At 37.6% G+C, this 144,179-nt stretch overlaps 4 protein-coding genes across 10 annotated transcripts; 2 read left to right on the forward strand and 2 right to left on the reverse strand.

Annotated features, from left to right (window-relative positions):
- The first annotated feature begins 47,554 nt into the window (after positions 1–47,554).
- cbx1a (chromobox homolog 1a (HP1 beta homolog Drosophila)) lies at positions 47,555–67,408 on the forward strand. Of its 2 annotated transcripts, XM_030141791.1 has the most exons (6): positions 47,555–47,774; positions 50,724–50,804; positions 50,862–50,982; positions 52,364–52,535; positions 58,692–58,786; positions 63,553–67,408. In XM_030141791.1, exons 2-6 carry the CDS (start codon positions 50,747–50,749, stop codon positions 63,701–63,703), a joined length of 597 nt encoding a protein of 198 aa, XP_029997651.1. In that variant the 5' UTR covers positions 47,555–47,774; positions 50,724–50,746; the 3' UTR covers positions 63,704–67,408. The 2 variants fall into 2 exon arrangements, with proteins under 2 accessions (XP_029997651.1, XP_029997650.1); XM_030141790.1 differs by having other exon boundaries at positions 50,724–50,982.
- Positions 67,409–74,194: 6,786 nt separating this feature from the next.
- On the reverse strand, positions 74,195–98,142 carry nfe2l1a (nfe2 like bZIP transcription factor 1a). Of its 4 annotated transcripts, none has more exons than XM_030141788.1 (9): positions 98,049–98,142; positions 94,843–95,159; positions 93,585–93,779; positions 85,349–85,531; positions 81,578–81,643; positions 81,321–81,467; positions 80,996–81,155; positions 78,010–78,645; positions 74,195–77,834 (listed from the first exon to the last, which is right to left on the reverse strand). In XM_030141788.1, exons 2-9 carry the CDS (start codon positions 95,122–95,124, stop codon positions 76,864–76,866), a joined length of 2,640 nt encoding a protein of 879 aa, XP_029997648.1. In that variant the 5' UTR covers positions 95,125–95,159; positions 98,049–98,142; the 3' UTR covers positions 74,195–76,863. The 4 variants fall into 4 exon arrangements, with proteins under 4 accessions (XP_029997648.1, XP_029997647.1, XP_029997646.1 ...); XM_030141787.1 differs by having other exon boundaries at positions 81,321–81,470; XM_030141786.1 differs by having other exon boundaries at positions 81,321–81,470; positions 81,575–81,643.
- Positions 98,143–102,044: 3,902 nt separating this feature from the next.
- On the reverse strand, positions 102,045–113,133 carry praf2 (PRA1 domain family, member 2). The gene is made up of 3 exons (XM_030141795.1): positions 112,952–113,133; positions 109,808–110,025; positions 102,045–106,021 (listed from the first exon to the last, which is right to left on the reverse strand). The coding sequence occupies exons 1-3, from the start codon at positions 113,128–113,130 to the stop codon at positions 105,882–105,884; spliced, it is 537 nt and encodes a 178-aa protein (XP_029997655.1). The 5' UTR covers positions 113,131–113,133; the 3' UTR covers positions 102,045–105,881.
- An 8,442-nt stretch (positions 113,134–121,575) lies between these two features.
- Positions 121,576–139,127, forward strand: copz2 (COPI coat complex subunit zeta 2). 3 transcript variants are annotated; one of them, XM_030141792.1, is made up of 10 exons: positions 121,576–121,658; positions 125,803–125,871; positions 126,007–126,091; positions 127,115–127,206; positions 129,319–129,374; positions 131,202–131,279; positions 131,451–131,502; positions 134,034–134,072; positions 136,959–136,991; positions 138,112–139,127. In XM_030141792.1, exons 1-10 carry the CDS (start codon positions 121,641–121,643, stop codon positions 138,157–138,159), a joined length of 570 nt encoding a protein of 189 aa, XP_029997652.1. In that variant the 5' UTR covers positions 121,576–121,640; the 3' UTR covers positions 138,160–139,127. The 3 variants fall into 3 exon arrangements, with proteins under 3 accessions (XP_029997652.1, XP_029997654.1, XP_029997653.1); XM_030141794.1 differs by lacking the exon at positions 136,959–136,991; XM_030141793.1 differs by lacking the exons at positions 134,034–134,072; positions 136,959–136,991; positions 138,112–139,127 and adding an exon at positions 131,687–133,903.
- Positions 139,128–144,179: the final 5,052 nt, after the last annotated feature.

Raw genomic sequence — 144,179 nt, forward strand, 5'->3', positions numbered from 1 at the left:
GGTGTAATAACAAGACCACGGGTAGAATATAGTGTATCAGGATTTAATCAATGTCGTATGGAGATTTAAAAATCAAAGCCTACGTTCCACTACACTTATCTTCAGATTCTGTATTTTTACTGTATTTTTGTGTGTTGACCTACAAATGCTTCCTACTAATGTTAATGAAGGAAATAAATCATATTTTGAGTCTGTGTGCTGCTCACTAATGCCTTCTGCTGGCTGACTAATGCATATACTGACATACTGTCACCAGACCTTGGTTTATATGATGCAGAGGCTGAAGTTCATTATTTAATTCAGAATAACTCAGATCACACGTCACTCATACATGTCAGTTGTATCAGTGAGAGGCCATATTGGCTCATTGTGGATTTAGTTACTCACTCTATTAGGCAGGGAAGTCCAGAGGTCAGAGGTCATGGGCCACACCCCCTCCTCAACAACAGGACATTCCCCCACATCAAGAGCTCTGCTGTGACCTTTGACCCCTGGCTCCTCATTTGTCTCACTTTCTCTGTCTGACCCTGTCTTTCTGATAACTCACATCTTCTCTCATCCCCTCTGAGATTCTCTTTTTTTGTTAAGCTTTTACTTTCTCCACAGTATAAGTATGTATTTTGGCTGTAATGGTGTCAGTTTTCAAATTATTGTCAGAATGTTGTCAAAGTATGTGCCATTTAATACTTTTGGCAAAAAAAAGAGAAACATATTGGAATGAACAGTATCATCACACAGAGGAGAATTGACATAAATAATAATAAATAAAATGACCAAAAAAATAAAAAATAAATTTAAAAAAAAAATGTTATTGAGTTGAAAACATGTATTGTAGGCTGATGTCACCAGCTTGGAAAAGAATAACACTATGTGCAATATCTATATATCTACATGTGTATGTATGTATATATATATATATATATATATAAATATATATATATATATATATATATATATATATATATATATATATATATATATATATATATATGAGATTTTAAATAATTTGCAAAAATGTAAATAAAAATGCTATTGCACATGGTGTAATAATTTAAAATATTTTGTTATGTTTTCTATGTATAGTGTTTTTACTGGGTTATCTTATTTTACAAAACACTGGAAATGTCCTGAAATACTGCTGTTGAATTAACGCCTGTACAAAAATCAGATCATTAGATGTTTTATCACTGTGCTACTGTCTTTATTGCTCCATTTGCTCCATCTCAGTTGGGAAGTAACAAAAGCAATATTGTTTTGTTGAATATTTGCATATCATTCATGACTGTTGTTGTGTTAATACTACATTGACCGAAAAATAAAATTGAAAATTGGAGGAAATGTTGCTGGAGAGAAAATGTAATTATATGTAGATAAGATCATGAACAGAGGTTTTATTTCAACACTGGAAGAATACATATAAAATACCACTTTGCAATGTTTCCATTTCTTTCCCAACACTTTAAAGGCATTCAGGGGCTGAGGTGATGAAGAGGTTTTGTGTTCAAACATCATCATCATTTTGTGTTTCCAGAGGCTTCATACTTTCTTTATTGGAGACTTAAAGTGAGGATGGCATCAGGATCTTCACCTTCTTCTTCCTTTGGGCTGTTTCTGAAATATGCATCAACATCCCTGGAAAAGCTGTCGTCTTGAAGGTGGCGTATGCTGTCCAAATGTTTTGTCAGAAGTGACAATGACCTTTGACCACAGACCTTGACAGACCCTGGCTTCTGGATTCATTGCTGGTAACGGTCTGGAGGTTTCTTTTAGTCTTTGAGAAAGTGATAATTAGTACAGTCCAGGTGTCCACTGAGGGCTGGTCCATCCCAGATGAAGTCCACAACATCAGGCCAGTCTTTAACTCAGTAAAATGTGAAGAGTGAATCACATGCACACTTTACCTGTTTCAGGTCAAATTATGTCATGATCCATACTTAGTTTTAAACTGCCTGTCTCAGCTTTTCCTTGAATGTTTTCCAGTCTAGGGAATAGGTGTATATTTATTTTTAAAAAATTAAATTAAATTAAATGAGATGAGATGAAATATGTTCTGAAATACAAGTCAATTTGAATCTGAATGTTCCTGCTTTATCTTTAACCTGTAAAGACCCAAACCTCTACCACCGACTAAAAGTATCTACTGATTTAAAATGTTTAATAACTTCTGAACCACTAAGCCTATCGATATGATGGAGTAATTCAGGTCAAAATGCAATTTGTCATCTTTTCATGGTCATCAGATATGACCCATTTGGACGTTCAGAGGCTCTATAGTGAACATGGGAACACCATCATCTTCTACAACATTGATCCACTAGTAAAACCCATCTAATTTGTAAGTTTATCTGTTTTATGTTCAGTTTTTGATATCTTTGCTGACAAAGTCACTTTCTCTCCAGTTTTCCCTGTTTCTGATATAATAACCTTCTACTTCAATCAGAGTTTTATGAATATCTTCATGATCGGTAAATTAAATATAGGAAAATTCCTGACTTTCACAGAAAAACCCAAATAACAGAGGACAAAAGTATTAATTTTAATTCATTTTGGATTTTCCATGCAATATGATTTGGGAATGCACAACATTATGAACCCTTAAAATGGACATTCTTTATGTGACCTACAAAAAAAAAAAAAAAAGGAAATACTTAACCCTTAGGAGTCTGAGTGTATTTTGGCTGTTATTCAGTACTTTTGATTTTGCTTTTATATTTCTCATTATAAAACTGTTTACCTTGCCTTGCTTGGTATCATTTAATTTATGTATGTATGTATGTATGTATGTATGTATGTATGTATGCATGTATGTATGTATGTATGTATGTATGTTTGTATGTATGTATTGTTAATCCTCCGGTACTAACCGTGATTCAGCTCTCCATTTAAATAGGGTCCTGACCTCTCGTGTCTGAACTGGGGTCTTACCCTCACGAACTAACCCGAAGAGGTACTACTCAGCTGAACTTATTTTGGAACACTCGCCTGTCTTCTAACTACCTTTAATCCCAACCTCTGCCCCGCTAACCCTGGTACCAGAACTGCCAGGAGAAACCCACTCTGTGGTCAGTAATAATACCAGTCCAGTTGGTTTTTGGTAGCTGTTCCACATGGATTAGTGCACTTGTTACATGACAGGTAATAATTTAAAAGCCAGGAAAAACAGGCTTTCGGGACATAAAATAGTAGGTGGATAAAGGCCAAGATACCTTTGAGACTTTTGATGTTATGCACACAATAAACCTAACGTTTTACATTCACCAACATATTATGCCACACAGGGAAATAACTCAAGGAGAATTTAGAATTTACTTTTTATAAATTTATTGTAGGCAATTTTAGCAAAGCAAAGCATATACATAAATCATCAATCAATTTATCCCTAATAAAATCATTAAACTGAACTTCTAAAACCATAAATCAATATCCTGTTTATTAAACCTAAACTGTCCTCAATTTTCCTTACTTCAACGCAATCCCTGTTGTAATCTCTCAACCCACAGTTCAGCCTTGTGAAAATGTCCCTAATTGTTGCCTCGCTTGATGTCCTCAAGGGGAAGAAAAACATAAAAATAAAATGGTGTTGAAAGTCTCTTTTCTTCAATCAAAAATTGAAAGAAAATCAAAATTGGAAAAGTTCTCAAATAAATAATTATTTCTCTAACCCGAGTATTAATCGGAAAAAGTTACAAAACCGGAGTATTTAGAAAAGTAAAAATCAAAAATTAAAACTTAATCGGTATCAAAAAACCTAAATAGGAAAAAGTCAAGAAGTTAGAAAAATTGGATAAATGTAGAAAAATCAAAAACCAAATTTAATCTAATTACTGTAAAAAGTCAAAAGGTAAACATTAATTTAATTTGCAAAGACAACCTCAACAGCTTGATCAGGGCTGCCGAGTTTGTCTTAAAATACTGGGTAAAAGAAAAGAAATAAGAAAATGTAAAAATTCTTCTTCCTTTTCAGTCCGGGCCAAAGTGGAGAAAAATACCAAAAGTCTGTTAAACAGATGGTCCGTCGGCAAATGTTCCCCAAAAGGTGGTAAAAGCTCTTAAAATACAGTTCTTGCCTTTAAGAGTCTTTGGTCCTTTGTCATCTGAAGAAATAGGTCTTTGCTTTTAAAAGTTCGATCCGTCGATGCAAAGTTATTCTATCAGATGAACCTCCAGCATTATTTGAGAAGTAAGATTAACTCCGAAGCCAATCTGCCACGCTCCTTTCGGGTCTCAAAAGAGCATCGCTCAGAGTTATCTTCTCTACGTTTTACAACGTAGGGCACGCAACTTCTTAGAGCGTCTTGCACTTCTGAAAATGCTATAATAGCGGTTCTGGTTTTTAACCAAACTCTAGGCATTACCTCATTGATGCCTTGACAGTTGACTTCATTGATAGATGAGTAATGTCTAAATGCCTCTGGCAGAACTTCCCTTTTTTACCGGTCTTGACCAGTTTTGGGTGCAGAAAATAGCCTATTGTTTATGTCACTTCTCTTTTCTTAACGTTATCAGTTAGCTTCAGCTGCAGATGGCTCGGTGCTGTTTACTTTACTTCTCCTTTTCTGCTGGATTTTGTCCTAACATGTCCCTTCACTGCTTTAACATGTCTCAACTTGTCTCCTCTACACACAGTAATCACAAATGAATCAACATTCATTTAAACATTCTTTTCTTAGCTATACTTATTGATCACATTACATATATCTAATTTAATGCAATACATCAGTTCAAATCATCTTTTTAATACTAAGCTGTACTTTACATTGGTTAAAATGCTGGGTGTTACACTTCTTTATGAGGCCTTCTGGTGCCTGGTGTGACCTGTGGGGCCCTGACCTCTGCCTAACTTGACAGTATGTATGTATGTTTGTATGTATGTATGTATGTATGTATGTATGTATGTATGTATGTTTGTATGTATGTATGTATGTATGTATGTATGTATGTTTGTATGTATGTATGTATGTATGTATGTATGTATGTATGTATGTATGTATGTATGTTTGTATGTATTTGTTTGTTTGTTTGTTTGTTTGTTTATTCAGCACAACCTCACCTGTGTGACTTTACAGCTATTTTTTTATTTGCTGTATTAACACACTGAACGTAAAATCTCACAAAAATATAAATTCTGAGTTGGACATAGATGAATTCTTTGTTGTTTTTCACCTAAAACATGTTGAACAAACCATTTTTATAACTTAGAATGTACATATCAACTGAAAACTTCAAAAGAAAATTTCAATTAGCAAATAACAAAAGTATATATAACTATTTACATGAAAATGCAGGCAATGCCTTGGGTGTTTTAAAGAAAACTATAAACAACTATTTACAAAACAGTCTGGTGTCACAATATGATGGACAAAAATGTTCAATGAACCATTTTTGCAACTCACAAAACTATACACAACTATTTCCAACAACAATCAGGTGTCACAAGATGCCACACATCTGATTGGTTGGTGCAGTTCACTTTTCCATCAAATGCAAATGCAGTCATTCTGTCTATCCGTCTGTCTGTCTGTCTGTCTGTCTGTGACACATCTGGTAAGCACTCTAACCCTGGGGGAAAAAAATAGCTGGAACCTTAAAAGTTTGCTGTTGTTGTTGTTGTTGTTGTTGTTGTTGTTATTATTATTATTATTATTATTATTATTATTATTATTATTATTATTATTATTATTATAACCTTTCTTTTACCAGGAAAAAGCTCACTGAGATTGAAAATCTCTTTTTCAAGAGTGTCCTGGCCAAGACTGCAACAGCAGCAGACATTACACAAAATAGAAATCACAGCAATACATCTGCACTAAAAATATGCATAAAACACAATAAAATTCAGTACTAAAACCATACATAAACACTAAAATAAGAACATACATATAAAACACCAGCATTATTTTAAAAGGCACTAAAAGTATAACAACAATGTTCCTTAACCCTTTAACTGCCTGTTCGACCATATGGTTGAGTTACTCATCAGGTTCCTCTTAGTGGGGTAGTTAAAGGGTTAAAAGCATCTCAAAGCAGAACCCAATTCAATCAATTAGAAAAGCATCTACATCCAGATTCATCCTTTTCCCATTCATTTAAAAATGACTTTGAATGTACTGAAAGAGGCCAATTCTTTTAGTTTTATCTCCTTCTGTGAGTTGTTCCAGGCAGTGGGAGCAGAACATTTCAAAGATTTCTTTCCCAGTTCTGTTCTCACTTTTGGAGCTCGTAGAGATTACAGATCCTGGGAGCATTTTACCAGTGCATTCATCATGAATAGAGCTTGGATAAGTTCTGAAATGGGTGACTTGTATAGAGATGCTTACATCTCTTTTTTCTGGTAGCAAATCTATTCTATTTGATTGATGAATAAAGAAACAAATGTCTCTCCATAGATTTGACTTTTCCAAGGTCAAATGTCTTTGTTTTCTTTATATTATTTATTTATTTATTTATTTTTAAATTTATTTATTCATTCATTCATTTTTGTGGTTTTTTTGCTTATCAATCATTTATGTACCAGTACTTACTTACTGGTTGATTTTTGTTTTTATTTTATTGTCTACATGTTCGAAATAAAGATTTCTTTCATTCATTCATTCATTCATTCATTCATTCATTCTGAAAAAACAATAACACCTGTACAAATGTAGAAGGATCCTCCTGCATTTGTACAGGAGGGGGCGCTCCACTGTGTGCGACCCAGCAGTCTTCCCATCGCTCCGATGTGGATTTTGGGAAATAGGAGAATCTTGTCTCCTGGCTTTACGGAGTCCTGGATCAACAAATCGGACTGGAATGAGACCCTGTCAGTAAGCGGGTTTGTGACCCCGACCTGTCTGGACCAGCCACCTGAAACCACCGGGAAAGCCGAGGAGGATAAGTAGGCTTTTAGTGACGGGTTGGTTGTGAACGACAAGTTGGTTCTTTGAAGTGAATGACGGGAACCGGTTCTTTTTTCTGTTAAAGCAGTATGTGATTATACAGAATGTGTGGTGGTGTTGGTGTGAAACAAAACAAACCGTCACTCTAAAAAGAGCCGGAATTCCAATCACTTACGTCAACAAAGGTACTGTAAACTGTGACTTCAGCAAAAGAATCTACTCTGCAATTTCAACAGAGAGAGGGTCTTGCTCTCTGGTTTTTTCATGAAGTCACTTCCCTTAGAAACCCATTTTTACGGTCTCTTCCTGCACCGAACGCACCACATGTAATGACAAAACTGTCAAAATTTTAGTTTTTATTGTGTATCATAAGTCTGGTTTTACTTGGTCTTTCAACACAGTTCACTTCACAGTTTTACTTTGACATTTGCACTTTCACACAAGTTGAAATGAAGACTCAGCGACACTCTGTTGTTTCGTCATTTGCAAACAGTTAGTGATTTGGAAACGATGGTGCGTTCAGGGACTCCTAAGGGATAAGAAGGCTCTCATGGAGGCTACAGTGCACTGACTCCTTCATGTGTTGCTGCATACCTGTTCCATGTCTGCTGCTGTACATCCATCTCAGTTTATCTGTCTCTTCATATCTGTGCATCTCTTTGTAGTCTATTATTCAGTGACCTTTGACCTCTTGACCAACTGTGGGGTTCACCGTCTACACACAGATGTAGCTCCAATGACCGGCTAAGTAGTGATCATCTAATAAGCACACACGCAGTCCAGACACACAGGCCCTGAGGAGGTGATGGGGGGGGTCATGCGGTGGCCACGGTGACCAGTGCAAGGGTCAGTCTGGGTTGTTGCGTTTCCATAGTGATGGCGGCAGGAGTCACTCAGTGGTCAGCGCACAGTGCAGGTCAGTGGACGGTCAAATGCAGAGACCAAATCAGAGTTTTACAAATTCAGAATTATGCTCAATATAATACGCTTATATTGAATCCTGTGGATGCATGTAATCACACGACATTATATAAACAAAATAACAGACAAATGCACTTATAAGATTATTAGGCCAGGAAAGGACATTACTGTGTTTATATCAGCAGAATGCAGAAAAAAGAAGAAAGGCAGAAGCATCCAAGAGTGAAACAGGAAATATAAAAGAAAATCTGCTATTTATATTACTTGTTTTGTTCATAAATACATATCATTTACACATTAATATTGATATTATTAAGAGATTTCCATCTATACTGACATGAAAGATGAAATGAATAGTTCATCATTACTGTTTACTGTTCATCATTACTGTATTAGTTATTTGTGCTCTCATAATAATTCTTTTATTTGGCTGCAAATATGAGAAAAAATTATAGACACATTTTCCCACACTGACAGTGACATTAATCTCTTTAAATTATTATTTTCATATATACAGGCTTTCTGAAAACAAAATTCTGGTCTCCAAGTAAAAACCCTCCAGAATAAAAGTAGTGAAACTTTACTCAGTTTGAGTCATTAATAAAGCAAAATTAAGCCAAAAATGTAGCAGTTTCACAGATACAGACTTGGGTCAAAATGTGAAATAATGCATTACATTCACTACATTATATGTAGGTACATGTATATACATATACATAAACCAAAATATAGGTTGAATAACACTTTATTATATACATTGAAAAGATAACCAGCAAGTTGGTCATTTTTCATGACCTCCACCAAGGAGGTTATGTTTTTGCGGGCGTTGGATTGTCTGTCTGTCTGTCTGTCTGTCTGTCTGTCTGTCTGTGTGCAAGACAACTCAAGAAGTTATGGATTTGGATGAAAATTTCAGGAAATGTTGATACTGGCACGAGGAACAAATGATTAAATTTTGGTGGTGATGGGGGGGGGGGCACTAATCTGCCTTGGAAGAGGTCTGCACTCTCCGAGTGCTTTTCTAGTTTATTTATTTATTCATTTATTACATTCATCACATAAAAGAATATAACATTTTGTACATTTAATCTGAGGCTGATCATTTGATCATTCAACAAATAGGAAAAAAAAATTGGGGGGGGGAATCTGTAAATCGTGAGTATTTTAACACTTTCATATACTTTTATTGATAAATAAGTCACAAAAACATATTTTTAAAAAAACCTAATATGAACAACATAATGAATAAAAAAGAGTACAACAACCAAGAAAATTAATGAAATACTAAATGTAGTCAGAAAATAGTCATAAAAATGAAAATTTAAAAAAAACAAAAACAAAAACAAAAACAAACGTGAATACAACACTGCACAAAATCAACAAAAATTAATACGATAATGAACAAAACATGGAAGATAATTAACAAAATTAAGTAATTCAACAAAAAATGAACAAAAATAAATAAAATAATGAAGAAACTAATAAAGGTAATGAATAAAAATATTTTTTAAAGAAATTGGGAGAATAATCATCAAAATGAGCAAATAAAAAAGCACTAGTATATATATTTAATAGCCTAACAATGTCATATACACTGAAAGTATCAGATAAACAAAAAAATAAAATAAAATACAATAAAAAATTGTAGACCAGTAATAATAACATTATGAAGCATAGATTTCAATTGCTTTTTGGAGACTTTTTTTTTTTCTCTTTTTTTTTTAAAGGTTAATTTGTTTTATTTATTCAGTTTATTAATTTTTCCTCAATTTGTTCAAAAGCTACACACCTACACATGCACAAACCAAAATGTTTTGTATATGTATTGTTTTATGTACATCATGTAGTATATAACAATTAATTAATTATTTTTTTTAATTATTTTCTTTTGTCTTAAACAAAGAAGGTGAAAGCAAATCAGATTTTGTTCAGAGACGGAAAAAAGGAAAAACAAAATATTAACTCAGTGAATGAAAAAATATATATACAATTGTAAAATTACAAAAAAAACAAAAAAAAACTGTTAACAACAATATTTAGACTTTTTATTCACATAATCCTAAAATAACAAGTGCACTTTGCTTTATGTGTTTTTTTTTTTCTTTCTGTTTTTTGTAATGTAACCTTAACCCTTTCATGCATGAATTATGAGAACCTTAACCCTTTCATACATGAGTTATGAGAAGCTTAATCAAGATTTTTTTTTTTCCTTGGTGTTTTTAATTCCTCTTTAGGCATGAAAAAACAAACAAACAATGTGATTGAATTTTTTTATGAACCTATTTTTCATGGCGTTACAAAAATATCCACTCAGCTGGACACCATGAGTTTAATTTTAGAAGCAAAGAAACATGTATTTGCTGATATACTGCATAAAAACTATGAAATAAAAACATTAATACTGCTAATCTGATGTTTTCTCACATTTTAACATACCTGCGTGGAGATAATTTGCCAAAAAAAACAACCTTTTGTTAAAAAAAAAAAAAAAAAAAAAGGTTAATTACAGTCTAATAACAATTAGAATTTTTTTTACACTCAGACATGTTTCTGCAGATCAGGTTTATCTAGAACAGCAAATTTACAGTAATGGTGTGAATTACAGTGTATGGGATGATGCATAAGTGTCCACTGTGTTGGCTGATATGGAAATAAACCAACAAAATCCATAAATATACAAGAGAACAACATCTTTGAACAGCTGTCCACTGTAGTGACCACTATGCATGAAAGGGTTAATTTGCTTTTTGTGTTTTGTTTTTGTGTTTCTGTTATTTTTTCATTTTTTTTTTTTTCTTTTTTTCTTTTTGGTGCTTGGATTATTTATTTCATTGATTAAAAAATGTTATTATTTTTTATTTTTATTAATTCTATGGAATTTTATCTATGCATTTCTGCATTGTCATGTTTTTATCACATTGTCTTTTTAGTCCTACAGAGTTTCAGTCATTGTTGTGTCTTTGTGTGTGTCTGTATTATTTGTTGTGTGTTAATTTAGTCAGTGTGTGTTTCACTGATGTCATGTGTTATTCCCAGTGTCCGGTTTTGTCCACCAGGTGGCGCTTCACTCCCAAATACTCCACATCCTCCACTCAGGACAGTGACCTAGCCTTCAACTCTGCACCTTGGCTTGGGTACGGCGACCTGGCCTTCAACCCTGACCTTTGACCCTGGCCGGGTTCAGCCAGAGGTCCACTCAGGGGTTCAGAGTAGGGTCAGTGGGCGGATCCACAAGGAGATGGAGACTTTATCAAAGAGTCGGATACTATACACCTGACAAGACACAACGTCAGGCAACATTCTATCGGCATTAGATTAGATTAGATTAGATTAGATTAGATTAGATTAGATTAGATTAGATTAGATTAGATTAGATTAGATTAGATTAGATTAGATTAGATTAGATTAGATTAGGTTAGATTAGATTAGATTTTTTTTACAACCTTGAAGCTGCTTTTAAAGATGGATTCCATTCATTGTGTTTAATGATTTCATGTAAAAGGTGTTGCTTTTGTCTTCATTTATCTTGCTCATTTGTTTTTTTGACTAATCAATAAACTCTAATCATTGGGAGTGGTTTTTAAATCCCCCCACCCACCCTAACACTAACCCTGGGACAGTATGTTGGAGTATTTGCTCTTACGTAACTTCATTATTATCATCAAACTCCTTGTGTATGTTGTTTGGTTTGTTTGCACCATGGTTTAATCAGTGTTTTCTAAATGAAAACTACAGTGCATTATGGGAAACAGAGTTAATAGCAACAGTGAGTGACCACAAGATATGGGCTTGAAAATTACACCAGTTAGCTTTAACATTAAGCATTGAAGGCATCTATTTGTATTTGGCTTTTAATACAAGTGTGTCACTTACTTGTTTTATGTTCTGCTTGTGTTTCTGATGTTCTTATCTAGTTTGCAAGTTTACTGTATCTTGTACTTTGACTTATATCACTGGGCAGCTTGTGTTGTTTTAAATGTGATATAGAAATATACTTGACTTTGGTCTTGAACTTTTTTGTAAAGACAAATATCAACGCAAAGTTTTTTCATGTTCTTTATTAATATATTCTGTTTTCCTTTCACTAGACAGACCTACCGACCAACAGACAGACAGACAGACAGACAGACAGACAGACAGACAGACAGACAGACAGACAGACAGACAGACAGATAGATAGATAGATAGATAGATAGATAGATAGATAGATAGATAGATAGATAGATAGATAGATAGATAGATAGATAGATAGATAGATAGATAGATAGATAGATAGATAGATAGATAGATAGATAGATAGATAGATAGATAGATAGATAGATAGATAGATAGATAGAAAAAACACAACACAAGAGTGAAATGGCATGTTGCAGGAATGATCTCCTTTATCTGACAGTCTGACAGATTTACAAGCTAATTTGACATGGTCACACATTTAACCCATGAGCAACATTGAAGATACGCAATTTTTATGATTTTGTTATTGTATCTTTCTGTTATACAGAAGAATAGCATCATGATCTTGCAATATTTTTTTACTATGAATACAATTCCCACCTGTTTGGGAGCAACCAAAGTTACAAAAATAAAAATCTGTGTGGTTGTTGCTTGTTCTGATTTTTGCCCATTATTTGGTCACGAATGTATACGTGCAGCATATGCATGTATACATTCAGCACATACAGTACATGCAAGTCATATCAGCATTAACTCAGCAGGAGCATGCATCTGCAGCCATCTTAGCGTGGCTGTGACATGGAATGCCACAGCAGCCATTTTATTCAGCATTGTCCTGCTTCATTTCCCTCTTACCATGTCGTCTGTCCTGCTCTTTATTGATGAACTCACTGAAAGGCACTTCTAACACCAAATCAGTCTAATCCTATGCAAACACAGTCATCACTTCCTGCCCCACAGGGTCAGTCTGGGGTTGAACACAGGTCGCTGCAGTGAGAGGTCAAAGGTGATCTCATCGTCTGTCGCATGAAAGTGGTTAAATGGTAATTTATATGTATTTATATTCATTGTTTTGTAATGCTAAGAGACATAATGCTTCATATTAAGGAAATAAGTTTCTTTCTGCAACAAAAACATCTGGTGCCCAATAAAAAAGAACCAAAATGTACTAAAATGTTGCCACAATTTATTTTCTGTTCAACCAGTGACCCCTAGTTTCTGTGTTGTATTATTGTCTGTTGATAAAACAAATAAAGATAAAGTATAAAAAAATAAAAAATAAAATGTTGCAACAAAAACACAGAAACTCACCTGCAGGACTGTCTTAGCTACACATAAATATACTTTAAAAAGGACCATATGATTTTGTTTGAAAAAATTGATTAATGGAAACATTTTTTTTTAAATTTAACAGATGAACTAACTGTAAGTTAAAGTGTGAATGCATACACTACCTGTTTTTGGGGAGGGGTCACAGTGAGGTCATAAGGGGGGTCAAACTGGGTTCATCTTCATGGCTTCCACCCAAATTGTGTATTTGTGTATTTTTCACAATACTTATCCAACATGTCCAAAACACTCCCTGTTCCTGTGTGTCTCTTAAGGAGACATGCTTGTTTTAAGACATTACCAACAGCATGGATGTTCAAAGCAAGTATTTGTCAAAAGCAGAGGGTGGGGTGGGGGGCAGTTGTGGTTCTATATATGCTGACTAACTGACTTTGTCCTGTTTGAGAGTTTAAGCAAAGTTCACTGTGGGTTCAAATCCAGGTCAGAACACAAAGAACGCCAGCGTCCATATTGTTTTACGTCAGATTCATCAAAAACTCACAATCCCAACAAATTACAGCTGCCTTTGATCAGTCACTGCCTTTTCCAGACTGGTTTGACCCTTTCAGATTGTGTCCTACAGAATTCGATCATTTTGTTCTGATATTTATCAATTTATTTCAGAAGAATGAGAAGTGATTCTCCTGTATTATGTTGTATTGAAAACATTCATTTTTTCCTTCAGGTTTTTCGTTAACACATTCAGATATGAAATAATACAACCATTGAACCAACTAAAGCAAATTTTGGTAACACAAATGATTTGATCCAAATTAGAGTTGAAATGATTCATGAACTCAAATTTTAAAAAAAAAAAAAAAAAAAACTGTATTCAGTAACAATTTTCCTGAATCAAAGCTTCGTTGCCTTAATTTTGCTGACATTAAACATTGGTTCAGCTGTTGTGTTTCACATAGACGTTTATTCTGAGGCACATGACGCCAGGATCAACACAAAGTTGTATGTTAGTTAAATCCTAAGATGTTACTAAGTAATTAATTTGGATGAAAATGTGTTGAAGACTGCACTGCACATATTGTTTGTAGATGTTATTTGACTTGTTTGTTGTTTATATCTATGGATATTTTAAATATATACTTTAGTACTGTTGTTTTTTCTATATAGATATTTTTATATATCCTTTTTTACATTTATGCTTTTGGTGATTGTTGTTTCAGCTCATTCTGGATTAAAAGACAAGTTGTCTCTTTCAGACATGTCTTTTTCACATTTTTACAATTTTTTTTTTTTTTTTTTGCCTATTCAAATAATCGTCTAATCAAATCGCAGTGAAGTGGATACTCTATAGAGTAATCGATTACAGAGTAGCTGAGAGCTGCAGCTGTAATCCAAATGTATGTATCCAATTTTTTTTGTAACACCAGTTAAACTAAGGGTTTCTAACTAATTCAGTTGCTACTGTCTCTGTAGCTCACAGGTTTAAAATGGTAACACATAGATAAAGAAACGAATGAGAACAACAACCAGCCACAGAAAACAATATTCAGCCTTACTTTTTGGCCAAATACATCCATTAAACAAGAATGGTAAATGGATTGCACTTATATAGCGCATTTTATACACCTTCATGGTGTCCATAGTGCTTTACAAGGCTTCACACACACACACACACACACACACACACACACACACATATATATGTGTGTGTGTATGTGTGTGTGTGTGTGTGTGTGTGTGTGTATATATATATATATATATATATATATATATATATATATATATATATATATATATATATATATATATATATATATATCAGTAGGCCACTGCCCCCAGGCAAGGCACTACCAGACCCTACTGGGAGCAATTTACAGTTCAGTGTCTTACCCAAGGACACTTCGACATGTGGACAGTTGGAGCCAGGATTAGAACCACCAACCCTTTGGTCACTGGACGATCCACTCTATTAACTGAGCTACAGCTGCCAAAAACATACATGTCACTGTAGCCTGAGCAGTTTGATACCTATTATACACAAAACCTGCAGAAGAAGAAGAGAATATTTTCTTGTTCCACATTTTTGATACTGTCATTTCAAATGCACTATGAACATCACATGTGAAGAGCAGCAGAAATATGTTCACCTGAGGGTAAATCTCAGTGTCCATTTATGCCTGAACAGCCAACACAGCCTCAGGTATAAATTTCTTATAAGCGTTTGTGCACATTTACATGTTCCATAGGGTTTAGAACCTTAGAGCTCCATTCATCCACATGTATATATAACCAATGGATAAAAAAAAAAAAAAAAATTCATTATGGGGTTATGAATAACACATAACTATTACCAGAACTGCAGTGAACATCAGCTCCACAGAACTAACCTTCTTCTGTTCACTGATTCAGTTCAGTACTACTGCTCTCAAAGCCTTAAATGTAGCAGCTGCAGGAAACAGTATTTAGTGGTGAAAAACCCTCTGATAAGCCCATTGTCCACCACCTGCACAGCGCCAAACAGCAAACAGATACAGTTAGAGACAAGCTGGTGAGCATAATGGAGCATTTAGCAGCAAATAGACAGATTTTTTTTTTTCTCAGGAGGTGGTCAAGAGGAGCAGAAACCTAAAAATAGAGTTTGGGTGGGATTAGACTCAATGTCTGTTCAGCCTTAAAACAGGTTTGAAACTGATGGCTACAAAATGTGGCTTCAAGACGGAGAAATACCAACTCAATGCAATATTTACAGGTGTCATTCTGACTTCATTCACTTTATTTGGACAATTCAGTGAGTGCACTGGTGGTATTTTTTTGTAAATTGTTGTTTTGTTAATTAGATCTCATGTTTTGTTGTCTCCTATGTGAGGCTTTGATTGACAGGTGTGTTTGATAGCTCTTTCACTCCCTGAGCTTCTGTTTATTGAACATAACATGTTTTTTCCTGAAAGTAAGAAGTAACACTAACAAGACCAACAAGAGCGATCTAATGTCCAGCAAATGTGCCACTCCTGATTACTATTTTACTTTGTTAGAAACTTAGGGTTACCTTGCAGCCATGACGCTTCTCAAGCCTTGTGCTGTCAGCCTTTGAATAGACCTATGTCACAGCAGACATTTTGAATTGTTGCAGAAAATGTACAAGTGTAATTACATTAAATCCCAATAGCTACATTGCCTGTAGGTGGAACAATTTCAGGATTTTTGGTTTGTGCATGTTAGCATATTGCATTCTGGGTCACACTGTGGTCAGACTCCACAATATTTTGTGAGTCACTGTGGCAAAATCATAGACTACTGTCATGTCATGCTCAGCGGCATGATGGATGTTGCCGTAGTGTTAAGTAATGAGGAAGGGGATGCCAGACAAACTGTAAGTCACACAGTGTCCATGTGTACAGCTTTTATTATTAAATGTACAATTAGAAATGGTGGTTTCAAGCACTAAAACATGCCTTCTCAGTTCAGACTACAGCCACCATGTTATTATGTATTTCATAGTCCTCAGCTATGCTCTTTTAAATTGGCAGTGTTACTGTTCATGGGTCACATGAAGAGGATAGTATGGTTGCTTTCGCTGCCACTAAACATCTTTTGTTTTATTGCAAATTATTTTTCTAACATAGGAACCCATGTTTGGTGACAGTTTCCAGGGGGGCTGATTAAGGTGATGGATTTCTGTAATTCAGCAGTATTAAGTTTTTTCTGTCAACCACAATCCATGTGCAACAAGTTGTAAGTTGTTAGAAGAGACAAGTTTATATCTATTTTTCACGTTTCTCATTTTCTTATTATGTTATTTGATGATGATGATGTTATTTATACCAGACAGTTGGACGGTGAACTGGTGAAATAGGTTGATTTTTAAACCAAAGAAACACATTTATCTGTGGAAAGAACTACGGTGTCATAAATGCTTTGGTTGACAGGTAAAACTAACAATCCTTACCTGTCAGTCAAAGCTAAATGCAGCAGAAAACAAACCATCCATCTGCCCTGAGATCTTATGAATGGAGTCATGACTAAAAAATGGACCAGCAAATCACTTATTAGAGGATCCATGAAACCAGAGCGACTACTGGAATAGAATTACTGACTTAGTTCTTTTAGGCAGAAGTTCAGCTTTTTGGAATCAAGGTCAAATTTTCAGAACAACACCAGTCGAAAACGTAAATGCTTACACATTTCCTTCCATGGCCCATTGTTTGATAGTATTTTGTACAATACCATCCTACGTGAACGGTTAACTGAGGACCTAATAGACATAAGAGATAGCCTGTGTTTGTAAAACCTGAACTGGGTCTGGATCATAGTGTTCTTTCTAAATCTTCCATAGTTTTGAAAATTGTTTCTGCCCTCTTCAAACATGGTGCTGTTTTCAACCATGATGTTATTTCTCTTTGCCTCATGTATTAATTCATTCAGCATCACAGTTTCCTTACTGGTCCACATATGATGATTCACAAAATCTCTTTCACATTTCGCATGTATACATATTTAGCATTTATCAGTACACTAAGATTTCCACCTCTCCAAGTGTACACACCTATACAAGATACAAGAATGGACAGCCATACTGCTGTCTACCTCACTTTGTCATGCCAATAGTCTGTGAGGCAGATCTGGCTAAAAATGGACTGATATTGTGCAGTCAGTGGAACAGATCTGTCATTAATGTTATTGATTCATCCTGTGTTTTTCGTGCAAGAAAACCCATCTATATATATACTGCAGTAGAACCTGTCCTCCAACTGTATAACTTCTTCACCAACACATCCCCTGTATCATCGCTAACTGATGAGGCAGACAAGTAGATGCAAACAGGAAGTGCCGTTGTCTTTGTCTGACTACTCCTAAACACCACCTGATGAGTATGTGGCACACATTCCGCCTTAATGGCTGATTTAAAACTGTGAAATATAACCGAGGCGTGAACTGTGTCACTGTTTTGAACGGACTTTATTGGCAATGTCACAGCCGACAGGTGCAAAACGAGGCGCTGATCACCATCTCTCAGGTGTACGAGGAGAGGCTGCAGCCAAAGTTAATGGGCTGGTTTGTGTGTTTTATGACGCTCTGCCACACAGATGGGTATGTTAAAAAAATCCAAATGAGAACTGCTGCACGTAGGAGGAAAGAATACGAAGGGGAAAACACGGCCACGGGGCTTATCTTTACATTGAATCCATAGATTTTCTTGTGCTTATTTGGATGTTTTGGAAATGACGAAGGAAGGTTTAAGGGCTGCGTTTTACTGTGGCGTACATCAGACATGAGAGGGAAGGAGGAGATGGAAGAGGAGGACAGAAATGTAATGGGTTCAGCAGCAGGGCAACGACTCCCTCCCTATTCTCCATCACACACACATACACACACCCTGGGGGGACGCACAACAGCATGCTGTAATGCATTAAACTGTGTGTGAGTGTGTGTTCGTGTGCAGATCCACCAAATGAGCACCTTCTGGTCGTCGTTCTGCAAAGAGAAAGAAAGGTGAGCGCAGAGGGAGACATGCAAACAACAGGGGAAAAGAGGATGGCATCATCATCCATCCAGTCCATCCTTTCACATTATCCCGTGTTCATATTCAGCACCAAGAAAATCACACAGAAATGGGAAAGATGGTAAAAAAAAAAGAAAAAGAAGTCAGATGGGAAGAAGGAAACAGAGTGAAGCAAGAAAGCAGATTAGAGCTGTAGTTAACCATTCTTTTTTATGACCGATTAATCTATCAATTCCTTTCTTTAATTCAATTAAATGATTATTTGAATAGGTGAAAAAAATTGTAAAAATATGAAACAGACATGTCTGAAAATGATAAAAAAAACTTGTCCTTTATTCCAGAACTAGCTGAAACAACACCCAGCCCTTTCTGTTCCTTCAGTTGATACCACCACTCATATGCTGCACTAATGCTCACTCTGCTCTTGCTCCTCTCTCCTTCAGCCTTTTTCTTGGCAGTAGCCTTCTCAAATAAAGTTTTTTGTTTTTGACCCGTTGTTGGCATCTTTTCTGCCATAATGTTCCTAATGTACTAGTGTCTACAGTATATTAATTTAGTATGCTAGCTAATATAGCTAGCTAAGCTCTGCCTCTGGCTTCATTTTCTGTGTGAGTGCTCCAAGCCTCTGAGAACGTGTGTTTTGCACATGAAGAGGGGTACGCGCAGAGGGGGGAGGGACAAATGGCAATTGAGTTTGATAAACATATCACCATTCAATAATTTCGATGGGTCAGTTAAAATGATTTGATGGTGCTTTTCCAGTCCTCTCCATTCCACAGGTGATTACATTTTTTTATTTTCGTGTTAGAGCATTTGATTAATTGGTTACAGTCGGGGTGTGAAGGGGATTTTAAGCAATATAGTAAAAAAATGCTCCAGGAAAACATCTCCTACCCCACCTTTAAGATGGAACTAACATACAACTACAAAAAAAAAGACAATTTTTTTTTTATGTTTGTGTGAAAGCTTAAAAGTTTAAAGTACTAAGTACTTTAAAGTGGTAAGTGGTTCCAGTGTAGAAAAGTGAGCATATAGACATTTTCTGCTTTTTTGTCCTCATCTCTTCTGAACTACACTCCATGTTGTTTGTGCTGATCTTTGCATCATTTGCATTACAACAGGCGTCCATGTGAAACACAACAGTACAACTAATGTTTAGTAGCAGAGAAATTAAGGAAACGAGGATTCAATTCAGGAAAATTGTGATCATATAATCTTCAAGTCAATTATTCAATTAATCATTTCAGCTCTGAACCAGATGTAGAATATGGTTGAGATGTGACATTTAAAGGCAACATTGGCAAACCCTCATATGTACAAAAACTGGAACACTACTGGCATTATGCTTGACTGCAGCAATGTAATTAAATGTTGACAATTATAAGGAACAAAATCTTGAACTTGTATAGATGTCAAGTGTTCAAAGACGACATGTTTTTTCCACCAAGAGATCCCCAATTACTGAGGCAGTGAATTACCAGTGTGCTCTAGCTTTTCTTTTCTTTTCATATCTGTAGTTGTAGGTGAGAAGCTTAGGTTCAGTCAGCTTAAAATGGGTTTTCAACTTTTGCCAATTAATGTCAGTTAATATTTCACTCAGTAACATACAACCTAAATTGTTAATTGATCAGGCGATAGACATGACCCAGGGTTTAATCAGTTTCATCCAAAAGCCTGAATAATGGCTATAGTTTTTCCCACATATTTCATGTCAAATTCCTCAGCATCCACAGTTTGCCAACGCCTTTGTCTCTGTATCTAGTTTGGCAGTTCTGTTTGTTTGCTGTGTTATTTCCCCAAATGTTGCAGCCTCCTCAGCATTCACACACTTAGATTTAAAATATTTATTTACAATTTTCTTAAATCAAAGCTTCATTTCCTTAATTTGGTCGCTGCTAAACATTGGCTTCGCTGTTGTGTTTCACCCAGATGCTTCTTCACACATGATGCCAGGACTGACACAAAGTTGTATGTTAATTCCATCTTAAGTAGCTAATAAGTTAGGAAGTTGGATACTAATGTGTTGAAGGCTGCAGTGCACATATTGTTTGTAGATGTCATTTGACTTGTGTATATATATATATATATATATATATATATATATATATATATATATATATATATGTGTGTGTATATATACAATAATCAATCAGTGGTGGCTTTCAGAGAGGGGAAGCTCATTGTTGTCTTACATCAAAAAAATTGTCAAGTTATTTAAACATAAAATTCGGCCCTCTGTTCCATTAGTATTGTCTGCCATCAGGTGCACCTTGCTAGAAAGCTAGTTCACTCTGACCTAGCCAACAGTATGACTGATTTAACTATCTAAAAAAACGATATTAAACTCGAAGAAGAAATGATTAAATTATGTAACTGAAACAAGAAAACAAATGAACAAGTAATTTCGTAGTGGTTTCTCTCTCGATTTCACAAGCAGAATCTGCGACGGTATTAAACTGAACTCTGTCAAGTGAAGGAGCAGATCTCAAAATAGCTGTCAATCAAACAGGATTCAGCCTTTCGACTGGTCCTCCAATCAGCACGTGGAAGCCCAGCGTCCAGCCCAGCCAAGGTCCACCCACAGCTCCATTCACCCCCAGAGACGCTGAGCGTCCGGGGGCGGGACAGCATCGTGGCATTTATCCAATTACCGTCCAGTTTTGAGGCAATGAAAAAAACTGTTCCACTCAGTCCCATTGAAGTGCACGGACGCTGAGCGTCTACAGACAAATGACCATAGATCGTATGAGACAACAGCGCAACGAAAATGTATGAGAAGTTAACAACATCGAGTCTGTTGATTTATGATAAAGCTGACTCTGAATGAACTCATCTTTCAGATGAACATGTTCTAACACATTTGTAGTCAATGAAATGTCAACACACACAACCGTACATATTTGACCATTTATTTTTTGTAATTTTAGGTGAAGCTGAGCTTCCCTTGCAGTCTCTGAGAAATCGCCTCTGATATATATATATATATATATATATATATATATATATATATATATATATATATATATATATATATATATATATATGTATATATATATATATATATATATATATATATGTGTGTGTGTGTGTGTGTGTGTATATATATATATTATATATGTGTGTGTGTGTGTGTGTGTATGTATGTATGTATGTATGTATATATATATATATATATATATATATATATATATATATATATATATATATATATATATATACATATATATATCACATTGTAGCATCTGCTAGCAGTAGAAGTTTCATGAACGGCAGCATAATCACTTCCGAAAATGGAGTATGGTGGAAGGGATGAAGAATTCAAAGTGGAGAGAGGCTAAAATCGGCCAGCATACCTCACAACATTTGAACACGGACATAAAATTGTGCCTTGTAGACAGTGAGGTAACGTTTCTATTCATTTGGCGAGTTTGGCGGCGATCAGGCCTGTGAAGGCTGAGGAAAATCCATACAAACGCCCTCCTGTGGTGCAACATCGATCGATCGGACACAGAACATGCATTATATAGCAGTAGTAGTAGTATATATATATATATATGTGTGTGTGTGTGTGTGTGTGTGTATATATATATATGTATACACATATATATATACATATATATATATATATATATATATATATATATATATATATATATATATATATATATATATATATATATATATATGTATGTATATATACTTTTATACTGTTGTTATTGTTATTTCTATAGCCTATACATATTTACATATTTTTATATATCCTTTTACTTTTATACTTTTTGTGGTTGTTGTTTCAGCTGGTTCTGGAATAAAGGAAAAGTTGTTTGTCATTTTCAGACATGTCTTTTTCACATTTTTACTATTTTTTTTCACCTATTCATATAATCTTTTACTCAAATCAAATTGAAGAAAATCATTGATAGATTAATTGATTACAAAAATAATCGAGAGTTGCAGCTCTATGTGGGAAAGTTGCTTTCAAATAACATATACACTGTGTCCTTACCACGCTCTAGGACCTTTGTTCTAGGAGCAATTTTCTGCTTCAGCATTGTTTAGTCCCCAAACCATTTTTCTCATACAAATTGTACCATGTGACACAGATTGTGTCACATCAGAGGTGTTTTCATGCAGGTATGAAGGTTAAATTGGTGATTGACAATTGAAGTTACCAACAGGGTGAGATGCAAACTAGATGTTACTACTGGTGTACACTTACACAACATCAGCTTGTCTCTGTTTAATTTGGTCTTTGAATTTGGAATGAGAGATGAATACTGCAACAGGAATGTTTTTATTTTCAAAGGCTAGTTTTTTTCCCTTTGCAGCTTTAAATTAGACAGATATTACATGAAAATACAAGTGGACCAAGTCCCTCACTGACCCACACAAGCAGAGTCTTAGCCCTATATTTGGCCTGTTTGGACCTTAATAAAAAACAGTTAAGAAGTGCCTACATACTCTCTGGTAACAAAGAAAGATAAGAAAAGGGAGGCTGCAGAAATGAAGAATAGAGAGATAAGGACAAGGAAGGAAAGGAAACACAGGGAGAGAGAAAACAAAATAAAGGAAAAGATGAAAAGAAATGAAGACACAGTTTAAGTGTTGTTTTTTTTCCCGTAAATCCCTTCTAATTGTACACACATACACATTTCCAAGGAGTAGAAAGTTGACACATGCGCAGTGTGAACACAAACACACCATTAGCCTTTCTCCACAGCTGATCACACGATCTCATGTACGTTGTCATGGGAACCTCTGAAACATCGACTTACTCTCGTTCCCTCTGTTTTTCTCTGTCTCTCAGTCCAATTAGTGTCTTTATGAGGTTGGAAATTGACAGGAAAAAATGGCAAACAATAACTACCTGAGTGTGTGTGCTCTCTCTATGTTAACTGTATTCTTCCTTTCTCCTCCTATGTGTCCTATTCCCTTACCTCCTTCCCTCTATCCTCTGTCAGGTCATCGTGAGGTCAGGAGGAAAATGAGGCTCCTCTGCCACTGTTGAAAATCTGTCTTTCTCTCTCTGTTATTGTCTGCCTCTGCCTCTCTTATCCCTCCATCACACATGATCTCATCTTCTTTTCTTTATATATGGCATTTCTTTGTGCCTCCTCTCATCTTATTTTTAAAAAAAAGGACATCTTTGCATGTCCCAATCGTCTGCTGCTGTTTAAAATCTCTCACACTGTAGAAATATAGATGCATTTTATCTCTTCAGACCAACCAAGAATGTTGAAAAGACAATTCATAATAAATATGAATAAGACTGTAAAGGTTTTTTCTAAGTAAATCCTTACCACATGCTATATAGGAGACATAAACACAATAACATCACCCTCTGGCAGCTGTTATGAAACTTCTAGTTGGCATTTTTGGACCAAAAAGGTGGAGTTGGGGACGAGAAAAAACTGAAACTCACCGAGCTAACACTAAAGCTAACTTATTAGGTTCGATTAGCAAACTTTATTGATCCCACAATGGGGAAATTCACTGGTCAAGGCATCGACAAGAGAAAGCTTATATAACAACACTGCTAACACTAGTATGTGAAATTTCAGCTGTAGTTGATTAATATTAACACATACAGTTGTTCAGACCATAAAATCCAAAACCTTAATACTAGATGATGTAGGTTCATTCTGTTAAGAGGCCTGGACGGTGTCCTGTGAAGTAGGAAGGTGAAGTCCGTGCCCTTCCAGTTGTTTCCAATGGAGCCCCATTTCAGAAAAAAATTGTATTACAGTCAATGGCAAGAGACAAGTAAATTGTTTTATCCCCTTTGAACAATGCCATCATTGACACATATAATGTTTGTCAGTTTCAAAATATAATTTTATAAGTCAAGAAAAAAGCAGTTTCTGTTAAAAGCGTTGAACTATCAGCCTGTAAAAATATGTAAATATACAGACCTGAACATTGTGGAGGTGATATAATCATATCTGTCTTTGTCCAGCGTCTCTGAAAGTGACTGCAGAACTTTACCAGACTTGTGTTGATTTCTACCATTTTTAATACATTTTCACCAAACTTAAAAAAAAGAAAAAAAAAACCTGCTTGGTGTTGGTGATGTGTATCACACACATCCCCTGAGCTCTTTTATACTACACTACATGTTGCTTTATTATCTTCATGACAAAAAGTGTCATTCTATGTGTAAATGGTGGCCAATTCAGATGGGGTCTGTAACCATTAACTACCAGTTGTATTTTCTTCTAAGTTTGACTCCATAGGGCACAACAGAAATGGAGGCACTTCATCCATCCATCCATCCATCCATTCTCATGTCAGCTGACAGGTATAGTGTGTCCTGGGTCTTCTCTGGATTTCATCCCAGTTACAGATGCCTGAAACCCGTCACTAGGGAGAGGTTCTGGAGGTGTTCTGACCAGATGAACCACCTCCTCTGTTCTACTTCAGATGTCCTTTGTGTCCCATACTGATACTTTGTCATGGCCCCTTGGTGTCTGTTCTCAAACCTGGCCTTTGACACAAAAAAGACACCATTGCAGAGGTATCTTATAGTTGTAATACCACTGGTGGCCTCTGGTGTCAGGTCCAAACAGCCCTGGCTTCCATAGATTTACACAGAACTTCTGAACAAAAATCTGTTTTCCCCCATGACTCATTTCGGTTTCATCCATTTTATTTGGAACTTCTAATAAGTGATCTGGTTCATCTTTAATTTTTTTCACATCAAATATAAGCTTTCATGTTTGCTGTGTTTGGCATTGACTGACAGGTCTGTTTGACAACTCACTCATTTGCTCAGTCAGACTTAATGACATTCAGTTTAGTTAATAAAATCCACTGATCTGCTGCTGTGATTTGTCTGGTTCCATTAAACACATAAGAGTAAAACTGCTTTGTTACTTTACCATTTTATCAAGCTAGCTCTTAGCATTTCATAACCTTTAGAACAGCCATTCAGGAACCAACAGGTGATGTCATGGTTCCTCCATTCAATATTATATAGAGAACCCATGAAGCATGAATTCCATTTACATCCTTAGACATCAGAAACTGACAATACATGCCAGGTAAAAAAAAAAAAAAAAAAAAAAAAAGAACAGGGAAAAAAACTCCTTTATCTTAATCTCAATGTTAAAAAAAAATAAATGGACAATACATACACACCACAGAACAAAAAAGATAAGAAAATAACACTTACAATAATTTGTACTACATCTCCTTAATGATTTGTCCGTTTGTCCAGTATTTTTTTTTTTAATAAATTGTATAAAGGGTCTCCAGATACCTTCATATACAATACCTACATACAACTGAAAAAAATCAAGACAAATATTTTTAATGTTTGTGTGAAAGCTTAGAAGTTTAAGTGAGTAAGTGATGGTTCTAATGTATAAAAGTGAACATATAGACATTTTCAACCTTTTTGTCCTCGTCTCTTCTGAGTTACACTTCATGTTGTTCGTGTTGATCCTGGCGTTATGTGCATCAGAAAAAGCATCCATGTGAAACAGACCACCAGAACCAATGTTTAACAGGAGCGAAATTAAGGAAATGAAGCTTTGATTCAGGAAAATTGTAACCAAATATGTTTTTTTGTTATTAATTGCTTAATCAATTAATAATTTCAGCTATACATTTCTTCCTGCTGCAGCCTTTAAACAGGCGGGGTTAATGTCACTGTTCAGAAATACTAATATGTTCTGAAGGAAGGCTTGACTGAATGTGCTTCCCTCGTATATTCTCTGCATACAGCTGCAGGGTCATGGGTCAAGATTCCACAAATCCCACTGTGTTCCGTGATATGATATGAACAGTCGTGTGTGTGTGTGTGTGTGTGTGTGTGTGTGTGTGTGTGTGTGTGTGTGTGTGTGTCCAGCTCAGATAATACACACCATTACACTTGTCAATATTCATAGTGCCCTACTCTCTTTCCCTCTTTCACCGCAGACATAAATCAGTATTTTTTTTGTTATGCGGGGGCGATGGTGCAGATGATGATTTGATGTTAAAGCTGATCATTTACATTGATCACTGTTAGAGTTCACACATGTTCATCTTAGTGACAATAAGAATGATTGGATGTGAATGTTCTGAGAGGTGAGTCCTTTGTGATATAAATAGAAGATAAGGTGACTTTAACATTATTACATGTTTACAACACAGTCACATATTTAAATGAGTAAATAGATCAATGAAAACTGTATAATTACATAAAAATCAGGATTCATTTGTAATATGTATATTACATGTTTACAACATATTCACATATTTAAATGAGTAAATAGATCAATGAAAACTGTATAATTACATAAAAATCAGGATTCATTTGTAATATGTTCAATGACATTTTCAAGTATTACTTTACAATTGAACTGATCCCTTACATTGATTGCTGTTAGAGTTCAAATATTTTCATTTTAGTGACAATAAGAATGACTGGATGTGAATGTTCTGAAAGATGAGTCCATTTAGGTATAAATAGAAGATAAAGTGACTTTAACATTATTACACATTTATAACACATATGCATATTTAAAGGAGTAAATAAATAAATGCAAACTGTAAAATTACATCAAAAACAGGATTAATTTGTAACATGTTCAATTGCTTTACAATTAAATTTATTTAGTTTTTTTATTTCTTTTTTAGGGCTTATATTCTAACTTTAACAATTAACAAATGTCACATGGCCGCTACAAAAACTCAAATAGATCAATGATAACTATTTTAAGTCTGTGATTCAATGAGAAAAAGCTATGATCAGAACTCAGACATTTGTGAGAAACACTGCGCCTTCTGCTGTCCAAAAATGTCATTACATCACCAAATACAAGAATTTCATAGATCTGCGAGCAAAATACCTCCGTTACAAAAAATAACAAATGAGTCAAAAGTGCAACAGTTTGTGCTATATAGTTAGTCTAGAGTCAAAATGTCTGAATTAAAGAGAGAATGTGTCAAAAGGAAGGTTTCTTTCAGATCTAACAAAATACTTACATTCACTTTACAGAATGTATTTATTATTGTTATTATTATTATTATTATTATTATTATTATTATTATTATTATTATTATTATTAAAAATATTATTATTATTATTATTATTATTATTATTATTATTATTATTATTATTATTATTATTATTATATCCTGTGAGTATTTTTGTCATTTATTTTTATCTTATATAATATCATTTTATAAAATATGAAAAATGTGTCATATTATACAGAAGCAGATGAGTTTGTAAAATTGTGGACAGTGCTGATTATATATTAAATATGAAATATAAGAAATATGCAAATGTAACAAATGAGAAATAACCTACCTACAAACACAAACACACTGCGAAATATAGTATTCACAATAATACTTGTTATAAAGTGTTCTATAATATTTAATGACAATAAATGTAATGCACAAAATACAGTATTTTATTAATTTTATTTATTATATCCTATTAAGAGAAAGTCATATATATTTGAGGTAATGGAAAGACAAAAGGAAAAGGTTGTTTTTTGCTTTGTTTTGTTTTGTTTTTTTCTTGGGAGTACATGTAATGTGTGTGGTTGTATTTTGAGCAAGCACTTTGGTTTGATTTATTTTTACAATTATTTCTATATTTATTTTTTCTAACATATCTAAATGAACAATTGAAGCCCCTTTTGCTTGGATGGAATTAAAGACTATAGGTTGCAAAAGATAGACTTTTTTTCTTTTTTCTTTCTTTTTTTTTTTTTTTTTTTTTAGTCTTTTTGGGGTTTTTTGTTTGTTTGTTTGTTTGTTTGTTTGTTTGTTTGTTTGTTTGTTTGCAGTAGTCTTTTGTTGATATTAACTAACTTCACTGAAGTTAAAACGGCTGTAACTGATACACAGAAATAGTCAGGGAACAATTTACTTCACAACTTCTACAATTGTAATTTTATGATTTTATGAAATGAGTGACTAAAAAAAAATAAGGCGAAGATTATTTTGTGCATTTCCTGCATAACCAAACAGACTGTCTTGTGTTTTATGTCAGATCACAGTCATTTCATCTTCCACTGAGGATCACGATGGAAATAAATTCACACACTTTCCTCCGGAGTCAGATGTCCTCACGCTGCCTTTGTCAGACTCCTTATATTAATGTTTAAACCAATTAAATTCGTGGTTTAAAGACTCTGCTTAAAGAGGCGCTACATTCCAGTTTTAGCTCTTCAGTTTGTTCTACAGTATTTGAGTCTGCGACGTTCAACACTTGTGCAGTTATTTACCGTTCACCACTGTCAGTGTCAGAGTATGTGGTTGCTGCAGATATTGCAGTTTTACTACTGCTGATTGGAGCTGGTAATAGTGATGGTATCTAACCATTTTCTCTTCAGATAGATTCAGTAATCATTGCGATGCTTTAGCCATAGGATGAGGGCTAAACTGACTCCCAGGCGCCACCTGGTGGTTAATACGCACAAAAGCCCTGTCTTTCAGTCCACCTATTACCAAAACATTAAAATACCACAAACATATTTAACATGTCCATTTTTGTCAAGTACAGAATACTAAAAAAATAAATAAATAAATAAAAATACCACAACATACCATGCAAGCCAGGATGCTTTTCTGTTATTTCTACCCATAATTCCTTGTACTGTATGTCCCATATGCAAATAGATTTTTTTAGACTAACTTATAGACACTAATGGTTTTGTGCAGAGTAAGCATCTACATATTTTTGAGCTAATACTTGAAAATGTGGTATTTGGAAGAGTAAACAACAAACTGATGAGGGATGGATTAAGAAACCTGACTTCAGAATATTCAAAGATGAAGTATCATCCTCAATATGTCATGTTATGACTTGACTAAAAACTTAAAGAGGAGCTAAACTACAGAGTAGATTTTTTTTTATGCACAGAAAATAGATATATGTAGATTTTTTTTCTTTTTTTATTGTTAAATTCTTCTTCTTTTTTTTTCCAATTCTCTTTTTATTAGAATTTTCCATGGTTCACGTGTTTATTCGCATAACAATTCACCCTTCTCATCCATTCACCTGAAAATTACAACTGAATCACACAATAATACGTCTGTGACTCCACAGACAATACAGATAAGGATGATCGGTCCTCCCTCAGTGATACAAAAGATGTAACTTATACAATACAAAATTAAGATCTAAACTCCCTAGATAAGGAATGCCGGGATGCACATTTGTGATATAAAAAATTAAAAGAAAAAAAATTTATACAAAAGGGTTAAAAAGCAAAAAGGGGTGAAATGGACATAAGACATGGCCTTAGATAAACAATGGTCAAACTGGTGTGACATCTTTTCTATCTTTTCAAAAACAGACCTTGTCGTAGTCTTATTGCAAAAGTAATTCTTTCCATCTTAAAAATGTCATAAATAATGTCAATCCACTCCTCCACTGTAGGATTTTCTAGCTTTAGCCACTTTTTTGTTATAGCTTTCCTACAAGCAGCACTTAAAATCTGAAATAAATATTTGTCATTAGAGGAGACATTTTCTGATGGTAGAACTCCTAAGTGTAATGATACAAACTCAAAAGGAATGTTTGTCTGGAATACTTTTTGCAAAATTTAGACCTCCTCCCAGAAAGGGAACAATATTGAACATTTGTGAAAATGATTTGTCTCAAGGCATCCACGCTGTCTCCAACATTAGCTGAACTGGTAGAGTATCTTTTTTGAGCTGGAGTGATGAAACATCTAATAAGGTTTTCCCAGTAAAACTCTCTCCATATTGTTGAATCTGAAGTTTCCATTGTATCTCACATAAGTGTTCCCAGTCTTCTGCTTTTAGGACTAGATTTCCTTCCCTTTCCCATTTCTGTTTTACATGCAGTCAGATACCTTTCATTTATTGTAAACCCCTATAGAGTCTTGAGATGGTTTTTTGGCCTGAGCCTGAAGCGTATGCATCCATAAATACTTTTAATAAGATGTTATCCCAGTGCTCTTCTTTGATCTCTTTCCTTGTTTGATCAATATAGCAACGAACCTGTTGAAATCTATAGAAATCGTCCTTATTTAGACCAAATTGTCTCTTTAGATTTTGAAAATTATTCATTGACCCTTTACACAAAAATGTACAATATGCTGTTAGTTCATGAGTTTTCCAACCCTTAAATGTTCCATCCCAGTTTTTAGGTATGAAATCTGGATCGTTATTGTTAAATTCTACATTCATTTATGAAATAAAAGTACTTCTTTGACAATAGGAATGTATCTTAAGATAGTAAGAAGGGGGAAAAAAAACAGGTTACAAAAATACCAAAACTGCAAGTTATTTCTTAAACTGAGTGTTGACCCTTTTCATATTTTATTTTATTTATATTCCTTTAAATAATTTTTTACGTAATGTTTTGTTTATGTGTATGTTTGTCTGTTGATGTACTTTTTATATATATACTTTATGAGAGCAACATGTAAGTAAAAGTGTATATGGGTGTTTCATTTCAATATGATAACGTACATACAGAACTAGGCATGAATTCATCAAAATCTATCAGTACAAATTCTAAATTACTTGTATAATAGTGAATTGTATACATTTCAACTCAGTTTAAATCACTGACATTGGAAAAGGTACTAAAAATAATAATTCCATATATCCTCTTGGTGAAATGGGGCAGTGAACGCAACATCTTAAAGATCTGTTTGTCCTCAAGGTAATAATGTTCCCAGAATATTTGGACTATATTATCAACAATATTTTCTTAACTATGTTTTTTTTTTTTTTTTGGTTTTTTGTTTCATCAGTAAAAGAAACCAAAAACATGGTATGTCACATAATAATAACAATAATAATAATAATAATAATAATAATAATAATAATAATAATAAAACTTCCAAAACAGAGGAAGTGTAAGCACATTATGTGTTTTTAATTCAGGACTCAGACTGTGACACGTGAGGAGAAGAGCATCATTTAACATACATTTAACATCTACGGTTTCCTATTATATCAAGTGAAATTTGCAAATACAGACAGAAAAGGAGCATTGTCAATAGTTCTAATAGTTCTAAATGAAAAATAATTATATAATTATATTATAATAGATATTTCAGTACAATAATTTCCAGAGAGTTCTAAATTTCTCAGAATGGATTTCTGCATTTTTTTTTATTTCTTTTTTTTATTTAACCTTTGTTTTCAGATCTGAGCATTTCATAATTTATTGTTATTACTTGATATTATTGTAACTTAATGCTTCTTTCTAAATGTCTACATGGTCAGATTTCTACTTTACTGAATGAATTCATTCCATGTCACCAGCAGCTGGACGGAGCCTGTTTTTATGCTTATCTTATCTTATCTTATCTTATCTTATCTTATCTTATCTTATCTTATCTTATCTTATCTTATCTTATCTTATCTTATCTCATCTTATCTTATCTTTAATATAGCGTCATGTTCGTATTGAATGTTGCAGTTCCAATGACACTGGTATGTATGTGTCAAATGAATAAATAAATCTGAATCTAAATGTTTGTTATACCTCATCAGACACATTAACCAATAAAGACCCAGAACAATTTTTTGTGGTGACTTACAGATGGATTTTTCTCTACATTTAACCATCACCAAGTGATTTATCAGCATTTATTATAATAATGTCCTTTACATTTTTCTAGTGAAAACCCATATTTTTCTATATTTAATTTACCAACCATGTACATGTTAATAAAAGGTCTGAGTAAATTCAAAAGTCATTACATCAAAACAGAGTATATTGAAAGAAACATTACTTTTTCAGAGATATAATTTTAATTCTACATAAAAACAAGTTCTCCGGTTATGACATCAAAACAGAGAAAACTGAAGAAAAAGTTACTTTTTCAGCAAAGATATCAAAAACCGAACATAAAACAGATGTCTCCATCCATTGTTATTTATCAAACTACATGGGTTTTACGAGTGAATCAATGTTATAGAAGATGACTGTGTTTTCATGTTCACTACAAAGACTATGGATGCATCCAAAAAGATATCTGATGCTGCTGAAAAGATGACAAACAGCATTTTACCTGATTTATTTCACTGTATTGACAGGATTAGTTGATCAAAAGGTACAAAACTGTTTGGCTTAGTAGATGCGGTTGGGTCTTTCAGGGTTAAGTTTAAGTGAGAATCTACTGAAGATAATTTCTGATATAAACTTAAGGGCAACAATGGAGAAGTACATTTCATAAGTTTTCTGTCTTTTGTCTGTTTGCCTCAACTAAAAATAATGAAAAACATAATAAATGAATAAGGTCATCACATCACAAATGTTACACTACTGTTGAAGCCCTGCTTGTCAAGTATTATTTTACCCCACAATTAAAAAAACAACTTTAAATCATTGATAACATTTTGCTCTAACTTTGGTGTCACACACAGAAAACCTGCCAGATTTACTGTGAACTATCAAGCCTCACATCTTCTTCATCTTTTTGTCCCACTTTATGTTACATAAAGTTTGGAACATAAACATAAATCCTTAATAAACAGATGTAGAAATTACAAAAGTTGAAGTTGAACAGATTCTTCCCAACTGGGGAATGAAAGTTTGGTCTCCTTTACATAAATAAAGACATTTCCACCATCAGCTGATAAAGACATTCATAAAAGTAACAGCCAGAACGCAGTAAATGGGAGTTGGAGGTTCAGCTGAATCTACCTTTGACATAAAACCTGCACCTTTTCTGTTCAACCACTAGATGGCAGCATGGTATAGTATGAGCTTCCCTCAGCCAAAGACTGTATTATGCATTTAGATGACTATGATCACAAAAACATACCTTATTGGCTCATTAATGTGGCAAGGTGTCCAAATCAGTTTTGCAAATACCCTTAATAATAATAACAATAACAATACCTATTTCCCTGTTATTTGATCATAACAGTCAATGTACACATATTTACACTGAATACATCACATGAAATACAAATATGTTGTCAGTCAATTCACATTAAAACATAGATTTAAATACCCACATAGGGCCGGATCTACTAAGATCTCAATTTGAGTGTGATCATTTTTGTGGGCAATCAAGAATTTTGCATGTGGGGTCGAATCACGGTTTGCGGGGGATTTACTAAGATTGCTTGCACAAATGACAACAGGTGCAAAGTCTTGGTGACCGTCCTATTTAAATGAGAATTTTGCATATACTTCTGGTCATCATATAGACAATACGCTGGAAAAATTGCTTTGGGATAGGCCAGCACCAATGGCAACAGTGCAGTGGAAGGATCCACACGGAAATGTAACACTGGGATGAGTTTTGTCATAGAATGTATTGCATGACTCATTCATTCATTTATTTTTCATTTTAGAGGTGGGCAGGCCATGGAGGTTGTTGGATTGAATGACTGGCAGGCACACATAATTTTGTCGCACTATTGCCATATGTCGATGCATATTTTTAATCGCAATCATCAGATCAAGTGGAAAAGTAGGCCCGGCATTCCCAGGGGGGCCAGTGGATATAGGTTAGAAGTTGTGAAAATTTCGTGTAAGCTCCGGAGTAAAAGAGAGGTACAGAAGCTAGGAGCTAGGAGTTGGACGTCCGAAGTTAAGTTTCACTTTCGGTTTCACATCAGTTTCTGCACTTAGGGAACACACCCAGTATATGGGTAAGTGCCTGATGACACTGAAGGCAGGAGAGAGGCAGGACCACAGCAGCAGGTCCAGAGGTGATCCAGGGAAAACCTATGAGGCAATAAAGCACAGAGACTCCAGGGATGAAGACAGCTCGAAATATCCCCAAAGGCATCAATTAATGATATGTGAGGTATTTAGGTCTGTTTAAAACCGACAGTGTCTTTCCTGTTTTTTTTTTTTTGTTTTTTTTTTTCCCGCTAAATTTTTTTCCTGTTTTTTCCCCACTACATTTTTTTCCTGTTCTTTTCCCCAGTAACCCCCCCCCCACACACACACACACACACACACACATTTTTTTCCCATTTTTTTTTTCCCACTAAATTTTTGTCCTTTTTTTTTCCACAAAATTTTTTTCCTGTTTTTTTTTCCCACTAAATTTTTTCCTGTGTTTTTCCCACTACATTTTTTTCTGTTTTTTCCCCGCTGAATGTTTTTCCTGTTTCTTTCCCACTAAGTCTTTTTAGGATTTTTATTTTTCCCATTGCCAATTTGCACATACATTTCCTTGCACTTAGAGTGCTTGGGGAGCCTGGAGGGGCCCATCGGTCCCCTAGTTTGGATTTGTGTGCTGTGTATGTTTTTTGCTTTTAGTTAGAGCACTTATTTTCCTTTTTGCATGGAGTGCAGTGATCACGGTGTAGGGTGTGGGGCTGCTGGATCCCTAAAGGCTGGGGTGCTGTAAAGGAGGAGGTAAACATGACAAATTTATGGAGCCCAGCATTCCCAGGGGGTCCAGTGGATGTAGGTTAAAAGTTGTGGAAATTTCGTGTAAGCTCCGGAGTAAAAGAGAGGCATAGAAGCAGGGAGTAAGATGTCCAAAGTTAAGTTTCACTTTTGGTTTCACCCCAGTTAGGTACTTACGGTACACACCCCCACATACATATCTAATCCATAATATAATAAAATTACCTTTGATCGTTCTTTGAATGAGAGTAGAAAATTACAGAAATATACACACCGCAAATAAACATGTTTTTTTTTTTTTTATTAACTAAAACAATTTAACAGTATGAGAATAATAAAATAATTCCCCTCTTAAATTTGTGGTGTTACCAAAGTGGCAAATTACTTTATGTACCTTTATGTATATGCCTTCAATGTACCATACCCTTTAATAAAGTAAATCAAGTATTAAAAAAATGTCTATGCTTAGGCTACTTTTAATTAGGCTATGCGATTGTGGGGGAAAAGAAGAGAAGGCACAGTGTGTCATGTGTGTCTGAGTCATAGTCTTTTGTTTAGGTTTTTCTGCATTCTTAATTTCACTTCCTGTTTTATTTTGTATTACTTACCTTGTTCCTTATGTCAGTTTTACACTTCCTCCCTGTGTTTCCCGCCTAAGTGATTGTCTGCCCCTCCGTAATGTGCAACACCTGTGCTCCAATCATCCTCCTTTGTGTATTTAGTTTGTCTGCCTCCATCTTTGTGCCAGTTCATCTTGATGTTTCTTGCAGGCAATCCAGCCATGTCCCAGTGATTACTGCTTTGTGAAAGTGAGTTTTTGAGTGTCGTGTTCTGCCTTTTGGTGTTCCTTCTGGATTATAAGACTTCTTCGATATTTGACAGTCTTTGGAGACATGCTCTTGAGTCCGGTGCACATTTCTTGTCAGTATGAACGGGCCACAATGGACACAGCTGGCACCAACTACCACAGTGAGTTCTCCACTGGTTACTGTTACTGCTCCCTCACAGTCACCCTCGTTGCAACTCTCCAAGCCAGAACACTTCTCTGGTGACTCAAACAGCTGCTGAGCATTTCTGGTCCAGTGTGCACTACATTTTGAGAAGCAGCCTGCTGCTTTCCCAACTGACCATGCCCAAGTGGCTTACATCATCACTCATCTGTCTGGACGAGCAGAGGCATGGGCCATAGCTGATTGGACTTGTGACTCACCCATTTGCACCTGTCTGACTTTTCACAGGCACTCTGTGCAAGGTTTTTGAACATACCTCCTCTGGTTCTGATGCTGTACAAACCTTAATGGGTCTTCGTCAGGGTACACAACGGGTATCGGATTATGCCATTGAATTTCGTACCTTGGCTGCAGACAGTGGTTGGAATGTCTTGTCAGTGCTCAATGCATTCCGCTATGGACTTTCAAATACAATAAAGGATGGACTCATAACTCTCAACCGGCCAGCAGATCTTGATTCTACCTCTGCCCTAGCCATCAAGATTGATAATTGTCTTAAAGAACAAGAGAAGGAGAAAGGGAGACAAGCCTGATGCCTTCCTGTCCAGAGGGGGGAAGTCTAACACAGTGTTTTTCAACCACTGTGTGCCGCGAGATATTGTCAGGTGTGCCGTGGGAAATTATCCAATTTGTGTGCCTGTGCGGTCTAGCGCCTGGCAGAGTAATCATGTAGTACTCTTCCATACCAGTAAGCGGCAGCAGCAGCAGGTAGCTAGTTGCCTTGTGCTTGGAGACAAGCGAATTAGTGACGCATGGATGCAGCGACAGGTGGATAGCAGGACAACGGTGAAAGTGATGGATAAGTTTTTGAAGAGGAAAAATGCTGACTCTGAACTGGACCCTGGACAAAATCCGGACCCAGATGAAGGCCCTAGTATGAGTGGAGGTCAAAAGAAAGCAAAGACGTCCAGCAAAGTTTCTGGCGCGAGGCAATACAACGAAAGCTATCTTTCATTTGGATTTACTTTTACCGGAGATGCAACGGCACCGACTCCGTTGTGCTTGGTATGTGGTGAAAAGCTCTCCAACAGTGCTATGGTCCCAAGTAAGCTTAAATGTCATCTCCAAACGAAACACCCTTCACTTCAAAACAAAAATGTGGAGTATTTTGTTCGCCTGCGTGAACACACGGAGAAACAAGCAACTTTCATGAGAAAAACCGCAAAGGTAAACGAGAGAGCCCTTAAAGCTAGCTACCACGTCGCTGAACTTGTGGCTAAATCAAAAAAGTCCCACACTGTGGCAGAGCAATTAATACTTCCCGCCTGCAAAGCCATTGTAAATGAGATGCTCGGACCCGAAGCGGCTACAGAAATAGCCAAAGTCCCTCTCTCAGATAACACTATTTCCAGACGTATTGATGAGATGTCTGCAGACATAGAAAGTGTGGTTTTGGACAAGATCCGTATCAGTAATAAATTTGCGTTGCAACTTGATGAGTCTACTGATATAAGTGGACATGCTCAACTCTTGGCCAATGTGCGTTTTGTAGATGGAGACACAATCAGAGAAAACTTTCTATTTTGCAAGGCTTTGCCAGGAAAAACAACAGGAGAGGAAATTTTTCGGGTCACATCAGAATATCTGGAAAAAGGAGGACTTAAGTGGGAAAACTGCACGAGTGTCTGCACTGATGGAGCTGCAGCCATGGTCGGGCGCACCAAAGGCTTTGTAAGCAGAGTGAAGGAAAAAAACCCAGATGTGATCATTACGCACTGTTTTTTACACCGCGAAGCCCTCGTAGCCAAGACTTTACCAGCAGACCTCGTTCCTGTGTTGGATGAACAGGCCCAGGTTTCCCACTGAGTGAGTATAAATATGAAAGATTATAAAATACTTTATTCTTTGTGTTTATTTGATTCCTATTCAAGACGTTATAATATAACATCATTCTTCAATGTTAAAAAACACTTATATTAACAATATAACACTTATATTGTTAATATAAGCTTTTTTTAACATTTTCAGCTGGTGGTGTGCCGCGGGATTTTTTTCAATGAAAGAAATGTGCCTTGGCTCAAAAAAGGTTGAAAAACACTGGTCTAACAACGGGAGGCCATGCCATCAACTCTCTTCTCCACAAACTCCTTTGTTGGCCTCTTCTTTGGCACCCTCACCTGGACTGGAAGAGTGTATGCAGTTGGGTTGAGCCAAACTATCCCCAGTAGAGTGGCAGTGTCATCTGGATGAAGGTCTGTGTCTTTATTGTGGTCGGTCAGGACATTTCTCAAGGGTCTGTCCAGTAAAAGACCGGGCTCGCCAGTGAGGAGGAGGACACAGGAGGCGTGAGCCGTACCATTTCATCTCCCGGTTCTCCTTACCCATTAACAGACATCAAATTAATCTCTACCTCTCTATCCCTGTGCACTAAAGTTCTGGTGGACTCTGGGGATGATGAAAGTTTTATGGACTGGGCTCTGGCTAAGAGGCTTGGACTCTGTGTCTCCCCCCCGCCAAGGCCCCAGGAAGCCAATGCACTAGATGGCAGGTTATTGTATAAAGTCAGTCATTGCATCCATCGAATCAAGATCATCATGGCCCACGGAGAGAAGGAACTTCCTTTTTGTTTAGCTCTCTCCTTAATCCCCCCATCCTTAGCCTTCCATGGCTCTCCAACCATAATCCTCACATAAACTGGTCCACTGGAAGGGCAATAAGTTGGGGGGAAAACTGTTTTTCAACCTGTCTTAGATCTGTCCAGTCTCCAGAGTCAGCCACACACTCTGCCCTACTGTGCTCCAAGCCCACCAAACCTCTAATCATGCCAGGACCAGAGATGTCAGATTTCCCTGATCTCTCAAGAGTTCCTCCATGTTACCATGACCATTGTGGCATCTTCAGTAAGTCCAAGGCTACATCCCTCCCTCCTCATCCCAGTTAGGATTATGCAATTGATCTTCTGCCTGGCACTGTGCCTCCATGGGGACATCTCTACTCCCTGTCAGCACCTGAAAGAGAGCCCATGGACAAAAACATATCTACGTCATTGGCAGCAGGGATAAGTTGTCCTTCTTCATCACCAGCAGGGGCAGGATTCTTCTTTGTGGATAAAAAGGACAAGACCATGCATTGACTATCGTGGCTGGAATGACATCACCATGAAAAACAGGCACCCCCTCCCTCTCAGCTCTTCTGTTTTGGAACTTTTGCAGGGTGCTAAAGTATTCACCAAATTAGACCTTCGAAATGCCTATCATTTTGTGAGGATAAGAGAGGGGGATGAATGGAAAACTGCTTTTAACACCCCTAGTGGACATTATGAGTACCTAGTCATGCCTTTTGGTCTCACCAGTGCCCCAACTGTGTTTCAGGCCCTTGTCAGCGATGTTCTGCTGGACATGCTTGACCACTTTGTGTTTGTTTATTAGGATGATATTCTCATTTTTTTCTCCAAATGAGGAGCTCCACAAGAAACATGTCCATTAAGTCCTCCAGCACCTCCTTGATCATCACCTCTATGTGAAAGCAGAAAAGTATGAGTTTCACGTTCCCTCTGTTTCCTTCCTGGGCTTCATCGTGTCCTCTGACTGCCTCCAGATGGACCCTGTAAAGGTTAGTGCAATGGCTGGTTGGCCTGTTCCAACAAATAGAAAACAACTTCAAAGATTCTTAGGACTTCTTCGACGTTTGAGAGTGTTTGGAGTCGTGCTCTTGAGTCCAGTGCACATTTGTTGTCACAGTGTGTGTGTGTGTGTGTGTGTGCGTGTGTGTGTGTGTGTGAGAGTGAGAGAGAGAGAGAGAGAGACCCACAAGTAATGTTTGGAGGCTTTTGACATAGACCCCCTTATCTAGCATATCACAAGTGACACTGGAAATGAGTTAAATATTCGCGGGCTACCCAGAAGTGTGGCCCTTTATTTCCATATTTGTTTGTTGTTCGTGGTATTCCTCGCATTCGTTTAGACAGCCCCAAACACGTCAGGTTGGACTGAATGCATTTGTGATCATCATGGTGAAAATTCGATGTTCTTAACAGAAGCCTAATAAATAGGTAACTGTAGCCTGCTCCTGCAACTTACCAGCACCTCTCACTCATCATCTGAGCTCGCCTGTTCCTGCACTGCCAGGGAATGCTCTGACTCAGCCTCTTCCTGGCTATCCTCAACAGTCTTGCTAAATAGCTCAGTAAGCCTTTTGCATTTGGATGCCTCCACCTGTAGGAATTTGGCTCTCTTCTCTTTTGATTTTTCCTAGCCACCTTTCTCCTTACGCTTCATATCGAATGTTTTCTCGCACTCTTAGTTGGGTTTTTCTGTTTCAAGTTTTGCATATTTCCCCCATGTAATAGGCTAAATAATCGTGCTGGCGCTACCTGTTGTTTTGACGTTAGTATCACAGATTTTTTTTTTTCCCCTGATTCACCATATCAGACAGCCATCGCTGTCGGTGGGACAGCTGTTGATTTTGCTTATCAGATTTTTTTTTTTTTTTTTTCTAATTCACCACATCAGACGACCATCTGGACTTTGACAGAATGTCCTACTGGTCAGTCCACCCCTGACTACATTAGTAACCAGTCAAAGATCTGGCACCTCCTGCTCAGAGGTTGAGCCAATTTACAGACTCAGCAAGATATTATCTTTCGACAAACTGTGATTCAGGTGTCAATTACCAAGTTCAATTATTCGCTGGCATTTAAATTAGCAATTTGTTTATCAGCAGGACAGTGATTCACCTTGTAGAACTAGTGAGTTAAAGATAGAAGCAGAGTTATATTTGTTGGCATTGGATGAAAGTAGCGACTTAAAGCTATACCGTATGATGTGGCATTTTTACACTTTTCTTTTGTCATCTTAAAATGCTCCCAATAAGTGTGTGTCAAACTAAAATGTAAAAGAAATCCACCAGGTATTGAAACTCAAAAATGTTTAATTCTCATATATTTCTGATAAAAGTCTGACCAATCATTTTATTCGGTCCGAATGAAATAATTGGCCGAACCTGACCAACACCACCGAGAAGAGGTGGTCTCTGGGCCGGTTCACTTCTGGTGTGAATATAACTGGCCTCGAGCTGAAACAAACAGAGGAACCATGTGCATTTTTGTGCTTGATGAGCCACCATAGACGCTGGAAGTAGCCGAGCCGCACAGGTTGCCAGAGCTAATAGCAGCAGCTGTGAGCCATGGACAGACATGGAGCAATGAGGAGATTGAACGTCTCATTGACATTTGGTCAGATGCCCATATTATGAAACTGGCACCGAATGAGTTGTTCTTGACAGTTGGCATTATTTTCGTGAATTTGTGTCTAAAAATTGAATTCATATTCCGAAAACCATAACTGCATGTAGGACTGCCATGTTTGTTTTCATCAACACCTGCCATCTCTGATTCACCCCACCCCCAACTTTTCTGTCCAATGCCAGCACAGTTCATCACATGCATGCTTCTGTTTACAACTTTTGGACCCTAAGATGAGACCCCACAAGCGACTACAAAAAGAAGGTTATAGAGAGCCTGCAAAAGCGGGAGAAAGAAAAAGCCCATTGATAGAGCACTCTACTATAAACTCTCCTCTGGTGAATTCATCCCTTGTATCTATGGACTTCCAAAGATACACAAGGAGCCCCCCTCAGACCCATTGTGAGCAGCATAAACTTGGTCACCTATAATATTGCAAAACATCTGGTGACCATCTTGGCCCCTTTGGTTGGAAACACACTGCACCATGTCAAAAACTCATGATTTAATCAGCAAGGTCAAGGAAGTAGCGATGGAACCAGACAAAATTATGGTTTCATACAACGTCACTTCACTTTGCACCTGCATTCCCACCCAGGAAGCAGTTCAGACAGTGACGACTACTTTAGGACCACACACTAACAGAACCAACCTTAACCGAGACCAAATATCCTCAATGCTTGAGCTCTGTCTGAAATCCACATATTTCCGGTATAATGGAGACTTCTACAAACAGTTAAGTCAACTTTATTTATACAGCATTTTAAAAACAAAGTGCTGTAAACAGACATAAAAACAAATAAAACACATAAAAGAATGAATAAAAACAATTAAATAACTATACTTTAAGACAATAAAGCCAACCCCTCACACTGAGTTAAAAGCAGAAGAGAAAAAATGTTTTAAGAGAGGATTTAAAAAAGAAATTGAGTTGACCTGCCTGATGTTCAAAGATAGTTCATTCCACAGGTTGGGTCAGCAATTGAAAAAGCCCTGTCATATCTCAGCTTCCTCTGTGTCTTTCGGATGACTAATAGTGACTGACCTGCCAATCTGAGAGAGCACGAAGGAGTGAACAGCAGGAGCAGCTCAGACAAACACTGTGGAGCAAGGCCATTGAGGCATTTAAAAATATTCATTCATTCATCATCTGAACCCACTTTATCCTCACTAGGGTCACGGGGGTCGTTGGAGCCTATCCCAGCTACTTATGGGCGAATGCGGGGTACACCCTGGACATTTTGCCAGTTCATCGCAGGGCTGACAAATAGTAAATAAAAGAATTTTAAAAGCAATTTGGAAACAAAGTGAGAGCCAGTGAAGTGATGCTAAAGTTGGGGTGATATGGCAGTCGAGTAAGTGATGTCTGGCTAAGCCCAATATAAAGTTTGTTGCAGTAGTCTAAACAAGTTATAATAAAAGCATGGATTAAAATCTCAAACTGATGCAGATGCAGGGAGAAATGAAGCAAGACCATGGGCCATGGGCTCCCCAGTGTCCCGCATATAGCCAATGTGGAAGAAGTGGAACACAGGGTGCTGAATACATACAAAGGATCAGTTCCCACTTAAGGCGGCCTTACACTGTGCGAGTTTAGAGACGATTTCTCACTCGTGCGACTCCTTCTGGGATCGGGCCAGATGTGCCTCTAATCGTGTGTCGTGCTTCGTGCAGTGTACATGGGGTAAAGAGAAGCAATTAGCACCTCACGACCACCTCACGACCAGCAATCGTGTGTTCGCAAGGAAAACGGAGCTGTTTGAAATCCTGCTCGCTCCTCGTGAGCGTATCGTACTGTCAAAGCAGTGCCACGAACCGATGTGCCTCAAATTCTCACACTGTGCATGCGCGAACACAGACGCGTACAGTAGCGTACAAAAGCTAACAGTAGCTGGCTATTGTCCTAGTGCAGTTTAGCTGTTGCAGCTTACCTCTAGTTCCTGGATGACAGCCCATACTGTCCACGTCTGGACAACCAATGCCTGCACCAAACACATCATTGTCTTTTCTTCTTTTTTGATTCCTCACAGATAATGGTACATATTACCAAAGCAGCTCGTTGGTTTTTGTTTAGCACTACCATTTCGTGACTCACGCCAATGCACAATCGTCTATGTGCACTTTTGGATTCCTTGGTATTTTAACGTTGTATTTCCGGATACAACACTCAAACGTGTCGTGCGTCCTGTGGTGTATGGTCCTACAGTGTGAGCAGTCAGGTCGCATACGAGTGTCGGTCCGTACAGTGTGAGAACAGGAATCGTGAGCCTGACTGTACGACGGATTCGCACAGTTTGAGATGGAGCTGCGTGCAACGATCAAAATAATCGCACTGTATGGCCGCCTTTACTGGTTCAGGTATATGGACGACACCTGGGTCAAGATAAGGAAAGGAGACTTTGATACCTTCACCACACACATTAACTTAGAGGACCACAATATCAGGTTCACACAGGAAGATGTCCACAGCAACAGCCTGTCTTTTCTGGACGGCAACATCCACATGGTATGGTATGTAGGGATGGGAATTGTTAAGAATTTAACCATTCCAATTCCATTATCGATTTTGCTTATCAATCTGATTCCTTATTGATTCTCTTATCGATTCTCATTGGGTGAGGGAATAAAAGAGTACAAATGGGTGTGTTTGCATTAACTGTCTTCTATATTTCCATCTGCACAGAAAATATACCATATACAGTATGTACAAATAATAACAGATGACCCCAGGCCCAGTTTTGGGGGGGGGGGAGGTGAAAGTGAAACTAAAGACGCTTTACTACTTCCTCTATTGCTGCATGTCCACTACGTCGAACCAGTTTGACTCAGCTCGGCTCATTTCCTGTTGTTGTGCACCTCATTGTTACAAGTGGCCCTGGTGTCATCTTTTTAGACCGTTTCTGCCTCAACACCATGTTGGCTACGTTCTGACTAAAACAATGTGCGTGACGTCATCGCACATGCGCAACGAAGGCGGAATTGATAAGCAGAATTATTAAGGACACAGGCAAACAATTCCAAGGAATCAAGCTACTGGGATCTGGTTCTCAAAAAGAACTGGGTCTCGATTCCCATCCCTAATAGTATGGTAGGCCTGTATTTGGACAGGGACAGTGCACAACAATACATTGACCTAGAGGAGGAAAGATGTTTGGTGCCAGGTTATAGCATAAGTGCAAATTTACACCTGTAGTCCCTGGACAGGTTGATGGTTAAAAATTTATAAATAATGATAGAGTTTGGTGTATGTAAATTACAAGACCAATTAATAAGTTACCACAGAAACAAGGCTACATATGTGTCACATCAATCAGTTACTCTAAAATTGTTCACACATCCTATTGAACATTCTTCATGCATACTCCCTCAGTCTCTGCCCCAAACACACACGCACACATACACACAAACACATACATGCACATACACACGCATGCACACACATGCATATACACAAACATAATCATGGGTTCAAGGCATAACATGCATTCTTATCATTCGGAACCACATTCATCCCTAATGTGTGCAATCTTGATTTGACAGTAGCCATTTCTTTGTCAGGCCCGCAAAAATTTGAAATCTTGTGAAGGTTAGAATCTCTGTAGGCAAACTGTTCCAGCAATTCACAGCAACAGAAGAAAAGGCCGACTTAGTGGGAACGGTACAATTTGGGACATCGCACTCTCCTCTGGAGGACGAGCGTGTGACTCAAGTAGTTTTTTCTGAGGTCAACAAGACAAAACCTCTCAGTGCCATGAATAATTTTGAAGAGTAAACAGATTAGCGTATTTCAAATGGTTTTCAAAATTTAGAAAATCATATTTAGCAAGAATAGGACAGTGGTGATACTGTCGAGGTTTCTTAGCATGAACATACAACATCAACGACAAAAGATTAACCATAGACATCTACAGGAAATCAGCCCACACAGACCAATATCTCCTTTTTAAGATAAGAAGATAAGAAAACTCTCATTTGTCCCACAATAGGGAAATTGCATCATTACAGCAGCAGCATACAAGAGCAGCAATGGAAAGGAGTTACAGGATCAAAAATATTTAAGATAAGTAGAGTAAAAAATATAAGAAATATAAAAATAAACAAACATAGAGTGCGCATCTACCTATCTCGAACTCGACAACAGAAACTACAATAATAATCTCTTATGTACAGAGAGTGATTAGCAGTAAGTGACTAAAAGTATTGCACAGTGTGACTGCAGATGGATGACAGAGCTAATAATGTTCAGACTATTCATTTTGTTCAGTTCATGTACCGTCCATGTCCCTTAAGATCAGATATTTGATTTAAAACTGAAAACCCTGTTGTCCATTTTGCTCTTTATGTTTCAGTCTCAGCGAGCCGGCCCTAACATACGTTACTGTCCTGCGTGAGGAAAGCAAAGTAATAATAATAATCACTTTACTGTCCACAGATTTGGAAATTTGTCTTTGGCTTCACATGTAGGTTTTAAAAATCACAAGTATGTAGAATAAATACACAATATTTTACTACTGAGAAAACAAATTATCAAGCCTCATATAGGATTTCATTTTTACAATTATGAAAAAATGTTTAAAATGAATAGCATAGTGGTATAAAATGTAGTACTACTTAAGCAGAAAGAATTTGAGTCTGGATTTGAATAATGAAATTAAGGTGCTGTTTTTGATCATGGAGGGTTTGGTATTCCATAATGTGGGAACTCTGAATTTGATATTAAATTGACTTAGTCTTGTACGTGAGAATTGACTGTGAATGTTAGTTGACTGCCTCGTAGTGTATGAATGTATATTAGAATTAAACAAGAAGCGGTTATGTATTATTATTATTATTATTATTATTATTATTATTATTAATAATAATAATACTAGTCACTAAAATGACTGCTGTCAGAGTTTAAAATTGTGATAGCTGAAGGAATAAAAAATTTTGAATATCTGTTGGTTCTCCTCTGAGGTGCATGGTAACACTGGCCTGAAGGCATCAAAGCAAACTTCTTAGACAACACATGGTGAAGATCCCTGATGATGGTCTCTTCTTTCCTCACTACCTGAAGCTCCTAGAGGGGAGACAAGTCTCTTAGTCTGACTCCAATGATCCTGGAACATGTTTTTATGATGGCATGGAGGCTGTTCTTGTCGTTCAGTGTTAGACCATTGAACCAACAGATTAAAGAAAATGTTAGAAGGCCTTCAATGAATGAACAATAAAAGTTCCTTAAAATCTTCTCACTGACATTAAAAGAGTTCAGTCTCCTCATCAGATGGATTCTCTGTTGGCCCCTCTTAACAACAGATTCAGTACTGGCATCAAACCTGATCTTACAGTCAAAAATAGTGCCAAGATATTTGTATGAATCCACAATCTGAACATCTTCACCATGGATCACACTCACTTTGCGGTCATTGTTGTTGTGTATAAAATCAATGATCATGTCTTTAGTTTTTGATACATTCAGGTCCAGATGATTGTCATAAAAGGGTGGTGTCATCAGAAAACTTCAGACTAAACCTGTCCTCTAAAGAAGTTCTACAGCTGTCAGTGTACATGATAAACAGAAGTGGAGACAATACACAACCTTGAGGTGAACCAGGCTTTGATAGTGTTCCTGGAAATTTGTCCATTCACAAAAACCTGCTGGACCCTCTCTATTAAAAAAAAATTCAACAACATCAGCACCTGGCCTGGAAGACAAAAGTAAGAGGCCAGCCTCTCCATTAAAATGCGGGGCTGCATTTTGTCAAAAGCCGATAAAAAATCAACAAATAAAAGTCTTGCGTGGGATCCTGGTTTCTCAAGGTGCTTGTATACAGTGTCCAAGATGTACAGTTTTGCATCCTCCATTCCTTTATGTGGCTGATAAGCAGACAGTACATTTGTGTGTTTCATTCATCACACTGCTGCACTTTTTGGCTGTTTACCTCCATCTTGCCAATGATTAGAACAGAATTATGGGAAATTTCTCTGACCCCTCCGTTTGTAGTGTGGTCCTGAAAAATCTCCATTTGGAGGGCTATACAGCCCTCCACCTTAGCCCTTCCCCTCTGTCTGCTTGAGAATCGGGACAACACTACCCCTTCACGTGCGCGCACTAAACAGTGGGTTAGATGTAAAGGGGAGGGCCAAGGGGTGATGTAGATGTCATTTCACTTGTTTGTTTATATCTAAAGATTTTTCATATATATTTTTGTACGGTTGTTGTTGTTATTTCTATATTTTGTATGTATCCTCTTACTTTTATACATTCTGTGGCTGTTGTTTCAGCTTGTTCCAGAATAAAGGACAAGTTGTTTGTCATTTTTAGACACGTCTTTTTCCACATTTATACTCTCTTTTCGCTTATTCAAATAATTGTTTAATTGAACTGAATCGAAGAAAATATTTGATGGTTTATTCGATTTAAAAAATGATCGCTAGCTGCAGCGTTACATGCGACACAATGTACTGTTTAGGCTACGACTACAACTTCCATAATGCCTTGCGCCCCCACACATATTTTGTCGTAACTACCGGTGATGTTGGCGGGCAGAACGGGATCGGTGTTGGTTGTTAGCGACGCTCTTGCTATTGTGTAATCCCACAGCAAAACACATTCAAGGAAAGTCGACCGAAAACACGCCACTTGGCTCCCGGGTATTTTTATTGCGCAACTAGAGGGTCTCCGGTATTTTATCGCCTTCAAGAGACGCACCAATTACAGTATTTTCCTCGGGCCTACTTGAAGCATTCAGTGAAGGTAAGGCTCTCGTTAGCAGCCGTTGAACGAAAACACACCAGCCATGTTGCCCTCGTGTTGCAGGGGCAGGCCGTCTGGTGCAGGTTTAATCGAATCATAATATTCAGTGTTAGATATGAACACAAACCCAATGGCCGTAAGACTTATTTTAGCGTATGTTAACAATAATGTGCCGCGTACAAGGTGAAGCGCGTGCAGGCATGGCGTAAAATCGGTGAGCGTCACATAAGCACCAATGTTATAATACGATAGAATATGCGAATATTTTTTATTTACAAACGAAGAAAACGCAAATATGTTAAACCTGCAGTGGCCTATGATATATTGTACCAGCCAGACATCCGAACCGAGCGTTTACATGTTTGGGTTTACAAACCACGAAGAATTCCCAAACATTGCTCGACCTGGAAAAGTCTTGCAAAATATTCAAGAGATGGGAACATTGACATCAGAGAAGGTGGCATCGTTTACGACTTAAAAAGAGAAGGAGATCTTTGGATGTTTGAAACATGTAGCTGGCGGCGTTTTACCGCCTTTACATTCGAAAGCCCTCGAAAATTAGCAGGAGAAACTCCAGTCCTTCACCCACCATGGGTTTTTTTTCACACCAGCTATTTTAATCTAACCGCACTTTTCCCATTCAAACAAACGTGGTAGTCGAGAAAACTCGAGGCCCACCAACCACAGAAAAGTGGTTGATGTGCTGCCTCTTTTCTTTTTCTTTGGATTTCCCGGTGGCCCTACTCTACCACTGATATACCACCCATTTACCCTTTCCTATAAGAGGGGGTGTTACAGTGGTACAACTATAACCAGCATAATCTAACCAAGTTATATAGTGTAAATGGGTACCAAATAAATGGACTTGTTAATGTTGCTTCATATTTATTGTGTGATTTTTGCCTTTCAGTGTCGTTCTCGTATCTTTCTTTTATCAGATGTCCTACCATCGTGTGTTTATTCATATAACACAAAGCCATAATCACTAGGGCTGAAACCACCCTTTTTCAATAGTGGACTAGTCAGAGTATAAACTGCAATGAAACAAAAAACACAAAAACAGTGGCTCTTATTTTTATTTATTGCAACAATAAAATACATCTTCTTTCCTTTAACAAGAACATTTGGTAGCCAACAATTAGAATGCATAACAAAGTTAAACAAACATTCAATTCAATATTTAACAAGTATTGCAGCAGCAATAGAATACTTTTTTTCCCTTAAAAAGTGCACTTTGTGTATAACAGGTACAGAGTTTGTTAAACTAAGTAACGAAGAGTTGTAATCAGCAATAAAACATTTTTCCTTTAATAAAAGTGTATGATGTCACTATTAACAGCCTGTCAACTACTAAATTAGTCATTGAATAATTTTGCTGTTGACTATTTGTCAACTGGTCCTTGCAGCCTGAATAATCACTGCTTTAATGAAATACCCTCTCATTTTAACAGCCACCTATTTGATAGGAGTACATTTTGTAGTTGGGTACCTGCCAAGATGGCTGCTCCCTGCAGACACACTCCAGATGCAGTAGACTTTCACTGAGAGAGCCAGACCCTGGTCAATGTGCAGCTCTTTAGTTTAGTCACCCCTCCTCCCCAGACCATCCAAACCCTTGGACGGTTTTAGGTTTCGTCATTTTGCCCAAGTTTGTCAAAGACTTGGGGCACTGCTTTGGAAAATATGTAATTTCAGCTGCTATTTGATCAGTACCAAATCTGTGTACAAAAATTTGGAAAACATAGAAGTAGCTAACGACTTAGACTTTAAGTCAGTAACTTAGTGACTTGTGCTAAGAGACATTGCTACAAGTCCATAGGTGTTGCTATACTATAATTGCACTGGCAAATAGATTTTTTGAAACAAAGGTTAGCTGAGTAGGTGAGTTTAGAAAGCACATTTTCTAATGACACGAACTGTACAAAGCCACTATAAAATAGATCATATGATGAATTAAGATCCATTATGATCCAAGATCCATTATATTCCCTTTATTTATATTAATCTGGACAGTTCAGCGCATTTGGGTTCACCTGAAAAAATTTGGCTAGCATATAACCTGTCTACACACTGTATTAATTTAATAAAATGCCCTCTTGGATATTGAAACATTTAGACAGTGGACAGTTTGTTTTCTGCTTATTTATTGTCCTAGAGCTCTCATATTGTCTCTCATTTTTTAGAGTTACAGCTTTTTCTTTAGTGCAGAATGTCCGGTCAGATCTATCCATGTTTCTGATGTCCTCCTGAGCTATGTTATGACTATGTATGTATATGAACAGGATAACGGTTTCAGCTCTTGATCACAAATTAAATCATACAACTTTATAAAACCTTTAATATAACACAGCAGATAAATGAATGCCACAACCAGAACTGAAATGACAGCTTATCTGCCTGTACTGATATGTGGCCAGTGTATCAGTGCATGCGTTTTGTACTTTATGGTGTCTATAGTCCGCCTTTCTTGTCTAAATTGTCTTTATTACTATTAGGCTTTAAACTTTGACCTCTAGGTCAAAATGATGGGACATTATAGCATTAAAAGATTAAAAGTTGTATTGCCTTACCTGAGAATCTAAGTTTTCCACAAACTTGGGGGAAATTTTGGATTCCAGTCAGAATCTTAAAGTGCTGAAAAAAATAGCCCTGCAGTGCTTGGCATCAAAGCAGTTGTGACTTTACATGTGCATTTAATTATTAATTTTCATGCTCTTTGGATGAGCACACGAAGTCAATCATGATTTACTAAACATCCCATAATGTAACACACCATATAAACCTCAGTGGTTGCTGTCAGTGAATGTCCTTTTGTTTGCTGATGGGCTGATATTGGCTGGATGCAGATGTTCGATCGGTGCATCCCTGACAGTTTGAGTCAGAAGATGTTAACCAAGGGGAAACACTGAACTAATTATGTCACAATGTGTTTTTATTTTGGTTGAACAGTAGTGGCCTCAGCAGACATCAACATGGCGACAGTAGCAGGAAAGAAAGCCAAGAAGGCTGAGGAAGAGGAGCAGCCAGCAGCTGCAGCGACGACAGCCACAGCCGAGGGGCCGGCAGCAGCAGCGGCAACAGGAGGACCAGCAGCAGCAGCAGCAGCAGAAGAGGAGGAGGAGGAGGAGTATGTGGTGGAGAAGGTTTTGGACCGACGAGTAGTGAAGGGCAAAGCGGAGTTTCTGCTTAAATGGAAGGGCTTCTCAGAGTGAGTATGACTATCAGTGTTTCCAACTCCTCAGTAAGGAAAGTACCTATTGTCTGTCCTGAAAGTCACTAGAAGTTGCTAAATGATATCACCTAATTTGTATAATTGGAAATGTGCATAGAATTGTAATGAACGATGTAGGAGAGAGGAATAACGTGGAAGAGGAAAAAAAGTGAGTATAAAAACACTCTAAATATGTTTAGAACCACAAATGAACTGTACTCAATTCTTTTTTTTTTTTTTTTTTTTTTCTTTAATGTGTCAAATCAAATTTTATTTATATAGTGCCAAATCATAACAAACGTTATCTCACAAAACTATACATATAGAGCTGGTTGGAACCAGACTCTGAAGCCAATTTACAGAAACCCAACAGAATCCTCCAAGAGCAAACACTTGTGACTGGTGACAATGGCGAGGAAAAACTTCCTTTTAACAGGCAGAAACCTTGAGCCGACCCTCACTCCTGGAGGATGGCCGTCTGCCTTGATCAGTTGGGGTTAAAGAGGAGAAAAAGAAAGAGAGAGGGGAGTAGGGGGAGGCACATAACTGAACTGATAATCGAATTAGAACAGTCAAAAGTAGATCAGCTGGTGTTAGTATAATTACCAATAACCACAACAAAAGTCCATGACTGTTTATACTACTACTACTATCCAACCCTTCTCCTTCATGCTGGCTTGGGAACTGGCTGAAGTGATGCAAGAGAGACGCTCTGGAGGAGTTATTTTGGTTATTTATTTGTTTGTTTAGCTTTTAGCTTCATTTTTTTCAGTTTTTGTTTTTTTTTTTACCATACGGTCCACTTAGGAACCTACAAGTCACAGTAATATGTGAACATTTTTAATTTTCAGTCTACTGTAACAATCTAAATGGACCAAAAAGAGACAATAGAGAAACCTGTAAATGGCAATAGAAGTGATTTATATTCAGTGCAGTGATTTGTTATAGACAAAAATACGATACATGCTTTCATGTCAGTCTCCAGTAATACCAGAAAAAGTTGATAATTTACTTTTTTGATAAAGAGTTTTTTTGAAGGTTCTGAAAAATCACTAAATATACCAACAAAGTGGTTAAGTTGTCAACGCTGACTTTTACAGCTAGGCAGACAGATCGTTTTTAGAGGGAAAATGTGTGTTTTAGCTTTTCAGTCACTTTTCAAGAGTTGCTTAAAGTTTCCAAACAGATTTAAAAAGTAGCTAAATTTTTTGCTATGTGCTTTATGAAAAAAGTCACTGTAGTCTGAAAAGTTGCTAAATCTAGCAACAAAAGTGCCAAGTTGGTATCAATGATGACTGTACCTGTGCAGGGGGATGGTTCCCTTTGGCTCTTCAATGCTCATCAGTTCTGTCAAATATTTCTTTGACTCATTTTCTAGTGAGGACAACACATGGGAACCAGAGGACAACCTTGACTGCCCTGACCTTATAGCTGAGTACATGCAGAAACATAAAGAGAAGGAGGAGAAGAAGAAGGAGGGCAAGAGAAAAGCAGCCAGTGAGGCCAGTGGTGACTCTGAGGAGAGGGGGAGCAAGAGGAAGAAGGAGGAGGTAAGGAAGAGGAGGACAGACCCCACCTCCTAATGTACATGTTACTGTTCAGTATAGACTAGATTTATATGTGCAAGTACATGGAATATTGGAAGGAGGATGTCCTACTGCATCTGCTCATCCTGTCCCCAAATTACAAACATGACAGAGCAGTATGGCCAAAAACATTTAATGGATATTTTTTCTGTCTCATGGACAATACATAATTTTAATCTGTTTTGTCTAAATGAGCTCCAGATAAATCATGATTGAAAAGTAGGTTTCTACATTTGACACTCGAGACACATATTAGGCTGAGTGATAAATAGAATTCAGTCAGTTTGAGTTCATTCATTAGTAGTGGTGGGTATCATGTCCAATTTCCTTAATCGATTTGATTTTGACTCATAAGGTTCTGAATCAGTTAATCATGATTCGATCTGATATCAATTTGATTCAGTGTTATTTGATTGATTCAGATTCATTTAATGATACCAAAGTACAATTTTGAGCTGCAACCTAATTAGTTGACTACTGCAGCCATGCAACACATCAATACTGGTATCAATATTGACATCAGAAAGGAAATAAATATGAAATTTCAGAAGTAAATAGCTGAATCTGCTTTTAAATAATGAATGGGACAGGACTGCATCATGAAGGCTGCCAGGGCTAAGTGTCGGTTGATATCTGGTTTGAGGTCACCCATTGTTGGAAACCGTGGAGCCAGGGTGTTTAAATGTCAGGACAAAGTGGACAGGGGTGCCATCAAATAGGAAGGCCAGCTGATTTTCAGGCTGAGCTTTTTGGTCCCCTCAGCGAAGACACTGAGGGCTTCACAGAGCTGATCAGCAGTCTCGCCAAACAAGATGGTGTCATCAGTGTATTTGAGATCTGTCAGGGTGTAGTCCAACCAAGTGACACCCCGGGGATCCTCACAGACTCGTCATTAGGTGGTCTATGATGCATTTGAAAAGCTCTGGGATGGCGATGCAGCCTTGCCTAACTCCGCTTCTTATAGGGGACCACTCGGAGTCCCAGTCATTCACATGCACATAGCTTTCCACGCCATGGTACAGCTGCTTAAAGAGTGTAGTGGTTTTAGTCAGGACTCTGAGGGACTTCAGGATGTTCCAAAGCAACCCATGATCCACAGTGTCAAAGCGTCTGCTTGTAGTTGCAGGTAATGCTTGGCTGAGGAGGATACAGGTGAAGAGTTTGCCAGGGATGGAGAGGAGTGTGATACTTATATGGTTGCTGCAGGTCAACTAGTCTCCCTTGTTCTTCCAGAAAGGAAGTATAATGCCCTGTCTCCAGTCATCCAGCAGTGACTCAGAGACCCACACATAGTTAATAATCTGCATGAGCCAGAGGATAATGTTGTCACCCCCATCCTTCAGCGTCTCTGCTGTGATGATGCATATGCTGGGGGCTTTGCTGTTCTTCAGCTTTGGCAGGGCAGCTTTGACTTCAGCTGGGGAGACGGGGATGGTGGTGCAGTTTGGGTTAGCTGTGGAGTCTCTGGTGAGGATGGGGTCTTCCAGGGCAGGAGGATAATTTAGGACAGGGGTGTCCAATCCTGGTCCTTGATGGCCGGCATCCTGCATGTTTTAGATGGATCCCTCTTCCAACACACCCCATTCAAATGATAAGCCTATCATCAAGCACTGCAGAAGCCTGATAACTGTCAGATGTGCTGGAAGAGGAAAATATGTAAAACATGCAGGATACCAGCCCTTTAGGACCAGGATTGGACACCCCTGGTTCAGGACCTTGCTGAAATGCTCCCTTTAGCGACCGATGCAATCAGCTTCAGTTGAAAGGACGTTGCCAGCCCTGTCCTTGACTAGTAAGCAGTGCCAGCGGGGACCTGCTTTACCTTGGTGGAGAAGGTTGAAACCTGCTGCAGACTGTTGGGAGGCTGGCTCCAGAAGTTTTCCCTGTCTCGTCAGATAGACATGATGCGTTGGGTGTTAAGGCGCCAATACAGGTCCATATCAACTTGCAGAGGTGCGGCTTGCTGGTTGTTGACAATGTCCAGTGTGTTCTGGAATAGCCAGAGCTTCTTAGGGGCAGGTCTTGTCCAGCTGATTGTTTCCTTGGAAGCCTTGATGATGACGTTTTTGAAATGAGGCCAGTCCTGGGATATCTCGTCGGTGAGTGTACTAGAGCAGTTTTTGATGTAGCACCTGGTACAGCTCCATGATGGCCAGGTTTTGCAACCAGGAGGAGTTCAGTCTTGGGGATGCACTGGTTAGTGCCTCTGCCTTAAACTTCAACCAAAAGTCAGCTCTCAGCAGTCAGTGGTCTGTGTTGCCAAGCTGTGCACCTCTGAAGACACAGCAGTGGGTTATGGATGCCTTCCAACGGCAGGATATGAGGATGTGGTCAATGGCTTTTGTTGTTTTTCCGTTGGGGCTGCACCAGGTCCAGTGGTGGATCCACTTCCAGGGAAACCAGGTGTCGGCAATGCAGAGGTTGGTGGCTCTACATAGATGAACTATTCGTTTGTTGCTAGTATTATCAATGAAGACAGGACCTGTTACTGCTGGGAGGGTGTGATCTTGTGTGGTAATTGTAGCATTGGCATTGGTGAGGAGAATTATGATGTCATTGGGGGGGGGATCATAACTGTTTGTTTTCATCATGCTGGGTAATGGACCCTGTGCTGGCTAGTCAGCTGGTGGGGTTGCTACAGCAGGCCAACTCTATCACTATTCGCCGCTCCCACAACACGTCTGGTATTAAAATGCTGTTAAAAAAAAAAAAAAAACTGCTTCCAAACCACCAAAACACTGTAAAAAAACCTGTGACCAAACCAACAAAACACTGTAAAATGCGGCATAAATTCCCACAAAAGGTGTAAAAAGCGGCATTTTCTTTTATTATAATCATCTCCACCCCCTTGCTTTCACAGCCACTAAACTTGAACTCTCATCAGCTAATAGGTAAAGAGAACAGACAGACCACACCAATTTATCACCGGTCTCCTTTGCTGCTGACTGCATCTATTTCTTACCTGTTGTAACGAAAAGCCTGTGTACGTGCTCTGCTGCTATTTTCATTCATATTTTCACACACTCATCATATGAAAGGGTGACTGATACCACTGCAGGACAGCTTGTTAGTAAATACCATACCATACCAACTTTATTTATAAAGCACTTTATGAACTTTACAGCAGGCCAAAGTGTCGTACACCAAACATAAAACAAGGGATTAAATAAGTAAATAAAACTAGTGATAACACAGGGTGTTAAGTGGGCTAAGAACAACAAAATACAGCCATCATAAAAACAAACACAAAGTAAAATCTTTAAGAACAGCATAAAAAAAAAAAGAAAAAAAGACATGTCACTCACTGATTAAAAGCTAATGAGAAAAAGTGCGTTTTTAGATGTGATTTAAAGACCGGTACAGACTGAGCCTGTCTAACAACTAAGGGCAACTGGTTCCACAACTTTGGGGCGACAACAGAAAAGGCACGATCCCCACAAAGCTTCTTTTTAGTTTTTGGAACCACAAGCACAAAAATGGAATGCAATGCCATGTTTCCTCAGGATGGACCCTAAAGGGAGCATTTAAAGAGAAGATAACAAAGGTCCAAGGATGGATCCTTGTGGTACCCCACATGACAGGGGGGCAGAAGAGGAAATAAATTCACCGAAGGGAACACAGAAGGATCTCCCAGTCAAATAAGACCTGAACCAGTCCAGAGCTGAACCCCGAATCCCCACCCAGTGTTCCAGTCGGGAGAGGAGGATCCCATGGTCAACAGTGTTGAAGGCGGATGTCAGGTCAAGCAGCACCAGAACAACAAAAAGACCAGCATCAGTTGAAATAAAAATGTCATTAAAAACCCGTAAGAGAGCAGACTCCGTGCTGTGAAGATTTTTAAAACCAGACTGAAAAGTTTCTAAAATACCATGCTCATCTAAAAATGATTTCAACTGAATAAAAACAATTTTCTCCAGGATCTTTGAGACAAACGGGAGCTTAGAGATAGGCCTGAAATTTGACAGTGCTGCAGAATCAAGGCCAGGTTTTTCAAGTAAGGGATGCACCACTGTATGTTTAAAATGAGCAGGGACAACACTGGATGACAAGCTACTGTTTAAAATCGATTGGACAGCAGGTGCTATAGTTTCAAAAACCTCCTTAAAGAGATGCGGAGGTAGTGGGTCATCTGGAGAACCTGCAGCCTTCAACTGAGCAACAGTGTTTTTTAATTCTGGGAGAGTTACAGGCTCAAAGTCATCAAAAACAGCACAACAGGGGACATGCACGGAGGGGTCAGGAGAAGGAGGCGTTATTTGTGTCCTTATAGTTTCAACTTTGCTTACAAAGAATGAAAGAAACTTCTCACATGTTTCAGAAGAATGCTCTATGCACACAGGCTGAGGGACATTTAAAGCCAAGTCAATAGTCTTAAAAAGCACACGAGGGTTGTGACGATTATTTGTAACAATCTCAGAGAAATACCTCGTTCTTGATAATTTTACAGTTGATTGATAATGGCGCCAGCTTTCTCTTAGAATTTGAAAAGACACTTCCAGTTTATCTTTTTTCCATTTGCGCTCAGCTCGTCTGCATTCTCGCCTGGCAGTGCGAGTATTCTCATTTAACCAAGGCTCCGGTTTAGGTTTAGATGACCTTATTTTAACTGGAGCCACAGACTCTAGCACAGTCTGGCAGATCGAATAAAAACTAGAGGATAGCTCCTCAGTATCAGCGCATATAGACTGGTCAAAATTAGCAGTAAAAGCGGCAGCAAACTGAGCAGCAGTGGAAGGGTTAAGTACCCGACAGCAGCGCGCTGCAGCGCACGGTTTGGCCATTACGCACGGCAGTGAAATGTCAAAAATCACAGGCATATGGTCAGAAAACACAGCGTCAAGAACTACAAGATTCTCGACAGACAAATTAAAAGTTAAAACAAGGTCAAGCGTGTGCCCACGCTCCTGCGTGGGACCGGACACGCACTGCACCAAACCAAAAGAGTCCAAAAGAATTAAGAAGTCTTTCACCAATGGCTTCTCAGGGCAGCACACATGAATGTTAAAATGTCCAACAATTAAGAGCTTGGCATATTTCGGCATCACGTCCGGAAGAAAGTCAGAAAAGTCACTGATAAAGTCCTTGTTGTATTTAAGAGGTCGGTAGACGACTGCACACAGGATGGGAACAGGATGAGACAGTTCAAAAAGGCATAGTTCAAAGCTGGCATAGGTGGAAGACAGCGTTAACTGCTTGCACTTAAACATTTGCTTATAAACAGTCGCAATTCCCCCGCCACGGCCTGATAACCTCGGGGAGTTGAAGAATGAGCAGGTAGGCGGCAAAAGTTCTGACAGCACAGTGGACTCACCGACATTTATTCAGGTTTCCGTCACGCATAGGAAATCCAATCCACGGGCGTGAAGAAGTCCTTGAAAATAAAGGTTTTATTCCCCAGCGATTGGGCATTGACCACAACAACCCTAATAGCATCTGAAGCTGAAGAGTTAGCAGGGGCACTAGCCACCTGCACCTGGACAGGTAGCCGGAGATTGTGAAGATTCACTCCGCCCCGGAGAACGCGCGGGGACGGGAGGCGATGACACAGGGATCCATCTTCCAAGCCGATGAGAGGAACCAGGCAGGGGGCGATTGGATCCAGCACTCGTCATTGAGCAAGTCGAGCAGCATGCTCCACAGCCTGTGGAGAACATGCCAAGATGGCCTTTAGTTTAACCAGCCGGCCGCTGCGTCTCCCCCTGCGCAAACGGCACCTTCTGCGCAGAGGTGGGGCCGGGATACGGAGCAGGTAAGATGGGACTCCATGTAGGAATGGGGCCTGATAAGAATTTTGCCCATCCTGCTGAAAGTTCACAATATTGTTGGCTGCTGGCCGCAAATCCAGAAGTGTCTGACGATCATATACAAATACAGGTAAAACTTTTGCAGTGACAGTTGATAAAAACCATAAAACAACTAAAAGTGCGGGCAGTGACAGACGGCAGGCCAAACACACTGGCGCCATCTTGACACACAACTGTTGTGTCACTATAGTGACACAAATCACCTCAATCACCAAATATATGCAAAATATACCCTCATAAGCCTTTATTGCACAGCCTCCTGCTTGTAGTTGTTTTTGGTGTAGTTTTCTGAGGTTGTCCTATTTCCTGTCCATAGGGTGAAAAGGCCAGAGGTTTCGGCCGAGGTCTGCAACCGGAGAGAATCATTGGAGCCACAGATTCCAGTGGAGAACTGATGTTTCTCATGAAATGGTCAGTGTTCATTCACATGTCCAGTCATTTCACACCAGAGTTATCCAGTCAGATTACTAACATGACATGGTTGATGTATGTGTACAACATATCGGTGTTCATTCTGTGGTTGGATAAAATGTGAATTTGCCAAGTCCATCACATTTTAACTAATGTTCTGTAAGAGTCATAGAGACATAGTAAGGGAGAGCACAGCACAGGGCTATAGCAATACACACATCAGTGGAATAGATTATTTGACCATTTTTCACTCCTACAAGCAACAAAGGTAGACACGTAAATAATGTTTTAGTTAACATTTTATTAAATGTCTTCACCTTTGACATATAACTGATGTTTTAATATTATGTTTAGCATTAACATCCTCATTCACAACCGTCATTAAGCTTGTTTCTCAATTGGACAGATTAATATAAAATTTCAGTCTTTAACAAAAATTCCAAATGGTTTTAGGATTATGCAGCATATTCATAAAATATGGACATAATCAAAGTCTGGTTAATTTTCTGTCTTTACATTTCACTGGATTCGTAAGTTGCCACTAGACTGATTTTAGCTGTTGGATATAAAAACACAACAGAGAGACAGCAATACTGTAGTCGTGTAGAAAATACAGTGTAATCTAAGATGAAGGGGTAGCAAAGGGGGAAAACGCATATTAAATAGTAGTTCATTAGTTTTTACATTTGAATAATCGTTTAATCTAAAACCGTGATGTGTCTGTTCTACTAAAGATGTTTAATATACTTAGATATGAAGGAAATAAGGCAATTTTAATTCACTTTTTAATAATAAAACAAAACTCTCAAGAATTATTTTTGACCCAAGAGGAAATAAAAAGGAGTGGTAGAAAAGATATTTAGAAATTATGTTTTGCGTGAAGCTGTCACCCATTTCATGTTCTGATGCTTGAACTTTGTGCTCCTCTTACAATGATCCAATATCAATCAGTCCATGAAATTTTTTTTATATAGCGCCAAATCATAACAAAAGTTATCTCATGACACTTTACATATACAGCTGGTCAAAACCAGACTCTCAATATGCATGTATCAAATCATACAACTACAATAAAGCAAACCAACTTTTAGTTTGGCCTAAAACATACCAGACCTACCGAACCTACAATGGTATTACTGGGCTGCCCAGTTGAGAGGCACAATGTTTTGGTTTTCCAAGGAAGTTCTTTTGCCCTAGTTACAAATTGAAAAACTGTCATCAAAGGGTTTGGCACTGGACAGCTTTTTATATTCCACCCACTTGAAGAAATTAAGGAAACGTACTGCTAATCCTTTTGTAAATAATACTATTGTTGTTTGGCTTGTAGTACAAAAATTTTTGGGCACCTCCTCAGGGCTGTCCAACTTCTCTCCAATCTAAGGAAATGATCTTTTTACCCCAGCAAAAAATGACATGGGCTTTAAAAAATATGGTTGAACAAGGGTATAATAAAGGTACAAGATTTATACAAGGATAACACTCTAATGTCCTTCAAAGAGTTAAAGGCAAAGTTTGATATTCCACAGAAACACTTTTTTAAATATTTACAACTCACAAGTTTTATTCTAGCACAGCTAAAGAACTCAGTGCAGCAACCTCCATTGTCCACATTAGAAACATATATTACAAAGAACTGTTTTGGCCAAAATGGGTCTCAGTTTTATAAGTTGTTGGTAGATAACCACAAAGATGACTGATGGTAAGAGACAAGAGTGGATACAAGATTTAGGAACAGACATCTCATTAAATGAATTAAGTAGAATATGTTCAAAGACACATACACAAACCCTGTTTAAGATTGGGACAATTTAACTGGGTAATGCGAACTTATATCTCCCCAGTACAAATGAATAAATTTGATCTTAATATACCAGACCTATGTTACAAGTGGAACAAACATCAGGGTTCATTATATCACTGTTTGTGGAAATGTGATGAGATTCAAAAATTCTGGAATTCTGTGTTAAAATATGTTCGCCAAATTACATATTGTCCGATACCCTTGTGTCCCAAATTATGTATATTAGGCATTTATCCTGACAACTGCTCTGTTTGCTAAAGAAAGAAAAAATGTTGACTTAGGTTTAATACAAGCCAAGTGGTCTATTGCTTTATGTTGGAAAACTGTTGGTTGCCCCTCTCTTGACTTCTGGTTAACTGTTTTTACCTCAAGTTTGGCTCTTGAGAAACTGACATATGGTGGGAAAGAGAGTTTTGGAATTCTATAACATTCGGTAGCTGTTCCTAGAATTAAGAATAGTGATATTGAAAGGGTAGTGAGTAACTGACTGAGATAATATTTCATTTACTGTGGGGATGTACATGTACAATTTTATTTCAAATCTATACTAAGTTTTATTTATTATGTTATTTAATTTGTTGTTTGTATTCGATACTCTCAGCACAATAACTGTCATCTTTTTGAGGTTTATTTTATTTATTTTCATTTCATGTATTTATTTATTTTGCATATATATGTATATATGTATGTGTGTGTGTCAGGGTAGAGACTGCGATCTGGTAGGATCGGCGATTCTACCAGTAGAGACTCCGATCGTAGTCTCTACCAGTAGAAACTCCGATCAGAGTCTCTGACCCTAACCGTAACCCTAACCCTAACCCGATCGGAGTTTCTACTGGCAGGATCAGAGTTTCTACCAGTAGAGACTCTGATCGGAGTTTCTACTGGTAGAGACTACGATCAGAGTCTCAACTGGTAGAATCGCCGATCCTACCAGATCGCAGTCTCTACCCTGATATATATATTAGGGCTGCACGATTAATCGATTTTAAATTGAAATTGGATTTTTCAGTTTTGTTTAACCTTACCTTTTTTTCTTTTTTTTTTTTTTTTTACCTCTGGCAGTTCACCGCTTACCTTTATACCATTTCAAGCTGTTCATTGGACTTTAACTGCTTGAATTTCAATACAAAATTGGAAAAATTGGGGTGTTCTAAAACTTGCTGACCAGTTGTGTGTGTGTGTGTGTGTATACAGGGTGGGGAAGCAAAATTTACAATATTTTGAGGCAGGGATTGAAAGACAGTGTATGACCAATTAGTTTATTGAAAGTCATGAGAATTTATTTGCCACAAGAAAATTGACATAATAGAAAATGTTTTTATTATATGTGTCCTTCTTTCTCAATAACTGCCTTCACACGCTTCCTGAAACTTGCGCAAATGTTCCTCAAATATTTGGGTGACAACTTCTCCCATTCTTCTTTAATAGTATCTTCCAGACTTTCTCGTAATAGTTTTGCTCATAGTCATTCTCTTCTTTACATTATAAACAGTCTTTCTGGACACTCCAACTATTTTTGAAATCTCCTTTAGTGTGACGAGTGCATTCAGCAAATCACACACTCTTTGACGTTTGCTTTCCTGATTACTCATACGGGCAAAAGTTTCTGAAAAGGTATGGATAATAGTGTTGGGTATGATTATGACATCAATATATGTTTGGTTTCAAAACAATTGACGTAGTGCCTGCTGAGAAAAAACAACTAAACGTTCATTGTAAATTTTGCTTCCCCACCCTGTGTGTGTGTGTGTGTGTATATATACACATATATATATATATATATATATATATATATATATATATATATATATATATATATATATATGTATACACACACACATAAATTATCAGGTATTTTTTCTGTATATTGACTTGGTTTTTACAGATGAATACAGTAAGAATGGCTTTAGGCTGAGCATGAAATGGCCAAAAACAGTTGTTCATTTCCATGTGTTCTTTATTTTTCTGGAGAGGTTAAAGACCACATTTTGGTTGTATACCCCTGCCCTGTCAAAAAGAGCTGGTAACAGTAGCGCTGCAGCTATTGATTTTTTTTTTTTTTTTTTTTTTTAAATCGATTAATGTCTTGGTTATTTTCTTTGATTCAATTATATGATTATTTGAAAGGGAGAAAAAAAAATATTAAAAAGGTGAAATAGACATGTCTGGAAATGACCAACAACTTGTCCTGTGTTCCAGAACCAGCTGAGATGACAACCACAAAGAGTATAAAAGGAAAAGAATATATAAAATATATATCTATATTGAAATAACAGTATAAATGTATATATAAAAATATCTATTGATATAAACGACAAGTCAAATGACATCTATAAACAGTATTTGCACAGCAGTCTTCAACACATTTGTATCCAACTTACTAACAACTGAAGATGTAACTAACATACAACTGAGAAAAATAAAGCCAAATATTTTTAATGCTTGTGTGAAAGCCTAAAATGTTAATGGAGTAAGTGATAGTTCCAATGAAGAAAAGTGAGCATATAGACGTTTTCTGCCTTTTTGTTCTCGTCTCTTCTGAGCTATGCTCCATGTTGTTTGTGTTGATCCTGGCATTATGTGTGTCACAATCTTCTCACTGTGTGAAACACAACAGTGGAACCAATGTTTAGAGGTAGTGAAATTAAGGAAAATTATAATTGAATAATTTTTTAAAGCAATTTGAATCAGTTAATCATTTCAGCTCTCGAACAGTAATAGTGTCATTAATACCTTAACAATAGCATTCCTAGTCTTTGTTAGAGATTGTTTTCTGATCATATTGTATTAGTTCCAAGAGAATTTGGAATGTTTACAGGTACAAAAACTGAAATATTCATTATACTTTTGTCAATTAAGTGGGAAAGTCTTTTTTTATTACAATACTGTATTTGAGTCTGATTGTAATAGTTCTGCATCTCCTCCATCTCATTCATTCTTTTCTGCTCTTCTTATGAAACAGGAAGAACTCAGACGAGGCAGACCTTGTCCCGGCGAAAGAGGCCAACATCAAATGTCCCCAGGTGGTGATCTCTTTCTATGAGGAGCGCCTCACCTGGCACTCATACCCCACAGAGGAGGAGGAGAAGAAGGAGGAGGAGAAAAAAGACTAAAGGACATGCGGGGGGGGGGGGAGGAGGAGGAGGGGGCAGGAAACCAACTACACACCGCTGAACTGTTCAAGAGAGTTGACTGGCAGTAAAAAGTAGAGAAACCCTCTGTGTCGTGGAAATCAAGCTGCCAATTTATCTGACAGATGAAACAGTTTTCCTGCTCCCGATGCAGAGATGTGGGACTTTCCTCAAAAGATGCTCCCGCCTGTATCTTAACTAAACCATGTTTTCAAAGAGGCATGTCAACAGAGTTAGATTGGCCCCAACCAAGAACATGTCACCTTTTTGTCATTTTGGAATTGGTGCCTTTGTTCTGCTTCTCCCCACAAATTCTTGACAGTGAAATGATCATTTACGCTTCCTGCATTCAATGCCTGATGGAGGAAATACAGGAACATAACACACGCTGTTGAGGTATCTGTTTAACGTAAAAGTCTGAGCTGTTTACGTGAGAGGCAGGCGTAATGTTAGGCTCAGTGTTTTCTCCTTCCTTTAGCTGTCCTCACACTCTAAGGTCAGGCACTAACCAGGGCACAATGTTCATTCCTTCTTTTGTCTGGATACACTGGAGGGACCTTCTTTTGGAGTTTGGGGTATTGAGGAGTGTAAGAATGGACACAAACATTCATCTCTTTCAGTATCTATTCTCTCTGTGCCACCCGAGTTCTCATTGCAGGTGTTTTAGTTCTGTGTCCATGAAGAGTCTGATGAGGCGCAGAGACAGTCGCCATGGAAACATCACACACCTTTACAGGTAAACCAGCCAAGGCGGCAGCAAAGACAAAACCAGTGTTCAGATCAGGGCTACACGGGCAAATGAGTTTAATCAGCCCTCATGGTATGAATTAAGTCTTCATTTCTCTTCTTTGAGACTCATGATTGAATGGATAATCGTAGAACACGAGGAATATTTGCCAAATAGTGGATCATTTCTCTAGGTTGTAGAAGCCGTATTGGCTAATTCAGTTGTAAGACTGGCCTGTAGGCGCATGCAACGAATAAAAGAGCTCAGTTTTTCCTGAATTGAAAGCACTGGAATGTTTAAAACTCTGATAAGAAATGTAATGAGTTTAACTTGTGTGATCTTGGGTAAAGAAAACCTTTAATTACCCTACATAGACCATCCAAGTTCACTGTAACAGCTCTGATATCAGCTGATAAATGTTAGCGTTGCAGTGGTTTTCATCAAGAAAAACTGTAGCTCAGGTTTTCTTTTTTTACATCCATATACAGGTTGATTTATTTGTTAGTGTTTGCAGAAACTTGATGTGCCTTTTGTAAAACATTTTTACTTGCCACGCTCTCTAACTATGTAAAAGTATAGATGGAATTTCTAAACCCCCCCACCCCCTCCCAGAAGACTTTTTATTTTCCCTTAAGGCTAATTGAAATACTTTATACTTTCAGCTCAATTTCATACAAGTGGTAAAACAATAACAGCTGTAGAATAGTCTGCTATTCTATTTTAATTTAGAGTCCAAACACTGCTGCACATGTGCAACACTCAACTAACATGGCTCCGCAAAGACAATGTAGTTTTGTTTTTTTTTTTCTGTCAGATTCTAGGTTTATCAGTGTAGCGTTTTACTTCCCCAGCCCGTTGTTATCGCTGAGCCCTGCAGCGTTCGCATCTGTGTTTACAGGCCCGTCTGGACTGATCCAGAATCACAGGAAAGCTGAAGGGAAGTAGCGCTCAATGGATTATTGATTAGTACATGTCTGTAAACGTAACCATGTTCAGGTAGATGAGCGCTGACTACAGGCAACATGACTGTTTCCTGTCAGTCCAACTTCAGTTTTAGTTTTAGTTTAATTAAAACATTGTATTGACCTACTTCATGCCCAACTTCTGAAGCTTCAGTGGAAAACTTGCATCTGTTTGTGAATGTTCGGAGTACACTTCCTCATACATGTTCTGTATATAGGTTAGTTTCCGTTGTGTTTGAAATGGTAGAGGATTTTGTCTTGAACATGCAGCTGAATACCATGAAAGTTTTAGAACATAAGCCACTTTCACAAAGGCAGAAGTTGACCGATAATCATTTTCTAAATTTAATAAACCTGCGCAAATGAATCTTATCAGTGAATCTGGAACTGAATATCCATTTGTCCGCACAAATGTAGGTCCAAATTTAAAAAAAACAAATGTAAAATTCAAAGTAAAAAATGTTAGGGTTCCTCAAAGCCTACAAGTCTGAGCTAAGTTTCGTAGTATAAAGCCAATTCATCAGTTATTAAAAAGCAGAAGTTGACCACAGACAATTCCAAGTGTTTCCCACTGAGAGCTTAATCAGTTGGAATGGACCAACCACATTTTCCTAGTATTAAAGTGTGGCTTCTGTTCCACAATTGACTATGACATAGGTACATTATATATATATAAAGTAACTAAAAAGGAAACTGGACTGAGTTGATGTCTTTATAAAAGAAGACATCAAATCCGCTGAGGAAATCTGACGGTTAGTTGGTTGATTAGTTGGTCAGTCTTTAAAGGAATCTATAATTCACTGTATCTGAAGTGGTGGAATTTTGTATTTTAATTTCCACTGATCTGTTTAAGTGAAGGGGGGGGGGGGGCTTGAGTTTATTTTACCGCTCCTGCTGCTTTGGTTGGTTGAAGGTGTGTAGATGCAGTCCATGAAATGTTTTTCCGCTCAAAGAGATGATGGACACCTACTTCAAACATTGTTAATTTTCACTCCTGTTTTAACCTCCACATAGTCGTACAGTTGTGTGTTTTCTACGCTGTATTGTTTTTAGCTTTGCACTGCCCGGGCAACACTCAAGACATGAGGATTCAGTTCACATTGGAGTGTTTTAATGACCCCGACACCCACCCCCACACTTACAGATTGTTCCTGTTTTTACTCTTTGCCATCATGCATAGTAGACACTTCACTTGACTCCACCCTGTCGTCCTCGGTTAAAGGTGTTTGGTGTTTTTAGTGGCTGAGTGCTGTGTTCAGCATGGTCGGTGTTGAATGTAGCCCGGCTGTGCTTCTTTCTGTGTATCAGTCAGAGTAGTAGCTTTTGTTTCTGGCCCTGGGTCAGCTGGTTCACTCTGCTTTGAAGAGTCTTGGTGCTTGACTGTGAAGAAACATCGAGCTGATGGAAAAAATATTTCTTCATCATAAAGCTTGTTCTGCTTTACCTTATTGACCATGTTTTGTAGCACCTCTGATTATTTGCCAGCTGTAAAAAATTTTAGAGCACCTTCATTCATTTGCGACATGTATTTGATGATATTATACATAAGGTACCTATATCATCCAACATCCAATCAGTCTGTGTTTGAGCCGTCACATAATTTCTGGCCAAATTCTTATGGAAAGATGCCCCAGTGTGTAGGAATACTTCTTCTTTTACTCTTGTTGGAGTGTAAAGCTAGCTCTGCTGATGTTGTAAACTAGAATGTATATGCAGTGTCTGAGCCTGAAGTATTTCAGCTTCTTTTGGGGTCTTCTTTTTCATTTCCCAGCGTAGAACGTCCCACAGTCTGTCTTGTGTCTACTTTGTAAAGGGGTTGAATGAGCTGCACCCAGGTCTGTTAGCTTTTCTAGCTTGTCTGAACTTTTTCTCTATATTTAGCGGATTAGCCTGTGTTGTCCTGTTGCATGTGTATTGGTTATCCTTGCAATGTCACTGTTATGGCTAATCAACTTGTTATTGTCTGAACAATAAAGTTTTTTGTTTTGTTTTCATAAACCTTGGTGTTTTGGTCTGAACTTAGATCTTTTTATTAAATGTATTCATTTAACCTGAATATAAAAAATGAAAATATTCATCCACCCAATGCTATGATCATTCTATCATGCCAAAAAATGTTTGCTGTAACGGCAACAGGAAACAAAAAATATGGATCAGCTGAATTACTGAGTTTTTCAACACCTAAATTTGTAAATCACATAAGTTTAATAGCAACATTTTGTAATTTGCATGAAAAAATGTTGAAAAGGTAAATGTAATGACACTAAAAAGATGTGAATTCACAAAATCAGTTACTTGAAAGAATGTTCAATACTCATGTCTACAGTGAAAAGAGGGTACCTATTGCTTGCCCACCCCTCTATATTCACAGTCCTTGTAGAATTTTCACTAGGTGTTCCTGTTTTTACCCCTCGGCCAAGTCTGGCCAGAGGGGTATTGTAATCATTTTGTAGTCTGTCCGTCTCTGTCCATTCTGGCTGAGGGGTATTAGTGTGCAGCGCGTTATGCTTTTGTTTTTTGCCAAACATGGGAAAAGCCAGTGTAGACGAGTAGACAATGCATTGTCACAGTACATATTGAGCCCAGACATGGCCAAAAAAGTCGATCAATCAAATTGTGTTTACCTAGTGTCAAATCATAGAATTTATCTCATTACACTACATTTAGAGCTGGTCTAATCTAGACTCAAACTGATTCAGACACCAACAGAATCCTCCAGGGGCAACAGTGGCAAAGAAAATGTCCTTTAACAGGCAGCAACCTGGAACAGATCTGGAGGATGGATCCAAAAATATTTATACATTTCCACCAGTTGAAATATATTTGAATTTCGTTGTGATGGAGAAACTAGAATTAGGTATAATACTAACAATACTAACACACTGAAAGGGTGAATATCGCCACCTATCGCAGCAGAGAAGACATGGTTTCAGTAGTAAATGGATGCCACTGGGACAAAGACAACAGAACAGTTTAAGGGTTTAGTGCAGTGATACTCAGTGTGGTCTGCAAGAGGATGTCAAAGTCACATTTATATCAGTGTTTCTCAAATCACCCTCATCTGACTTCTAAAGCAAAGTTACAAGAACAGATAATTGTTTTCTAAATTAAAAGGGAATCAAATGTAGCCTAAATAAGCCTAAGAGTAGACTTTTATTGAATTTGCCTATGCAAACCCACATTTTGTGTCACTGTCTCTGTACAGTTAGGTTTCCTAGGTTGCCTATTGTCATATCAAAGACCTCTCGTGACTTGTGAATTGTGGTGGAAATGAGGTAGAATAGCTAACTAATTAGAAACAAAAGGAAGAGTGACTTGAACAGTTCTAAAATACGACAATGGATCAGTATATATATATCCATCATCTTCTGCTTTATCCGGGGCCGGGTCGCGGGGGTAACAGTCTAAGCAGGGATGTCCAGACTTCCCTCTCCCCAGACACCTCCTCCAGCTCTTCCGGGGGGACCCCGAGGCGCTCCCAGGCCAGCCGAGAGACATAGTCTCTCTAGCGTGTCCTGGGTCTTCCCTGAGGTCTCCTCCCGGCAGGACATGCCCGGAACACCTCCCCAGGGAGGTGTCCAGGAGGCATCCAAAACAGATGCCTGAGCCACCTCAGCTGGCCCCTCTCAACGCGGAGGAGCAGCGGCTCTACTCCGAGCTCCTCCCTGATGACTGAGCTCCTCACCCTATCCCTAAGGGTGCGCCCAGCCACCCTGCGGTGGAAACTCATTTCGACCGCTTGTATCCGGGATCTTGTCCTTTCAGTCATGACCCAAAGCTCATGACCATAGGTGAGGGTAGGAACATAGATTTACCGGTAAATCGAGAGCTTCGCCTCTCGGCTCAGCTCCTTCTTCACCACGACAGACCAGTACAGCGACCACATAACTGCAGCGCTGCACCGATCCGTCTGTCAATCTCACACTCCATTCTTCCCTGACTCGTGAACAAGACCCCAAGATACTTAAACTCCTCCACTTGGGGCAGGGGCTCCCCACCTACCCAGAGAGGGCACCACCTTTTTCCGGTCAAGAACCATGGCCTCGGATTTGGAGGTGCTGATCCTCATCCCGTTCGCTTCACACTCGGCTGCAAACCGCCCCAGGGCATGCTGGAGGTCCAGGCTCGATGAGGCCAACAGGACAACATCATCCACAAAAAGCAGAGATGAAATCCTGTGGTCCCCAAACTGGACCCCCTCCAGCCCCTGGCTGCGCCTAGAAATTCTGTCCATAAAAATTATGAACAGAACCGGTGACAAAGGGCAGCCCTGTGGAGTCCAACATGCACCTGGAACAGGTCTGACTTACTGCCGACAATGCGAACCAGGCTCCTGCTTCAATCATACAAGGACTGGACTGTCCTTAACAGAGGGCCCCGGACCCCATACTCCCGAAACACCCACCACAGGATATCATGAGGGACACGGTCGAACACCTTCTCCAAATCCACAAAACACATGTGGACTGGTTGGGCGAACTCCCATGAACCCTCGAGCACCCGATGGAGGGTATAGAGCTGGTCCAGTGTTCCGCGACAGGGACGAAAACCGCATTGTTCCTCCTGGGTCCGAGGTTCGACTATCTGTCGGATCCTCCTCTCCAGTACCCTGGAATAGACTTTCCCCGGGAGGCTGAGGAGTGTGATCCCCCTGTAGTTGGAGCACATCCTCCAGTCCCCCTTCTTAAAAAGGGGGACCACCACCCTGGTCTGCCAGTCCAGAGGTACTGTCCCCAACTGCCATGCAATGTTACAGAGACGTGTCAGTCAAGACAGTCCCTGCACATCCAGAGACTTAAGGTACTCAGAGCGAATCTCATCCACCCCCGGTGCCCTGCCACCGAGGAGCTTGCCAACCACCTCGGTGACTTCAGCTTGGGTGATGGACGAGTCCACCTCTGAGATCTCAGCCTCTGCTTCCTCCATGGAAGACGTGGCAGTGGGATTGAGGAGATCCTCGAAGTATTCCTTCCACCGTCCGACAACATCCCCGGTTGAGGTCAGCAACTCCCCACTTCCACTGTAAACAGTGTTGGTGGGGAACTGCTTTCCCCTCCTGAGGCGCCGAACAGTTTGCCAGAATTTCCTCGAGGCCAACCAATAGTCCTCCTCCATGGCCTCCCCAAACTCCACCCAGACCCGAGTTTTTGCCTCCACAACCTCTCAGGCTGCAGCACACTTGGCCTTCCGGTACCCATCAGCTGCCTCCGGAGTCCCACGAGCCAACAAGGCTCAATAAGACTCCTTCTTCAGCTTGACGGCATCCCTTACTTCTGGGGTCCACCACCGGGTTTGGGGATTGCCGCCACGACAGGCACCGGAGACCCTGCGGCCACAGCTCCGAGCAGCTGCTTCGACAATGGAGGTGGAGAACATGGTCCACTCGGACTCGATGTCCCCAACCTCCCCCGGGATCTAGGAGAAGCTCTCCCGGCGGTGATAGTTAAAGGCCGCACTGACATCGGGCTCTGCCAGATGTTCCCAACAGACCCTCACAACACGTTTGGGCCTGCCGAGTCTGTCCGGCTTCCTCCTTTGCCAGCGGATCCAACTCACCACCAGGTGGTGGTCGGTTGACAGCTCTGCCTCTGTCTTCACCCGAGTGTCCAAAACACATGGCTGGAGGTCTGATGACACGACAACGAAGTCGATCATCGACCTCCGACCTAGGGTGTCCTGGTGCCAAGTGCACTTATGGACATCCCTGTGTTCGAACATGGTGTTCATTATAGAAAAACTGTGACTAGCACAGAAGTCCAATAACAAAACACCACTCGGGTTCAGATCAGGACAGACAGTGAGACCATATATATATATATATATATATATATATATATATATATATATATATATATATATATATATATATATATATACAGGGTGGGGAAGCAAAATTGATTATCATGATCATTTTGGCTGTTACAACTTTTTTTTTTTTGTTTTCTCTTTAGTCATGATTTTTTAATCCAGTGTCTTTTACTCTTTTATGCTCTGCTGATGCATTGTCACCCTCTGGATGCCTCTGGACATGTACAAAAAAACTGCTATAAAATCATCATACATCAATATACATATATATATATACATATATATATATATATATATATATATTTTTTTTTTTTTTTTTTTTTTTTCTCCATAAATCTCTTCAACAACTTCAGCCCTGCTCAAAACTACCAAACTTTTGATTATCAGAATTTTAAGGATTTAAATGCCAGTTTAATTATTTGAATTATCAATTTCTAGTTAAAAACAAATTAATATTTTCCATATAATGAATAGTAGTGGGATGGGGTGATTAGAGCCTTGGATAGGTTAGCAGCAAAACTGATTTGATTGGATCAGTATTTTTATATAGAGTGAAATTCTCCCTCTGGTTCCCCTCGGGGCCAAAGATGTCCTATTGACTTCCATTATAACCAGACTTTTAAAATCTCACTGCTGGTACAGTATATAACCATGCACTCTTTAATGTCAATATTTTATTTTGAAAAAAAGTAGTGATATTTCACATTTTTATTGCCTTCCATTTAGTGGATCATTTAACTATTAACGTCATATTTCAAAAACTCATTAAATCCTACATGTCCATGAATTTATATATATATATATATATATATATATATATATATATATATATATACAGGGTGGGGAAGCAAAATTTACAATATTTTGAGGCAGGGATTGAAAGACAGTGTATGACCAATTAGTTTATTGAAAGTCATGAGAATTTATTTGCCACAAGAAAATTGACATAATAGAAAATGTTTTTATTCTATGTGTCCTCCTTCTTTCTCAATAACTGCCTTCACACGCTTCCTGAAACTTGCGCAAGTGTTCCTCAAATATTCGGGTAACAACTTCTCCCATTCTTCTTTAATAGTATCTTCCAGACTTTCTCGTAATAGTTTTGCTCATAGTCATTCTCTTCTTTACATTATAAACAGTCTTTATGGACACTCCAACTATTTTTGAAATCTCCTTTGGTGTGACGAGTGCATTCAGCAAATCACACACTCTTTGACGTTTGCTTTCCTGATTACTCGTATGGGCAAAAGTTTCTGAAAAGGTATGGATAATAGTGTTAGGTATGATTATGACATCAATATATATTTGGTTTCAAAACAATTGACGTAGTGCCTGCTGAGAAAAAACAACTAAATGTTCATTGTAAATTTTGCTTCCCCACACTGTATATATATGTATATATGTGTATATATATATATATATATATATATATATATATATATATTTTTTTTTTTTTTTTTTAATGGAAAAAAGTATCTAATTTATTTATATCAAATGTACATCCTTTACTCATTTTAGTGAAATTAATGAATGAATTAACTTGTAGGCAAATACTGATAGGATCACAACTGTTAAAAGTTAATTTTATTGCTTAAATTAATTACAAGAAATAATTTGACAACATTTACAACCCCATAAAGTCATTTTTCAGTGTATTAATCAAAAGTATATAACTGTCCCAAAATCTAACTCTGGAGCTGAACCAGCTGTCAGAGACCTGTCGAAGCTTCTGTTTGACCTGAGATATGATTAGCAGAGTTAAAAATGGAACAGAGAGCTTCCAAATAAAACCAATGAGACCTAAATGAGTCCTAGAAAAGGATTTGATTATTTGTATAGAGAAGTTTATTGTAACTCTATGGGAGCCAGGGGTTTTTGGAGCCACCCCTAGTGACCATCAGTGGTTCATTTGTGTTCATTTCTTTGTTTTTCTAGCTTTTTCTAGCTACACTAAAAGGATTTTTCATGCAGACATTTGGCTTAAATACATTACCTAATATTAGCAGTAACTGATTTTGTGGTCTCTGCTGATACTAATTGCTTGCATATATATGCAGAGTAGACATTTACGAGAGATAGTCAAAAAGTTCTTAAATATAATAAAACGTTTATCAAAATAACACAATTATTTTCTACATAAGCTCTCTTAGAGTCTAACTACTTTTGCAACCGTGTTTCCATCAGTAAATTCCTTTTTTGTAAAATTGCTGGGGCTGTCTTTGACAGTCTTTAACATCTGAGAACTTTTTGACTATTCCTTGTATCTTCAAGTATTTGGTCATGGTTTTCATAAAGATCAGTGTGGTTGGTTGTTCATTATGGGCATGTCTGCTTCCAAGAATACCAAAATAGTGTTATCAGTCCAATGATAGGGTTTTTTTCTTCATTAAGTCACATGGATTTGTTGATGGATACTCGATAAACCAACTCCAACCTCAAATACATTCCTTGGCTCAGTCCCTGCGATGAACTAAAATGTTCCATTTCCTTGTTACAAATACATTCCTGGGTCATTGCTCTAAACCAGTAACATTGACCACAAGAATGTGAACAAAAAAACCTCATGTTCTCAACCTTTTCATGTTTTTAGTCATTCTATCAGAACAGTGACGTGTCATTTTTTTTTAGGAATACACATTTGTAAAGTTCATAGACTCAATAAATAGGTATTAAGAAGATGAAAAATAACATTTGTCACTTCCTGAAAACAGTATCATTGTAATTATAGTCCTTTGTGGAAGCCTCGTCTAACAGAATATTTGGCGGCATTTCTAATTTCAACAACAGGTTTTAGTCCTGCTATTGGACTGGGTACATGACAAAATCAAATGTATACTTCAATAAAAATATTTGCAGAATGCAAAATACTGAATAAGGCTCATTTTGGAGAAAAAATATCTGTAAATAGCTGAAAACGCAACCCTCCTGCTCCATCACTTGAATTGGGTTACCTACATTTATACCAAAACACAAATGTGAGTTTCTTATTTTATTCATTTTATATTCCAAAAGTTCCCATGGTCTTGAATACCAGCAAGCACAATGGGTTTCCACAAAAATGCATCATTAAACAACAGTTCAATCAGTGGCTGTGGAAGACATGCGGCTTATTCCACTGTTATAGCAAATCAGACACATTTAACATTTGACAGCATTTTTCAGCCACACAAATAAGGAACATACAAAAAAGTAAAGTAGTTCAGCTTCAAATAAAGATTCCATTTTTTTTTTGGCCTAAAAACTAATCTCCATGTATTCCAGTGTTTTTTTCAGTGATGTGACTAAGCATGTTGAACACATACTGTATGACTGGTGGCATTTTGTGGCTGTGCTCATTTCTGAGATCATGTACACATATGTATTCCAAAGTAAAACTGTACCTGGAAATTAATACTTGTTGGCATCATCGGTTTGTATAACATACAAGAACCAAAGCCACCACAGTCTGGGACATAGTCACCTGATTTTAAAGGTAAATCTGTCATGTTTACTACATAGGTAAACATTTATATTTGCTGCATAGATTTTTATTTTTTGACTTAGCGAGCTTAATCCCTTAACGCCTGAATTTCTATATAATTATAGTAAAAAAAAAAAAATTTTTTGCTTTCAAGTAGATGCTAAATTAAGTGGAGATTCTTAATTTGAGTATCGCACAAAATAGATAGAAATTTGAGTGTGATGCAAATTTGTGACAACAGGCATAATGGTCAATAGTAATGAAAAAATAATAAAACAGATTTTCGTCTCAGGAGACGGAGATGGTTTCACTGGTGCCACAAAATTATTTTCCGTGTTCTGACAAGGTACGTATCGAATATGCCTGAAAACATACAATATCTTGGCTGATTCTGTTATGGAAACGGTTTCATGTAAATTTGTGACAGTCAACGTTAAGGGGTTAAAACATCATTTTGAGGAAGAATAACACCGAACCCACAGTAACTGTTGCCCTTTGTTCAAATCACTTCTTCTATTTGTGTAGATCTGACAACATCCCCTGCTGGTTTCCCTGATACAGGTCTTTGGACTGTCTGTCTTCATGTCTAAGTCCACAGGTACCTTTATATTTAATCCTTTTAGTGTCCCGTGGCCCCGGCCCCCTCTATCACATGTTTATAACCTTACTGTGCACTTCTTAATGTGTTTATGACCCTTGATTTGAATATAATTGTATCTCACAGTCCAGCCTGTGATCCCTCACATTTACAACCCTTGTTTGATGAATGTATCTCACATTCAATGCTGTATGTCCCCCACCCAAAGTCGGGGGGGGGGGCTTACACTCTCAGACATCCACTCTGCCTGTAAACCCACCATATACACTCATATATTCAATAAATCACACCACTGCAGCATACTTTGGGACAGATTTGAATGATTTCTTCAACAGTTTCAAACATCATATCTGTTTTTTGTGCTCAAAGAACATTGTGGGTCCACAGGGATGACAGTCTTTCCTACTTCTTCCTAGGACCACACATTCACTTTATTCTGGTGCACAAATGCTGGAGCACACCATCAAACAGATAAGGATATATGCAGCTCATACAGACCTCAATCCCAATCCAGACATTCTGAACCAATAGCAATTACTGAAATAATTTTGGCTGCTTTCACATTCTTCTGTTGCTAATTGCTGGTACACTAATCACTATCCAGCTGAACCAGGATACAGATACATTGGCATCCATCTGCCATCAGGGAACATCATCTGATTCACCTACACTGGCTGATGATATTCAACATTTAAATAGTAAATTGTGATGGACACTATTTCCAGCCAATAGATCAGTGCATAAGAATCTGGAACTAGATGTACCAATGTTTGACCCATATATCCTGAATGTTTTGCTTGTTTCAGTGGGCATAGTTCTGTTTCTGATCTTCCAGCAGCCCTGTCTTTTGATAGTATAAAGTCATTTTACTTTCTGCAGCTCTTTGCTGATAGCCAAGATCCAGCCTGTTATCAGTTTCTTAGCTTAATCAATCCATGTCTCCAAGAAGAAGAAAAGAAATCAAGATTCAGGACAATCTCAAGTGCCGCAATTTAGGCTCCATTGCTTCAAAACCTGAATTCACTGTTTCAATTAGTGCTCAGATCAATAAGGACAGTCTGATGTTTCTGTTAAGAGCAGGGTAGTTTAAGAATACAGAAGTGAATCTCAATACTGAAAAGCCAGTATTCAGGTCTGGCCCTTGCATTATTGTGTCTCAGCTTTGAACTAGCACTTCATGATGTACTGTGTGCATCATCTGCTCTTTGGTGATTTAACATAAACTGAAGCAGTAGCAGCCTCATTTTTCCTTCCCAGGAGTTTAAGTTGAGCCTTAAACATGTAGACTGGAGGGTGCTTGAGTACAGGGTTTTCCTGTGTTACATTGCCATGTCTTTCTTCTCCTTTCTTTCCTCTGCTGTGATTTTCTTAAGTCATCCATTGCTTTACTTTCAGTCTCTGATCAAACCTTCATTACCAGGGAAGTCCATTTAGGTGTTAATAGTCTCTGCACCTTTGTTCCATCTTTCACCACTGCATCAGTACTTCCTGCTTTTTATTGTGGTTTTTATCCCTTTCCTGTTCAGGAATCTCCACATGTCGTCATGACTACAACTTCTGTGAGTCTTTCTTTCCTCATTCACCTCCTCACTTCTTCTTTCCTTTCTGTTTCTTGCTGTTTTGCCCGGTCAGTGGAAGCCCTGACCCTTGTCGATGTGAAGCCACAGTGATGCTATCATTTGGTCCAAAATTCAGCAGGTATTCAGTTGCATCCAGAGGCCTTCCCTCCTCATCCCTGAGTCTGGAGAACACCTCCTGGTACAATGTGCTCAATCTGCGCTTTAAGTCTTGGAGAGTCCTTAAGGCTTCCTGTTTCTCTCTGAGGAGCCGTGAGCGCCGGCGCCTCAGCACTGACACATCATCTTCTAATCCCAGAAGCACATCCATCTTTCTCTTCCTGCAGTTCTGGGCAGCAATCTTGTTCTTCCCCCGCCGTCTTATGTCCCTGATGAGGTTCAGCTGTTCCTCACTGAGATGGTGGTTGGCCAGAAACTCATTAAACTCCTCTACAGGCAGATTAACTATAAATTCATTGGAAATGGGAATCTTTAGTGCTCTTGCTCTCCGTTCGTCTCGGCTCCAAATTCTAGCCTCAGACGTGTGTTTGGAAGTGGATGGGTGGAAAGGTTTGTCATGTCGTGGGGAGGATTTGATGTGTTTGGGAGGAACGTTGCTCAGACGTGGTGAGGAGGCAGCATTCAAGGGCTGGTTGTATGTGTGATCATGGCTGATATGTTCTGACCAAGGAAAGCCGTTAAAAAGTTTGTTATCCCCATAGGTGGGAGGGAAGAATTTTTTCACATGGTTGTAGTAGCCTCCTCCTACTGCCCCCATCACCTCCTCCTCCTGTTCCTCCTGCTTCACCATCACCTCCACTTCTACATCTGATCCGACCAGCCCTTCCTCATCATGAGAGAAGAGACTCTCTGCACAGGATGAAGTGGATGTTGAGGAGGATGAAGAAGAATAAGAGGAGGCTTCAGAAGTACAAGGAGAAGCCGGACTGTAACTGAAGTCCAGAGAAAGACCAGAGTCTGAGCCAGCCTCGTCCTCACCATCTAGGACAGAACAAAAACAACTCAATTCTACAAGATGTACAGTTTTCACATGACCCAATCCTGAATCTCCCCTTGACTCTATCCTTAATTTTGGAGTGATCTCTGCTAGGTAGTCACAAACATATGTAGAACATTTTCTAACTATTGAATTTCATCTATTGCTTCATTTGGGTACCTTGCTGGCTCATTGGTTGATCTTCTGGGAGCCCCATGCCATAGCCTGAGTGTCCGTTATCACCCTTCACTTTGTTGCCCATGTTCAGGCTGATCTGCTCAGGATGATGATGTATTTCATGGTCATAGTGACCCTCTTCCAGTCTGGCTGCAATCTCCGGACTGAATCCTTCCTCCAGAGCCAAGTCCAACAATCTAATGTCATCCAATATGGAAGCATCCACTAACATATCATTAAGAGGGTTAGGGATGCCATTTTCACCATCAACTTCATCTTCCTCATCAAGCAGGAAGGTACCAGGAGAAGTCAAGTCACAGGCCAAGGAATCCCCCCCCAAGGATGAGGTTGAAATGGAAGGTCTGAAGTCAGTTGAAAGATTCACATGAAAGCCAGAGAAGTTCTCAGGGTAGGAGGCATACTGTGAGTACAGACTGGTTTCCATGTCATCCACAAGATTGGCATTAAGGTCCATGCCTAAGTTTTCCTGAAGATCTTCTTCAAGCAGATCCATGTGATATGGAAGGCTGTGTGAATTATTCATATTAAGGTTTTTCAAAGTGTCTCCAATGTCCAAGTCTGAGCTTCGTTCATTCAAGTCTGCACTGGGCATAAGGGGAACCATGGCTTCCATCAAACCTAGGAACAAAGAACAAGTATGTCTGTAAATGTTAGGAATTAAGAAACAGAGTACTCATACTCCCTTCCACTTATGTTCCATCTGTATTTCAAGGTGTCTTAGTTAAGTTCAAGACTTGCCATTGAATGACTTGTGTGTTTCTTACAGGAATTTTTGTAAAATTAGAACTAAATATCCTTTTAGACATGAGCCCCTTTTACACAGCACTTCTGTTCCAGGAATATTTCACCTTATTTCTGGAACGACAGCTGTGTATACTTGGCAATCATGGGGAGTATGTAAAAGTTCAAGTGTTTCATTGGCTACATAATTATCATATTCCTATTTTCAGGACGAGTCATTAAAATGCCTTTGTCGTTTTACCAGAAATTACCACTCTACCATTATAAACACCTATTAAAATGTTTTGTCAGTGCTAGCCCAGATATTACCTTATAGCTCAAGATAAATTATATGAAAATGCTAAATGTGATTTGATTTTAATCACACGGCATGACATTTCAGTCAAAACAACAAAAGACAAAAGAAATGACATCATGAAGTAGCGTGAGATGATGGGATTCATCCACTCCTCATGATATGAAATGACTCAACCAGAAATCAGGTTTACAGAAACGGTAATGTATTAAAGTTGACATTATTAGTAAAGGGCGTTAGATGGATTCCTTCTACATTTGCACTTGTATTTCTCTATATTTACCCTTGATAAAGATTCATATCTTCTAGACCAGATGAATCTTAAGTTTATTAATTACATTGTCTTCTGTAACTGTTTTTGTGAACTTACTGCCATTGATGCCAACTCAGCACTTTTGTTAGTAGATTTAGCAACTTTTCAGATAACCCTAGCAACTTTTTCCAAATAGCACCAGCAACACATTTAGCTACTTTTAAAATGTGTTTGGAACTTTTGAAAAGTGACTCATGCTAAAGCACACATATTTTTCCTCTAAATGACACAAAATGATTTTCTCTGTCACTCATAAAAACACACGGTCTGTCTGCCTAGCTGTAAAAGTCAATGTTGACAACTTAGACACTGTTGGTATATTTTGTGGTTTTTCAGACCCCTCAAGAGACTCTTTAAAAAGTGACTAGTGACAAATATATCAACTTTATCTGGTGTTTTTGGAAACTTTTGGAGACTCTGATGTGAAAGCACATGCCACTTTTTTATCTAAAACAAATCACTGCACTGAATATGAATCACTCCCTGTGACATTGACAGTTTTCTCTGTTGTCACTTTTTGGTCCATTTAGATTGTTAATATGGACTGAAAATTAAAAATGTTATGGTTAAAAATTTTCATTTTGCTGTGACTTATTGCACATTCCTAAGTGGACTGCATGGTTAATCATGATGTGCTGCGCACTTTTAATACCCCTTGGCCAAATATAGTGTAAGGTTATGTTGAAAGTTAGTGCCCTATAATTTACATTACATTGTCTTTGTGTAAATTTGGTGCGGAAATCTCAATGCATTCTTCAGATAATGTGATTACGTCATTGAAAGGACATGTAGCCATTTGACCTTGAAAAAGTTGGTCAAGGTGACCTTTTTTCAATAGGCTTCTGCTCCATGGTAAGATGTATCCACAGTATAAATTTGGTGCAGATATCTCAATGCATTGTTCAGATAATGTGTTTACATTGTTGAATGGACAGACAGACAGACAGACGGACAGAAAGATGACAAAGCAATTACAATACCCCTTCAGCCTGTAGTTGGGGCAAAAACCGTACCAAACTGAAGAAAATGAAGCTATAAACTAAACAAACATACGAGCAAATAAATAATCTCAGTAATTCCTCCAGAGTGTCTGTATTGGGTCACTTGAGCCTGTCCCCATGCCCAGGTAAAGGAGGAGGGTTGGAATTGGGTCAGAGCATAGTTCATTTGTAGTTGTCAACATATTATGTTATTAGACTGTTTTTGCCTCTCCCACAATGTTATTCCTCTCTCCTACATCGTTAATTACATCCACATTTCCAATTACGTAAATTAGGTGATGACATCAATTAATAACTTCTAGCGACTTTTAGGACAAACACTAGGTACTTTCATTACTGAGGAGTAGAAAACACTGCTTACTGCATAATAAATCCTCCATGGATGGACAATAGAGATAAGCTAACCCAAGCCATTGACAGGCAACTAAACGAAACAGGCCATTTACTTTGAAAATTAAGGATTTATGGGAGTCCACAAAATGCATACAATAGGCCAAGTAATTTTTTTTTTACATATTTTCAAGTGGTACATATTATAGTTATAGTTTAAGGAATTTTAAAATATATGGAAGTTCTTCATGACTTCCAACTCAAATGTCAGCCTGGAAATGGAATTACCATGTGGAAGATGAGCGTCCATCAGAGGGACGTCCTGATTGGCCTGTATTTCACTATTGTCATGGTAGTTTTGCTGCTGAGGTTCAGAATTCACGCTCTGAAAGGTCTCAGGTGATTCAAGAGCGTGGTCCAAGAATGTCATCATGTCAACATCAGTGTTCTGGAGACAAAGAATGAAAAATTAACCTTGATTTACTTTAACTTTCTGTGGTTTATTCTTTATCAATATTTTAATCTGTCTTATATTTTTACCCTATTTTATGTATTTTTTAACTTTTATCTAATCGTTTACTATTATGGATTCATTTTTTGTGTGTTTTTTCACCTCAGGCTCCATAAAATGCAACAGGTCCTGCCACTGGAGCCCCAGGTCAAAGGTGGGGGTATCTGAGGGGATGATGGGGGATTGCAAGGGCTCCCTTCCTGTTACCGGAGAGTCAACATCTCCCCCCCTGCTGCTGCCATCACATCCCTGAAAAAAACCCAAAAAACAGTCAAATATAGTAATCAAAGTCAGACGCCATACACAGACAACCGATGGGAGGAAAAGAAAAAAACCCAGAGAAACACCAGAGGACATACTTGTTGTTCTGTGAAGGGAAAGGTTTCATCCAACAGCCTCAAACACTCCTGGAGGGAAACAGAGGTCTGAGCAGAAAAATAGGAACGAGAAAGGCAAAATGAGAGATGTTTAGACAGAAAAAGACTATGGAGAAAGTCTGGCCGGTTAACTGCGGTCATATCAGCAAATAAGACACAATTTCTGCCAAAAAGATGGACTTGAAAAAATGTCTGTCCTTTTCCTGACCATGTGTTATGATGTACGGTACTTCCGTCACTCTTGCTCCAATATAAGAACTTTTGGACATTAGTAGTTCTGTTCTTCCCTGTTTTTCATTAAGGTAACAGGCAAAAAGAAGTACATGATAGAGGTTCCACTGGGTTTCATACCTCAAGCTTTTCTACGTGTAAAGCTGAGGTGATAACCTTTACACTGTGGAGTGTAGAGCTGCAGCGATCTATTATGTTTGTGATTGATTCATCTATCAATTATTTTCTTTGATTTGATTAAATGCTTGGTTGAATGGGTGAAAAAAATAGTAAAAATGTGAAACAGATATGTCTGAAAATGACAAAAAACTTTATTCCAGAACCAGCTGAAACAACCGGAAGTATGAAAGTAAAAGGATATATAAATGTGTATAGAAATAACAACAGTATGAAAGTATATGTAAAAAATATCTATAGATATAAACAACAAACAAGTCAAATGACATCTACAAACAATATGTGCACTGCAGTCTTCAACACATTTGAATCCAACTTACTAACTTACTAACAACTTAAGATGGAATTAACATACCACTGAAAAATAAAGACAAATGTTTTCAATGTTTGTGTGAGAGCTTAAAAGTTTAAAGGAGTAAGTGATGGTTCCAATGAAGAAAAGGGAGCATACAGACATTTTCTTCCTTTTTGTCCTTGTCTCTTCTGAGCTACATTCCATGTTGTTTCTGTTGATCCTGGCATCACATGTGTCACAATAAGTGTCCATGTGAAACACAACAGCAGAACCAATGTTTAGTAGCAGCAAAATTAAGGAAACAAAGCTACGATTCAGGAAAAGTGTAACTGAATAATTTTTTAAAATCAATTTGATTAAAAAATTTAACCGATTTATTGTTTCAGATCTAGTGGAGTGTTGTTTTAGGCTGTGATTTTAAACTACTTCATTGACACCACAGAAACACTGTCATCTTCTACAACATTGATTAGCCAGTAAAAATCATGGGGTTTAATAAATGACAGTGGATGGAGACACTTGATTAATGGTCAGTTAATGATGTATTTTACTGAAAAAGTCACTTTTAATTCAGTTCTCTGTTTTGATACATAACTTTTGAATTTACTCTAAGCTTTTATGAACCTCTACATGATCAGTAAATTAAGTATTGGAAAAATACCTGATTTTTACTGAAAAATGCAAACTGCAGAGGATAATATAAAAAATGACCGTAAATCATTTGGGAAAGACAAAAAAATCATTTGTAAGTTGTAACAAATATAGTTGTCAATCTTTAAGGGTTTAGGTGGGACAACGGGATGCTACTGACTGACATTTCCATTGTTAGAGTCTTTACACTATCAGGGCTATAAGCTGACGGTAGTTGGTTGTAGGTTCATAAAAAACTGAGTAGAAAGTGAATGCTGGTACAATGTGTTGTAGAAGTGATTGGGTTCAGTCATCAGTTTATAGTAGGTCAGTCTAACTGAAGCTGACACACTAACATCACATCAGTCTCTTAAGGAATGTCCCTTTTGTCAAAAGCTGTTTCTGTATGGCCTTCTTCTGACACCAAGCAGAGTGATGACTTCTAAGAAAAGACAAAATGACCCTCCAACCGCATGCCTTTTACTCTGCCTCTCTTTTCTAGACACTTTCTTCAGTTTCATTTTGAGAAACGAGTGTCTTGTCTTTTCTCGACATCTCACCACTGACTGAACTTTTTATATGCACTATTTTGAAAATGGTGCTTTAAAAACTGTCAAAGGTGACCTGAAAAATGCTAACTTGCACATATCTCAAGTTTTCTTGGATATCTATATGTACTTCAATATATACAGTATCACATACATGCAGCACATGTATGTACATGATAAAGTATGTGTGTGAAATCACGCCCTGGGTGTCAGAGGCCCCCAGTGGAGCAGCTGCCAAAGGGTGTCACCAATTCCTATTCTGCTGATTTGGCAGTGCTCCAGTGTTTAAAGAAATGAGATCTGGCTGTGATCCAGACTGACAGACTGACCTTATCTAACACACGCTGACACAGAGTATGTCAGTAGATTTATGGGTCAGTACTGGTCCTGGATCAGTGGAGGTGGAGTCAGTTAGTGTTATACAGTCTTCCTCAGACTGACAGGCCTTGGAATGAGAGGTGAAATGATTAATCAATTAATCAAGTCAAAGTGATTAAAAATAATAATTTGATTACAATTTTCCTGAATCGAAGCTTCATTATCCTAATTTTGGTGTTGTTAAACCTTGTTTCCACTGTTTTGTTTCACACGGATGCTTGTTGTGACACACATGATGCCAGGATCAACACAAAGTTGTATGATAGTTCCATCTTAAGTTATTGGTAAGTTAGTAAGTTGGATCCAAATATGTTGAAGACTGCAGTGCATATATTGTTTGTAGATGTCATTTGACTTGTTTCTTGTTGTTTATATCTATGGATATTTTTATATATACTTTTACTTTTATTACTTTTTGTGGTTGTTTCAGCTGGTTCTGGAATAAAGGATAAGTTGTTTGTCATTTTTAGACATGTCTGTTTCATCTTTTTACTAATTTTTTCCCTATTCAAATAATTGTTTAATGGAATCAAAGAAAATAATTGATAGAGCAATCGATTACAAAAATAGCTGCAGCTCTAGTTAGAAAGGCTAAGGATGAGGGTATTTAAGTGGCAAGAGCAAAAAAAACACCAGGACTGAAAATACACCCCTTTCGTGACTTTTTCTTCTCAGACCAAATCAAAAGACGACATGAATATATAAACCACTTTTACAGGCTACTGTGTTGAGCCATAGACCTAACAGTAGAGTTAAAAACTACAGCTGCCAATTACATCACATAGACTTTACTTGAGCAGGTATTAATAATTTTACCTTTATCAAGGATTGTGTTGTGTAAAGCACAGCTTGTTATATTCAAATCTGATGTGCTTAGAATAAACTGAAAATATTAGGGTGGGCTGTGACCTACTCTTATCAGAGGTAATGAGGCAAACTGCATCTTTTTCCACAGTTTAAATTCACAAGCAGAACCTTAGTATATATAACCATATATAGTGATATTCAGTATATATACATGCAGTAAACACATAATCTGGATTCATCACTGAAGCCTGTGGTCACCTCAGAAACCAACTGAACTCACTCATGATTCACTGCATCAGCTTCACAGTAAAACGGTAACAAAGGTATCATAAGATGAATTCACAACTGATAGACACGTCCTCTGAAGCCAAATGCTCAACAAAACAGAACTTAGTCAGATCTGAGTTAATTGATAGTAGATTTAATTGTTCAGGGACTACAGCTTCTGTTGAAGGCAGACATCGCATGAATTCATTCTTCAGCCTCAGACAATGATACTTACCATTAAATTATCTCCAGTGATCATTTTTAATGAAAGAATCAGTCATCAGATTTCTATCCTTATAACCTCAGAACCAACAAATTTCATTTGACCACAACTGGCTAATCCTTTGCCAAATTATTTTTATTTATCAGGTAACAATTGTGCATTTTACTATGATAAATCTAACTCTTACCAAATCTTACCTGGTCAACTTCATGCTGGATCAGCTCCCTGTTGTTCATTTGATCATAGGAAACATCTTGTCTCCTTCCTCTCTCTCTCCTTCTGAAATGCCTGTGCAGTCCAGGAAGGTTTTCTTCATCCTCCTCTTCCTCTCCTATCTCATCAAGAGCACCACTGCGACTAGGTATATGGTGTGTCTCTTCCTGGTTGCAAAGAAAAAAATTATAATCTGGTCAAAAGTAGATATTCAGCAGATTTCCTGACTGTTTGCAACAACAGTGCAATAATATGCTAACACAGTTCAGGAGTGTAAAGATCAGCAGTGGTTCCACTGGGATTCACAGAACCTTCTCTAAAATACATATGATCACATCTATTGGGTCTTATTGAGGTTCATGAGTTTTAGTTAAATACCCATGACATCTCATAACATAACACAAAACTAAATCAAAAGGTTTTACGCCTACTGGGACTTGAACCCAGGACCTTCTGCAGGTAAAGCTAACATGGTAACTGCTACACTATGGAACCTTAGTATACTGAACTGTGGCCAGACTGACACATAGAAAATACCGACAATGAGGACAAGAATGTTCTTGGGGAATTTTACTTTTGACTGAGCCAAGGTATCCTTTCCCGTCTTTCCAGTTCACCAAGAGCTGCTGTGATAGAACATTGGTATCTTCTGTAGACACATTAGAACTAGACTATCCAATCAAACTCAGTGTAGGTTTGCTCTACTTTTCCTGATATTTGTAAATGATTGCAATATAATATATTTGCACCCTATGTGCAATCATGAAGACTAGCTAGTGAGCTCGTACTTAGTAGAAACATATGAATGCCACTACAGTGTATTTGTCTAAGAGGTAACATACCAAAGGTTACTCTGCAGTACTATCTTCAAATCTATATGTTGAGTGTGGATCTACCCAGAGACAGACAGCCAAGCTGAGAATAACTTTACCCTTCTCCTGACCTGGCTGAGGGCTTAGTGGCAAACCCAGAGACCCACAGCAGCTGGCCTGCAAAGACATGTATGAAGCTTTGAACATGTAATATTTAGGTCAGGCCTGTGTACCCACATACCTCTGTTCACTACATGTGTACAACTCAGTCAGAGTCTAGTTTAGAATCCCCAGAAATTCACGCCAAGCAGCACAAAGATTCAACTCTAAAAGCACCAGGAAATCTATGTATAAGACACATCAATGGAATCAGCTACAACCCCGGTGTGGACAATTCAGCAAGTTGGACCTTTGAAGACCCTTCTCAGAACATTTGAATGTTATGGACTTATTTTATGTTATGTGAATACAGAATAATATTAGGAAGTTTTGGATGTTTTTCTAGGTGGTCTCATTCTTACTGTAAGGAAAACAACCAGTTGATGTAAACCATTGCTTTAAGCTTCTCACTTTTTTTCTTACGTTTAACTCTACTTCAGTATTAGCTACAACATATTAAACCAAAGTTTGATTATTTTATTTTTAAAAATTGCACTGATTTTCTAAAGAAAACATGCTTGGCAAGACTAAAACAAATTTCCCATACATTTTTTTGTGTAAAATTCCCATTTTGCAGTGTTACCTCTGTACCAAAAGCAACTAATTTGAGTGTTGTCTTTTGCATGGTTATTATTTTAAACCAAGCACTAAATTAAAACCATTGACCAAAACTATCCACTAATGTAAACTGTTTAATACCTGTTAATTAAGTAATCCTATCAATACATCTAAGTAAGTGGTGTAAAATGCTGTTTGTCATCTTTTCATGGTCATCAGATATGACCCATTTGGACGTTCAGAGGCTCCGTAGTAAACATGGAAACACCATCATCTCCTATAACATTGATTCACCAGTAAAACCCATGGGATTTGATACTGTAAAGTGGATCAATGGACAGTGGATGGAGACACGGTTTATCTTCAGTTAATGATATATTTTGCAGGAAAAGTAACTTTTTCCTTGTTTTTTTTCTGATTTGATATAATAACCTTTGAATTTACTGAGCTTTTATGAATGTCTACATGATCAGAAAATTAAATATAGGAAAATACCTGATTTTCACTGAAACAAATGCAAAATACAGAGGATAACATAACAATAAATGGTAATAAATCACTTGGGTAAGGCCTAAAATTCAGAAGTGCATTTTAGACTTTGCAAGGTCGCACACAATCCACAAATGTCCATGTAGACTTTAGTGCTAAAATAGATCCTTGCTGTCAGGCATGACCTTGCATACTTATGTGAAAACTTGTCCAAGTATTCATCAGCTTTTAAACTACTGAGTATTACAAGAGGAATTTGCGATATAAATATTGACTCAAACCTGCTTGTAATTGAAACTAAACCAGGAACAACAAAGCTACAGTCTGAACCGAAGTTAACTATTAACATCCAGTCTTTCAACAGAGGCAAAGCCTTAATCACTTGTTGATGGAACTAGGGTTAGACCTAGGCTTTTAATAGAACAAGTGTAAGGCAATACTTGTATTAGACTTCATTTATAAGGGAAGATCTTTTAGTTTTTGTGTTTAGCATGTGACTAAAACACAACCCAAATATACACGGCTCAAATGTAACCCTAACCCTAACCTGGTGACCTGAGGGATGTTAAGAAGCTAAAAACACAAACAACCTAAAGCACACACCTAAACACATCTTAAGCGGTGTAGCTTGACTCAACATAATATGTTAAATATATTTTACAGAATGTTCCTGTAGTGTGGAACTTACAGTCCAAGGCAAACTCTGTCTCCTTACACCTCATGTACAGAACAAATGTGGAAGAGGCAACACCATGAGATTATGTTAAAGCTGTGTCAAGGTTTGTCTCAGTGTTATTCAACATCAGGTGCTGTGTTGACCAACCAACGATGAACAAGTACACATTCCAGGTAGATTATGTCCTAAGAGAGAGGATAACGTAGTTGCAGACACACCTTTCTCAACTAATATTTGGTGTGAAGAAAAACATCATGCTATCAGGCCGGTGTTTCTGCTGAGAACAAAAACTGAGAGGCCGAAGAAAAACTTTTACCCCCAAGTCTGAGCCCTAACAGGACAAGAATAAGAAAAAAACACTGTACCACGCACCTTATCGACACAGATACAAGACTGGAAATGTATGTATGTGTATCCACCTGAGACCCAGCAATGCATGTTTATGTTTATGTTTATGCATTTGGCAGACGCTTTTTTCCAAAGCAACTTACAGGGGAAAACCAATTAAATCACTCAATCAATCAAATTTTATTTATATAATGCCAGATCACAAAAAAAGTTATCTCATGACACTTTATATACAGAGTTGGTCAAAACCAGACTCTAAGCCAATTTACAGAAACCCAACAGAATCCTCCAGGAGCAAACACTTGTGACTGGTGACAGTGGCGAGGAAAAACTTCCCTTTAACAGCAGAAACCTCGAGCAGACCCAGACTCCTGGAGGATGGCCGTCTGCCTTGACCAGTTGGGGTTAAAGAGAGGGGGTAAAGAAGAGAAAAAGAGAGAGCGATAGAGATAGAGACTGGGGGAGAAGGGGGGAGTAGGGGGAGACACATGGAGGCAGTTGAGGATAAGTGAGTGGTGATGATGAGGGCAGGGAAGAGGCAGGACCACCGCAGCAGGTCCAGAAGTAATCCTGGAAGAATCTGTGATAATCCTGGGAAAAACCTTATGAGAATATTTAAGATGGAATGTTTGAAAGTGTTAGGATAGGAGGTGCTCTCAGAAGAGCTGGGTCTTCAGGAGCTTCTTGAAGATAGGCAGGGATGCCTCTGTTCTTGTAGCACTTGGTAGGGCGTTCCACCAACGTGGAACGACCCATGAAAAGAGCCTGGATTGTCTTGTGCAAGGTCTGGGGACCACCAGACTACGTTCCCCAGATGAGCAGAGTGGTCGTGGGGCAACATAAGCTTTTATCAGTGCACCTAGGTAGGTAGGAGCAGACCCACTGAGAATTTTGTAGGCTAGGATTAAAGATTTGAATTTGATGCGGGCAGCTATGGGTAGCCAGTGTAACTCAATGAGTAAGGGGGTGACATGTGCCCTTTTAGGCTGATTGAAGACCAGACACGCTGCTGCATTCTGGACCATCTGTAGTGGTCTGACAACACAAGCTGGGAGGCCTGTTAGAAAAACATTGCAGTAGTCAAGGCGGGAGATAACCATAGTCTGCACCAGGAGCTGGGTGGCCTGTTCAGTTAGGTATGGCCTGATCTTTCTTAGGTTGAACAGAGTGAAACGGCATGATCGGGTGACAGAGGCAACATGATCTGTGAAGGTCAACTGATTATCAATCATGACTCCCAGGTTACGTACTACACTGGTAGGAGCCAGAGGTATGGAGTCAATACTGATGGAGATGTCCTGTTGTATGGTTGGCTTAGCTGGGAAGACCAGCAGTTCAGTTTTGGACAGGTTCAGCTGAAGGTGATGGGCTTTCATCCATGCAGATATGTCAGAGAGACAATCTGAGATTCGCGCTGAGAGTGTGGAGTCATCAGGTGGGAATGCCAGATAGAGCTGGGTATCATCAGCATAGCAATGATATGAGAAGCCGTGTGAGTGGATGATCTGACCGAGTGAGGTGGTGTATATGGCAATGCATATTTGTCCTCTGTAGGAGACCAGTGTTTCACAGCTTTGCTTACAAAAAAAAACAAAACAAAACAAAAAAGCTGTACACTGCAAAGAATATTCCACTGAAAAATAAACAAATACATGAAAAGTTACAAATGTATCTGAAAAAAGTGTTGTATCATGCTGTTTTCAATCAAGGCAATTATTTAAACTAAAACAGTCAAAGCTACAAGAGCTACCTCTTTTAAGTTTACTCTTTTTTTACATTTATATTTATAATTTTCATCTTGTGTCCTGTGTGTGAAATCACTATTCTACAATTGGCTGCAGGTACAAAAATACATTTCACTGTGCATTGTCCTCTGTATGAAAAATACAACCTATCTTATCTTATCTTATCTCATCTCATCTCATCTCATCTCATCTCATCTCATCTCATCTTATCTTATCTTAATAATGTTTATTTTGAATACACATGCTCGGGTAAGGGTTCCTTTTCCTATTTGGCTGTTTCAGTACAGTATGCTTGTTTACATGTATTTATAACTGAATGTCTGACTGTGTACTGATGTGGTAAACAGGAGGGGTTGCAAAACCTCAGGAGGAGAATGTATGACAGGATGCATTACGCTGGTGATCAGGTTTCAAAACAAGCCAGTTGGTCCCAAGGCCAACAGAACACTAATAAAGTGTGTGAGTGTGTGTCTGCATGTCATCTGATACACAGGGGGAATTCAAAAACACTGTCATGTACACTATCACTTTGATGAGGACTAGACAAGGTGAGTCCAGTGAACACCTTGTACCCTGAAACCTAGATGTCTGTGTTCAGCACAAGTGGGTAATTTACTCCATGTTTGTGTGGTTTTTGGGTCTGTTGAACATCGTATTCGACACAGAAAATTTCAGGGCTGAAAAATTATGCCAGAATTGAAAACTCAAACCTTGTAGCTCCTTGAATGACCACTTGAATCTTTGCTTCAGTAATGAATCAGTCAAAGTTTTACAGCAGACAAAAACATGTTTACAGCCTTGGACAAAAACACTTTGTCTCTACACCCATTTCCCCCTCTGTGACAACTGTATGTGGAGTTAATGTTTTATATGAATGACCTGGACAGTTAATAAAGGGTGTGGCTACTTTCAATGACAGGTGTCTATTGTCTACGTCTGCCTGTTTGTTCTGATTGACAACTAGGCCTTGCTCATCTGCCGAGTCAGACTTTTCTAGGCTTTGGTTTGTTGATAAAACAAGTGTTTTTCCAATAGAAATCTACAGTGTCTATAAGGTTAAACAGACAAGACCGTTGAAGGACTCATATCATGCAACTACACTACAAAAAATATGCCCAAATACACTAATTTCTGCCTTAACCCTTAAAGACCCAGAACTACTTTTGAACTACCAGAACTACCTTTCAAATGACTTTTTCCTCTAAATCTAACCTTTCTAAAGGGATTTATCACCATTTATTATATTAGCCTCTACATTTTTCATTTTTCAGTGTAAATCATGTGTTTTCCTATATTTAGTTTTCTTATTATGTAAGTGTTAATTAAATCTCAGTATAAATTCAAAGGTTATATTATGTCAGAACAGAAGAATCCTGAGGAAGAACTGACTTTCAGCAAAATATTTCATTAACTGAACATAAACCAAGTGTCTCCATCCATTGTCATTTATCAAACTCCATGGGTTTTACTGGTGAAACAATGCTGTAGAAGATGATGGTGTTTTCACGTTCACTACGTAGCCTTTGAACATCCAAATGGGTCACATCTGATGACCGTGAAAAGATGACAAACTGCATTTTACACCAATTATTTACATGTATTGACAGGATTAGTGGACCGTCAGGTACTAAACATTTTACATCAGTGGGGGCCTTTGGTCGGTGGTGGATTTTTGGGTCTTCATGGGTTAAAAAACCCAAGAAGCTATAGTCAAAAATGCCAAACACAAAGCCTGAAAAAACAAAAAAAAATCAAAAAAACAAAAACACAGTGTTCCACAAAGTAAGGGGTTACATCACAGCATCTACGTGTAAGGGTTCTATACAGTCTAGCATTCTTCAGTTAGTGTTATATAAAAGACATCTGCTTCCCACTGTCAACTGTAAACCTCAGGGCACAGAGTGGCTCTTTCACCCATTTCACATGTTCCTTCATCCCTGATGAGCTCTACAGACTATTTTCAACACGTCTGTGTCTGACAGTAGTCAGGTCTTTTGGTTCACAGCCTGACCAGGCATGTCTGAGCTGCTGACATTATTAAAAGCAGCTCAGGGCATAACTGTGTGTTCAGACAGGAACATGAAGACAGTAACGCCGCCCAGATCAAATGATCAGCAGATTTTCTGTCAGTGACTGACTTCAAATATGGATTACTGCTCAACTGCACGATTATGTTTCTATATTAATCATTACGAACTACTATGTGCAGACAACAGTAGCTTGGCTCCGCTCATAATATTTCTGTAATTGTTGTACTTTGTTTATTCTAGCAAACATTTAATGTGAATTAGTTATACTGTGAAGTGTCAATGTGACCTAAATTTTGTTATCTGCTCATAAAATTATGACACATGAACAGTATTGGTAACTATTGAACCACCTGTTTTTACATGTTACATTCTAGTATTTTCTAGTAATTTAATTGCATTTTGCAGGACTCTACATGCATGATTTTAATACTTAGTCTTTGGACATTTTGTTGTATAATTTCAGTATTTTCCTCCCTTCACATAAATCTTTTTTCTCTGGTGTTTTTTCTTTATTGTGAGGACATGCTAAATTTTACTAATCAGCTTTGTCATCACAGGTAACAATGGATCACACGTATGTAAACTGAGAATTAAATGTTGGCAATGTATCTTTCAAGAAATGCTGCTACTAAATGTTTCCACTTCAGACTTTTTAGATTCCTGCTGTTTATATTATATCCATGAGGTCTGGTAAAAGTAGTTACCAGGTTAGTTTAATAAACAGTTAAACAGTCTCGTCTGTCTATGTGTTTGCTTTAAAGGCGTTCTCTCTCTATCAGGGTGTTCCTACTGTGTTTCTCAATTGTACCAACTGCATTCTATAATTTTCCTGGTGAAGTCATCTGGTGAGCTGAGAGTTCCTGGTGACTCATCAAACTCTGAATCATCTCACGTGAAGTTAGACTCAGTTTTAGCGACAGCCCAAAATAAAAATATACATCTTGATTTGAGCTATAGATTGCAGATTTGGTTTCGACCAGCTCTATATGTCAAGTGTCATGAGATAACTTTTGTCATGATGTGACGCTAAATAAATACATTTGACTTGATTTGATTTTCATTTTTTTTGCCTTGTCAGATCTGTTACTAAACTCCAGTTGATGGTGACTATTTGCTTCATAGAGTCAAGTGACTTATGCTACATATCCCACAGTTATGGGATGGCCAAAGGACAGCAGATAATGACTTTGTCTAATGTTTTATTTAATTAACAACCTTTGTCCCCTGGCTGATCTATTTCAGACATAAACATTTAATAATAGAATCATTTCAGGAAACAGCTATATTCATGCCTTTAAATCTATGTTTAAAAATTCAGGGTAAATGTGTGTAGATGACAGATGAACATGGAATAATTGGGAATTTCAATGTTAATATTTAGACCAATGTTTAAAAAGTTGTACCTCTCCGTCCTCCTCGCCCTCATCATCTTCCAGTAGATCCAGTCCATCTCTGGGTTCCAGAGGCAGGGCAACTCTGGGTCTGCCCCCCCCCTCCATAGGAGCTCTGTCCAGTGGGGCAGGCTGGTGTGGATATCCCACTGGGAGGGGACTGGACTCCTGTTGAACCAGCCACGTCTCCAGCTCTGTGTGAGGAACCTGGAAGAAAAACAGCCATTTCTAAATTCAAGACTTTTCTCTGCTGTAAGAAACAAGAAGCCTGAACCTGCAGTTCCTAAAACAGACGCTTGAGGCAGACACCTGAAACACATCAGTCACTATAAGGTTCTATAGGCACATGTTAAAACACTTGGATTTGCAGCAGATATAAACCTGTTGACAGCTTGGTCAAAAACAAGTTTTGGTTTTTAGAATTCAACTGTATGGTTTTGATTAATACTTCACTAGACCGTAAGTTGGAACCTTAGTTTCTTCCTCTGGCAGTATTATTTACATACTTAGTGTTAAGTGTGTTTTCACATTAATATTAGTATTCGCTTGGTGAGTTCTACCCCTTGCTCTTCCTCTTTCTACCAAAATGTTACTTTTGGTTACAAAAACCAAGATGCAGTCCACAAATACATCACTGCAGAAATCTCTTCTTGCTGGAAGTCCAACCAAAAACACTTACTGCAATAATCTGTTATACAAATGATGACGTCCTCATGAAGATAGGAGGACCAAAAGTAAACATAGTGTAAAATACATTTTTGATTTTATTCTAAAGCAAGGTTAGCTGCTTATTTCTTCTATTTCTGGTCTACCCTGACTGACTGACTGACTGACAGACAGACAGATAGACCCTATTGATCCCACACTTATAAACTACAGTGCAACAGCAGCATGACAGACAGTCAAAACATTTTTTTTAAAAATATGGCATACACTAAACACACTATACACAATAAATCAGAAGTATCAAAACATACCTGGATAAAAAAACCTGGATAATTAAACTCTAAGGCACAAAAATAAACTGTAATTTTCAGTATGAAGAAGGTGACATTTAAGTGCAGTGACGTTAGTTTCCCTTTTACACTACAAGATGTAGATATTTGAGTGAATTTCTCAAATTTCCCCTCTTGCCTTAAAAAATGAACCAAAAAAACATTTTACCCCCAACTATCCCAATGAAAAGATGAAACATTTTTACTTTTGCCTATATGCCTTATAATCTCAGTCTAAGAGGAGTCATACAGCTAACAATGGCATGCTTCCAGACCTGTATTCTGTCCAGAGAGCGGACCCAGCCCAGCAGCCTTCGTGCTGTGAAGAACTCATCCAGGTCCACACTTTTGGGGTGCAGATCCTGGCCGTCTTCCAGGCGATTTCGCAAGTTGTGGAACTGCGTCTGAGTCAGCGCTGATGTTGGACCAAGAATCATTTCGTGCCAGGTATCGGGCAGGTAGGGCTCCAGACCGACGTCCACCCTGACTCCACACAGGCTGAGCAGGATGGCCATCTGGATAAGGCCCTCCGTGAAGTATTTCTTTAGGTACAGCATCGTCTGTGCGATTTCAGCAAACTGGAAAAAGTTTCCTGGAACCCAACACATCCAGGTTGAACAGTGGTATTATAAACACCAATATCACAATTGTTTTAAAATATCCTTGTTCACATCATTTGTTATTTTGTCATTTCAATTACAACATTGCTTTAGTACAAGAGACTGAACAAAACGCAGATGCTAGTATCAGAATGAACTCCTCTTTCATCATGTATAATTATAGTTTCTAAATCTGAACAGGAAGACTGAATGTAAAAACTTATTCTGTCTTTCAACACAAGATAGTCTTTATGGAGACTCCACAAGTCTTTCTCCTTGTAAATAAAAAGATCTGCTGAGTTCCAACATGGTAAAGGACTGTTTACACAATTCAAACACTACACATTATTAGGAGACCAGCTTATGATAGAACATGTTAATGTGCTTTAATGATCTGTGGAGCCTAACCTGCTTTCCTCTTAAGGCTGCATGACTCATCCTATTACATTTGAGTCAAATTTAACCCATTTTAAAGTTTTGATGCCTAAAACATTCCTTTAATTTCTTTTCTTACCAAAACATGGCTTTACTACATCCTCGACAATGACAGTTTCACAAAAGAACACATTATGATACACTTATTTAAATGCCTATTTATAAAAGGTTGATGTCTGTTGACGCTAAAGGTTAAATTTTACCTGGTATCTATTACTGACTAATAATGCAGAGAAATTAATACTACATTGAACTTACATTATGTAGGCTAGTCTAAAGTAAAACATAACTTAAACTCTCAAATTTGACCCACAAACACAGAGAGGACACTGGCATTTGGGGCTACAACTAATTATTATTTTCAGTGTTGATTAAACTTCAATGATTATTTTCTCATTTATCTGATAAGTTGTTTGGCCTCTAAAATGTCAGAAAATGGTGAAAAATGTATTTTGAAAACTCAAGATAACTTCCTGAAATGTTTTGGTTGGTCACAACTCAAAGATGTTTGGTTAGATAATTGAGGAAAATATTCACATTTAAGAGGATAAAATCAGAGAATTTAGAATTTTTCTTTCTTAAATATTAAACAATACAGATTAGTCATTGTTGAAATTTAAGGAAATAACTGAATAAGGTCTCCCTACTGTAACTTAATCTTTACATTATTATAAATTATTGAAATAACTTTGTTTTACAAAATATCAGATAACAGTATAAATATTCACTGTACAAACTACTTTCAACAGCACATGTTGCTATATGTAAACTGCTTCTTTTAGTCTTGCCAGAAATATTTGATTCAATTTACTGTCAGCAACAGAGAAAATAACATTGTGATGTCTAAAAAGCCAATTCCAACAGAACCAGAAGTTTAAAGTGTTGTACTTGTTTTCATTCCCTCTGACTAGTTAATTTTACAATAGACCATTTAATCTCTTTCTTGTGGTACGTTTGTTTAGCTTTTGGAAATTAATTCTCAAAGCTCATACTTTTACAACCACTATTACTATTATTGCTTACAACAACCACCCTATAATTACTGTTCGTAACCCCTGCAGGAGAAGCACTGACACCACAGCCCTGATTATAATAACGGTAGTGCAGTTATCGACAATAATCTTCCATTGTCAGTGCAGTCTGACCTGCAGGGCGGCGCCAGCTGACACTTCATGTGAGAAGATAAGGAAAATTTCAAGCTCATTCTAGAAAAAGGCTGTGGTAACCACCTGCCTGCCCAGCTCTGCCTCCATTAGTCACTGCAGCCACATGATGTAACTGCTGCTGTTTGCCTGGAAAAAAAAAACCCCTGTCCCCTCCCTCCCAGGCTGCTGGTTTCCGCCCTCTTCAGTCACTGAGTTTACTTTTCAATCTCTGGTAACTGTTTATAGCAACCGTGGTGGAAAAGCTGACCAATAGAGAGGTATTTAAACTTTTCAGAACCACATTACGATCTTAACTACACTCGGTGCTTGTATTTATAGTTGACTATAGTGAACTGTCATCATCCAATACATGTTTTGGTCAAGTCCTGTCTTGTGCTGTGTGGTCAAAAATGCATCCTGGTGTATTTGGCTGCCTGCACACTCATGGTAGGCTACTAGTAAATAACTTCACCAGATAAAGGATGCACTTTTTGACTTTTCTTCCCTATAATGGCGTGTATTTATGTTTAACACAGTTTTCAATCAGCAAACTCTATTGTAGGGTCTTGTCTAGACAGTTTCTTGTAATATTTAGATGAATTTACATTGTTATAATGTTACCCTCGATCGCGTGTTTCATTGTAAATCACTGTTGATCTATTTTGAGACGTGCAATATGAATTAAGTTATCATTATCAACATTATATGAAGCTTCTGTTCTAGATTTGTGAACCTCTGCATTAACAAGTCAGTAATAACTCTAAATAAAGTTACAAAGTGCTTAACTAGATAAAACAATACACGACACAAGAAGAGGAATTACTTTACAACATAAATGGTTAGATTATGGGCTATTCCATATAGTACAGTGGTCCACTAATGTTCTGATATAAACCATAAGTCTATCTGACTCTGGATCAGCCAGAGCAACAGGTTGAACGGTGTTGTCATCACCTGCTGATACCGTTCACATTTATATGAGGAAGCTCCACAAACAGAAACCAAGCGACTGTTATTGCTTAATGTTTCAATGACCATGTTCATAACAAAGAACAATACTATAGCCTACATTTTATACAGATATGGTTAATATAGCCTACTGAGTCACTGTAAAAGAAACGCAAAACTTTGAGGAGTGTTGGCCCTATAATTTTAGACCATTTGCAAATAAAAACATTATTAACCACTGTCTTGTTACTTAGCGGACATAAAAGTCATAAAATAAGTTCACAGTAATACTTAGACTAGACAGTTTCGACTTCATAAAGACCACGTTAGTCAAATAAAGCCAGTGCTCCTTACCTTTGTCGGTAGTTTAGTTCAAAAGTGCAGTGATTCACTATTTTCATGTGTTTCCGTCACTGTCAGTGACGCCTCTCGAGCCGGCGTCGGTTTCTGCTCTGATCTGAGGAGGAGGAGGAGGGCGGGGCCTTTTTAAAGGGGATCCGCCTCTGATGACATCAGCAGACACCTCCCTCAAGGAAAATAAAACCGCCAACTGTCTGTATTTTTTACTGGGACTCCTATTTCTGGGGGCATTTCGTGTCTGATGCGGGTTCTTGTGTCGGTGCGGTGTCATAATCCGGTAGTCCCCTAAACCTAGATCATAGAATGTAACCCTGAGGAAATGCCCCAAAAAATAGGAGTGCCGTTTTCTACTGTCAGTGCCGAGGTTTTATGGTAAATGCTGGATTTATGAGCCTTTGGCAGTAACACACACAGCGCCACCTACTGCTATGAAGTAAAATCACAAACACTGTCCTGCGGAGAAAGGTAGATTTAGTCAGACACTGTATTCACCTGTAGTACAACTACAGCACTGAGTCAAAGTTGCACCAGATATGTTGTTTTACAACTTATAATTAGAGAAGCAGCTATCGATTATTTTGTAATCAATTAATCTATTGATTATTTTTCTTAAATTCAATTTGATTAAATGACTATTTGAATAAAAATATAGTAAAAATGTAAAACAGGCATGTGTGAAAATGACAACTTATCCTTTATTCCAGAAAAGTACAAGAATGAATGAATGAATATTTTTATTTAAATGTCATACACTCATGGGCCCAGCCCATATTGACTTATAAGACACTATTGACATTCAAAACAGGAAGATGACCAACATGTAAAGCATACACTCATCCCAAAAACAATTACATAAAACAAGGTCCTTTTAGTTTGGGATACAGAGTTCTTTGTCTAAATTTCCATGCCTTCCCCAAGAATCTCACTAAACTATATATTTCATTTTCAAATAACCAACTCAACATATCTCCATCAGGTATCAAAAAACAAATTGGGCTTTTTACATTGAACTTTCTCAAACATAACAGTTCTGACATTATGATATAAAAGGAAATAAAACAGAAAATGCCATTCATCCTCAATAACCCTTAAGTCACACAAAACACATAACCTGTCCTCTTCTGGGATGCCTTTATAGCGCCCCACCTCCACCTGCAGAGGCAGTACCCCTGCTCTGAGCTGGGCACACAGAGACCTTTGAGCTCTTTTTAGATTACATTTAACATAGGGCTCCGTGGAGAAATCATATTTATAGTGAATATAACTTAGATTTAGGCTTATTTAACACCTGCCATTTCCATTACGCTTTATAAGAATCAAACAGTGTCTGAGCTGAGTTATTTTACCCTGTAAATTATTAATAAATAAGTGTTGTACATTTGCTGTAGAGAACATTTTAAAAACCTCCTTTGACCAAGGGTATTTGTGAGCTTTATCCCAAGTAAAGATTTTCAGAGTAAGTCTGTCTTCTAGTAATCAGATGAGACGGTTCCAGAGTCTAATCATTTCTGTCCTTTGCTTCACTACATAGGGCCCTCAGCACATGTCTCCCTCTAGTGCCGCTCTAGTGGTGAATCTGTGCACTCCGAGGAAGTACCTTTTGGCTCAGCTCTGAACTGTATTCCATTCAGGAGCATCTTCAAAGCCCCAAACCCCTGCTGCATAAAACAAAACAGATCCAACCATGGAACCATAAAGGTGCGTAAAGGTTGAAAAACTTAGTTCAGGACAAAGCTTCATCTTATTAATCCCGGCTCCTAAAGCCCTTCCTGGAGACTCAGACAGAACCCTTCTACCTTCTGAAAGTCATAATTTCATGAAAAATAAAATCAAGATATTTATAAGTACCAGAGTAAATCAACTGTTTGCCCAAAATAAAAATCACGTGTACTCTGAGGTGCAGATGGTTTTCTAAAATAGACTATTAATGTTTTATAGACATCAATAGAAAGTCTCCATTTGTTACACCAATCTCTCAAAAGACACATTTTTTTGCCATTAAAATTCTTCTTCTGTAACCAAAATCATATCATCAGCATATAGTAAATTACTGAGGTTAAAATCATCAATGCCAACACTTCATCAACCTGTTTGCTCCCTTTATTTCTTGAGATAGATCGTTCCCAAAAAGAGCAAGGGGGGGGGGGGGGGGGGGGGCATCTCCCAGCTTGACTCCATCCTCAAATGGAGTGGGAAACCACCCGGTCCTTAGATCATTCACCTGCACACAGGCCACTGACCTTGTATAGAGCTTTGATAGATACCAAAAGAAAGTAACTTATATTTCAAAAGATCTCTCTTAACCCAATCAAAAGCTTTTTTGAAATACAAAAAAAAAAAAAAAAAGAGCTTTTGTTTTCCTGCAGTCTTGCTCTAATCATGGAACATAAAACATCAATGTGATCGATGCAGGCTCTATGTTGCCTAAAACCATTCTGCTCATCCAGCAGTATTTCATTGGCCTCAATATATTCACCAAGCTGGTTATTTAAAATACCAGTAAGCACTTTAAAAATTGCAACTTAGCAAACTTATGCCTCTATAATTCAGAGGTACTCTTGGGTCAGCCAGAAAAGACTTGGGGATAGTCTTGATGATTGATCTATACCACATAGAAGGAATAATGCCACTCTTAAGACAATATTGAAATAAACTGTGCAGAGTGTTTAACAGCTTGGAGAATTTGAGAACCTCATTGGACAGTTCATCCATACCAACAGCTTCATATGGTTTTGTTTTTTCAATTGCGTTCTGTACCTCTTCTAGGGTAATGTTGTCATTAAACAAATTATCAGCACAGGGCAATGGCAGACTGATAATTTCACCCTCAAGCAAATGCTTTGAATTACAGATTTCAACTAAAAATTGGTAAACTTAAACTGATGGGAGCTAGTACAAGCATACAAACTGCTGTAACCTTTCTCCCACCTGTCCAGTCTTTTGTCAGTCTGGAATGTAGATTCTCCACTTTCTGTGAGTATAAAAGTAAAAGGACATGTAAAAAAATATCTTCATAGAAATAACAACAGTATAAAAGTATACAAAAATATCTATAGATACAGTATAAACAAGTCAAATGACATCTACAAACAATACATGCACTACAGTCTTCAGCATATCTGTATCCTACTTACTAACAATTTAAGATGAAACTAACATACAAATAAAAAAAATAAAGGCAAATATTTGTAATTTTTGTGTGAAAGCTTAAAAGTTGAAAGGAGTGATGGTTCCAGTGTAAAAAATGAGCATATAGACATTTCCTGCCTTTTTGTCCTCATCTCTTCTGAGCTACACTCCATGTTGTTTGTGTTGATCCTGGCATCATGTGCGTCACAATAAGCATCCATGTGAAACAACAGTGGAACCAATGTTTAGCAGCAGTGAAATTTAGGAAATGAGGCATTGATTAAGGAAAATTGGAGTCATATCATTTCTTTAATTAAATCGGGTCAACTTATTTCAGCTCTAGATATCAAGTTGATTCGCCTCCAGTAGGTCCACCAGTGTTTTACTATTGATAATCTAATGTCAGATAAAGTAACATTAGTATGAGGAACCATAATAGGACTTGGACTTTACTCTTAAGTATTACATTCCTACATTTCTACTATGGTACTAGACCCCATTTTGCATTTTACTTCTTTAAGCTTCATGTACAAAAGGAAGTGAATACTTCTTCCACCACTGACTGTTTTACCTTCTTCAGTCTAAAAATAAGGTTGAATGCATTCAGTGTATCAAGCAAAATAGGGATTTGAATAAAGAATAAAGCTGCAGATGTATGATTTTCTATTAGATTTAGTACCATCTACTATACATTCCACTTGGACATAAACTGCTGATGGTCAGAGTGTAGAATAGACACCGACAGACATATTCATTCTCCCACTTTGTCCAAAGTCAGTTTGTCTTGACACCTACTCATGACAATTACAGATCACCATACAAGAGTCAGACGTTGAAAGAATCCCAAAGACAGAGTCCATAAACAACAGCAGACACCATCCGTTTTTATTTAGAAATATTTTCAATACACTTTGTCATCTTTTGGCAAATCACTCAGACATGATGTCAGGGATCATGTGTCACACAATCAGTTAAATGGAATGAAACACTGAACACAATCATCATCTGTACATTTCAGATACATCTGCACACTTACCCAGAAATGTTTATCTCAGTTTACCTTTTAGTCATTCTGCAGTTACGTGAAAAGGCATTTATTTCTGCTCAGATGTTAAAGTTTTTCCTGATGAACCACAAATGTAGACTTTTTGTTATGTGTTTGCTGTTGGAATTATCATGAGGCTCTGCATAAGGGAGTCAGCAAACGTCTTAAGTATATTTGTACAAGGCCAAACTGTAACGGCACGTACATAATAAGAAAACCAACCAACGCTGTTTCCACAGGGCAAAAAGTACGATGAAAACAAAAATAATTAATGATCATAAAACATCTTAATAATGGTTGAGATACATTATACTGAAGAAAACCTCGCTACCAGCCATGATAGTTGTATTAAAACTGTAGTACAAACATATGTAACAAATATGATGCAAAAACTGGAAATTTGAACAGTATCACCTTCATATATTTAGCAGTATTCCTTCATTATGTCAGTTTATACTTCATAGTTGTAATTTCAAAATTGTTTTCTTAGCTTGTTAGCATGTCAGAAAGTACTTATTATTTCTCTTCAGACATCAGTAAATCCATGTGTAGCCTTTGCAGTATCTATTTTTTCTAAGTACTAGTGTCTGGAGTGGTTTCATGTGAAGTTCATGAACGTGGACGATATTCAAATCCCAGTTCTGAAGTTGTTTAAATGTAAGACTAGCATCTCAAACTAGAGGCTGCTTGGTTAAATGTAAGTGTCAGTAGCTGGAGATGCTAACACATTCACCCTGACATTGCTAACATGATGATTACCTTGTAAAATTTTAGCTAAGTTCACCATAATTTAGTTTACCTTTATAATTTCATACAGGTAATGGACCTGATACATGAGATGAAAACAGAGCAAAGACTGCAATTCTTGGAAATCATTAATATGGCCACAATTGATCCTGCAAACTTAACATAATTGTGTTAAAACTGTGGTCAGAAGGATTGTATGGATGATAATACACAGGAAGCATCTGTTCTGTAAATACTGAATAAATAAGATTCAGGGACTGGAAAACTGAACAGTTTCACCAACAGATATTCAGCACAGGACTGTTTTTCTGTATAAATAAAACAATACAAAGCAAAGGCCCCAGAATAATACAGTCTTTAAGTCAGTTTGATCTTCATTTCTGTATTTTTCTACATTTTTAGCTAGATAACACAGCAAAACTGCTGATTTATTTCTCTTTAAACAACAGCAAAACCAGGTGTAGCCTTAACAGTCTTTACTGCTATCGATTTTCACTAGTGTCTCATTCTAAGATTTTCAAAAATGGTGGATATAAGATGGGTTTTTAAAGTTTACTAGTGGGATGAACATCTATAGCTAGTTGCTGTGTGAGGAAAAAAGAGCATATTTTAGGATAAAACTGTAATTTTCTGACACTTTTCTGAGTAATCAGACAGTTGTAAAAATCAGATCTGACATGTTTACACACACTTAAGAAATACAATAATCGAAAAACCCTGGTTTAGACATTTCAGTTCATTATTGGGTTTCTTTCAGAGTACGTATATACATAGTGATGGTAAACTCAAACTTTCTGTTATTGTCTTTCATAACTTCAGTTTTCTTTGATTTTAAATGTTTTTACACAGCGCTGATGTAACAGAATGGAATAAATCAGATTAACCTGTATACACGAAGGAAGACATCATAGTTTTAACAAGACATCCAGGTGTGTTAATCTGATTTGTCATAATCAGATTACTGCTGTTATCTGATAAAACATGTCAGATTATGCTGTTTACATTTTCACTTGAATAATCCCATAACTCCAGAAATCGGATAATGATAAGTGTATTAGTGTGCATGTAAATGGGCTCATTGTACTAAAGCTGGGGTTTCAAGGATTGTTTGGATAATAAATATAAACCACACTGAAAGCATTTTGGAAATCTGACTAGTTTCATCTACCTTCAGCAGGTATTTCAGTTTGTCTGTGTCAGGCTCCAGATCAACACCTTTGTAAAATACAGTACATTCATTACATTAAGTACAGTGGGTTTGTTCTTCATTGCAGTGGTTTCTATTCATTTTTCCTACAAACAAAGTATGACCCGGTATGTCTTTACACTGTTGGCACCATGGTCTGATTTTAAATTTCAGAAAATGTTCAAACCTCATTTATAACATTGGTTCCACTAAACTAGCATGTATAGCTAGCGACAGCACTAACATGCTGTTAACCATGTTTTAGTTTCGGCTGTTAGCATTAAAACATTTCCATTTTTCAGTCTTTAACTGGATACTTAGTCATCAAAAAAAGTAATGAAATGAAACATCAGAATGAAGAATGTACTACCGTGAAGGTCCTGAAGATTCTAACTCTGAACTAATGGATTTTCAGATATTTTACTGAAAAAGTAGAAAAAAAAAAATTACCTGTGGAGGCACTGGAGTTTTTCCAGAATAGGGTTTCTCAATATTTGTGCAAAAGTGTCCAACATTTGTTACTGTATTTCAGTATTGACCAGACTGATGACCAACTGACTGATAATTTTATATTTAAGGAATCAAGGGTGAATACAGTGTTCAAGTAGATTTCTAATGACTGAGTGGGAATAAACTCCACTGACCAGCAGTGGAGGAAATTTACTCTGGATATGAAATGTGGCTAAATATTAAGTCGTATAAACAGAGGATTTCAGCCTCCATGTCATTTGGCTTCTGAAGTTATAAAATGCTAAAAAAAAAAAAAAAAAAAGGGTGAAATAACATGAGATAAAACCAGAATAATTGTAAAACTCTGAAAATTTTGGGGCCTTGAACCACCAATACAGATACTTTATTAGTCCCCAAAAAATTGGTAAGAAAAAAATATGTATTATAATAAAAGCATATTTTAGCAGTGTTGTCATTTAAGTAAAAACCACAGATGAAATATAAATTAGGTTGTAAAGTTGATGTATTAAAAGAAAGTAACATGAATAACCTTAAGTCAGATTTAATCACTAAGCACATTATTATGATTTTTAGGGCAGTGAAATTAAATCAAAGTTACGTAATTTCAGCTGGGTCACTGGACATATAATATCTGCTTTTGTGTCTCCAAAAATGGCAACTTTATCTTGAGGCTTCATTTTCCATTGCTTGATTTCCTGTTAAATGTGATTACACAAATTAAAACCTTTTCCTATAAAACTGTTCTATTCAACATTTCCCAACTTCTTTTTGTTATTACGACTATAATCATGTTTTGTGTTGAGTAAAAGCTTTACGGAGGTATCCCTGACTGTGTGTAATGACACAATAAACCAATAGTGCAGAATGTGCAATTTCATGTTATCCCATCATGTTTTCATGTGACAATGTGGAAGTTCCTGACTGTGACACTGCACACTTTGAAAAAACATTAACACAAAAATAAATGGAATTAAATATTGTGGCTAAAGTGCATAAACATAAACAGACTAAGGATGACCGAATCGTTTGCTTGGATTTGTGTTTGTTCCTTCACTAGTGACTTTCCATTTGTGTAAAAAAAAAAAAAAAGAAACAAACTTAACTTCTCATTTGTGTTTTATGGCTCATTTTATAACATCCTGCTCAGCCTTCACATTGCATCCTACTCCCTCACATCTCATGTTTTTAACCCTCTCCTCTCTTCTTCTGCACTTTTCCTCAAACCTCTTCTCATCCACGGTGCTTTTCTCTAGGATCCAGCTTCCTGTTCCTGTCCCAGAGCCTCCAACAGGAGTCCCATGGGCGTCCTCTTCAGACCAATGCTCTCCAATTTGTTCTCCAGTTTGTTTTTAAGGCTGCGTAGTCTCACCGACGCATGGACCAGAACCACTACAACAGGATGAAGGAAGAACATGTTTAGCTTCATAGTTCTACCCACTGACTATTTAGCACAATGGACCATGGGACAGCAAACTGATGTCAATAGAAAAAAATAAAATCTTTATGTTTGAGTTCCTATGAAGTCAGTCAAATCCCCACAAAGCCCTATGTTCAACCCTCAAAGTCCCAAACAGCTTCTGGCAACCAAAACCATCTACTGATGTAAAATGTTTAATAACTTCTGATCCACAATTCTTATCAATACATGTAAATAACTGGTGTAAAATACCCATTTGGATGTTCAGCGGTTCCATAGTGAATGTGAAAACGGCAACATCTTCTACAACAGTGGTTCTCAATTGGGGGGGGGGGGGGGCACACTGGGGGAGTCCAAATTGTCATGTGTGGGGGTGCGTTAGCAACTACACCCCCACCCAGGTCGCAAATTTGTTTTCGGGGGTCAGCAATGACTTTGATGCCTTCACCTGTGCTATACTGAGTGAAGTTTGAGTGAGCACGAGTGTGAGAGAGAGAGAAAGAGATAGTGCTAACTGGGAGCTGATGGAGAGCCTTACTCAGAAGTGGATCCGAAGTCTGAGGGGCTGTGCCCAGCTGTGAGCCGCTGGCTGGGGCCATGCCAGTCTGCATTCTCGTGGGGGCGGAGGGGCTGTTTGGGGAGGCGGCCCCCTAATACAATTGTAGGGGAAACACTGAAAACATACACCTTCGAGCTGTACTGAATTTTTTCTTGACAGTCCTGTCAATACTTAATGAGGGTAAAACATAATAAGGGTGTAAAAGCTCATCCCCCACACTTTTCAAATGGTTGATATGCCCCTGCACTCCCCACCCCCATGGTCTTACGAATTAGTCAGCCCCCAGGTCTGTGCAGTCCGTGTACACCTCACGATTTCACTCTGCAGGCGCCCCTGGTCAATGATAAGGTGAGGGGAGCTCACTTTTGACTTTCTGACAGCTAAATCTACAGAGCTATATAACCCACCACGTCCTCCACATGCAGGTACATCAGGTTACTTTTAGAATTACACTGGTTTTATGTTCAGTTATGTTCATCTTTGCTGAAAAAGTCACTTTTTCTTCAGTTTTCTCTATTTTGTGATATAATAACCCTCAAATTTATGCTGAGCTTTTATGAACAATTACATAAGAAAAGTAAATACAGAAAAATACATGATTTTCACCAAAATGTGCAAAATACAGAGGATAATATTATCATAAATGGTGATAAATCACTTATGAAAGGTTATTCTTTCTTTAGTGAGAGATGAAACATTTTCAAAAGAGCTAAACCAGTCCAGCTGAATTGAGAAGAACTACAAAGATGAACAATGACCTGGGCAAATGAGAACAGACAACTTAAGAAAGGTTAAATAAACAGAAAAATTCATTTGGGAACTGCCACAAAAGCAGCACTGGGTCTTTAACAGCCTGAAACAAAACAACTGTTTTAGTCTCAAAGCTGACTATTCTGCTCATTCCAACTGTGCAGGAGTGATTTCTTTTATAACATAAGTCACCTACTTGTTACATGATATTAGAGTCTATGGTTAGCATGACTACAGATCGCAACTTTGAGTGACAGGTGAGGAAAGTTGCTTTGCTGTGTGGGCTTTGATTGATAGTTTGCTGATCTACTGTTGAACTTTCAGAGGTTTTGACTGATGCATACTGATGCATTAAAACATTTTTTCTTAAACAGACAGCTCAATGTTTAGTGTTGTAGCTATGATTTGACTCTAACAAGACCGACAAAGGACTGTATTCATAAAACACTTCACACACCGGTAGCACAGTCAGGGTTCAATGGATCAAACCCCCAGTCTGCCAAACCCCTCAAACGCTTTATGAAGTTCACAGCTACTTGTTAGTTCATTCAATACTGGATTATATGCTCTGTCAGCTAACCTGTTAATTAGACCAGCTAGCAGTAGTGTATACAAATATGATACCATTGTTATAACAAATATTAAGTCGTTAAAATGACTTGGTATTTAACGTAACAGTATTACTCAGCAATGCAGTTAAGGTTAAAAGGTTAACTTGCTTTATTACACCCGTCGGGAAATTAAATCTCTGCATTTACCCTTCCTAGTACACACACACCTAGCATTAGCGCAAACCAGACATTAGTATGTGAGCTGCCATTGGAGGACAGAAGGACCAACTCCAGATCTTCATCAGTGCCAGTAATTAACTTGTATATACCTGTTTTTTAATTATTATATTTAGTTAGTTGCTCTTTTAATTTGGTTGATGTTAATATTAGTTTGGTGAATTTAAAAGCCCTTACTCTCACCCAGCTCAGTCCTCTGGTCTATATGTGGACACCTCTGACCTGAAGGCTTGTCGTTTACCCGTGGTGTAGAAATGACATATTTTGCAAAAAATCCTAATGTTTCTCATCACTAATGCCTCTTATTTTTACCCCACCCCTGGAAGAGGAGGCAAGGGGTATTGTTTTTGGTTTGGTTTGTTTGTTTATTTGTTTGTTAACACTCTAGCAACGAAACTATTGGTTGAATTCATACCAAATTGTGTTTATAGATTGCCAGTGACCCAGAATAGATGTCATTACATTTCAGGAAAGGTAGGTCCAAGTTTCAGTTTTTTAACCCCCCCCATTTACTTACAATGAGCAAAATCTCACATGTCTGTAGCAGCAAAACTATTGGTTGAATTCATACCTAATTGGGTTTATACATTGTCAGTGACCCAAAATAGATGTAGTTACATTTTGGGAAATGTAAGTCAAAGTTCACATTTTTTATTCATTAAAAAAAAAAAATTCCATTTCCCTATAATGGGTGAAATTTCTAATATCTACAAAAACATCAATTTTGTTTGAATTTACTTCAGACTTGACACATATAGAGGCAATTGATATGCTGACATCAGCACATGCATATACATGACATCAGCTGGATCCATGCCAAATTAAGCTAAAATACATGCAAGGGGCAGGGTTTGTTTTGCCTGGCACCACTTGTTATTTATTGCAGTAATAAAGTACTTTTTTTTTTCCTTTAACAAGAACATTTAGTGCACAACAATTAGAATGCATAACAAAGTTTATTAAATATTTGATTCAATAAGTGTTGTCTGTGCAACAAAGATCTGGGAAAAGTGAAATATCTCACTCTGAGCTACTTCAATTAGATACGGTGAAACAATAAGCCTGTTTACATGCATACTAATACTCTGATCATTACCCACGTTCTGGAGTGATCAGATTATTAGTAATCATGTACACAGCATAATCTGATATGTTTTATCAAATAACAGCAGTAATGTGATTATGAGAAATCTGATTAACACACCTGGATTTCTCCCTAATATTCTGATGTCTTCCTACATGTATACAGGTTAATGTGATTTATTTTGTTCTTTTACATCTCCGCATGTGTAAAAACAATTAAAAATGTAGAAAACTGAAGTTATGAAGTTATGAAATGTGAGTGGACAACAGTAATAGGAAGTTTGAGTCTACCATCACCATGTACACACTATTAAATTAGTCGGCAACTATTTTGCCATTGACTATTTATCAACTAGTCATCTAGTTGCAACCCTAAAAGCAATAATAAGTAAATGTCATAAATCAAAAATTTTACTATAATAAAGGAACATAAATGAATGAATATGAATAATGTCCTTCAGTACACACTACAGTGTAAATGCTTCAAATGTCAAACAAACAAGTTAAATTTCATGCTTTAGTGGTTGGTTTACATATACATATACGTGTGTGTGTGTGTGTGTGTATTCCAGTCTTACTCAGAATAGGAAAGGCAATCCCCAACAGGAACACAGCCACATCTCCCAGGACTGTGAGGAAGAGGTAGCTGACCAAAAGTATGGCCAACACAGAGACTGATGGGTGGTTTCTACGGAAACGCCGAATGGGAGCTTGGTTCTCAGCGGCCCAGACGAAACCGAGGAATGACAGGGTGACCACTGTCGAACCAACAAACAGCTGGAAGGGCTGGAAATACCTGAGAGCAGAGGCACAAAAGGTTGCAGAACTTCCTATAGAGCAGCCGTAGGAACCAGGCATCACCAAGTTCCATCAGAAAAACAAGATAACGATACACTTTCAGTGTCAGGTTAACAGATTATAGATTTTAACCCTTAAAGACTCAAACATCCATCACCAACCAAAACCATCTATTGATCTAAAATGTTTAATATCTGTTGATCATCTAATCCTGTCAATACATGTAAATAAATGGTGTAAAATGCAGTTTGTCATCTTTTCATGGTCGTACAGAAGCTCTGTGGTGAAGGTGGGAAAACAGTCATCTTCTACAACATTGATTCACCAGTAAACCGCATGGAGTTTGATAAATGACAGTGGATGGAAACACATTATGTTCAGTTAATAATATATTTTGTTGAAAAAGTCACTTCTTCCCTCCTTTTTTTCTGATTTGATATATAGCCGTTGAATTATCTCTAAGCTTCAATGAACATCTACATGATCAGTGAATTAAATATAGGAAAATACCTGATTTATACTGAAAAACGCAAAATACAGAGGATATTACAATGAATGGGGATAAATCAGTTTGGGAAAGACAAAAAAAAAAATTGGAAGTTGGAACAACAAACAGCTGTGGGTCTTCAGGGGTTAAATGAGTCTGAGACAGTCAGCTGCTGTTGACAAGGGACTGTACAAAAGCTTTAGGAGACTGATTGATATGTTTGTATGTGTCAAAGGTTTCTTTCTCAGATGGATTCTGTAGAATTAAAACTCAGACTGGACTCCTCATCATCTAAGTAAACCTGGACAATGAATGAGCAGTGGATGAAAGGTAGGCGTTGCTATGAGTGTGATGTCATATTAAAACTATGGATATATATATTTTACAGTAGGTTCCAAGAGGCACAGCGTAAAGAAGGTAAGGGGGTTGTCTCTACATAGCCACCCAAAGGCAGGATAATGATTATTGGCTCTTCTCATCTCCATATTTTTCCCCTGTTGGATGCTCAGTTTTGTCCTGGACATTGAACTCACTGCTCCATCTTGAAGGAAGTCTCCATTTCTTAAAATGCACATGGAGGGATGAGTATTGAGGACAGAGGTGAAAATTCAGGTGCAACAACTTGAGAACTGAGAAGAAAGGACTGAAATTATGTTTATGTTGTATGTACGTGGATATAGATATGTGAATAAAGTCAAAATCATAAAATATTGTAAACTGCTATTATAGCAGTTAGAAGTTAGAATCCTGTGTTTGAGTGAAGATCACATGGACCGGTTGTGCTCCAGGACTGCATACTTTTAGGGCCAGAAAAGATGCAGCAAATTGGCTTCAGAGCTATAACTCTAATTTGTCAGTGCTGGAGGTTCTACAGAAACAGTAACCATCTAAAAGTGGGCCCCCGGTTGGGGGGACCGACTGTTCTGTTGACATGGGACTATGGAAGCCACAGTCATGTCTTGAAGACTATTCCACCTTAAAAGGTTGCTTCCCATCAGATTACCTTTTTCTGAGGGTTAAAATCTTTCTATCGTTAGGGATCATTTACCATTTTTAAGGATTTTATCACATATTGGACCGAATAGCAAGACAGAAGGGATTTTTTTTATCCTTTTTATCCTTTTCTTCCCAGCATTAAGGACCTAAACCAGGTGCCTCTGGGGAAGTTCCTCCTCAAAATGGATTATTTCCATTTTTGCCATTTTCCCTGTTTACAGCAAAGCTATTATAATTTGGACTTAACCAAGAGGAGTGGAAAGACTAAACTGCAAGACTGAGACACAACATCAGGGACTTTGATGGAGGTGAATGATTTATATTTGACAATGAATTGAAGTACTCGATTAGAGAAGTATCATACAAGCAATGATTAATCATTGATTGCCAACTGATTTATACTGTTGTTTTGCTTTGATCAAATTGCCTACAGTGCATTTATGACATTAGGTCCACTTTTCCAGTGATTTGTTCACTTTGGAGAAATCAGTGTCAATGATTGTAAAAAGTTAGGTTTATTGTGTGCATAACAACAGTTGTTCTTGAGGCTATTCTTGCTATTCCGCTTATTATTTTTGTGTACTTCATTATTTCCTGGCCATTAAAAAATTATCCTGACATGTACCATGAGCCTAAATGAAATGGAAGCAGCTGCCATAACCAACTGGACTTGTTGCCATTATTTTCCAGTGTAGGGTTTTTTCCTGGAGGTATTTAGTATGAGAGTAAGCAGGGCAGAGGTTGAAATAAAAGGTGGTGAGTACTCGGGCGAGTGCTTCAGCCCTGTTCAGCTTTAGTAATATCTTTGTAAGTTGTAGTCAGGTAAATCCCCTATCACTGCAAATGTTAGGACCCTGATGAAAATGGGGAGCTGAGACAATCAATAGGATTTTACACTGAGTTAATAAACGCATGGTAAAAATTCTGTTCAAGTTGCAATAGGACATTCATTCCCCCACCCATGTCTCTCCTTAACTTTTCTTTTTTATTCTGTTTCTTTGCCCAGTGTTTTGTTAAAATAAAGGCAATTCAATATTTTTATCAAAAGATCTGTGCTATGGATACTAGACTTGGCCATATTATTATGTGGATGATATTTTGACTTGGCTAATTACTATTGGCCTCCTAAAAACGACAGGAAAATGCATATATTTAAAGCCCGTGTAGATGTGTGTCAGTACAGTGACACAGAAAACAGATAATAATCATCCATGTAACCTATGATTGTCTCTGACTTCCACGTGACCCAGTCCTCCTCAGTCTTCTCTGTCGCTCTGATTCCATTCTCTCTCTCTGTCATGAATGTTCGTCTTCCTCCGGTTGATAGATATAAACGCCGAGAGTCCGGAGTGAATGTGTCGGAACTCCACCGTGTTGATCCCAGACTTCCAGTATATTCTGTAGGTATATGAGACGACAGAGAGGGGGGAGGGAAACTTACCCCACCAACAAAAGAAAGCCCAGCGCGCACACGAAGTAATTGCTCTGATAATATAAGAGGTTGTTGATGATGCGGTTGTTCCATCGGTCCAGGTCGCGTATGTTGGGCACGGCGAACCGAGCCGAACTCAGCACGAAGTCATCCAGGCTCCGGAGGGGTGGCGGCTGCACGCCTGCCATCTTTCATATACAATAATAAACTAGGTTTCCTACAATGCAACGCGGGTAAAAAGGAGGGACTATTGATTCAGAGGGCGTGGCGATGTGTTCCTGACGAGTCGCGCGCACGGGAGTCGAGAATGCGCTTTCCGTCCCTGAGTGATAAAGGACTATTAGTGAATACCTTTTGCCGTTTTCTGTCATTTGTGAACATTTGGTGAATTTAACTAAATTTCAAATCAGTGTTAAAATTTCCTCTTCTAAGTTTAACCCCTAAAGACCAAGTGCTACTTCTGTGGCAGTTCCCAAACGATTTTTTTCTATCCATTTAACCTTTCTTAATTGACTTTCACCTTTTATTCTGATAATGTACGCTGTATTTTGTGTTTTTTCAGTGAAAATTTGGTATTTTCCTACATTTAATTTACTGATCATGTAGATCACAGGTGTCAAACATGTGGCCCGGGGGCCCAAACCAGCCCGTCAAAAGGGTCCAATCTGACCCCTAGGATGAATTTGTGAAATACAAAAATTACACTGAAGATATTAATAATCAAGGATGTTAAAATCATTTTAGGTCAATTCAATCTAAAGTGGATCAAACTAGTAAAATATTATCAAAATAACCTATTAATAATGAAAACTGCAAATTTTCCTCTTTGTTTTAGTATTTAAAAAAAAGTAAAATTAGAAAAAAAAAAAAAGTTACATTTAAAGACTATCCTTTTACAAAAAATATGAATAACCTGAACAAATATGAACAATCTGAAATGTCTTAAGAGAAGTATGTGGAATTTTATACAATATTCTGCCCGTTACTAAATCTGTAACTTGTGATTCACATGTATAAATGATCAACTTTGGTGTAATATCGTTAACAATGCACATTTTTGCTAAAGAATTTTCAGGTTGTTCATATTTGTTCATGTTATGTTCAAGTAGGTGTAAACATTTTCATAATGGAATTTTACTTTTTTCACTCAAAAACATAGAGAAAACTTTGGAGTTGACATTATTTATAAGTTCTTATCCTATTATATATATTATTTTATTGGTCCGGCCCACTTTAAATCATATTAGGCTGTATGTGGCCTCTGAACTAAAATGAGTTTGACACCCCTGATGTAGATGTTCATGAGGTGACACAGTGGTGCAGTGGATAGTACTCGTGCCTCACAGCAAGAAGGTCCTGGGCTCGAATCCAACATCAGTTGACTGGGGTGGGACCTTTCTGTGTGGAGTTTGCATGTTCTCCTCATGTCTGCGTGGGTTTTCTCTGGGTACTCTGGCTTCCTCCCACCATCCAAATACATGCACTGATAGGTTAACTGGTTAATCTAAATTGCCCATAGGTGTGAATGTGAGGGTGATTGTTTGTCTCTGTATGTCAGCCCTGCGATGAACTGGCAAAATGTCCAGGGTGTACCCCACCTTCACCCCTATGTAGCTGGGATAGGCTCCAAGCGACCCCCATGACCCTAGTGAGGATAAAGCGGGTTCAGAAAATGAATGAATGAATGAATGAATGAATGAATGAATGAATGTAGATGTTCATAAAAGTTGAGTTGTAAAGTTGTGGGTTATTATATCAGAAACAGAGAAAACTGAGGAAAAAATGACTTTCCCATCAATAACTCAGCATAAAAACCAAATATATAATTAACTGAACGTAAACGAAGTGCCTCCATCCACTGTCATTTATCAAACTCCATGGGTTTTACTGGTGAATCAATGTTGTAGAAGATGACAATGTTTCCATGTTGACTACAGAGCCTCTGAACGTCCAAATATTTGATGACCACGTGAAGATGATAAACTGCATTTTACACCAATATCAATAGATTTAGTGTTTCAGAAGTTATTAAACATTTTTCATTAGTAGATGATTTTGTTTGTCACTGGCTGTTTGGGTCTTTAAGGGTGAAAATAAGTAGAGTGGCCCAGTGTCTGTTAATATAACTCTTAGAATGTTTGTTTTTACTGATGATGTCTTTTTTTAAAGCTGATGCTATAAAAGACATTTTAGTGTCTTCTCCATTCATTTCTTTAATAATCTCCGGGTCTTGTTCACAAGTTGGAAAGGGTAGAGTGGGCAGGGGACAGGTGTCAAGTGATGATGTGACAACACTGATCTGCCTTCCTGCCCTCACCTGGTCAAGACTCGTGGGTAGTGACCAAAGGGCCAGACACTGAGTATGAGTAGGAGAGATGAGTTTCCTCTGCAGGACGTCTGAGCTCTCATTTACAGACAAATTGAGGACTTCAGTTATCCAGGAGGAGAATCCAGAGGAAGTGTTTCCAACTCCTCTGTAGTGACAGTATCTATTGTCTGTCCTAAAAGTCGCAAGAAGTTGCTAAATGATGTCATAGTTATTTGTTTGGTTGTGTGTTTGTTCAGTTTTAGCTTCACTTTCTTCTACGGTCCACTTATGAGCCTTCAATAAGTCATGGTAAAACATGAACACTTTTAACCATAGGATTTTTAATTCTCAGTCTACATTAACAATCTAAGTGGACCAAAAAGAGAAAATCGAGAATACTGCCAATAGCAATGGGAGTGATTTATATTCAGTGCACTGATTTGTTTTAGTCAAAGAACAATGCCTGTTTTCATGTCAGAGTCTTCAAGAGTCTCCAATAACACCAGACAAAGATGATAGATTTTTTGATAAAGAGTCTCTAGAAGGGTCTGAAAAATCATTAAATATACCAACAAAGTGGATAAGTTGTCGCCGCTGACTTTTACAGCTAGGCAGATATACCGTGTGACGGAGAAAATAATTTTGTGTCATTTAGAGGGAAAATATGTGTGTTTTAGCATTTGTGTCACTTTTGAAATGTTACTAAATGTTTCCAAACAAATTTTAAAAGTAGCTACATTTATTGCTAAGTGCTTCATGAGAAAAAGTTGCTTGGATAGTCTAAAACGTTCTAGGAACAAAAGAACTAAGGTGGCATCAGTGTCCAGAGGAGCCCATTGAGGTGGTTCTGGCATCTGATTTGAATTTGTCTCTGGTGAGATACGTGTAACACATGCAGATTCCACATAGAAAGGCCTCAGCCAACTGGTTCAAACACAAGGCATTCTTCCTGTGAAATGACAACCATAGCACCAATATGCCTTGTGACGGCCATCGGGTGGCCTTTATTGTGAAGCCCTTGCTGTTTACCATTCTTGTTCCTGTCTGCCCAGGAAGCTGGGGGTGTTGCCCCAATCAGGCCCTCATCTGCCTCACCTGGCTGAAACCTATAAAATGGCTGAGAGCATGGTTGCTCTCCCTCTGCTCCTCTCCTGATCATGGGCTGTGTTCGTTTAGTTTAGTTTAGTTGACTGCTCCACACTGCCACACACCACATGCACCCACATCACTGCTTTCACTACTGACTTTCACGTTATTTTTATTTAATAAATCTTTGTTAAACTGTTTGTGCCTTGTGTGACCTCCCCTCTTTGTTGCTGCTCCTGAGCCAGAGTAGTAACAGCCTTCAAATGTAAATTTGATTGCTGTAACATAAGCTATACTCCAAAAAGTTGGGATAGAAACAAACTAAGACTGAAAGGTCTATAGCTCTTCTAGTCAGTGCACAGTGCTCTGTAATATTCTAAAACTGGGAGTTTAATTGGTAACAGGTGGACAAATGATGATTGAGTATGAAAGGAGCCTCCCTTGCATTGGAATGAGCATTTGGGTTAGGGTTTGATCAATCCAGAGGGCGCTGATCTGAATTAACACATTGGCCAAATACCAAGAAAAATAATTCCAAACATTTTTACTCATTTTTGATTTACTAATGTTGATACTGAAAATGTTATTTGCCATAAATATGTTTTAAGTTTTTCAACTCACACAGTTCAGCCATTTCTGGAAAGGATTGTCCTCAAATCTCAACACTACCCCCGCAATTATCAATGGTACTGCTCTGTTTGGGTTCAGATCCACAGACTCCCAGAGGACGGACAGAAATACAGACACAATGAGTGCAGAGCACAGACAGAATTCTCCATGCGTATATGCATGAGTATTTAACTTTGAGCTTAATTTGGACTTTACACAGTCCACCACAGCCTATAGAAATGCTGCTGAAACTGTTACACAAGGAGCACGCTCAGTAACAGTTCCGCTGTTTAGTTGTTTGACTCATCTCACATGGACCAAAATATGTTGGAAATGTGTGACGTGGACACGTGAGTCCACAATTTAGCGTGTTATTAGAAAAAATAGCTATTGAGTTCTACATGTCAAAGATGAAAAAGACCATCCAGAGTGTTATCATGTGTGATGATCTATAGGGCTGCATCAGTGTCCACATGGCTGATCTGCATAAGTACCACTGATGAGAAGCTATAGATTGGAATTTAACTGACATAAGTTGTCATCAAGTTGAAAACCTTTACGTGATGTCCATGGTTATTTCAGCAGGACTGTGAGTTTTAACAATAATATTGTGACTTCGTTATCCCAGAATTTGTGCGGAACTATCCTGTCTACAGTCCACATCTATCACCTATTAAAAATGAAGGGACATGAAGAGATGAACAGTCACCATGGACTGCTGAACAACTCAAGTCTTGGAAACAACAACAGCAGCTTGAATTATTTAACATTATAAATACATTGTATGTTTTAAGGACGTTTTAAGGACACATTTTTAGGGAGATGTTCAAGGTAAATTTATGGTCGCCATGGTAGCCATGGCTTCTTGGGATAAACCCCAGTGGCCAACAGTGGTATCACAACTTTAACATATTTCCTAGTGATGGGAAACGAGGATCATTCTGAATCACTGATACGATCCAGGCTGTACAAATCACTTCAGTCATTTGAGCCAGAATTGTCCAATCACACCTGAAAGGATGAATCTAAATCAGATCATTCATATTGCAGTGGATCCTGTGAGTGACCAAATCTCTGTGTCCGAGTGGTTCCTCTGTCTATGAGTTGATCTTGCGTTAGAAATCCAAGTAGGGATTCACTGGACCGTCTCTCTCTCTCTAGCTCAAACTGTTAGACATACTGATAAATTTGACTCACTCAGTTCCTTTCCTCTCCACAAATAAATTCTTTACTGTAATTTATGGAACTTTTGTCCTCTATAGGAGTATTTTGTTATGAGGTTATAAAAGTTGGAAGAGGTTTGTGGGTGATGCTGTTTGGAATGTAAATGGGGTAGGACTTGACTGGTCTGAGTAGATGGCCCTACTCGTAGATTGCCCCTGATCAATACTAACACTCCTATGTTAATTTCAGCCACGTATTGGTTGTAATTGCAGTGAGTTCCACCATGACATCACATGCATACACTCTATCCTCTTATTTGTGTGAAAATTAAAAATAACAAAGTGGCTTTTGCCACAGTACTGTGGGACTAACGTTCTCATTTGTCTATTACCACAGAGCCAATCAGCACCCTCATTATATCATGTGTAGACCAGTGGCGGCTGCTCGTCTTTCAGACAGGGAAAGCTCACTGCCGGCTTACATCAAAAAAAAAAAAAAAAAAAAAGTCAAGTTATTTAAACATACATTTGGCCCTCCGTTCCTTTTTTAAGAAAATGGTCAGTGACTTTATTGTACCAAGTAGGCGTCTTTTCCAGGGACTGGACCAGTGTCCTCTGAATGTCCAGCAGAGCTGGGCTGCTTAGACAGCCTTGGCCCATTGTGTTGTGGGTGTAAGACTTCAGCCTTTTTAAACAAGAGATGCTCCTTTCACTCCGACCTAGCCGACAGTTTGATTGATTTAACTATCTACAAAACGATATTAAACTCGAACAAGAAATAATTAAATTATGGAACTGAAACAAGAAAACGCTGATATTATGTTAAACTGAAACAAGGAAGTACAGTGAGTGTGTTTTATTTACAGTGCAAGAAATGAACGAGTAATTTCGTAGTGGTTTCTCTCTCCATTTCACAGCAGAATGTGCGGTGGTATTAAACTGAACTGTGTCAGTGAAGGAGTAGATCTGAAAACAGCTGTCAATCAAACAGGATTCTTTCGACTGATCCTCCAATCAGCACGTTGGATTGTGGCGTCCGGCCGAGCTCTGCCCACAGCTCCATTCACCCCCAGAGACGCCCGGCGTCCGGGGGCGGGACAACATTGTGGCATTTATCTAATTACCGTCCAGTTTTGAGGCAATGAAAAAAACTGTTCCACTCAGTCCCATTGAAGCCCATAGACGCCCGGCATCTACGGGCAAATGCACTGAGCAGAGATCGAATGAGAAAACAGCACAACGGGAATGGAGGAGAAGTGAACAACATCGCGTCCGTTGATTTGTGATAAAGCTGATTCTGAATGAACTCATCTTTGAGATGAACGTGTTCTAACATATTTGTAGTCAATGAAATGTCAACACAACCGTACATATTTAATCATTTAATTTTCAGAATTTTAGGGGAAGCCGGGCTTCCCTTGCAGCCTATGAGAAATCACCACTGGTGTAGACTACCTGGCACCCTGCTGCTACAGTACTGTGGCAATAAGCATCGCACATGCCATGTGCCTATCCAGTTACAGGAAAAGGCTCTAGGGTACCCCTTACTGGATCTTTTGCGGATTCTAAAAGTTTCACGTTCATACACTTATCATTTCAAGAAATATCTGCATCCAGATGGAAATGAGAAAACTGGGTTAAAATGGTGTAATATGTATGCCACACCTATATGTTGTGCCGTGCACAAATACAGACAGATCTGCAGGATATGCTAAAATCACAGAAGAATGCAGTGAGCATGTACACAAGGTCCGTCTTCTTCAGCACTTCTTCAGAGTACAAACATAAACACAAGAAGAAGAAGATGACAGGCTTTGTTGTAGTAGTGCTAATATACTTAGCAGCGCCTGCAGCACAAACACAACTCTGTAATCTGCCATTGATGTTGTTATCGTTTCCAAAAAGTGACCTTTTGCCTATCCATCCAGCAACGCGAGGACAGCGTTGTGAGATTTTTCCGCTCTGGGACCCATTCTCGAAAAATACCGTTTCAGGGCATCGACAACACTGGTGTCATGTGGATGAAAGGCTGAAACGATATTAAACTTTAGCAGATAGACATCATTTTGTTGATGTGCCATATACTGTATCACAACAGTACTGTGGCAACAAGAGGCTAATGAGTTCATGTAATGGTACTCCTATTTTTTGGGGCATTTCATCCAGGGCCAGGGTTACGTTCTACATGTTAGGGTTAGGGGATAACCAGATTATGACACCGCACCAACATAACATGGATGTAACCCCACCCCTGGGCAAAATGCCCCCAAAAAATAGTAGTCCCAAAATATAATGGTATCCGTGATTGGTTCTGTGGCAACAAAATCTCATTACTACTTATTGTCACACTACAAATGCTAATATTTGATTGGTTCTGTGGCAATAAACAAATCGATGTTTTGTGCCACAGTACTGTGGCAGTAGCCATTGCCTAAAAATAAAGGAAAAAATTATACAATGGGATGAACTGTAGTATAGTGCACTAGCTATTATCAATATTATAAAAGCCAAGTGACCTCTGTGTGCATGCATACATGCGTGCATGCGTACGTGTATGTGTTTGGATTCACAAAAAATCCAGAAAGAGCTGACTGATGCAGCTTGGCATACTTATGTGTTTTGGACAAATGCGGTACAGCATGCACAAATACACAACTGCATAAAAACAACCACATGTGGTTGTTTTTATGCACATGTGGTTGTTTTTATGAGTTTTAGATGTATCTAGAACTCGTGGATCCCCAAGGGTCAACGGGTTGTATGTTAGTTCCATTTAAATTGCATGTTAGTTCCATCTTAAGTTGTTAGTGAGTTAGTAAGTTGGATTCAAATGTGTTGAAGACTGCCGTGTATTGTTTGTAGATGTAATTTGACTTGTTTGTTGTTGTTTATATCTATAGATATTTTGAAATATACTTTTATACTGTTATTTGTTATTGTTATTAATTGTTATTGCCATGTTAAATTTTCTGTAAGTTCCCGGATCCAGAAGAAGATCCTGATCAGCATGTGGCCATTATATTTTGGTCATCTCCCCATCAGAGCTGTACTGTAGAAATTTACACTGGACATAATTTATATTTACTGAGTTATCGAATCGATCCACTTCCTATCTCTTATAATGGGTAAATTTTTCAAAGTCGCACCAAATCCAGAATCAGATCCGGATCCAAATAATTTCTCTAACTTTTGTTGACATCATCATAAAGAAGCTGTATACCAAGTTTGAAGTCAATCGGAATTGTAGTTTCGGAGAAGATTGAAATTTTTGTAACGGACGACAATAGCTTACGGTAAGCTAAAAAGTACTCGACAGCGACAGCCCTAATATAAAATACCCCATGAATTTCCGTAACATTTAGTGTATCGTGTCCACCGACTTTTGTTTTGAAAGGGTCCAGCGGATGTCGAGGGCGCGCTCATCTGTTCGCTCTCTGGTTGGCTGATGGGAGATCGTGAACGCGCCCGGGCGGCTCCGTCCGTGTGACAGCTCAGATCTGTCCACGTCAACACACCGAACACGGCGGCGGACATGGACTCCACTTCTCCGGTGAGCCTCCCTCTCTCTCTCCGTTCCACCGGGCTTTGCTGGCGAACGGGGCGCTTTACAAACATTTTCTTTTGGGGGGCGAAGGGGGTCTCCTCGGTGGTCGATAGTTTCTAGTTTCCTGGACCGGTTGGCGTCTTTACCGATGTTTTTAATGAGCGTGCGGGACATTTGTTGCATTGGCAGGTTGGTGTAGATCAGGAGGACCGGACCGGGGGGATGGGGAGTGGGGGGTTGGGGAAGGGGTGGGGGGCTGGCTGCATATTCTAAATGAATCCTAAAGGTATAGTTTGTAGTTGAATCCGTTCACTGTGACTGTCTGGTTCTTTTACTGTGGACGCGAAGGCCTGATCCAGTGTTTCAACCACAGACAAACAGCTGATTGAAAAAACACACTTCTGACATTCTACTGAGTAAAAATAGTCCTGATGCTTGGGGTTGCAGCGCCGCAACTTATTAGGGCGTTAAGTTAAGTCTATTACAATGAGCCCCAGCTGTTACCCGTGCAGACCAGTTCAGTCTAAAGCGCAACAGGACAGTAGCCTATCTAAACCCAAAGACTCGGACATAATCAGTGTCTTGTCTTTGTCACACATTAAGGAGGATTAGCAGGACTGTGTGGACTCAAGTTGAAGCAGGTCTGGTCTTAAAGTGTGTGTTTGTTCGTACAGATGTGAACTGAAGGGTTGACGTGTAGAGCAGAGTAGGTGCCACGTCCACCGTTCCGTCCCTCTGATCCACAGCACTGCGCACCAGCTATTCACCACTTATTCAGCAGTTATTCAACATTTATTTAGTCTCTTTCATACTCCATCTTTTCTGTCTATTTCACCCTATTGTAGTGAAAATGAACTATATTCACCCTGAGCTCAATATTTATTTATTTATTTATTTATTTATTTATTTATTTACATACTTTACTTCATTACATTAGAGTTGAAATGCTCTGCAATGCATCTGAAAGTGGTAGCGATTTTCTTGGTCTAAGATTCCCACTAAAAACGTGATCAGTTTATCAGATCTGCTGTTTTAATGTTAAACAATGCATTTGCAAAGTTAAAGTTAATGTGAAGGTTGGGTGATGTGACTAAAAATGTTATCATGATTAAGATTTTCATGTCAGTTAATATTAGGGCTGAAATGACTAATGACTCAATAGCAGTCAGATTATCAACTGCAAAAAACCTGCTGGCCCTTATTTCTATGTATTACAGCCAGAGAATATATTTTCTTCAAGAGCATTTGATGCACAACAATTAGAATGCATAACAAAGTTTGTTAAACACATATTCAATTCAGTATTCAACAAATATTGCAGCAGCAATAAAATATGACATTTTCTTGTGTGTTTTGATTGATCAACATGATTCAAATGGGAAATGGAAAATTTTGAATGGATTTCTATAGGTAAAGCATTAAAATGTTGGATCCTCCATATCCCTGCTGTCAGACCCACCTGTTGCTTGTATTGTTTCTCTTATTTATTCTTATCACATCCAAACTGAAACAACAATGTTTTGGGCTGTTGGCACAAAGTCAGAGACAGATTTTGGATGAGTGAAAATCTGTGGTGATGAATGGTGACAAAGAGCCAAAGACACCCACATGTATCGGCAAAAAAAACAAACAAAGTCAAGATAACACCTTCTGCATCCAATCCTGCACCAAACTATGACCTGTATCAGAAAACCATCACTTTCATTGTAATGTAAAGGCTTCTATGGCATAGCTGTGATCTAGTTCTATTTTCCAAAGCAGATGGTCATAAAAATGATATCTGAGACATTTCCACATGACATTATTTGGAATACTGAAAAATATATGCAAGTGTTTGGGCTTGCTGAGGTCAGAGTTGTCATTTATTTGCTCAACTTTTATCAGCCATGTGTCATAATGTGGTAAAAATCTATAACTGGAAAAAAAATCCAAAAAACAGATGACTCCCAGATCCAAACTGCAAACCATCAACTTTATTTTCTCTTGTTTGTTTAATTATGGAGCCAGATGCCAGACGTCTAAATGGGTCCTCTGGTTTTCTGTGACCTACTTCTGAACATGTTCAGACCAAACAGACACTTTATATATTTTAGGCATTTAAAAAAAATTCAATCCACATTGATTTACAGTGAGTTTTTACAGGCAGTTATATCTGATAGTTTAGACTTTAACATATTCTTCTGGACATTTATTCAGTATTGATTCCTATTTTGCATAAAACACACACAACACAAATAATAATTATTTCTGGTAGTATTTAGTCAATATTTGATTCAAGTCTAAAGGCTGACTTTGAAATGAAAGTTGAAGAAATTATATGGTGATTGGTGGGTTCAAATTTCCAATTAATCAGCCTTTTCTTGCTTCAGACTATAATTGTTTTGACAGGACTCAGTCATTATCTAAAACTCATCTCAAATTCCATTTGTAATGCCTGTTCATCTAAAAGACCCTAAAGTGAAGACTTTATGGTTACAATTGGTTAAAATGAGTTGGCCTCTTTCTTGATCTTGAACAGTGGGAGACACTTTTTACTGGTTAAACTGGGCTGATCAAAATCTCAGCATTACTACCAATTGTAAAGCGGAGAATCAAGTCATCAGTGGGTAATACCATCCGAGTTAGCTAGTGTTAATCGTCAAATATAAATATATTACCGTGGGTTTGGGTTGGGAGATATCATTGGAATTTAGTCAAAAGCTCCCCCTTCATTCGTCCTCATTTGAGCAATTACTGATTGTGCATTTGATTATGTCAAAGGTCAGAGGCCTCAAACTTAAGAGCATCTGCAAACTCACAAAGATAAATGTTAGCATAGACCAAGGGTGGGCAGTCTGTCGCTCTGGGGCCACATTTGGGTCTTGGGCCGTTTTCAAGTGGCTCCACGTGAATTTGTCAAAAAATATATGGAAATGAATAACACTTATTTTATATGCATTTTGCTATTACTGTCACAACCATAAAGTCATTCTAATGTTATGCGGTGGTAAAAATGTAGACGATTAGTTTTATAGTTTTAGTTTTTGTTAAGTTTATTTTTAGACACAAATATAATACAAAACATAGGGAAATAACAAGACAATGACTATGCTCCAAATGAATCAAAAAATAGAATTTGTAGTAAAAGTAGACTACTTTTTATTTTAAGACACTGAAGGTATTCATCTGTTTACTCCATTGCAAAGAAAGCCTAACACATACCAGTCAGTTTTTGCAGCAAAACACAATAAAGTCAAATGTCACTGTTTTCTTTAGTGTAGTTCTGTAATTTCTTTGTAGTTCTGTAGCACAGAAACTTTGATTTATTCTCAACATATTTAGTACAAACTAATCCTGAAGACCTTCTAAACAGTCACCACTTTGAGGTAAGACATTTGTGGATATCTTTTGGCTCCAGACAGTTTTATTTTTCTATTTCTGTCCTAAAATGACTCATTTGGTAGCAAAGGCTGCTGACCCATAACATACATGAATGTGTTCTTTTCAGTAATTCTGTAAGCTTTTTGCTATTGGATGTAATTGTCTTGGTTTTCAAGAGAAATGTATATGTGATAGTTCTGTGATACGTTATTTAAAGCGTTCCATAATGTTTAATGCAGTGGAATCCTGGCCTTCTGACAACAGGGATCCCACTTTATGAAGACGTGTTTATTACAGAAAATACTTGTGCATCATATTACGTCTGGTAAATCGCCTGGAACAAAAAGGTGGATCCTCATGTGTCGACTTTCCATTGTTGTCTTCCTCCTTCTGCTCACTGTCACCATATAATGTTGATCTATGGGGGGATTAATGTTGAATAAGTTCCTGGATGAAGTTCTGTGATACACTCGGACTGTGAATCTATGCGAGTCAGTGCATAACAGAACTTTGTCCCGGACCTGGAACCTCTCCACCAACTCCGACGGGTTAAAAGATGGAAGAGCATGTAAATGGAGGGGTGTGAACCCAGCCCACATCCCCTATAGATCAAACCACCTTGGGTCAAATTCTAGAAACTGGTTGGACTTGTAACCAACTCTATATGTGTTTTAGTTTGGAGTAAAAGTTCACAGGTGTGGAACAAAAAGCATCAACCGTAGCACCATAAAGTAGACATGTCCCATGTTTCCCAGAGCTAAAAAGTAAATCTGTGTTTTTTTTCTTGCAGGAACCTTCTCTGTACACCGTCAAGGCTGTTTTTATTCTCGACAATGATGGAAACCGACTACTATCAAAGGTACGTTCGCACCAATGTTGTCAAAATTAACACTGATGTGAAGCTAAAATAAATATGTTTGGATAGTGTCCTTAGTGTTGTGTAGTTGTGTTTGATGTGCATCTCCACTAATTTTTGTGTGTCTGTCTGTTTCAGTATTATGACCCTGAGCTTTACCCCTCCATGAAAGAGCAGAAGAACTTTGAGAGGAATGTTTTCAACAAGACACACAAAGCAGACAGTGAGTTCCACTCTGAGCTGTTTTTTTTGGGAATTGTGGTGCATTCACACACGTCTCCAATGTCATTCTACTGTTCAGTCGCCCAACATTTGTAGGTGATACAAGCCTCAAGCAATTGTTCGACTATGCTTGTCCTATTTGTTATAGGGAAGGAGGTTGAATTATTGGCAAATCTTTGAAACCTGTCGTTTTTAAACCTGTGCTACATTTATAGCTGTTCAGAGAAATGTAATTGTCATTTTCTTTCTATTGTTTTTTTTTAAAGTGTTATTTCCAGGGACTATAGGTTTGAAGTGAAACAGTTTAATCCAGCTGACACCTGAGTCTGTGCCTCTGGCCTCCTTATCACCTAGTGACTATATTCCTCCTTTTGTGTTAAACTCCTCCTTCATTCCTCCTTTTCTCCTCTCCCTATCTTCTCCTTTCTTCTCTTCGTCACATTATATCCCTGCTCCTTTCCTTTTACCTTACTCTCCCTTTGTTTTTTCTTGTCACCTTTTCCCCCCTCATCCTCCCTTCTTTGTCTTCTTCCTCCCAGGTTCCTCTTCTCTAGTTGATTTTTTTTTTTTTTTTTTTTGTCTTTTACCTCCCTCATCACTTCTCACACATCTTTCAATACATCTTGGTCTCCATCTTTTTTCTACTCCCCATGAATGGAGCTGCTTGTTTATTGGCGTTTTAGTTCATTTCTAAGGTAATAGCAGCTAGTCATGTACACTAGAACAGTGGGAGCAACCATAAGCATTTTCATGGATAAAACCATCCTAAAAAGTTGTCCTTATAGAATTTATTCTAGAGATGTTGTTCTCAGATATTCTGTTATCATGGTAAATGCATCAATTGTTAATTGTTGCTAAAAGGTGAGTGAGCTAACATCAGAAAACAAAGCATCACATTAGCATGAAGAACTAAACCATCAACCGCTGGGCTGTCCTGATAAAGTCACTTTTAGAATTGGGTTTTAAGAGTGAAATAAATGTGTAAAACGTCATTCCCTAACCCGTCTTTTCTTCTTGTCCTTAGATGAGATAGCGTTCCTGGAGGGGATGACCATTGTCTATAAGAGCAGTATAGATCTGTTCTTCTATGTGGTGGGAAGTGCTCAAGAGAACGAGGTAAGGAATGAGGTGAATTTAGCCTCATTCACTGTTTTTTTGTGTCCGTTAAGGTCACATGCAGTTAGCTATGGTCGCCAACACGTCAGCCAAGTCTTGACAAGGTGCTTTTTGTTGGGTGTGTCTTAAAAATCCTATGACCTAAAATGTATGAAAAAGCATGTAAGTAATAATAATAATAATTTTGCTTGATTATTATTATTATTATTATTATTATTATCATCGTCATTATAACTCAGATATTTATATTAGCTATACTTATATAACTAATGCTGGTTAGCACGCTAACCAGCTAACCTTAATCCATCTCATTCTGCCAATTTTTAACCTTTAAAAGTATAATACATAAATATTGTACATTTGAAAACCTCAGAATCATTAGTTCATGTACTTTGTTGAATTGTGTACTTACCATGTATTTCTTCTGATTAAATTTTAAGGGTAATCTGTATTTTTTTTCCCAATATGACTGCCTGTTTTATGTGGCATTTGTATCACATACCTTTGAAGTGCTACATATAGCTATATATTGATGTCCTTGTCTTTATATGTACAGGGTGAGGAAGCAAAATTTACAATGAACATTTAGTTGTTTTTTCTCAGCAGGCACTACGTCAATTGTTTTGAAACCAAACATATATTGATGTCATAATCATACCTAACACTATTATCCATATCTTTTCAGAAACTTTTGCCCATATGAGTAATCAGGAAAGCAAACGTCAAAGAGTGTGTGATTTGCTGAATGCACTCGTCACACCAAAGGAGATTTCAAAAATAGTTGGAGTGTCCATAAAGACTGTTTATAATGTAAAGAAGAGAATGACTATGAGCAAAACTATTACGAGAAAGTCTGGAAGATACTATTGAAGAAGAATGGGAGAAGTTGTCACCCGAATATTTGAGGAACACTTGCGCAAGTTTCAGGAAGCGTGTGACGGCAGTTATTGAGAAAGAAGGAGGACACATAGAATAAAAACATTTTCTATTATGTCAATTTTCTTGTGGTAAATAAATTCTCATGACTTTCAAGAAACTAATTGGTCATACACTGTCTTTCAATCCCTGCCTCAAAATATTGTAAATTTTGCTTCCCCACCCTATAGAAATAATGCTTTTTTAGTTATTCTCCATTTTGTAATCCAGTAGAGAACTTGCATATTGATATGGTAAATTGACATTTAATGCATCTTAAATCTTACTGAAAGTTTAACATGTCTAGGGATTGGAATCGAGAACCGGTTCTTTTTGAGAACCAGCTCTCAGTATCTCGATTCCATGGAATCATTTGCCTGCCTGCTTAATGATTCTGCTTATCGATTCTGCCTTCGTTGCACATGCGTGATGATGTCACACACAGGCTGCATTGTTTTGGTCAGAATGTGGCCAACATGGCATCAAGGCAGAAATCCTCCAAAGTATGTCTATGTTTCTGGTGTAAAGATGACACCAGGGCCACTTGGAACACTTGCAAAGCTTCCATTTCTTCAAAGAGTGAAATACCTCCAGTATGCTCAAACATTTGTCCACAGCATGCAATTCATTTGCAGGAATCTCACATAATTAATCCGCTACTTAGCAACACTTGTGAATCTAGTGGCAGAGCAAAGACCAGGGTGTCATCTGGGCCCGGTTCTGGTGCGGGCAACAAACGTCCTGCCCCTTCAAATAAAAGTTTCCAAAGGTAGGGAAAAGGAATTGAGCACAACAATGGGAGACATAGAGGAATTAGTAAAGCATCTTAAGCTTCAGTTTCACTGTACGGTGCCCCCCCCCCCCACCTCCAAACCGGGCATGACATCATCTGTTATTATTATTTGTGCATACTGTATATGTTATATTTTCTGTGCAGAATGGAAATATAGAAGACATTTAAAACAAACAAACCCATTGGTACTCTTTTATTCCTTCACCCAATGAGAATCAATAAAGAATCAGATCGATAAGCAAAATAGAAAATGGAATCGGAATCGATAAACTCTTATCGATTCCCATCCCTGAACATGTCTCTTCTCTCTGGTGCATGAGGCTAACATCGAAAGCTTGGTATTTTTTGGTGATGATTGACAATTTTGTTGCATTGCTTGTCTTTTGTCTTGTTTCTGTGTTTAGCTGATGTTGATGTCGGTTCTCAACTGCCTCTTCGACTCCCTCAGTCAAATCCTCAGGTACATCATCAAGTATGATTGAAGCATGAGCGTGTATTTGAATGGATTATTGGGTATATGAATCATATTTTCTATCTGGACAAACTACAGCCAGCTCCTACAATATTACAGTTGTTGTTATCTGTTATTTTTTTGTCATGACTGTATCCTATGCACAATCAAGGCTGATGGGATTCAACACACTTAAAGCTAACTTTAACTTCCGTCCATGAAAGCCCTAACCCTCAGGGACATAATGAGCCTCCAGGCTGAACTTAATGTAAAATTCAGCAGCAGTGTGTATTACTCATAATTGGTTTGAATGATGTAAAAAAGATGGTTAGTGCCAGTTTTTAGATATTTATTTAACATATTACAAGATTAGCTTGCTGTGTGTTTTGCTGTGTGTGTGTGCATGCATGTTACACACCAGCTCCCTCACTGTTGACTGCAACATTATCGGCCAAACAGCAGCTGATGCGGTTGCTATGGTAACCGATGCAGTAGCAATGCAGTGTGAGCGACAGAGACACTGAGAGATTATATTATTATACAGTATTATACAGGCTATTTAAAGTTTCATTGTGCAATATGTAAATGTTACCAAAAAATCAGTTTAAGCTCCTTGTTGTATAATCGGTTCATTTTCAACTTGACTAGAGACTGGAGGAAAGATTTAGACCAATTTTGACCCGTTCCATCATGCACATCTACACAGAAAGAAATTACACCTGACTCATTTAATCATCACTTCTGTAGTAAATGTCACAAGGTATGATAGTAATAATTGTCAATTGGACAATTTGCTGGACTGTTGGACCATCTTCATGTGTAAAACCACCATGGGAGGCCACCAGATCCTCCACCAAAAAGATTTTAGGGGTAATGTGACTTCCAGAGCTCATGTTTATTAAATAGGCTATATTTTTTTCCTGACAGACAGCTCAACTGTAGCTTTGGTTTAAAAGTTACACAAACAAGACCATCAAACACTTCTGTTACACAAATGTGTTGTGAATTTTAGCGCTAGCATTCATTTGACAAATCTTACCCATTATCCCCACTCTACCACATCTCCCCGCTCTTTGTCAAATATGGTCACTTCTGGATCCACCAGTGTTCAAGTAACAGCTGTACGTTTTTAGAAACATAACTTAATTGCTGCAGATGCAAGGTTGACATTACACTGTTATGTCTCAAATGTTTGGTGAGTAGAATTAGATGAACCTAAGGCACAGATGCAGAGGAAGTGGTTACTAAGATTAAAGATTAAAAATATGTTTGTTAATCATTTCTAGTATGCCTTTCTTTAAATTTACACACAGAACAACATTAAGGACTATTTTATGCTTATTTGACAAGTTACAGGCTTTTTTTTTTTTTTGGATACTGTTGTTACTGTGCAGCCTGTATCAAGATGAGATACTTTAACTGATTTTGGTCTGTTAAACTTATTATCTAACACATCCCATTACTGATATGTATGCTAAACTAGGATAAATAAATACCTGTTGGTTCTGCACCAACATAAATTAGACTGACATCAGCTGTGTTTCTGTTACATGTGTGTATATCTGGAACAACAGAGACCAAATCCTTCCTTTGTCTCATCCATCAAAAAGACACTTATGGTGTCGTTTATTCACTTCAAACCTAGTCTGGGAAACACACCTAACTCAGATTTTTTAATGTTTTTGGAGCATTTCAATTCAGTTATGTAGAAATACAGTTAATGATGTGTTTGTGATATATGCAGCAATAAAGTAATTAAATGGAGTTCTTATATTGTTGGACTCATTTCAGACGTCAGGGATTAAATGACACTAATGGTTGTGGTTGTGTTTGCAGGAAAAATGTGGAGCGTAGATGTTTATTAGACAACATGGAAGGGGTGTTCTTGGTGGTGGATGAAATTATTGATGGAGGGTAAGACAGAAATCATGTCATTTATTAAAGGTGAAATATTTTGTTCTGTAAAAATGTTAAATTGCAGCACTTTCTGAATGTAGATTAAACTGTTTGATTGATAAAATATCAATCAGCAACTTCAGTCTATTCTGCTCATTTCTGATTGGTTGGCTTTTATCCTGTTGCCAGGGTGATTCTTGAGAGTGACCCCCAGCAAGTCCTACAGAAGGTCAACTACAGGGTGAGATTTACTGATCTGAGTCATCAGATGAAATCACATGAATAAGTATTATTAGTTTAAAGCATTGGGGCTGGGGCTACATCTTTCAATCTGTAGATTCTCATTGGCTCCTTGTCTCGTCCTACCTGCTTTACCTGTCTCTCTCTCTCTCTGTCTCTCTCTGTCTCTGTCTGATTGGTGTCAGCTGATGTCAGAGCCAGCCTATGGCTTTGTCCTGTTTGATTACATCACCGGTAACCTAGAGGGACAAACAGAAAGAAGCCAGCTACTGTAGACAGACAGACAGACAGAGGGTGAGACAGGCATGTAGTGAGACAGATACTGAAATAAGAATGAGTGAGACTGAGAAAGTAAGAGGATGAAGGCGAAGTGGGCGAGACAGCTGAGGTAAATGCACGGTGAGACTAACAGAGTGGTTTTACAGAACAACACTAGTACTTTTCTAAATGTTTTTTTCAACAGTGTTACAGAACTATTTTCAGTGAAGGCCTGTGTGTGGATCATAAACCCACCAGCCTCTGAGGAAATCTATAAAAACAGATCCCAAATGTAAAGAATCATGTACATTTCAAAGAGACTGAGTCATTCCTTAAAGGTACAAGATGTAATATGTGCATGTTCTTACCCTGAGTCTCTTGTGTTTGTATGACAACCTTAACAAGTTTGGACAATTGGTGATTTTTACTTTTTGCTGTATTTTCATGTTATTTTTCGGCTAACAATAGCGTGCTAACCATTAGCAGGCCAGACTCGCATGTAAACATCACTGTAGATGGGCGTAGAAATGGTTAAAGCTGCAGAGCTCATTAAAAGGCAGAGGTATATGATTGCATTTGTTGCAGGTAATCATATTAGTCTCTTTAAATGTGATCTGTAACAAATGATTGATTTCATTACTGTTGCTGTTTACATCTGTCTATCAGTCCTTACTGATAAAAGGCGGGTTCTGAACATCCATTGGCTGAACAACCTCAGTGACATCAGTTGGCACCAAATGTCAAGCAGCAAAATTCATACAGTCGAGTGCTGCAGGGGTGACATATCTGTCGGCTAAACCAGAAGTTAATATAAACCTGGTTCCTCCATCAAACAGCAAGTGGGATTTTCCTTTTGGCTGATGTTCTAATGGATTATCTCAAGGAACTGTCTACATCGATAGATGTCCGACACTGCATCATCTGACTAAATACAAGCAATGTGGGATACAGCTGAGCTGAGTCTGGTATTTGTACATTGTCCTTACCTGTTAAAACTGCTTATGCTTCCAGTCATGGCTTTAAAAGTAAAATTCAGAGGTTGTATAAAGCAGTTTTTAAGCAGTTTTGGGAAAACAGAGAAGCCACTAAGCCAAGTGCATAACCAACCTGTGTACATTTTATTGACATTTATCTTAGTCTGCTTGTCAAGTATTTACCAAAAGGTAGCACAAGCTAGCACCTGCAGAAGCTTAATATCTATACATCTGCATCTTTGTACCAGTTTGTTAAAGAAGAACAAGTGTGTTTCAGCTCATCATGGTTAGTGTATTAGTGCAGGTTGCGATCCAGTCACAACTGAGTAGAACATCCCTCTGGCCTCATCTATTTTAGCTTCAACTTGTCCATTGACATTTAGATTATTGCAGATGATAAATCTTCTTTGTTTTTGATTTCGATTAATTTTGAAGTTTCAATGAAAAACTGAAGTGAGATGTGAACATAAATGAACAAACACAACCTTTGTGTGTCTACACCGTCACCCCCCTGCCCCCCAGCTTTAACATGCACTTTGATTTCACATGCTTAGTTCTACAAAATCCTCACCTCTTAGTGTGATCTTATCCTAGTGAACAGAACAGTTTCCAAGAGCAAACACAATATGGTTGTAAATGTGTTATAGTGAGTAGATGAGTTTTTGTATTCAGTGTTTAGTAACTTATTAACACAAATCACATTGTAGAAATGCTTCAAAATTTATGAGTAGCGCATTTATTTATGTATTTTAACGCTAAAACTTCTGTTAAACACATATGTTGTTTCAGACAGTGAACCAAAAATTAATTTAGAGACAAGAAATTGCAAAATCTAATTCATGACCAGGTGTTAATACTCATCACTGCAGCACTTTGTTACACAGTGAATGAATATGTAAAACTACATTTCCTCTAGAGTACACGTCTGCTACAGCTTCATTCTTTGCCACATCATTCACTGTCTGACATGGTTCAAAGATTATAATAATGAACCATGGCATCCTGACATTGACTCTAACATTGCTAAGCAACTTTGCCATCCAGTGTCATGTCCAGCAGCTGTCAGCACCTCTGAGGCTCTGCTTTGGTCTTTTTATGGTATGAGGTAGGAAAAATCCAGTGGAGACACCAAGCATGTGTGCAGTGTTTTCCAGAGAAACTGTAGATGCAGAAAACTTCTAATCTGAGCTGTGATTGGCTGAACACTCTGCTGTGCTCTGCTTGGATACCGTGTGTATAGTGTCTTGCATGACTTGTTCATTTTTTTTCTTGCCCACATTAATGTTGTTTTGTTTTCCAGGCGGATGAGAACCCATTATCTGAACAAAGCGTGGCCCAGGTAAACACACTGACAGACACAACTGAACATTCAAAGCCGTTGGTAGAATTTAACACAGCTCGCATACGTACATGTGTAGAAACATACACACACATACACATTTTTGAGGACATTCACTGCTATAATTCATTCCCAAGACATCATGGTAACCCTAGTATCTGACCCTAACATAAACCAATTTTAAATCTTAATTCTAAAACTGAGTCTTATGGCTTTTTCCAATTGCTTTCACACACACAGTGGTCTCAACAGAATGTCCACTGTTCTTTACAAACCCTTGACTTGGCATTGACTCTACTTTGGTTTAGAGTCTGGCTTTGACCAACTCTATATGTAAAGTGTCATGAGATAACTTTTGTTATGATTTGGCGCTATATAAATAAAATTTGATTTGATTTGATACATAATTTAACCTAAAATGAAAAAACAAGCTCATCCTACTCATCTGTAATACAGCTTTCTGCTGTAAGACAATCAGTGGATCGGTGGATACGGACCTAAGAAAACATGCAACTCAAAGTATTTCACAATTTACATGCACATTTTCATGACTTGCAAAATTACATAAAAGACCTGTTACAGTGGGAAAGAAATACTGTGTACAGTAAATCTGTAACTCAGCACTGTGCTCCATTTTCTCTGGTACAACTTTACAAAACAAAAAGTAGTTGGTAGTCAAACAGCATGAGAAATCTGCGGTAAATGGAATTTACTGCAACATCCTCTGCTGTTGTAAAACCTTTTGTCTTTTTTTTGTTTGTTTGTTTACCACATCTTTCTACACATAGTCCTACAATCCCATATGACATACTTTTTTTTTTTTGCTGGTCGCAATATAGTATTCAGTCCTATTGAGTGTGGTACGTTATAGTAAATGTATTTGCATTCTTAAGACACTTTATCTAATTTTAACCGTTAACCTTCAACAGTAATAATGGAAAACTTATGAAAAATGGCATCTGTATTTTACTTGAATATGTGAAGTTCAATAAAAATGTGTCCACTTTTGCATGGATGGTAACAAGAATGGTAACAGAAAATGGAATAAACAGTCAGATCTGGTCTAAAACCAATGAAAACACTACACACCATACAGGCATTAACAGAAATACATACATCACATCTAAACACATACAAATATAGTGACCCATGCACGTCAGTGATCAGACATTTAAACCAGTCAAGTACAGATGTGCATTCACTGTTCCGTTATTAACATTAAAAGGCTGCAACTACAGAACAACACAAACAATAACACACCTTCTTCGTGGCAGAAGAGCTGGTGTGTTTTACCAGGACATATGCTAACACTTTAACGATGCATGCAAAGGGGAAGCTAATCTCTAAGGCGCTGAGCAACACTAACAGCCTCAAAGGGAATAAGTGTGTTTCTGGGTGGACTGAAGGGCAGCTGAGTTAACATCTTTCAAAGCAGATCTTAATCTGATTTTCTGTTCTTCTGTCATAGAATTAGTTCATTTTTTCCAAGGCCAGGTTGTTCCAAACTTGAAAATTTGCTAAAAATCCATATAGATTACATTTAAACCCTAATTTCTACTCTAAACATAGATTTAATTATGTTGCATCAAAACATTAACATTACAACATTACATTATGTGGTGTCAGGATAATAGTTCAATAAAGAAAGTGTCACAAAGGTGAAAAGAGACATTGGAAAAATGGTCTAATGTTTGTCTAATTAGAGCTTATCGAGGCTACGACAATACTTACTATTTATCAAAATAATAAAACGTACCATTTGTTAAAGAATATGGAGCAGCACATACAAAGTACTTACTTATTAAAGGTTAGATATGTAACACTGACATGTGTTCATGTGAAGTTTGTGTTAGGTCTGTTTGGTGCCTGTGTCTCTGGTATAAAGGAAATGAAAAACACTGTAATGAAATGTGGTGAAAACACTGCGAGACTGTTATCATAGATGCACTCCTGTCCTATTCTATCCGTGAAGATTAATTCTGTCCAGTCCTAAACCAACTGTTTTAAAAGTTCCTGCCCCATTGTGTTCCAGTGCTTTGGAACGGAATCCCCTTTTTCAAGGGCTTTGCCTATAGACATAACAGTGTTTTTCTGGGACCTTTGACGCCCTAAATATTGAGCCGTCAACAGATGATTTTGGCTGCTTTCAGAATATTCATTACTGATTATCCATTTTAAAACTGTATATTTCTAAATAAAAACAGACTCATTGTTATTAAAGTTACCACTCCTGATGACTTTTCTCTATCCCGTGACAGTCACATCATTAATTGTGAAATTAACTATAAACTTCCCTGAAAACATCAAACTATCGTAGGTAACCAAGACAGCTGTCATATTAGAAATGGAATCAGCCTGTGTTGACCTACGACCAGCACGAAACAACCAACACGACTAAATGCACACAAATCTTACATGTTGAACCTTTATTGTAACCTGGTTGAACAAGTATCTCCATCTGGATTAAACTTGGATTTACTAAACACTGATTAGTTTAGACTAGTGCAACACAGCTCTGCCTGATAATAAATCTGGTTTGACTCATTTTAATTGTAGTTTAGTCTGAATGGTCATTAAATCAATCAGTGTTGGTGCAGCCCAGACCAAGCTTTCCATTGCTAAACTATTGCTGCTGTGGTATTTATTTTTTCTATTGCAGTTCTTTAATGTCAGTCTTTCTGTCTTGAATCCACCAGTAGATTCATAACTAGTGTCTTTGGTCATTGGTTACTGTCATGTGTTTGTGTCTTTGCCTTTGTGCAGGAATGAACATTCGCATGAACATGTTTCTGTTTCTGTTCTTGCTTAAGGCCTGTTTGTACTTTTTGTGCATGAATGTAAATTTGCTCTAAGGCTTGTCTTTATCTGTTGCTTTAACCCTGACAGCACATAACAGAGAAATTGGCACTGACCACTAACGTAAGTTTCTGCAAACCACTTCCTGTACAAAGCTTTTTCTCCTCTAAAACTAAATGCACTTTGATAATGATCTACTAATCAGACTGTATAGTAAATACTGGTTCCAGCCAGTATTTGCTGAGCTTACTGCGCCCCCTGCTGTCAGTTTTAAGAATAGCATCTACAACACTAAAATAAAACCTGGCAGATTGAAATATTACTGAAATGACATACAATCATTATGTTCATCATGGAACCGATCTCCACTTGTACAAATTGTCAAATGCTGGAGTGAAATTTAAAATCATACCATTTTGAAGTGTTTTACCTACTGTAAAACTGTCTTGAACTGACAATGGGTGGATTATAAGAGCATTTTCCTCTGACATCAAATTGTCATGCTTTTGCTTGTATGCTAAAATCAAATATGATAAAACAGTCATATTATTTTGAGAAGTCATATTAAGAATAATAGAATACTTTCCAGAAAAAAAGCACTAAAATCTTCTCATGTTGCAAGAATATAGTCATAGTATTCTCAGAGAAAAAGGTCAAAATATTGCAAGATTGAAATTGTAATTGTATCTGCATAAATGTATTTTAAGCGATTTTGTTCAACTATGATTTTTGAATTTTTTTTACCACAAGCATTTTTCTTTTTTATATAAAATAATACTTTTTGTTGTCTGGACTTTTTCTATTTTTTCAACTTTTACCATTTTTTTTTTCTCCAAAATATAGATATGTTCTTGAAATAGCTTTTTTGATCATCCTAACTGTACTCAGAGTGCTGTTATAATTGCAACTCATTCTAACTCCTACAATTTTGACAATCATAATGTGATCCATCTAATCTCTACTGGTTAAGTATTGGTACTGAGTCTATATGGAACTGTCTCCTATGGAGTATTTTTTTTTTTTTTTTTAAATGTAACTATTATAATAAACTATTATAATGTACTATGGAGGCTAATTCAGTGTTATTATAAAGATTTATATGTTGAAACCCGTTTAATTCCCTATGTTCTTATCCTCGTATGTACAGCTATAATTGATCCTATACATTTTGTACTTTGATATATTGTATTCTTTTTTAATTTCCTCTCATCATGCTATATTTACTGTGTTTTATGTTCTCCAGGTTCTGCAGTCAGCCAAGGAGCAGATCAAATGGTCGATACTGAAATGACTTCTCCAAAAGTCTCAACAGGAGAACATTTGTAGTCCAGAGGTTATTTTTTTATACTAACAGACTTGAAGGGAAGGTTGTTTCATGCGTAACCTTTTTTTTTTTTTTTTTTGTCTGTGGTTGAATTTATTCACATTGTGTGTGATATTCTGTAATTTATTTGAATAGAAGTTGACATGAAGACAACTTTATAGTTATCAACTCTGTCATGGTTTATCCCAGGTCATTATGCAGATTAGATATATTAAAATATCACAGTTTACTTTCATCATATTCAGAACTCTTTTCTTAAAGTGTTACACACCCTAAAAGATTTTGTGCATTTTGCCAAGATTTACCAAAAATTCAAGTCTTTATTTTCAGGGTGTTATTGTGAGTAAGAAAATAAATTTACTTTATCCAGTGTCAATCCCAGAGTCTGATCAGTTAAAGAGGCACGGGTTCAACTCCCACCGTAACCAAAAGAGCAGATACACAGTAAATATCAAAGTCAGAAAATCACATGACAAGGGAATTTAACATTATAGTGTTGAATCATTAATAAATAATCTGACATGATTTCTGCACCAAGGAGCTCAGACAGTTTCATTTATAACTTACATTCTTGTTTTGTTATTTCAAGAGAGAAAAGGAATGTACTGATGTTAGAAACTATAGAAATGTTGCAAGAAGAGGCAATATGTTACTGATGCACTGTCAGAAACCGGTATTTTCATATAGATGAAAATCCCTCTTGAAGGTTAGTGGACCATAGAGAAAATGAAATAGTCAGCAAGAGATTGTGTCCACAGTTTGTCTATTTTATTGGTACGATGCCAGTTAAAGATGTTAATAGATATTCAATATTTTCTTAGTTTGGAAAAAAGAAAACGCCAAAGACTAAATATATTTGTTTACATTGTGATGTTGAATATAAAGGGCAAAATGTCCGGTTTGTCAAACTGATAATAAACTGATATTTCATCTAGTTTCTGGTTTCTTCTTTGTTTTCTTCTTTGTGTCCTTCTTCTTCTTTGTTTCCTTCTTGTTCTTCTGTGATTTGACAGGATCTGTGCTTTTTGTCCAATCAAAACGCCAAGTCTGCGATCCTGATGCATATTAATGAGCTTCATAAAAGAAAAGGGACCAGTGGGTGTGACCCGCAATGCTATTGGTAGAAAGCCATTACGTCAGGAGCCAATGATTCGTTCTGGATTTATTGAATTGTAATATGAATGGCTGCCTTAAAAAATATACATAAATAAATGGCTGCCTTTTTTCACCTCTGAAACGACAAAATGCAACATCTTTACTCAGAACAAAATTATTATTAAGGACATTGCTGTATTACTGTATTTTATGACTGTGACACAATGACAACTTTGAAACGACTGTTTTTCTTGTGTGTCAATTGCTTTCAAATGTTTATTGCATATTATTACATAATGGTTAAAATGATAATGATTGTCAAAATTAATCAAAGGGAGTAATAATTGGTTTCAGCCTGCCCGTGAAGAATATCAATAACTTATCAGAATTCATAATTTCACATTGGCTCTCATATCCTTTTTCCTTTTTAATGTAAGGTGTCTTTATCATATGAAAAGCATGTCAAAATGTTTCTGCTTTTATTTTGTCCCTAAGTGAGTGAAAGTAAAAAAAAAAAAAAAAAAGGAAAATTTTATGACCATTTTTCCACCTTGTCATTGTAACTGCAGCCAAAGGTGAGACGGTCAGTTAAATAAAAACACCACTTACTGCTTGTTCAATTTAAACATATTCAACTGAAATATTATCACACATAAACAGAACCAGGACATCTGAATTATATCAGATATCACTTTAATTAGTACTGTTTCTCATCCTCTGTCCTCCTCGTGTGACCTGGAAACTATCACAGAAGGAGGTCATGAGCATCGAGGCCAATTCAGCGCATATGTTGCTAGATTAACACAACTTTTCAGGCTACCCTAGCAACTTTTTTTGTCCAAAAGCACCTTGCAACAAATTTAGCTACTTCTAAACTTTGTTTGGAAACTTTTTGCAACTTTTGAAAAGTGACTTAGTCTCTAAAACACACACATTTTTCTCTAAATTAAATGAAATTATTTTCTCTGTCACAGTCAGAAAAACACATGGTCTGTGGTCTGTCTGCCTAGCTGTACAAGTCAGTGTTGATAACTTATCCACCCTTTTGGTATATTTAGTGATTTTTCAGGCCCCTGAGTATAAATCACTCCCATTGACATTGATATATACTCTATTGTCTCTTTTTGTTCCATTTTGATTGTTAATGTAGACTGAAAATTAAAATGTTATGGTCAAAAATGTTTATGTTTTACTGTGACTTATTGTAGGCTCGTAAGTGGACTGCAAGGTTAAACATAATGTGCCTGCACTTGAAAACCCTCAACCTTCAGTTTCAAGAAAAATAATTGCAATTTTAACCATTTTCTGCCACAGTTTGTCATTTACAAAAGTACATTACAACTTAGATTACAATTACAAATGCACAAAACATTTAGTAAGAAGCAGAATGCTGTTAAAATGACACTTACTCCTCTTAAGAAATTTCAGGTTGTTCATATTTGTTCAGGTTATTCAATTTTTTTTTTTTTTTTTTTGTTAAAGGATAGTTTATAAATGGAAACCTTTTCATGTAATTTTCCTTTTTGCACAAAAAAGGAGCAAATTCAAGTTTTCATTATTAATGGGGTATTATGATACTATTTTACTAGTGTGACCCACTTTACATTGAATTTGTCTGTATGTGGAACCTGAATTAAAACCACTGGGACTCCACTGATTTTCAGTATCTATAGTGTAATTTTTGCATTTCACAAATTCATCCCATTTGGACCTTTTGTTAATTTTATACTCACTTCTTGTCCCTCTCACGATGTTTTTCCCTCACTCCATTGTTCATTACTGTTACATGCATATTTTCAATTATGCTAATTATGCTGTGATGTCATTTATCAACGTTTTGGACAGACAATTAAATATTTTTGCTGAGGACTTGGAAACATACATTGTTTTCTGACTCCTCTCTCCTTGTGTGACCCAGAAACTGTCACACAGGGAGGCTAACGAGCTGCCGTAGTAAAATATAATACAAATAAAAATTTAACAGTATTAGATGCATCAAGATTTAAGTTTCAAACATATAGGAAATACCGATCGTAAATAATTTTACATTTTGAGTAATACAATTTGAGCACATATGAAAATCATATTGTAAATAATGTTTTTTTCTTTTTTTTTTTTAAATATGAATCACGGTATGTAGTCATTGCATCATGGGTGTGCATTTCAAATACTTTTTTTAGACACATAAGTTACGATGTTGATAACAACAACAACAACAACAACAACAACAATAATAATAATAATAATAATAATAATAATAATAATAATAATAATAATAATGATGATAATAAACTAACCACAACTCTACCCTTTAATTAGAACACTTTCCTGGATTTTACAAATTTAACAGTAGCATAAATAATATGTCTGTGTCTCTCTGAAGTAAAACGTGACATGTCAGCTCTTTAAAAAAAACACGTCAAATTTACTTATTATTTGACTGAGTGGTTATTCATCCAAATCCATAGCGCATACAATACATTATATTTCTGTAGGGTCTGAGTGGAGTTTTTTATTTTTAAAAAAAAATTTTTTTACTGTTGAAGCTTTATTCCTTATGTGTATTTATCAGTGCATTTATGAGTTTATTATCATTTACCTGAACAGTGGTCAGTTATTCAGTTATTTTTGTAACACAGCCAGAGAACACACAATTAATAAACATAAAAAAATGAACAGAACACTTGGCTTAAAAACATTGACAGTTTACTTGACATTTTGCAGTTTTTCCCATAGCATAATGAATTGTTACCTTAAATGATAAAGCCACCGATAAAGGAAACTTAAACATACATTCAACAGGTGCACTTCATCATAATTTTGTAAGTGAACGTCATTTAGTTTCATTTATTGCTTTACTACTACTGTATGCCAAACCAACCAAGTTTGGCGGTATGCTGCCCCCTAGTGGCGGAATGTGGGTGAAAAACATTTTACAAATATACTTGTTATACATTATCCAAGATGGTTTTAAAAACAGTAAAGGATTTTTCCTTGTAACTTATGGCAACACTGTACAGTACATCAGAATATTCAGGTTGATCCAATGGTTTGCTATAAATAAGTAAAGGTATTCATCCTTTTTTCTTAGTATTGCTCACTAAATTCATCCTGAAACACATCTCTGCAAAATGAACTTTTGATTACCTGTGTATCACTGTGAACCTCAACAAGTTACCAGAGCTCAAAAAAATTGAGGAAACAAATTACCACAAAATATACAAGTTGATAAAAGTCAAATGTTTTAAGAACTTAAATGTTTGGATTGCTTGGACATTTACCTTTTGATTACAGTTAAAGTGTTAAATCATTAAATAAACTCAAAAATATTTTTTAAATTTAATATAACTTAAAGTTTTCAATAGGAAAAAGTGATTTGAAAAATAAGTTAACACAGTTCATCTTCTGAACCGCTTTGTCCTTGAGAAGGTTGCAGAGGTGCTGGAGCCTTTCTCAGCTATATTTTGGGCAAAGACAGGGTACCCTGAACATGTTGGCAGTTCATCGCAGGGCTGACATACAGAGACGATCAACCAATCATTCTCATATTCATACCTATGGGCAACTGATTAATCATCAATTAACCTATTAGTGCATGTCTTTGGATGATGGCGATAAATAACTGCTAGACTACCCGGAGTGAACCAATGCAAACATGCGAACTCCACATAGAAAGGTTCCCCCTGTCATAAGGTGTTGGAATCGAACCTGGGACCATATGTGTTTATGGCACTAATGCTAACCACTGCACCACCATGTTGCCAACAACAACAACAGAAATGCCTTTTACAATACCTTGAACTACATCCTTTTCTCAGATAAGTTTCTACCCAAATCATTAAATCTTTCTTGGGAGTCTGAGACCTGGGGGACAGTTCACCATCTTCTTAGACCAGGAGTGTCACACATACACTATTGTCTTAAGAGAAGTAAGTGGAATTTTTACAATATTCTGCCTGTTACTAAATGTTTTGTGTATTTGTAGATGCATTGTCATCTGTAAGTTGTAATGCACATGTGTAAATGATAAACTGAGACATAATACTGTTAAAATGTAAGTTACTTATCTTAGGAAATTTCAGGTTATTTATGTTATTCCCATTTTTTAAGGATAGTTTGTAGATGTAAACATTTTCATAATGTAATTTGACTTTTTTTTTTTTTTTTTTTTTACACTAAAACAAGAAGAAAACTTTGGAGTTATCATTATTTATAGGTTATTATGATAGCATTCTACTGTTATGATCTACTTGAGATCCTCTTGGGCTGAATGTGGAACCTGAACTATAATGAGTTTAACACTTCTGTTCTAGACCAAGTTAAATCCTCTGAATAAATTCCAAAGTGTTGGTCAGTACTTTTGGACTGCTGATCTCAACAAATAAAAAAAACCCATACTCAACAAAGGTAAGTCCTAAAAATGTTAATGCTTAGCTGAGATGTTCACCTCATATACAGCAATAGTGTTAATTATTCAAGGAAAATAATACAAACCCAGAGACTTCCTCATGCAGAGACACTTGAAGGGCATGGAGAACTGGGGGAATGAAATGTATAACCAACCTACAACCATTATGCATACTTCAAAAGAGAGTGATACGGATAATAAACGGGAATAAACGGGATATTTCACCCAAAAAAGAAAAATTCAGTCTATTTATTCTCATTCATGTGGATTGAAAGGTGGCTGAAATTTTTTAGTTCAAAAAACATTGTTAGTGTTTCATGGACAAAAGTTGTATTTCAAATGCAAATTCAATTAAAAGATTCAAATGTAAATAAGATACATAATAAAAACATAAATTGCCTCATATTGCTCATGCAAAGTAATCAGTGGGTCATGAGGCCAAACATGCAACACTGTTAAAAAAAATAAGATAAAATAAAAGAAA

The sequence above is a fragment of the Sphaeramia orbicularis genome, chromosome 8 (genome assembly GCF_902148855.1).
Source record: "Sphaeramia orbicularis chromosome 8, fSphaOr1.1, whole genome shotgun sequence".
NCBI lineage: Eukaryota > Metazoa > Chordata > Actinopteri > Kurtiformes > Apogonidae > Sphaeramia > Sphaeramia orbicularis.

Excerpts from the sequence above, each read along its gene's own strand:
- cbx1a (XM_030141790.1), top strand. The coding sequence starts at position 50,747 with ATGGCGACAGTAGCAGGAAAGAAAGCCAAGAAGGCTGAGGAAGAGGAG. Across the intron at positions 50,983-52,363 it reads AAATGGAAGGGCTTCTCAGA|TGAGGACAACACATGGGAAC; the intron begins GTGAGTATGACT and ends CTCATTTTCTAG. Across the intron at positions 58,787-63,552 it reads CTGATGTTTCTCATGAAATG|GAAGAACTCAGACGAGGCAG; the intron begins GTCAGTGTTCAT and ends CTTATGAAACAG.
- nfe2l1a (XM_030141786.1), bottom strand. The coding sequence starts at position 95,124 with ATGCTGTACCTAAAGAAATACTTCACGGAGGGCCTTATCCAGATGGCC. Across the intron at positions 93,780-94,842 it reads GCTCTCTGGACAGAATACAG|GTTCCTCACACAGAGCTGGA; the intron begins GTCTGGAAGCAT and ends TTTTTCTTCCAG. Across the intron at positions 85,532-93,584 it reads AGGGCGAGGAGGACGGAGAG|GAAGAGACACACCATATACC; the intron begins GTACAACTTTTT and ends CTTTGCAACCAG.
- praf2 (XM_030141795.1), bottom strand. The coding sequence starts at position 113,130 with ATGGCAGGCGTGCAGCCGCCACCCCTCCGGAGCCTGGATGACTTCGTG. Across the intron at positions 110,026-112,951 it reads GGCTTTCTTTTGTTGGTGGG|GTATTTCCAGCCCTTCCAGC; the intron begins GTAAGTTTCCCT and ends CTCTGCTCTCAG. Across the intron at positions 106,022-109,807 it reads GATTGCCTTTCCTATTCTGA|TGGTTCTGGTCCATGCGTCG; the intron begins GTAAGACTGGAA and ends ATCCTGTTGTAG.
- copz2 (XM_030141792.1), top strand. Across the intron at positions 131,280-131,450 it reads GATGAAATTATTGATGGAGG|GGTGATTCTTGAGAGTGACC; the intron begins GTAAGACAGAAA and ends TCCTGTTGCCAG. Across the intron at positions 136,992-138,111 it reads AATTGGCACTGACCACTAAC|GTTCTGCAGTCAGCCAAGGA; the intron begins GTAAGTTTCTGC and ends TATGTTCTCCAG.